Source organism: Rutidosis leptorrhynchoides, chromosome 8, assembly GCF_046630445.1.
Source record: "Rutidosis leptorrhynchoides isolate AG116_Rl617_1_P2 chromosome 8, CSIRO_AGI_Rlap_v1, whole genome shotgun sequence".
Lineage (NCBI taxonomy): Eukaryota > Viridiplantae > Streptophyta > Magnoliopsida > Asterales > Asteraceae > Rutidosis > Rutidosis leptorrhynchoides.
The window spans coordinates 181,812,777-181,956,955 of NC_092340.1; positions in this window are offsets into that span (position 1 = coordinate 181,812,777).

Here is a 144,179-nt window from a genome sequence, read left to right on the forward strand (position 1 = left end):
TGTAGACACCCGCTGCTTTAGAGATGTCACCGCATGAATGTTTATCTTGCATTCATAAACATTATTACTTTTGAAACTATGATTTGTAACGACCTAAGGGTCACGCACTATTATCTTTGCTTCTATTCATAGAAGCATACTTTTGATGTAAAACATTCGACGTTAGTTATGACGTCACCTTTTACCATGAATGCAAACTTGCTTTGAAAACACATATAGTGTTTGACCTTGTAATGATCCTGTTGTTGATGATTCGTACACGATGGTTTTATACGGGGCATCACATTTGGTATCAGAGCATTGGTTGTAGGGAATTAGGTTGCATTAGTGAGTCTGGACCGACCCGAGTAGGATTCACTAATAGGACTAATCTACAACTTGCTAGTTTACTTGTTTCCGCTGAACTTACTGCATGCCGCTGCTTACTTTTACTACTATATGACGTATGCTACTACATGATTTCACTACTGCATGATATTATTTGCTTTCGATTGCATGCTATTTCGGTACGATTTGTTATTATTGCCATGCTACTTACTGTTACACATGATCTAGACTGTCGTAGTTATATGGCCTAATACGTGCTTGCTTTATGACTTACTGACATGAAAAATTTATTTTTCCTTGTTCAGATGTCGGATATTCCACCTGCTATCATTTTGGGCAGCGATTCAGACACTTCAGCCACTTCACCTGCCACTGTTGCAGATCCCCCGATCCCGTCGGCGACACACTCTAGTGACCTAGGCGCTTCATCCTCCGGAGCTAGTAGTCATGCGCCTGCCCCAGTGGGTATTGCAGACGGAGCCGAGGACGTACCGGAGATTCCAGCTCCACTTGCCCCGGTACCTCAGGAGCTACATCACCATCCCGGTGGTGTTGTGATTCCCGCGGAATTTGGGGAAGGTCCATTCCGTAATCAGTATCGTCATTGGTGCCGACGCGCTCCTGATAGACGTCTCGTGCCGATCGGACCCGCCCGATACCGACAGATGATGGACGCCCGAGGAGAGCCAGTACAGCCACCCGTGCAGCCACCTCCACATGATTCAGATGACCCATCATCCGACGACTCATCCACCGACGACTCTAGTGACGAAGACTCCGACGAGGAGGACCCTGATGATGCACCTGTACAGCCACCCTCCACCCCGCCGAAGAAGCGGTACCGTTTCGATGGTACCGTCATTCCAGGAATTAATGAAGGTCGAGCATTCACTGACGCATATGGTCGGCGTCGTAGGGTTACAGCCCGTAAGCGGCTTGTGCCGTATCCTGCTAATCCCTTCATCCGTAAGCCTTACCGCTTCGCAGCCTCTACATCTGGAGCCGGACCGTCTGCACCACCAGCTCTACCAGCACCACCCGTACCAACTGCACCGCCTGCCCCACCATCCCCCTCTGTCGAGGAACTGATGAGGGAGGTGGAGATCCTCTGTGCTCGGGTAACTGAGCTCGAGGACCAGATGTCCCACGTATTGGACATCCTACACCCACCTTCACCGTAGGGCTTTTGTAGTAGATTCCGTTATGTAATCTAGTTGTAGTTTTATGTATTACTTATGTATTGTACGAACCTATGCTGATGTATGCAACTTATTATTATTAATGAATGGAACTTTGCGTTATTTAATTCTTGTACGATGTTCTATTTATGTTACTGTATGATGATTCTGTGGTATTTGTATCTGGATTGCATTACTTAATAAACATGTGATGTGTTGATTCCATGTTGGCTACCATATACTGTATTATTACTATTTGAATACTGGATTTTAACTTGAGTCAAAATTTTTATTTAGAACACCATGGCCAACGGACGATCAACACCTACCGCAGCCCAAATCGAGGAGATGATCAATGAGCGAGTCACCACAGCTTTAGCAGAAAGGAACCTCCAAGCTCCACCGCCACCGGCACCGGTTATCCAGCCCATTCATAATGGGTGCACGTACAAAGAGTTCCAAAGCTGCAAACCCCACAACTTCAGTGGAACAGAGGGGCCGGTTGGTCTCACTAGATGGTTCGAGAAATTAGAATCTGTGTTTCGAGTTAGGAACTACTCAGAAGCGAATAAAACCAAGTTTGCTTCATGTACGCTGTCTGACGGCGCACTAACGTGGTGGAACACATTGGCTCAAGCAAAAGGTATTGATGAGGCATTTGCTACCCCATGGGAGGAATTCAAAGGGGCCCTGATTGAGGAATATTGCCCTATGACCGAGATCCAGAAGATGGAAATTGATTTTATGCAGTTGAAGGTTGTGGGAAACGACCTCGATGGTTACAATCGTAGGTATTTGGAACTAGCCCTAATGTGTCCTACCATGGTCATCCCGGAATTCAAGCATATGGAGAGATACTTGTGGGGACTTCCTAAGTCCATTAAGGAAAATGTCACCTCGTCTAAGCCACCCAATGTCCCGGAAGCAATGCGCATGACGCATACTTTAATGAATCAAATTATCATCGATGAACCGGAGAAGGCTAAGTCTGAAGCGGGTAGTAGTGAGAAGCGCAAATGGGATAACAACAAGGGAAGGACCTATAATCAAAACCCGGCGAAACGACATGAGGGTTTCAGAGGAAACAACAACGGTGGAAACCCCAATTCGAACACCAACTCAAACCCCAACTATAAGGGTACCCTACCACAATGCAAGAGGTGCTACAAGCACCATACCGGGTATTATAACGTGGTTTGTGAAAAGTGCCAATGAACTGGACATATCGGTAAGGACTGCAAGGTTACCACCCTGAATGGGAAGCCGAACACCAATGGACCGAAAAAGTGCTACGAATGCGGACAAACGGGCCATTTCAGAAATACGTGTCCCAATAAAAGAAAGGACGGCGGACCACCGCGTGGTAGAGCTTTCAACGTTAATGCAAGGGATGCACGTGAGAACCCCTACTTGGTGACAGGTATATTTACTATCAACAATCTATTAGCTTCTGTCCTATTTGATACTGGTTCCGATAGAAGTTATGTATGTAAACAATTTTGCGATAAGATTAATTGGTCGTTAGTCCCTTTAAAAGAGAGTATGCTTGTCGAGGTAACTAATGGAAAACTTGAGAAAGTTGACCAAATTAGCCGAGGAGCTATTATCAACATAGCTGGTGTGGATTTCGAGATTGACTTGATACCCATTAAGTTGGGAAGCATTGATGTTATTGTCGGTATGGACTGGTTGACCAAGATAAGGGCCGATATTATCTGCGGAGATAAAGCTCTTCGTATAACACAAGGAGATGGTGAGCCACTGATCATTTACGGAGAGAGATGTACCTCGAAGCTGAACCTCATTAGTTGCGTGAAAGCGCAGAAGATCATGAAGAAGGGACGTCTTGCTGTTTTAGTGTGACAACCCGGAAATTTTCGACCAAATTTAAACTTAATCTTTATATGATTTCGACACGATAAGCAAAGTTTGTAATGTTGAGTCTCGAAAATTTTGGAACTATGTTCATACATTCAATTACCCTTTTGACTATGCTCTACGATTCACGAACGAATATATAAATGGATATAAATGTATATATGTATATATATATATTATAACTTGAAAACGTTAACAAAGTATTAAATGTATAATATTTTATATTAAACGTATTTGTCTCAATATATGCTTAATATATTCATCTACGGAATTAGAAGATAATACCAACGATTGGATTAGTAGATATTTCAACAATTATAAATCCCGTAAATATTGTGATAAGTCTTTGTTGAGAGGTTCACATTGATTTAAGAAATCATTCCTTTTTAACTGTATTTGATATTTAAATAACTTGCAACGTGTATAGAAAAAGTATTTATATATATTGTATATATATAGTAAGGTTCGAAATTATTTTTGTAAACAATAGTAACACCCATTTATTATTGCGTTTGATAAATAAATATTATATACAAATTTATATTTTTCTAAACGAAAATATATATTTTACAATGTGATAATGCATAGAATTGAATTAGATATAAAACGTTTCGATATTATTAAATATATTTTAATAAACAACGAGGAGTTGATTTATAGAAGCAAATGACCAAATTACTAAAATGTATAAGTTATACTTTGAGTAATATAGTTTATTGATAATTTAAGATTATATTTTGAAAAAGGTACGAATCACGAAACGTAAAGTACAAGTTTTCTAAGCATACGAAAATGCATTCGAGAAACCGAAAATGAGACATTAGTCGAGCGTAAACGTACGAGTCATCGGACCAAAAATTAAAAGTCAACTATGCATGTGAATATAATATAATATATAATTAATTAATATAAATTATATATATATATATTATAAAAATATGTCGACAAACAAAACAACAAAAAAATTGTGAGCTGGATTTTGGGGTCATGCGATCGCATGAGAAATAGGCATAAAACCCATGCGATCGCATGGGCATCAGATTCCAAAAATTTACCTATAAAAGGTCAGTTTCTACTCGAGTTCTTTTACACAATTTCATATCTCTCTGCTCTATATACATATATATTAAAATTATTATTATTATTATTATTATTATTATTATTATTATTATTATTATTATTATTATTATTATTATTATTATTATAATAATTATTAAGATTAATATTATTATTAATCTTATAGTTAGGAGTATTATTATTAGTATTATTATACATAAAATACTACGACGAGGTCATGAGCATGTCACTTTCAAACATGTTTTCAAACGGGTTTAAGCTAAGGAAACTATGGGTTATAGCTATGGAGATTATGAGTAATGTTCATGGGTATTATTCGCAAGTCTAACCTAGTGTTTATCATCTCCGTTGCGTCTACGTACTTTCCTGCAATATTGAAACACAATATTGATACGTGAGCATTCATATCTTATCTTATATATTAATAGTGTATACATGTCTAGTGCTCGAGTATATATGTTTGTGCATGCTAGTATGCTAAATTTCGTCGTTAAACAATTTATGATGAATCACGAATTAAATACATATATTACTAATAAAAGGTATGTGATATGCATGTTTTTGGAAAGCTGGCGAAAAATCAATAACTTTTCTTTTAGATATCGTATGATTTCGATGAACGAATTAAAAGATATGATCAACTGAATTATGATTAACGTTAATTGAAATTGCTTTTGAATCTGCAATTAATATTTAAACAACTTGTTTATAAGATTGATAAATTGAATTTTTAAATATTACCAGCGGAGTAAATGAATTCTTATATAAGGCACGTCTCGTTTTGTTGAAAAATTGTCAAAATTGATTGTTTTATCATATTTTAAAGCCTTATAAAAACTATAGTTTAATTTTACAAAAATTAGGAAACTATGTGAAATGTTAAAATGTTTCGATTGCCATGATCATTCAACTATTGTATTGAGTCAGATTGACTTTTTGAAATGACTTTTGATAACTTTTGTATGTCGATCTCGAGCATTAGGATTGTGATACACTATGACCTGACCTAGCTTGATAGACAATTATTGACCAACATATGTTCTCTAAGTTGAGATCTATGGTTATTTGGTATTCCGAGTTTCGGTCGCATTTCGGAGAATGACCTTATGTGCTGCTAAGGTGAGTTTCATTTGCTCCCTTTTTAATTGCTTTTGCAATATATATTTTTGGGCTGAGAATACATGCACTTTATTTTAAACGCAATGGATACAATGTAAAGACCCGTCCTAATCCATCCGGACGAAGTCCATCTCGATTATAAACGATTCACAACAGTTGATTACATCGCGAGGTACTTGACCTCTATATGATACATTTACAAACATTGCATTCGTTTTTGAAAAGACAATCTTTCATTACATCGAAAGTTGACGGCATGCATACCATTTCATAATATATCTAACTATAATTGACTTAATAATAATCTTGATGAACTCAACGACTCGAATGCTACGTCTTTTGAAATATGTCATGAATGACTCCAAGTAATGTCTCTAATATGAGCTAATGCACAGCGGAAGATTTCTTTCATACCTGAGAATAAACATGCTTTAAAGTGTCAACCAAAAGGTTGGTGAGTTCATTAGTTTAACATAAATAATCATTTCATAATTTTAATAGACCACAAGATTTCATATTTCCATTTCTCGTAAACATACGTCCCATGCATAGAGACAAAAATATCATTCATATGGATTGAACACCTGGTAACCGACATTCACAATATGCATATAAGAATATCCCCATCATTCCGGGATCCTCCTTCGGACATGATATAAATTTCGAAGTACTAAAGCATCCGGTACTTTGGATGGGGCTTGTTGGGCCCGATAGATCTATCTTTAGAGTTCACGTCAATTAGGGTGTCTGTTCCCTAATTCTTAGATTACCAGACTAATTAGGGTGATATTCGATTTGATAATCCAACCATAGAATGTAGTTTCGATCACTTGTGTCTATTTCGTAAAGCATTTATAAAAGCAGCGCATGTATTCTCAGTCCCAAAAAAATATATATTGCAAAAATATTTAAAAAGGGAATAATGAAACTCACGCATATAAATATTGTAAAATAGTTAATAAAGCATTTGCATGTATTCTCAGCCCCAAAAATGTAAGGAGTAAAAAGGGCAAATGAAACTCACCTAATGTATTTTGTAGTAAAAATACATATGACTATATTGAACAATGCAGGGTTGGCCTCGGATTCACGAACCTATATCATTTATATATATATATATATATATATATATATATATATATATATATATATATATATATATATATATATATATATATATATATATATATATATATATATATTAACACATATAATGGTAATCGAACAATTTATGTATTATAAGTGTATTAGTTGTTACTTTAATTATGTTTTTCATTAATAACCTAATTAGTTACATTTATTAATATTTATTGTAAAAAGTATTAATATAGTTACATTATATGTAGTAAATATGTTTTTATATAACTAATAGTTATTCGATAAAATAATATTGATAATAGTAGATAAAAGGTGTTTCATTCTATAATAATAATAATAATAATAATAATAATAATAATAATAATAATAATAATAATAATAATAAATAATAATAATAATAATAATAATAATAATAATAATAATAATAATAATAATAATAATAATAATAATAATAATAATAATAATAGTTATGATAATAATAGTGATAAAAATGATACTTTTAATAATAATAATAGTGATAATATCTAATTTGGATCATGACATAATTATAGTTTTACTCATTTTCATATTTGTATTCATAATTTATATGTATATATAATAATTATAATCCTTACAATAACTCTTATCATAATACTAACAATAATAATACTTATAACACCAATAATAACACAATTAATAATAATCTTAATAATAACAATAATAAAATTAATAGGAATAATAATAATAACAATAAACAATAATAAAAAATTAATAATGAGAATTATACCCTCCTAAACGTCATCGATCAATAATCGTCATTCATCATCACTATCGTCCATGATCATCATGATCTTCATTATCGTCATCATCATACTCAAATCATAATCATAAAATAAAAAAAATTAATAAAAGTTATGATAAAATGAAAATAATAATCATAATCATAATAACAATAATGATAAAAGGTATACCATTATCATTATCATTTCCATGTTCTATTATCATTATTAACACATACACCACGGCATCATCATCATCATCATGTCTCGGCATCATCATCTTGCACGTCATAGTAACATCATCATCATCCTTATCGTTTTCTATATTCCGATTCCTCATCATCTTTAATCAACATCGTGACTCATCACGGAGACCATCATCATTAAACCCGTCATTTTCCTAAACCTATCTCTTCATCATAATCATCACCTAATCACCATTGAATCAACTCTCGGCTCAATCGTAAACACAGAAACGTATACCATGGCCCGATAAACAAAAAAAAGGAACATGGTCTAACAGTTAAATCAAACATTGCCCAACCCAAAAAGAATCCCTCGGCCCAGCAGTAACGTCCATTAAACAGAATCAAACGGCCCATGCTGCAACCAAAAATCCAAAAACATAAATAAATTAAATCGCTCGGTGTAGGGAAGGTGGGGTTCGGTTAATATAGTAAATGGAAAGTGGAACGTCCTTATTTGCTCCTTTTGTTGGCCACCATGTGCTATAAAGTACCGAAAGTATATATATAAACTCCAAGTTATTAAAGTGTCGGCCACAAAAAAAAAGGATAAAAGGTTTCTTTGCAGCAGATTAGTATGAATCAGGTGGTGAGGCTGCATGAGGCTTGTCGACATCAAAAAGTAGGTAGGGTCTTCTAATTACATCGTGTAATATTATATGCTCTTATTCCTTTGTAATTGTCGGCCACAACCAAAAGAATTTATATGATGTAGGTGGTGGCTTGGATTTAATCGATCAAATACAGGAACTGCAGCAGTAGCAAGGACAACAACGAACAAGAAGGTTATGGGTTTTGGTGTTTGTAGTCGAGTAAGAAGCAAGAAACTAAAAGGGTTTTTGGTTTAGTGATCGAAAGATGGAAACAGAAATCGAAAAGATTATAGCAACAAAGATGATGATGGTGATTATGGGTGATGTGATGCGAGGTGTATATAAAATAGTTATTAATTTTAGCATAAAATACTATTAAATACGATACAATTTTACACAAGATATTTATTTATTTATAGAATGGATATACTTAAACCTTGCTACAACACTTATAGGCAGTGTACCTAATCGTACAGTAGTGTAGTTTTTAGTAAGTCCGGTTCGTTCCACAGGGAAATCTTTAAACAAAGCTCAACGCTATATTAGTTTACTTTTATAAAAATACAAATATATATATATATATATGTAATATTATTATTATAAAGGGGGGTTTTTACCGTTTAATGACCGGTTTGTCGATTTTAAGACTTTAGTCGCAGTTAAAACCTAATGTAAAATATAAAATAAATACAAGACTTAAATTAAAGCGTAAAGTAAATAACGATAATGAAATTGCGAATAATAAAAATGCGATAAAATAAAATTGCGATAATTAAAAAGTACGATAATTAAAAGTGCGATTAAATAACAATAAATAAAAGTGCGATAATTAGAAGTGCAATTAAATATAAAATAAAGGAAATTAAATATGAAATAAAAGAATTATGCTTATTTAAACTTCCGTAATCATGATGTTTGACGTGTTGATTTTAGTTTTATGCCCATGGGTTAATTGTCCTTTGTCATGGATTATTTAATATGTCCGTCTGGTTTTTGTCCATAACAGTCCATCAGTCATAAATATAAAGTGCGAGTGTCCTCATCAAATTATTCTTATACCCGAAGTTAAATATTCCAACTAATTGGGGATTCGAATTGTAACAAGGTTTTAATACTTTGTTTAATGAATACACCAGGTTATCGACTGCGTGTAAACCAAGGTTTTACTACTTTGTTAACAATTACACCAATTACCCTTGAATGTAATTTCACCCCTGTTTTAATTATTCTAGTGGCTATTAATCCATTCCCGTGTCCGGTTAAATGAACGATTATTCGTACATATAAATAACCCGCCCATCGTGTCCGATCGAGTGTATATGGTAATTTATAGGGACGCCCAATTGTAAATCTTTATATCAACATTAAGAAACTTTCATTTAGTTAAACAAATATAAAGCCCATTAATAGCCCATAGTCTAATTTCCACAAGTGTCGTTCTTTTGTCCAAACCCCAATTATGGTACAAAGCCCAATTACCCAATTTTAGTAATTAGCCCAACATCATGATTACTTCGTTTTAAATAAGCATAATAATAACTTAGCTACGAGACATTAATATAAAAAGGTTGAACATAACTTACAATGATTAAAAATAGCGTAGCGTTACACGGACAGAATTTCGACTTACACCCTTACAACATTCGCTAACATACCCTTATTATTAGAATTATAATTAAAATTAAAATTAAAATATAAATTATATATATATATATATCGTATAGATAGAGAAGAGAGAAAATAGAATATGAAATTTTGATCAGAATTCGGTTTGCTTTATAGCCAGAGTTGAAATTTGGGGCTCCGCGACTCGCGGCAAAATCCCCTTCAAACTCCGCGAGTCGCGGAGGTTAATTTTACAGCTCAGTCCTTGGAGTTTTCTCTGCCGACGGTTTTTAATATATATATATAATATATATATAATTAATATAATTAATTATATATTATATTATATTTATATACATAGTTAACTTGTAATTTTTAGTCCGTTGCGTCGAGCGTTAAGAGTTGACTCTGGTCCCGGTTCCGGATTTTCGAACGTCCTTGCGTACAATTTAATATCTTGTACTTTGCGTTTTGAATCTTGTACTCTTGTGATTTCGAGACGTTTCTTATCAATAATTGGAACCTTTTTGATTGTCTTTTGTACTTTTGAGCTTTTTGGTCGTTTGCGTCTTCAATTCGTCGAATCTGTCTTTTGTCTTCACCTTTTATTATACAAACGAATATCACTTGTAAATAGAACAATTGCAACTAAAAGCTTGTCTTTCTTGAGGAATAATGCTATGAAATATATGTTCGTTCTTAGCATTATCAAATATTCCCACACTTGAGCGTTGCTTGTCCTCAAGCAATATCGTCTTGAAATACTAGAATCACTTCTTTATTCTTCACACTTTGTACATCAGTGATTTCTATACGGCGGTATAAACAATGGTAGTAACGATATGGTTTACAGTCCCACATGACTATAAAAATTTAGATCCATTAAGGAAATTGGATCTTTATGAAAACATTTGATCTTTTGAAAATTAAATCTAGTTTTTACCCTAGATAAGTTTTCCGGAATAACCCTTTACCGGTGTTTGCAAAATATTTTTGTGGGTTTGGTGGGTTTTAGATTTGAAAATTTTAGCTCAAAACTTGCTGTTTTGTGTCACCCACTTGCTAACCTTGTATTTGGAAAGCAACACGTCCAGTTTACTTGTTCCGTATATTACCTTTCGGCAAACTACCGTCCGGTTGTAAAGGAAAGCGTTGAACAAGCAACTGTTAAGGCAATGTCCCGTGACATGCTTTTGATTATGGTCTATAACGTGTCGGACGCAATTACTATCCTTGGTAGGAGCAATAGTAAAGCTCACTCTTATAATTTTTCGGTATGGCACAAGGTCCTGTCTTTGACCACTATGCAACCACCGTTCTTACGGTTGACACCCGATTTAGTTCAGGTGACCTAATGAATTCCAGGTGAATTCCTAGGATTTTACGTTCAATGGTAATGAACGCATTGAAAATAGGGTTTTCAGAAAACAAATCGGTTTGTAATTTTTGATCAAAATATTTTCTCGTTTAAGCACGAGTTTAGATATCATCGAATTCCATGAGTTTGTAATTCTCAATCTTTAAGGTCAATCTCTAGGATTGAGTAATATCAGTCTTAAAAGCTGATTTTTAATCTTTAAGGAGATTATCCTTTCTGGGGATCTGATTCATTAGTCTTATCCAGCTAATTTGCATGGTGCCCCCCCATTGTACGAGATAAATCCTTCTCATGGTTAGGATAAATCTGACCACATGGCGACCCTGTTTAATGCTGAGGTCCGTGGATTTCCTGCTGATTTTTGTGATGACTTTTCTAGATTTTTCGTCAACCTACAGCTGGTCTGGACGACAACTTCATGACCTAAATCAAGAAGCGCGTGTCTTTTTCGGAAGACTTTACTTCCTTTTAATGATGGAATTGATTCATCGTGTAGATCCATCTCTTCTTTTCTTTCATCGGGTAAAACAGTTTAGTTTAGTCCAAAGCAAAAGTATTTTCAGTTATTTGTTACAGATATATGTGACATATGTTTAAAATAACTTGGTAAATTTTCCCACACTTGGCTTTTATTTTCCGTTTTATCGTCCTCTATTCCATTTTAAATGAATTTTAACATTTTAGTTTGTTTCTCAATTTATGTCATTTCCGAGGTAACAATAATTTCGGTGTTAAAACCTAGTTTTATCGTTCATAAATATGTATAAACATGATTTTGAATTCATTTAATTGAAAATTTTGAAAATTTTTTACTAGAATTGGGTAGTCAGTATATAAGACTAGGGCTGTTCTTTATTATCAGAGAGCACTAGATTCTAATACAACTACTGCTTTACTAGTATTTTTAATGGTAACCAAGTGTTTAATATAAAAATTTTAAAATCCAAAAGAATTTAACCCCTTCCCACACTTAAGATCTTGCAATGCCCTCATTTGCAAGAAATCAGTAACAATTTAAATTATTGAGGGTGATTTGTGTGAAAATGATTAAATTTTTACCAAAGTTTCCAAATATATTGGCGTTTGTTTGCTGAATGATAAATGGTGCACATCATTTGTTCATTCCGTCTTGTTGTTATTTCACATATATTTTGCATCTTGTCGTCAAAATTAGTTGCTTTTGCTGAACTTAATGCCAGTCTTTGAAAATGCGTTGTTTTACCCTGTTGTGTACATAAGATAAACTGCAAACATATATACATATTTTTGAAGTTTGGTATATTACCCCACATTCAAAAATTATTAAAGTTTAAGAATAAAAGTTAAATAATTATAAAAATGATTACAATATTAACAAAAATATTAAATGTATCAATAATTACAAATTACAAAATAATAAAAAAATAATAAGTAAACTAAGGATGATATTGGTACCAATAGGGGTTCCAGGCATAACCATAAGTGCTATAGAATGCTTCGGCAGGGTCATACGTAGGATATGGTGGCTGCATCTCTATAGACCAAGGAGGGAAGACGGGTTTCGGTGTAGGAATATAGTTTCTACTTATATGTTGGCAATGAGCTATGATCTGGTTCTGATGAACTTGCCAATCTTCAAATGCTCTCTGTCTAGCATTTTCGTATTCCTGAGAAGCTATAAACCTATGCATTTCTTGCATCTCATTCCCCCCTCCTACATTACCTTGTTGCTGGTTTCTCTCCACCTGTGGATGTCTACCATGGTATCGTACTGCGGCGTTATTTCGCCTCTTCAAAACTTTCGCACCATGGTATACATTTAAACCTATAGTATCGCGGGGTTCCGGCTCTTCTAGTAATAATCCCCCCCGACTTATATCCACACCGAGATATTCACCAATCAAAGTAATAAAAATACCACCTCCTATTATGCTATGTGGACGCATCCCCCGAACCATAGCTGATAAATAATAACCCACACAATATGGTATACTTACAGCGCTCTGTGGGTCTCGAATACACATATGGTAAAACAAATCTTGTTCATTTACCTTTTCTTTGTTCTTACCCCTTTGTGTAATCGAATTAGCTAAAAACCTATGTATCACTCTTAATTCGGCTCTATCTATATCCAAATAAGAGTAATTTCCCCCTTTGAAACGGTGATGGCTTGTCATTTGACTCCACACACCGTGTGTATCAAAATTTTCATCTATCTTTCTACCGTTTAGTATCAATCCTCTACAATCGGCAGACGCTAACTCCTCAGGCGTATATATATGTAAAGCCTGAGCCATGTCCAGTAAAGACATGTGGCGCATCGAACCGCCTAACAAAAATCTAATAAAAGAACGATCGGTTAAACTAGCTACCCGATCATTCAACTCTATACTACATAACAATTCTTCACACCATACTTTATATACAGGTCTACGTATGGTGAATAAACATATCCAGTCATTAAAAGAAGAATTACCATACCTCTGTACAAGTAATTCCCTAATTGGCCCGGCCAATTCTACAGCTTCTAAGGGTCCCCATTCTATGACCCTCGGTACCTCAACAACCTTGGAATGAAGAGTATGCAAATCCCGTTGATATTTTGGATAATCTATCCAAAGTCTGTCAAATCTCAGGTTCGGGTGCAACTCTTCCAAATGCACATCGGAAAAGGTCATGACTGGATGAGGTACATCCTGCTTGTAGTAGTTATCCACCTCCTGTTGTTCCAAATTCTCAGCAGGAGCATTGCGGGCTTGGGATGAAGATTCACCCCTTTCATTCTGCAAAACACATCAAACACAATTTTTGTGCATCCAAATATGCATTAGTGTCAGCAAAATCATCAATCAAAATAATTACAATGACATTATCAATTTATATCAAACTTAAGCTTATTTTCACATTTTTATCAAATCTACACTTTTTCAAATAAGCATATACGAAAATTTTCGCCAAGTTCATAAGCATTCAACTCAAATAACATGTCAAAATAATCATTAATAACAATCAAACAAGTCTCAAATGGCATTATCTTTCAAAAATCAAGTTCATGAATTTTAGACTTGAAAAAGTCCACTTTAATTCTCAAAATCATGTTTAGGCTCAAAGTTTGGATCATTTAACTACCTAGACATGTTACACTACTCAATTTAGCAACAATTCATGACAAAAATCGGCCATAACCTGTTTATATCAAAAAGCCCCAAATTTGCTCAAGAACACAAACCCTAGATTACTCAAAATTTGAAGTTTAAGGCTTCTAATCATGTTAAACAGCATCAATCTAGGTTATACAAGCATAATACATAAACAATTTAAGCTTAATTACACTAAAAAGCATCAAAATCAAATTGGGGAAAAAAATAGCTCAAGAACACCAAATTTCGAATTAAATGGTGTTTAGGTGTAGAAATTTACCGTTTTTCTTGAGTAATTCTTAGATAGCATCCTTCTCAACATGATTTTAGCAAAAGATTTGGTGATTAACGGTTAAAAATTGGGATTTTTGGGGTTTTTTCTCGGGTTTTTTCGCTGTGAAATTCGCAGTGTTTTTGTGTGGGGGAGTGAACTGATCGTGCAGTTCTTTATATTTTTTTTTCTGATTTTCGGTCCCTCCGCGAGTCGCGGAGGTTTTGCACTTCAAACTCCGCGAGTCGCGGAGTTTGTTTTTTTTTTTTTTTTTTTTTTTTTTTTTTATAATCATTAACTTATTAAAACAATTAAGTAATTAATTTTAAAATTTTATTTCCCTTGTTATTTAGGACGAGGTCGTTTCGGATCGATGTCCTAGTCCGTCCCTCGACAAAATTTTAAAATTTGTCTTTTTGTAGCGATTGTTTTAAAAGCTAAGATTTTTGGGTTTTTTAATGTTTTTGGCATACTTTAAATCAATAAGATTAAAAATAATGATAATAAAAGTTCTCGTCCCTCCCTCAGGTAAAGCAATTTCGGTTCAAAGACCTAGTCTTCAACTTACGACGAATTTTAAAAATCATATTCTTAACTTAATGGGATAAAGTAAATTTTTGTTTTTAAATTCACACAACTTAAATATTAAATTCAAAATTAATATTAAAAAATCACACCAAACTTAAAATTTAAAATGCATAAAATTAAAATTTTATATTTTAGAAATTAAAAATTCACACCAAACTTAATTTAAAAATTTATAAATTCATATTAAACTTATATTAATTTTTCAAATATTTACAATTTTAAATATATTGTTTTTACAAAGTTTACAATATTAATTAAATATTAATTTTTAAAAACATGGTAAAAATAAATTTAAAAATCTTTTTGTCTTTTTATCCCACTTTAATCAATCAAATATTATCAAAAATATGCGCCCCTCTTTTCGGTAAAGTAATTTCGGTTCCAAGACCTAATTTAACTCATGACGAATTTTTGAAATATTTTGGGTTGATTGATTAAAGATATTTATACCTTAAAAATAAACGTTAAATTTCGCAGTGATGTAATAAATTTTTGAATGATATCAATAATTTCGGTCGCCAAACCTAATTTTATTTAATACCAATTTAATACTTTTTAGCGAACAAATTAGCGTTTATTATCAAAAGGTTAAAAATAAAAATAAAAATAAAAAACTGTACAGACATACCTGTGAAATAGATTTCTTAGTTATATGATCTATTCCATTCATAAGATAGTCGGTTTAATTGGTTTTCCATGGCTACATAGGCGTAACCTCGAGCATTCAGTGTCTTTTCTTCTAAACATATGAACGGTCCGTCTCTGCATAAAGTAACAAATTCGGTATTTGAATAGGTTTGATTATTTGAACATTTACCTCCATGTGACCATTTTCCGCATTTGTGACATCGTTCTAAGTGTCGTGCTCTTCTTTTCGCTGCGGATTTTGATTTTCCTTTACCAAATTGTAACTTATTATCTTCGCATCTGGATTCTTTTCTAACTCCGTCCATTCTTTCTCTGATTACTGATACTAATTCACTCGGTAGTATGTCATTATTACGTTTAGTGATCAAAGCGTGTAGCATTAGACCATGGTTTAGTTCACAGGCAGTCTTCATTTCGTAAAAACCTAAAAAAAATAAAAATTCAGAATGGGGGGAGAAGACTAGTTCTTTAGGGTCTGCTAGGGAAAGACCATACGTGTTCCATTTTCGAGAACTACACGAAAACAGACAATCTAACTCTAACAGAAATACATATTATCCTTTAAAGACTTGATTCTCCCCACACTTAGTTAGCTGTGGTGTCGAAATTGTGATTAACTTCGTTGTCGACTTCCATCGGACCATGTATGTAATGTTTAACTCTGTGACCATTAACTTTAAATTCAATCCCATTTGAATTTATCAATTCTATCGTTCCGTATGGGAAAACTCTTTTGATTATGAATGGTCCAGACCATCTTGATTTCAATTTTCCAGGAAATAGCTTGAATCGTGAATTGAAAAGAAGAACTCTGTCTCCTTCTTTAAATTCCTTTGAACTTCTGATTCTTTTATCATGCCATTTCTTCGTTCTTTCTTTATAGATTAACGAATTTTCGTATGCTTCATGTCTTAATTCTTCTAATTCGTTTAGTTGACTTAATCGTAGACGTCCGGCTTCATGTAAATCAAGATTACATGTCTTCAAAGCCCAAAATGCTTTGTGTTCAATTTCTACTGGAAGATGACATGCTTTTCCATAAACAAGTCTAAAAGGTGTGGTTCCAATTGGAGTTTTGTAGGCTGTTCTAAAAGCCCAGAGTGCATCCTCCAATTTAATGGACCATTCCTTCGGATTTGATCCTACGGTTTTTTCTAGAATACGTTTTAAAGCTCGGTTGGTATTTTCAATTTGTCCACTTGTTTGTGGATGATATGCGGTGGAGATTTTATGAGTTACTCCATATCTTTTAAGAACTTTCTCAAGTTGATTATTACAGAAATGAGTACCCCGATCACTTATTAAAGCTTTCGGTGTTCCAAACCTTGCAAAAAGACGTTTTAAAAAGTTGACTACAACTCGTGCATCGTTAGTTGGGAGAGCTTGTGCTTCCGCCCATTTAGATACATAATCAATGGCTACGAGTATATATAGATTATTATGAGATTTTGGAAATGGACCCATAAAGTCAATACCCCAAATGTCAAATACTTCACATACTTGGATGACATTTTGTGGCATTTCATCACGTTGACTTATTTTTCCGGCCCTTTGACATGCATCACAGGATTTGCAAAGAAGGTGTGCGTCTTTGTAAATTGTAGGCCAATAGAATCCAGCTTCATAAACTTTTCTTGCTGTTAGTTGAGGCCCATAATGCCCTCCTGTTGGTCCTGTGTGACAATGGTTTAAAATTTTACTAGCTTCATCTCCAAATACACATCGGCGTATTATTCCATCGGGACAACTTTTAAACAGATGTGGATCTTCCCAGAAATAGTGTTTTATATCACTGAAGAATTTCTTTCGTCTTTGGTACGATAATCCTTTTTCAAGGAATCCACAAACTAAGTAGTTTGCATAGTCTGCAAACCATGGGATTTCTTTATAATCTATCTTCAATAGATATTCATCAGGAAAGTTGTCTTGTATGGCCGATTCATTTAGAACTTCTAATTCGGGATTTTCAAGACGAGAAAGATGATCAGCGGCGAGATTTTCTGCTCCTCTTTTATCTCGGATTTCAATATCAAACTCTTGTAAGAGTAAGATCCAACGGATTAATCTTGGTTTAGCATCTTGTTTTGAAAATAGGTATCTAAGAGCAGAATGGTCGGTATAGACCACCGTTTTTGCTAGAACGAGATATGATCGAAATTTGTCAAAAGCAAAGACAATAGCAAGGAGTTCTTTTTCAGTAGTTGTATAGTTCGTTTGTGCTCCTTGTAATGTCTTACTAGCATAATATATAGGTTGAAATCGTTTTTCAATCCTTTGTCCTAAAACGGCTCCCATTGCAAAATCACTTGCATCGCACATTAGTTCAAATGGTAGATTCCAATTTGGTGTTATCATGATCGGTGCATTAGTGAGTTTCTCTTTAAGAATATTAAAAGAATTGATACACTCATCTGAAAAGATGAATGGCGCATCCTTTTCTAGGAGTTTATTCATAGGAGTGGCAATTTTAGAAAAATCTTTTATGAAACGTCGGTAAAAACCGGCATGCCCTAGAAAACTCCTAACTCCTCTAACATTGGTGGGATGTGGAAGTTTAGCAATTACATCTACTTTAGCTCTATCCACTTCAATTCCTTCTTTTGAAATTTTATGTCCAAGAACGATGCCTTCTTTAACCATGAAATGGCATTTCTCCCAATTAAGTACTAGATTTGATTTTTCGCATCTAATTAGCATTCGTTCCAGATTAACTAGACATGATTTAAATGTATCACCGAAGACTGAAAAGTCATCCATGAATACTTCCATGCATTCTTCTATCATGTCATGAAAAATCGCCATCATACACCTTTGAAAGGTTGCAGGGGCGTTGCAAAGTCCAAATGGCATTCTTTTGTAAGCAAAAGTACCATAAGGGCACGTGAATGTGGTTTTCTCTTGATCTTCGGGTGCTATTGGAATTTGAAAATATCCGGAAAATCCATCTAGAAAACAATAGTAACTATTTCCGGCTAATCTTTCCAACATTTGATCTATGAAAGGTAAGGGAAAGTGATCTTTTCTGGTGGCGTCATTTAATTTTCTATAATCAATACATACACGCCATCCTGTTACAGTCCTAGTAGGAATAAGCTCATTTTTCTCATTTGTAATGACAGTCATGCCACCCTTCTTAGGTACGCATTGAACTGGGCTTACCCATGGACTATCAGAGATTGGATATATCAAACCTGCATCTAGCAGTTTAATAATCTCTTTCTTAACTACATCTTGCATATTAGGATTTAGTCTTCGTTGGCGTTGCACATACGTTTTATGACCTTCTTCCATAAGGATTTTATGTGTGCAATACGAAGGACTTATTCCTTTAATATCATGAATCTTCCATGCAATGGCTGGTTTATGAGCTTTCAACACAGAAATGAGTTGTGATTTCTCATTTTCAGTAAGAGAAGACGATATTATTACATGTAATTCAGATTCACCATGTAAATAAGCGTATTCCAAATGGTTTGGAAGTGGCTTTAACTCTAATTTTGGAGGTTCTTCTATCGATGATTTATATCGATATCTGTCTTCTTCTTTTAGCATTTGAATTTCTTCTGTTGTTGGTTCATATCCATTAGCTATAAGTGTAGCTAACATTTCAGCTTCATCAATTGGTTCATTACCTTCTCCTAAAGAACATTCTCCTGTTCCTTGTAATTCTGGAAATTCTTCTAATAATTCTGCATGTGCATCTATAGTTTGAATATAATAACATGTATCATCTGCAGATTGTGGTTGTTGCATTGCTCTATCAACTGAAAAGGTAACACTCTCATCCTCTATACTTAGGGTCAGTTTCTTACCGAATACGTCTATCATTGCTTTAGCCGTATTTAAGAATGGTCTTCCTAATATGAGAGGAACTTGAGAATCTTCTTCCATGTCCAAAACAACAAAATCTACTGGAAATACTAAAGTACCAACTTTAACTAGCATGTTCTCCATTATCCCTCTAGGATATTTTATTGATCTATCGGCTAGTTGTATGCTTATTCTGGTTGGTTTCAATTCTCCAAGGTCTAGTTTAGTGTATAGTGAATACGGCATTAGATTTATACTAGCACCTAAGTCTGCCAATGCTTCTATTGAACTAAGACTACCCAGAAAACATGGAATTGTGAAACTTCCTGGATCAGATAATTTTTCTGGTATCTTATTCAACAGCACTGCTGAACAATTAGCATTCATAGTAACAGCCGAGAGTTCTTCCATTTTCTTTCTATTTGAGATTAGATCTTTCAAGAATTTAGCATATCTTGGCATTCCTGAAATCACATCAATGAAAGGAAGATTTACATTTATCTGTTTAAACATATCCAAGAATTTGGATTGCTAGGCTTCAAGTTTTTCTTTCTTCATTTTACTCGGGTAAGGAAGTGGTGGTTGGTATGGTTTAACATAAGGTTTATCCTTAACTGTGTTATTTTCATTAATCTTTTCAACTACCTGTTCTTTTTCCTTATCTTGATCAGGTTGTGGTTCTTGTGGAGTAGGAATAGTTTCATCAGAAGTTACAGGTATTTCAGGTGGTTTAAGTGTTGTACCACTTCTTGTGGTAATAGCTTTAGCTGTTTCATTTCGTGATTTAGCATTTGTATCACTAGGTAGACTTCCCGGTTTTCTTTCACCTATTAACCTTGCTAGGTTACTTACTTCTTGTTCCAGATTTTGAATAGAAGCTTGTTGATTTCTAAATGCTTGAGCATTTTGTTCATTGGTTTGTTTCTGAGATGTGAAAAACTGCGTTTGAGTTTCAACTAGCTTCGTCATCATATCTTCTAAATTCGGTTTTTTATCATCGGTTTATTGTGGTGGTTTGTTTTGAAAATTTGGTCTTTGCTGATTATAAGTATTATTGGATACTTGTTGATTGCTAGGACCTTGTTGGTTGTTGTATGGAATATTTCGGTTATAATTCTGGTTTTGATTGTAAATCGGTCTTGGCGGTTGATAATTATTCTGATAATTATTTCCAGGCCTTTGGTTTATGTATGAAATATTCTCTCTTTGTTCCATTGTTAATTCAATACTGAGACAATCTTTTGTCAAATGTGGTCCTCCACACTGCTCACAACTAATTCGTATTGAGTGAATATCCTTAGTCATCTTTTCCATTCGTCTCTCCACAGCATCTATCTTTGCGGAAATGGAATCTAAGTCATGGCTAGAATCGGCTCTAGCTGCTTTAGATGATCTAATGATATCTTTTTCTTGGTGCCACTCATGTGAGTGGGAAGCAGTGTTATCAATAATTTTGTAAGCATCAGTTTCGGTTTTCTTCATAATAGAACCACCAGCTGCTATATCTATATCTTTCCTTGTAGTGATGTCGCATCCTTGGTAGAATATTTGTACTATTTGACAGGTGTCTAAACCATGTTGCGGACATCCTCTTAACAACTTTCCATATCTTGTCCACGCCTCATATAGAGTTTCATTTGGCTTTTGTGTGAACGTAACAATTTCTGCTTGAAGTCTTACGGCTTTAGATGCAGGAAAGAATTGTTTAAGAAATTTGTCAATTAAAACATCCCATGTATCGATCGCCCCTTCAGGTAACGATTCCAACCAATCTTTGGCTTCTCCCTTTAAAGTCCAGGGAAATAACATGAGATATATCTGTTCATCCTCCACTTCTCGGATTTTAAATAGTGTGCAGATCCTATTAAAGGTACGTAGATGTTCATTTGGATCTTCCTTCGGCGCACCACTAAATTGGCATTGATTAGTCACCATGTGTAGAATTTGTCCTTTGATTTCATAATCTGGCGCATTAATGTCTGGATGAGTTATTGCGTGACCTTGGCCAGTGCGTTTAGCTCTCATTCGGTCTTCCATACTTAAAGGTTCCAGATTCTCCATAATTGAATTTGTTGAATCGGTATCACTAGATGATTCTGATTTAATGGTTCGTTCCTCAACAATCTCTGTTTGAATAATTGGTGGTTCCGGAGGAAAGTTTAGTGGTTCAGGATCTACGAACCGTTCCTGAATATTCTCCGGATTCTCAATTGTGAGGTTGGGTTCAAAAAATGGATTATCGGAAATTTGAACTGAAGTACTTGGTTGACTGGATGACGATTCTAAAGAAAAATCAACGGCGGTTATATTTGTTAAACGATGTCTTGATCGAGTTACAGGTGGTGAACGTACAAAAGGTGATGAACGTCTTGCTCGGTGCATTCAATGAATATCCTATTAGTTTTTAAAAAAGGAAAGAAAAATTATAATAAGTTATCCAATCAATAGACTTTTCTGATTTTGCCCACGTTTCGAATAGCCAAAAGATGCAGCAGAGGGGCAGGATTCGTTTGGTCTCAATATAATTGAGGACTGTTTGGCTCCAATAACCCGGTCCACGTACAAATCCAACTATTACTACGAACCAGAAAATTTTGATGTCTATTAATTTAACCACTTAAAATAAATTTTCGTAATTTTAAGAAATTTAGGTAAGAAGTAGAAAAAATTCTAAGTCCTAAAACTAGAATAGCGAGAAATAAGAAAGAAAAAGAGTTCGTCGCAAAAGGTAGAAAAGGAAAAAAAAAATGGTTAAAAAATAAAAGGTGACGGAAAAAAAATAAAAGAAACTTATAAAAACTTAAAAATACTTGACTAACCTAACCTTATTACTACAACTAACTTAAAATTATAATCGTAAATTGAAATTACTAATTGGAATGATAATTGGTACATAGTAAAAGGTCTAAAAATATTAAAGCTTACAAGGAAAAACTAAATCCCAAATGGAAATAACTTAAAAAGAAACTAAAACTTAAAAAGGCGTCGCAAAATTCTAAAGTACCTAAATCTTAGTCTAAAGAAAAAGCACTTAAGGAATTCTACGGCAAAGCCTAAAAATCTAGGAGTAAAAATGACTATAGCAAAAACTAAGTTTAAAATTAAATATGAGCTAAAAAATACAAATATTACGCTACAACGATTAAAAAGGGACAAAATATAAAAATATACAAAAAGTTGTAAAAAGTACAATTTTTATAAAAATATTATTTTTATATTATTTTTTTTTATAAAACTACTAATTTTACAATTTAATAAAACTAATTAATACTAAATACATAAATTAAATAAAAAGTAAAAGTAAAAATAAAACTAATAATAATAATAATAATTATTATTAGGTTTAAATAATAATAATAATTAATTAAAACCCGTAATTAATGCAGGTTTAGGGCTTCCTGTCGCCTGTCAGATACCCTCCGCGAGTTGCGGTGATTAATGAAGAAAACCCCGCGAGTCGCGGGGTTCAGAATTTCAGCTGACAGGTTTTATCTTCAACGCGTTTTTCTTTATTTATTTATTTATTTTATTTTCTGTTTTTAATTTTTATATAAATAAAAGATATTAAAATTAAACTTATATTTTTATAAACTAAAATAAAAATAAAGAAACTTATAAAACTTAAATTTTTAACAAAATCTTAAAAATACATATATTTTTGTTTTTCTTTTTATATTTTTCAAATATTTAAAACGTATTTTTATAAAAACGAATTTTAATAAAAGTAAACAAAAAAAAATCTTTTTTTTTTTTATATTAGCGTTGCGCTTCCGGCTTTTAAGATGATTCCCCGGCAGCGGCGCCAAAAATACTTGATGTGATGCGAGGTGTATATAAAATAGTTATTAATTTTAGCAGGAAATACTATTAAATACGATACAATTTTACACAAGATATTTATTTATTTATAGAATGGATATACTTAAACCTTGCTACAACACTTATAGGCAGTGTACCTAATCGTACAGTAGTGTAGTTTTTAGTAAGTCCGGTTCGTTCCACAGGGAAATCTTTAAACAAAGCTCAACGCTATATTAGTTTACTTTTATAAAAATACAAATATATATATATGTAATATTATTATTATAAAGGGGGGTTTTTACCGTTTAATGACCGGTTTGTCGATTTTAAGACTTTAGTCGCAGTTAAAACCTAATGTAAAATATAAAATAAATACAAGACTTAAATTAAAGCGTAAAGTAAATAACGATAATGAAATTGCGAATAATAAAAATGCGATAAAATAAAATTGCGATAATTAAAAAGTACGATAATTAAAAGTGCGATTAAATAACAATAAATAAAAGTGCGATAATTAGAAGTGCAATTAAATATAAAATAAAGGAAATTAAATATGAAATAAAAGAATTATGCTTATTTAAACTTCCGTAATCATGATGTTTGACGTGTTGATTTTAGTTTTATGCCCATGGGTTAATTGTCCTTTGTCATGGATTATTTAATATGTCCGTCTGGTTTTTGTCCATAACAGTCCATCAGTCATAAATATAAAGTGCGAGTGTCCTCATCAAATTATTCTTATACCCGAAGTTAAATATTCCAACTAATTGGGGATTCGAATTGTAACAAGGTTTTAATACTTTGTTTAATGAATACACCAGGTTATCGACTGCGTGTAAACCAAGGTTTTACTACTTTGTTAACAATTACACCAATTACCCTTGAATGTAATTTCACCCCTGTTTTAATTATTCTAGTGGCTATTAATCCATTCCCGTGTCCGGTTAAATGAACGATTATTCGTACATATAAATAACCCGCCCATCGTGTCCGATCGAGTGTATATGGTAATTTATAGGGACGCCCAATTGTAAATCTTTATATCAACATTAAGAAACTTTCATTTAGTTAAACAAATATAAAGCCCATTAATAGCCCATAGTCTAATTTCCACAAGTGTCGTTCTTTTGTCCAAACCCCAATTATGGTACAAAGCCCAATTACCCAATTTTAGTAATTAGCCCAACATCATGATTACTTCGTTTTAAATAAGCATAATAATAACTTAGCTACGAGACATTAATATAAAAAGGTTGAACATAACTTACAATGATTAAAAATAGCGTAGCGTTACACGGACAGAATTTCGACTTACACCCTTACAACATTCGCTAACATACCCTTATTATTAGAATTATAATTAAAATTAAAATTAAAATATAAATTATATATATATATATATATCGTATAGATAGAGAAGAGAGAAAATAGAATATGAAATTTTGATCAGAATTCGGTTTGCTTTATAGCCAGAGTTGAAATTTGGGGCTCCGCGACTCGCGGCAAAATCCCCTTCAAACTCCGCGAGTCGCGGAGGTTAATTTTACAGCTCAGTCCTTGGAGTTTTCTCTGCCGACGGTTTTTAATATATATATATAATATATATATAATTAATATAATTAATTATATATTATATTATATTTATATACATAGTTAACTTGTAATTTTTAGTCCTTTGCGTCGAGCGTTAAGAGTTGACTCTGGTCCCGGTTCCGGATTTTCGAACGTCCTCGCGTACAATTTAATATCTTGTACTTTGCGTTTTGAACCTTGTACTCTTGTGATTTCGAGACGTTTCTTATCAATAATTGGAACCTTTTTGATTGTCTTTTGTACTTTTGAGCTTTTTGGTCGTTTGCGTCTTCAATTCGTCGAATCTGTCTTTTGTCTTCACCTTTTATTATACAAACGAATATCACTTGTAAATAGAACAATTGCAACTAAAAGCTTGTCTTTCTTGAGGAATAATGCTATGAAATATATGTTCGTTTTTAGCATTATCAATGGGTATTGATTGTCTGGGTCGGTTTGTGCACGAAGAAGAACAACAACAAAAAAGATATATAGAGTTCACGATGGAGATTAGGAGAAAGAAAGAGAGAAGAAAAAAAAAATTAATGATTCTGTATATTTCGCTGGTTTGCATTTAGATAGTGTTATATAAAGTTAACAGATAAGATTGCAGTTAGATTAATTCAATTAACGTTTGTATCCTAGCTTGATTTACTCGACATATAAATATTATGTCAGAGCTTATATAAATAAAAAAATATACTTGACTATAACAGAATTTGTTGGGTTCTAATGATAGGATTCCTAATTGGTACAGTTTAATTGGCATAAAGCAATTCACGTACAGATTGAAAACGATGGAATATGGAATACGTTCTTATTTATAAATATATATGTATAATACAGTATCTATAAATATATGTATAATATAGTATCTATATACGTACAGATTAATATATGTATATTATATATACTGTATTTATCTATTTGATTATATATTTGTAAATATATATATATATATATATATATATATATATATATATATATATATATATATTGAATATTTGATATTTATAAATTTTACAAATGTTTCAATATAATAGTTATTAATAGAGATCTTTTATTTATACATAAATATATCTATAGATTTGTAATAGTATTATATAACTATTTATATATCTTCATTTTAATAGTCACTTATTTATTTATTTTTTTGTATATATTTGTAATTCTAATTGATTAAAGTATACATTATTAATTCAAAATATTAAGTATAAGTTTATATTTATATTTATATATATACATATATATAATTATTTGTTCGTGAAACATCGGGAGTAGTCAAAGGTCAAATGAATATATGAAACAGTTCAAACTTTTTGAGACTTAATATTATAGACTTTGCTTATCGTATCGAAATTATATAAAGATTAAGTTTAAATTTAGTCGGAAATTCCCGGGTCATCACAGTACCTACCCGTTAAAGAAATTTCGTCCCGAAATTTGAGTGAGGTCGTCATGGCTAACAGTAAAAATGTTTTCATGACGAATATGAGTTAATAAATTGAGTTTTATCATCATTGAGTAATATGGATAAAATAATTCGATTATTCGAAGAGTATGAATGAAACTATCACCAAAGAGTGAAATAGAAAATAAAGATTCATCTTAACTCTTGACAGAGTCAGGTTTGAATTTAGAAAATAATGTGCATCTTAGCTTTTGACGTTGTCTTGATTGAATTCCGGAATTCAAGGGATTTAAAGAAAATCTTCGAAATCTAAAATATTTGATTCTTCGGCGAGTAAGGAAATTAAGATCTCTATAATTAAATACGGTGATCTGCCTCGATTACTCTGTCTGATATTTCCATTATAAATTAAGCTCTTCCGTTCCATTATTCTCACCATTCCCATACTCTCTTCCTTAGTTCATACATCCAAAAGATTATGGAAATGCTTAATCCAGTTCTAATCCTTGTCCTTATCCTTACTATCGTAGCAATCATTCTCCTTTTCCAACTTCCACCCGAGGAATCTGCTTACTTCTACTTTGCTCTTGGGGTTATAGTGCTTTTAATTCTCCCGTGTCTTTATGTTACGATAAACATTGATATACACGGTTTGTAATTTATGCGTTGTTATCGGGCTTTATATCTCTCCTTATATTTCAATATCCCCCTTTCTGTTTCCTATAATCATTGTCATCCTACAGTTAATACTTCCTCCTATTTGCTGCAATTTATATTCCAATTTCTATTTCAGAGCTTTGTCCCTTCGTTTCTTCTTCTGGCGATTTGGCATCTCTTGTAATGGTCCAGAATTCGCAGATATAAGTTTCAGAATGAACATTATTAATGTTCTAAATAAGAAGGAACGTAATAGCACAATTTGATTTGTTAAATTACTAGATTCACTGAGAATAAAACTATCAAGAATATACTTTCTTGATATGTTCATAAGTTAAGCTGAATGACAGAGTTATGTAACATGGCACATGATGACGTTATGATCTGTGAATCATCATGTCCCTTTAGAAACTCAGCATGACTTACTATAATATAATCACGTTGATCAAGTGTCATTATATTATACTAACTCATGCTTCAGTCCCCAACATTACTTCAATAACATTCATATTTTAAGCTCGAAAGTTTACAGAATATAGAAACTAACAGTTTCTATATGATGTAACACTTATAGCACGAAGAGATGAATGATTTCAGATAAGAATAGTTATGAAAATATCTTCAGAATATGGAGGATATTTGTAATGAAATATACTATAATATCTTTGAATATCTAAGATCAGAGGATGATGATAACTATTATCCGCAAGGGTTTAGAGTAAGGAGCAGGATATTTGCTAAAGATTTCAGCAGGCATTGAATCATTTGGATTCTTTGAAGTCAAACTTATTCTTAGTGATTTGTCTACGGCTTTCTTCATAGTTTCGCATAATCTGCTTTTCGGTACTAAATTTTCTCTTGAATGTTTCCAATACAATGATACATAGGAAGCACGAAGAGGTATATAATTTCGGACTAGAATATTTTTGAAAATATCCTCAGAAATATCGAGGATATTGATGATGATATTTTGGAATTTCTAAGTTCGATGGTTGATGGAGAAAGATTTTTCGCAAGATTTTAACATGACTTCGGAGCAAGATAATCTCTAAAGATTTCATCAGATTCAGAATTACCTGGATTCTTTGAATATAGGGTTTGGTCCTTGTATTTGTCCTTGGTCCCCTTCGTGGTTAGCTCAATCCGTTTTCCAGTTCCAACTTTTCTGAGCTTTTCCAACATACTATTCTTTATCATCAAATTTCCGATGATTAAGGTCGTTTACGGTTGTCTATGGTTTCTGCTGCTTCATTCAACTTTTTCAACATTCCTAGTATTGATTTGTGACTGAGTGATTTTCGGAATTTCAGAATGAGAGATCATAATTCTAAGAGATAAATGTCATACATATAACTGTTGATGTAGATCTGATATGAGTTTTCAAAGTACTGATTGCTGGTTCCCGGTAATTGGTATGGCAGTTCTCGTTACAAAATACGGATGAGTATATGATAGGGTTTCAATGAATAAATAAAATGATTTGTCAGAGAGATTTAAGCCAAGAAGCAACGAGGTTGCTGGTACGTCTACTGATAATATGGTGGAATATAAAAGAATTCTCCGGTATAAAAAGGGTAATCGTATATATATCAAGATTATAGTAAGGCTGCTTCGAATGAAAAGTCGAAGTTGACTTGCTGGAGCTGTGACAAAATAGGCTACTTTGAAAAGGGATCACAAAATTATTTTTGCTAATAAATGCCAAAGGATCTAACGCGGCTACGTGTTAAACTTTTACTCAGTTGCCGAGAGTTTCTCAGGTGCATATCTATATGCATAAATCTTTCCTTCCGTAGATAAAGTTCGGTTAATTCATCCTATCGATTGAGGTGTTTTCAAGAATCATGAAAGGTTTGAATGCAGATTGTAATCGTCAAGATACAAATGGGGTTTAAGATGAAATCAAGTGGCAAACTTGAAGAATTGTTTGGTTTCATATATTATTATCAATATTTTAATTCATTTTAATTGTCCAATGTTATTAGTCCACAGTCGATAGTCCACAGTTGGCAGTCCAATAATTCATATATAGTTTAATATATAATATTCGAATTAATTAATACGTATCGTGACCCGTATTCATCTCAGACTCGATCACAACTCAAAGTATATATATTATTGTAGAATCAAACTCAACCCTGTATAGCTAACTCCCGCATCACTGCATATAGAGTGTCTATGGTTATTCCAGATAATATATATATATATATATATGCGTCGATATGATATGTCAAAACCTTGTATATGTGTCCCCATATTTAAAGTGCGTAACATAAATACAAAAATTAAATGACGATAAATAAAATTGCGAGAATTTAAAATTTGCGATAATTAAATTGCGATAAATAAATGTAATACGGAATTAACAGTTAGCTGGGAACAGTTAGCTAGGATTTTGTTAGCGTGAATTCTTAACAAGATTCCTCATAATTAATTTGTCTGTTTCTAACAAATTTTATTTTGTCAAATGTTTTCTTCATTATGCCACTTGTTGGATTCTGATAGGTCAAAATCCGAGTATGAAATTGAATGAAAATGGTTATTCTACGGTGAACGGATACGTATATATGTAGATGTAAGTATGATAGTAAATGACTGTTGAATCAGATTCGAAGAACGTACAATGTAACTTATTAATGTGAAATTTAAATATTCCTCGGGTATTACCTACCCGTTAAAATATTTTCACCATTATTAGTTTGTACAAAAGAATTTTAATTACAATCTTTATGAAAATATACTTACATATATATTTTCTTCAGATGTAATCATGAATTTAATGAGTTAATATGATATTAAACTCATTTGCTTTTCGGTTGAAACTAGAATAAATAATCTCTAAAACTTTAGAGATTACGTATTCGCCATGTCGAACGAAGATAAATGAGGTAGAACGATACGTAGAACGAAGATCATACTCAAAGTACAGATGATGATATTGAAGCATAGATTGTTGATGGTACTGGTGCTGTTATTGATTGTACTGTTGGTGCCGGTGATATTGCTGAAGCTGGTACATTTTGCACCATATTTTTCAAGGCTACAACCCGGGTGTGAAGCTCGTTGACTTCTTATATTACTCCAGGATGATTTTTGGTTGAAATGAGTGGATGAATAGGGTTTTGAATTTGAGATAGTATATAATCATGGCGAGATATTCGGGAAATGTTGGTGAAAATGGTGTTTCTAATAGGTTCGCTAGTAAGTGCTTCAGGTTCTTTGCCAAGAGGGCAATGTGGTGGATGGCAGGGATCGTCTTCTTCTCATCTCCATTGATTAAGTCGACTACGAACTCATCAGATGAATTGGGGATGGCTGATTGATTGATTCATTCTGGTGACGCTGCTTCGAAGCTAGAGTGAACATCCATATCGGAATAGCTATCGGAATCAGAGGGACTCGAACTGGTTGAAGAATTCATCTCGTACGAGCAGATGAAGGATTTTCGATAAGAAATAGGTTATAGGATGTCGATTAGTATCCTGCAATACATAATTTACATATGCATATATAATACTAAAATCCCATAAGTTACGGAGTAATCTACAGAAAATGTCAGGCAAAGTTTACAATAACAGATACGCTAAGATATGAATTAGTAGATGTGCTAAGATATGAATTTTGTCTATACACTAATCTTGCAATCAATGCAATAAGATGTGTCTAGACTAAGGATGATAAGCAAGTGATTCTCTAAGAATGATAAGCAGGTAATTTTCGACACGAAATGATAAGCAAAACTTTTGACATGCAGACACGGTCGAAGTCCAGACTCACTAATGCATCCTAACGACTATCAGTTAGACACACAAATGCAAGACCCGGTTCGCTAAGACCACCGCTCTGATACCAACTGTAAAGACCCATGCTAATCCATCCGGACGAAGTCCATCTCGATTATAAACGATTCACAACAGTTGATTACATCGCGAGGTACTTGACCTCTATATGATACATTTACAAACATTGCATTCGTTTTTGAAAAGACAATCTTTCATTACATCGAAAGTTGACGGCATGCATACCATTTCATAATACATCTAACTATAATTGACTTAATAATAATCTTGATGAACTCAACGACTCGAATGCTACGTCTTTTGAAATATGTCATGAATGACTCCAAGTAATGTCTCTAATATGAGCTAATGCACAGCGGAAGATTTCTTTCATACCTGAGAATAAACATGCTTTAAAGTGTCAACCAAAAGGTTGGTGAGTTCATTAGTTTAACATAAATAATCATTTCATAATTTTAATAGACCACAAGATTTCATATTTCCATTTCTCGTAAACATACGTCCCATGCATAGAGACAAAAATATCATTCATATGGATTGAACACCTAGTAACCGACATTCACAATATGCATATAAGAATATCCCCAACATTCCGGGATCCTCCTTCGGACATGATATAAATTTCGAAGTACTAAAGCATTCCGTACTTTGGATGGGGCTTGTTGGGCCTGATAGATCTATCTTTAGAGTTCGCGTCAATTAGGGTGTCTGTTCCCTAATTCTTAGATTACCAGACTAATTAGGGTGATATTCGATTTGATAATCCAACCATAGAATGTAGTTTCGATCACTTGTGTCTATTTCGTAAAGCATTTATAAAAGCAGCGCATGTATTCTCAGTCCCAAAAAAATATATATTGCAAAAAAATTTAAAAAGGGAATAATGAAACTCACGCATATAAATATTGTAAAACAGTTAATAAAGCATTTGCATGTATTCTCAGCCCCAAAAATGTAAGGAGTAAAAAGGGCAAATGAAACTCACCTAATGTATTTTGTAGTAAAAATACATATGACTATATTGAACAATGCAGGGTTGGCCTCGGATTCACGAACCTATATCATTATATATATATATATATATATATATATATATATATATATATATATATATATATATATATATATATATATATATATATATATATTAACACATATAATGGTAATCGAACAATTTATGTATTATAAGTGTATTAGTTGTTAGTTTAATTATGTTTTTCATTAATAACCTAATTAGTTACATTTATTAATATTTATTGTAAAAAGTATTAATATAGTTACATTATATGTAGTAAATATGTTTTTATATAACTAATAGTTATTTGATAAAATAATATTGATAATAGTAGATAAAAGGTGTTTCATTCTATAATAATAATAATAATAATAATAATAATAATAATAATAATAATAATAATAATAATAATAATAATAATAATAAATAATAATAATAATAATAATAATAATAATAATAATAATAATAATAATAATAATAATAATAATAATAATAATAGTTATGATAATAATAGTGATAAAAATGATACTTTTAATAATAATAATAGTGATAATATCTAATTTGGATCATGACATAATTATAGTTTTACTCATTTTCATATTTGTATTCATAATTTATATGTATATATAATTATAATCCTTACAATAACTCTTATCATAATACTAACAATAATAATACTAAATAATAATACTTATAACACCAATAATAACACAATTAATAATAATCTTAATAATAACAATAATAAAATTAATAGGAATAATAATAATAACAATAAACAATAATAAAAAATTAATAATGAGAATTATACCCTCCTAAACGTCATCGATCAATAATCGTCATTCATCATCACTATCGTCCATGATCATCATGATCTTCATTATTGTCATCATCATACTCAAATCATAATCATAAAATAAAAAAAATTAATAAAAGTTATGATAAAATAAAAATAATAATCATAATCATAATAACAATAATGATAAAAGGTATACCATTATCATTATCATTTCCATGTTCTATTATCATTATTAACTCATACACCACGGCATCATCATCATCATGTCTCGGCATCATCATCTTGCACATCATAGTAACATCATCATCATCCTTATCGTTTTCTATATTCCGATTCCTCATCATCTTTAATCAACATCGTGACTCATCACGGAGACCATCATCATTAAACCCGTCATTTTCCTAAACCTATCTCTTCATCATAATCATCATCTAATCACCATTGAATCAACTCTCGGCTCAATCATAAACACATAAACGTATACCATGGCCCGATAAACAAAAAAAAAGGAACATGGTCCAGCAGTTAAATCAAACATTACCCAACCCAAAAAGAATCCCTCGGCCCAGCAGTAACGTCCATTAAACAGAATCAAACGGCCCATGCTGCAACCGAAAATCCAAAAACATAAATAAATTAAATCGCTCGGTATAGGGAAGGTGGGGTTCGGTTAATATAGTAAATGGAAAGTGGAACGTCCTTATTTGCTCCTTTTGTTGGCCACCATGTGCTATAAAGTACCGAAAGTATATATATAAACTCCAAGTTATTAAAGTGTCGGCCACAAAAAAAAAATAATAAGGATAAAAGGTTTCTTTGCAGCGGATTAGTATGAATCGGGTGGTGAGGCTGCATGATGCTTGTCAACGTCAAAAAGTAGGTAGGGTCTTCTAATTACATCGTGTAATATTATATGCTCTTATTCCTTTGCAATTGTCGGCCACAACCAAAAGAATTTATATGATGTAGGTGGTGGCTTGGATTTAATCGATCAAATACAGGAACTGCAGCAGTAGCAAGGACAACAACGAACAAGAAGGTTATGGGTTTTGGTGTTTGTAGTCGAGTAAGAAGCAAGAAACTAAAAGGGTTTTTGGTTTAGTGATCGAAAGATGGAAACAGAAATCGAAAAGATTATAGCAACAAAGATGATGATGGTGATTATGGATATTGATTGTCTGGGTCGGTTTGTGCACGAAGAAGAACAACAACAAAAAAAATATATAGAGTTCACGATGGAGATTAGGAGAAAGAAAGAGAGAAGAAAAAAAAATATTAATGATTCTGTATATTTCGCTGGTTTGCATTTGGATAGTGTTATATAAAGTTAACAGATAGGATTGTAGTTAGATTAATTCAATTAACGTTTGTATCCTAGCTTGATTTACTCGACATATAAATATTCTGTCAGAGCTTATATAAATAAAAAAATATACTTGACTATAACAGAATTTGTTGGGTTCTAATGATAGGATTCCTAATTGGTACAGTTTAATTGACATAAAGCAATTCACGTACAGATTGAAAACGATGGAATATGGAATACGTTCTTATTTATAAATATATATGTATAATACAGTATCTATAAATATATGTATAATATAGTATCTATATACGTACAGATTAATATATGTATATTATATATACTGTATTTATCTATTTGATTATATATTTTTAAATATATATATATATATATATATATATATATATATATATATATATATATATATATATATATATATATATATTGAATATTTGATATTTATAAATTTTACAAATGTTTCAATATAATAGTTATTAATAGAGATCTTTTATTTATACATAAATATATCTATAGATTTGTAATAGTATTATATATCTATTTATATATCTTCATTTTAATAGTCACTTATTTATTTATTTGTTTGTATATATTTGTAATTCTAATTGATTAAAGTATACATTATTAATTCAAAATATTATGTATAAGTTTATATTTATATTTATATATATACATATAAATAATTATTTGTTCGTGAAACATCGGGAGTAGTCAAAGATCAAATGAATATATGAAACAGTTCAAACTTTTTGAGACTTAATATTATAGACTTTGCTTATCGTATCGAAATCATATAAAGATTAAGTTTAAATTTAGTCGGAAATTCCCGGGTCATCACATACAAGTACATACTTAATTCTACACTGAGTTTGAACCGAAAATCCCTTAGCTTTGGTAACTAGTAACTGCCAGTACATAGGATATGAATTGGTGGGCGCGAATAATAGTATATGGATCCATAGGGATTGACATCCCCGTCCGAGCTAGAGCGCTAGCCTTTTAACAGACATATGTTATTTGAGTTTATGACACGTTGGTTTGCGTGTATTAAAACAAATAGGGTAATTATCATTATAACGTTAAAGTTTAGTTACCAGGGTGCTCTGTTACGTAGAATCTTTTGATAAACGTTTCTGGATGAAACAACTGAAATCTTGTGATCCACCTTTATATACAGATTATGCGCAACAATAAACTATGAACTCACCAACCTTTGTGTTGACACTTTTAAGCATGTTTATTCTCAGGTTCCCTAGAAGTCTTCTGCTATTTACTTATATGTTAGACAAGCTATGTGCATGGAGTCTTACATGACATATTTTTCAAGGAAACGTTGCATTCACCAAATCATCATCATGTATCTTATTTTGACTGCATTGTCAACGGAAGTACTATTGTAAACTATTATATTACGGTGATTGTCTATATGTAGAAATCATCAGATGTCGAAAACCTTTGATTTAAATATTTTTTTATGGTGTGCCTTGTCAAAAGAATGCAATATTTACAAAACGTATCATATAGAGGTCAAATACCTCTGAAACATCCCAACCCGTATTTCATACGATAATTTTTTTTTTTGTAAAGATACACATTTACGCGCCATTAAAATATGTAAACCAATCCACAAGTTCCATTTAAACGTTCAACAATTTAAATGTTTACAAAAGGCACGAAGGCCATTAATTAAGTTCAATACAAGTTTGACCCACTACAACGATAGTTTATAATCCAAACGACCCTTTGAGCATGGTTTGGGACTAAACTACCCAAAACGTTAAGCCAACTTTCAAACTTCAATAAAACATCATCAAAGGCCACCTAGTGCCCGGTAACCCCTTTGCCCTTATCCGCACCTGCAACTAAAAAGATAAACAACGAGAGGGGTAAGCTAATGCTTAGTGAATGCAATAATTATACATGTTCATATATAACCTACTTACTTGCAATCACTTACACAATACCGCATACAAGCTAGCTATTTGACAAACATGCAAACATCATGCATAAACTACAATCCACAATCCACAATCCACAAGGAGCTAGCAACCGACAATAGCATATAGTTCATACTTTAATATGCTAATTACACAATCACACAACCATGGTTAACCAATAGCAAAAAGGAATGGTACTCAAAATTCCCATCGGTGTTCATAACAACCGTTAGTGCACAACACATATATCACCAACCCTTGGACAACACATATCTGTTCATAAGATCATTAGTGTACAACACATATAACACCAACTTGGACAACACATATCCATTTAATAAACCGTTAGCGTACAACACATATATCGCTAATTTAGACAACACATATCCGTTCATAATTCGTTAGTGTACAACACATATATCGCTAACTAGGTCAACACATATCCTTACGTACAAATAAGCACATCATATACGTACAAGTATACTTATTCCACTCACCTTGTCACAAGGATGGTGATTTAGCACTTCCGAGCTTCAATGCAATGTACCTAAATCATTAAGTGCACATTCAATTTCACAACTAGTGGGACTAACCACAATACTCCCACTTGAGCATTTAATGACCCAATTTGCATTAAATGACTCAACTACTCACAACCGCCCATAAATAGCCAAGACTCGACTTTAATCACTAAGACTAGTGAATTAAAGTCTATTAACTTCAATTAACACAAAACTTAGGGTAATCCATACCCATTTCATCTAATTAGGTCAACTAGTATATTTTGACCCATTTTATATTACTTAGACTCACAATCAAGTCAAACTTACCCATTTACACTTCTTTCATAAATCTTAAAGTGCATTAGTGACTAACAACACCAATTGACACTTACAACCTCGAATCACAAGGCCAAAACCCTAAATAGTGGCTATTAGGGTTTCCTTACAACAACATAACCCAAACTCACCCATTTTACCCTCAAATGGGTCATACAAATCTCTAGTAACCCGAACCCTAGCCATTAACCAATTAAAACTTAAAACATAAAGTTAGAACTTACCAAGACTATCTTCTTGTAGCTAGTAACAAGGAGAACAACTTGAAATCTCGCTCCTAGGTTTGATTCACAAATCTCCAACTCCAAATCTCAAGATTAAACTAAGTGGGTTTTGTGTTTTGGGAGAGAAATTGGAAAGAAAATAGAAAAGGAAATGAAATAAATGAACTAGTGGTGGAGGTTTAATGCTCCCATCAGATCCACATGTTAAATTACCAATTTGCCCCTTAAATTTATTTAATTTGAGCTAAAATCGGAGTCAGAACTGCAGAGGTGCCGCGGCGCGGCCCATTTGTCGTGGCGCGACCTAACGAAGGAAAAATGACCCCTTTTAACTTGACTTCTGATCTGGAATTGCTTTATATGCCGCGGCGCGGACCCAATTGTCACGGCGCGGCCTAAGGCTGTAACTGGACAGTTCGACCGATTTAAATTTGATTTGTACATTCCAAACCCGTTTCCTATATTCACCTAGCCTTCAACAATAGTCTCACAAGACTTAACGCTAACCAAACCCATGATTAAACTTATACATGCACACATTATCAAGTATACATATATGTATATATATGTATGTATATATATATATATATATATATATACGCATATATTCATACATTTGTGCATAAGCTAACGAGTTATAAACGTACAAATGATTAAGTGAGCACCTTTCGATACGTACGGGAAAACGGGATGTTACAACTCTCCCCCACTTGAATCGGAGCGCGTCCTCGCGATCCAAGCCGCATGCCAAGAAGGAAGATAAACCAGCACAAACTCTTCGGACTCCCAAGTAAACTCGGAACCCTTACTACGACGCCATTGAACTTTAAAAGTCCTAACCTCTTTATGTCTCAACCTTTTGACTCTCTCATCAAGTATGGCAATCGGTTCCTCAATATACTCTAACCTATTATTTAGCTCAATCTCGTCTAATGGCACCCAAGATGAATCATCCGCAAGACACTTACGGAGATGGGAAACATGAAATGTATTATGGATCCCCGCAAGCTCTTCGGGTAATTCCAAACGATACGCGACTTCACCAACACGAGCTAAAACCTTAAATGGTACAATAAACCGAGGAGCTAACTTTCCTCGTTTCCGGAATCGAATAATACCTTTCCATGGCGAAACCTTAAGCATCACCATGTCACCTTCTTGAAATTCGATCGTTCGTCAATGCTTGTCGGCATACGACTTTTGTCTATCTTGAGCCTTTTTCAAATGCTCTCGAATCACATCAATCTTGCTATTCGTCTCTAAAACCAAATCGGTACTCCCGATTTCCTTTTGTCCCACTTCACCCCAACAAATCGGGGTTCGACACCTACGCCCATAAAGCATCTCATAAAGTGGCATCCCAACACTAGTATGATAACTATTATTGTACGAGAATTCCACCAAAGGCAAATGCTCGTCCCAACTACCACCAAAATCGATAATACATGCTCGTAACATATCCTCCAAAGTTTGATTCGTACGTTCGGTTTGACCGTCCGTTTGAGGATGATACGCCGTGCTCAACTTCAATTGCGTATCTATATCTTCATGAAACTTTTCCCAAAACCGAGATGTAAAACGAGTATCTCGATCCGAAATAATAGATATAGGAACACCGTGTCGAGAGATGACTTCCTTGATAAATAACTTAGCCAAGGTCTCCGACGATATCGCTTCCTTAATGGGAAGAAACAAAGCACTCTTCGTCAGTCGATCAACTATAACCCAAATCGAATCAAACTGGGTTCACGCCGTTTTAGGTAACTTTGTGATGAAGTCCATGGTAATGTGCTCCCATTTCCATTTTGGGATTTCTAACGGTTGTAACTTACCATACGGCTTTTGGTGCTCGGCTTTAACTTGTAAACACGTGACGCATTGCTCAACATACTTCACAACATCACGTTTCATGCCCGGCCACCAATAATCTTTCTTTAAATCAAGATACATTTTCATTGCGCCCGGATGAATGGAATACTTTGACTTATGTGCTTCATCAAGTAGCACTTGTCGGTTACCACCCATCTTAGGTACCCACACTCTTCCATGAAACGACAACAAACCACGCGAGCCCATAGTAATGAACTCCGATTGTCCCACAATTCGCTCCGCATGCTTGTTGTGAACGTAAGCCTCTATTTGAATCACGCCGAGTTTTTCAAGAAAATCGTTAGTAATAATCATACGTAACAATCCCAATCGTAATGCCGGATGATGACTCTTTCGACTTAACGCATCCGCGACCACATTCGCCTTGCCCGGATGATAAAGTATCTCACAATCATAGTCTTTTACCACATCCATCCACCTAAGTTGACGATAATTCAAATCTCGTTGATTAAAGAGATGTTTCAAACTCTTATGATCCGAATAAATCGTACACTTGACACCATACAAGTAATGGCTCCAAATTTTCAATGCATGAACCATCGCAGCCAATTCAAGATCGTGAGTCGGGTATCTCTTTTCGTGTTCCTTTAATTTTCGAGAGGCGTAAGCGATGACTTTACCTCTTTGCATCAAAACACACCCGAGCCCATTTAAAGAAGCATCACAATAGACCGTCATGTCTTCTACCCCTTCAGGAAACACTAACACCGGAGCTTGACACAATTTCTCTTTTAACAATTGAAAAGAAATTTCTTGCTCATTCTCCCAAACAAACCTCGCGTTCTTCCTCGTCAATTTCGTCAACGAAGAAGCGATTTTAGAAAAGTCTTGGATAAACCGACGATAATAACCGGCCAATCCGAGAAAACTTCGGATTTCCGTAGGCGTACTCGGTTGTCTCCAACTCTTCACCGTCTCTATCTTCCCCGGATCTACTTGAATACCGTCTTTGTTCACAATGTGGCCAAGGAATTGAACCTCCCTTAGCCAAAATTCACATTTGGAGAACTTAGCATACAACTTCTCCTTTCGTAATGTCTTCAATACCTCACGCAATTGACATTCATGTTCGTTCATACTTTTCGAGTAGACTAGTATGTCGTCAATGAACACAATCACTGACTTGTCCAACATAGGTTGGCACACTCGGTTCATAAGATCCATGAATGCCATCGGTGCATTCGTAAGACCAAAAGGCATAACAACAAACTCGAAATGCCCATAACGCGTTCGAAAAGCCATTTTCTCAATATCTTCCTCACGGACCCGCATTTGGTGATAGCCGGACCGTAGGTCGATCTTAGAGAAATACGTTGCACCTTGGAGTTGGTCAAACAAATCATCGATCCTAGATAATGGATAGCGATTCTTGATCGTCACTTTGTTCAACTCCCGATAATCGATGCACATCCGCATACTTCCATCTTTCTTTTTCACAAACAAGACCGGAGCACCCCATGGCGAGGAACTCGATCGAATGAAACCCTTTTCAAGCAACTCTTGGGTTTAATTTAACAACTCTTGCATTTACATCGGTGCTAAATGATAAGGAGTTTTAGCAATGGGGGTAGCCCCCGGAACCAACTCAACGCGAAATTCTACTTGTCTTTCCGTCGGAACACCCGGTAACTCGTCCGAAAAAACGTCTTCGAATTCACTAACTACCGGAATTTCACGAATGGGTGGTGGCTCATCACGAGTATCCACAACATGGGAAAGATAAGCCATGCCACCACTAACAAGAAAACGACGTGCCCGTGCAAAAGAACATATCGGCACAAGTCTTCTTCGTTTATCGCCGTGAATAATTAACTCTCCCCCACTTGGGGCCTTTACACGAATAAATTTTTCGTGACATGCAATATCAGCTCTATTATGATCAAGCCAATCCATACCCACAACGATATCAAAATCGCCCAAAGTCATAGGAATGAGATCAATTTTAAAGTTTTTGGCACCAAACACAACATCACAATTTTTACATACGTCAACCACTAGCACCGTCTTGCCGTCCGCTATTTCGACTTCTACCGAACGAATTAACTTAGCTAATAGCTTATTAAGTTTAGGTACAAATCAAGGTGACACAAAAGACAAATTTGCACCACTATCAAATAGAATTCTTGCCGGATTAGAGTTAACCATGAAAGTACCTGAGACAACTTCGTTCGATTGTTTGGCTTCATCATTGGTCATCAAATAATTTTGACCCCTAGCCGTATCTGCCGCCTTTTCTAACCACTTAACATTATCATTACACAACTCAGGACACTCGGACCTCTTGTGCCCTTCTTTACCACAATTGAAACAAGTAAATTTGGGTGTGGAAGGTGAGTTGGGGCAATCATGAGAGATGTGACCTTTTTGCCCACAAGTATAGCAAGTGGGTACATGACCACTGGAGCCACCTTTTTCACACTGTTAACACTTTCGGAGCCCTTCTTGTTCTTTTTGTTGGAAAAGCTCGATTGACTCGAATTCTCGAACTTCCTCTTTCCAAAAGTAAAACTACTCTTTCTCAACACAAGCGCTTCAAAACCCTTCGCCATATTGAACAATTCATCAAAGCTCTTCACTACGTTCACACTAATTTTCTCTTGATAATTATCATTCAAGATCCTATAAAAATCTTCCTTCAACATCTTATCGTTCCCGACATACTCCGGGCAAAATTGGGTCTTGGACAAAAACACGGATTTGAGAGTGTTCAAATCCATCGGCCCTTGCCTCAAGGAACGTAACTCGTCCTTAAGCCTAGTTAGATCGGCCGAAGTTCGGTACTCATCGAAAAACTCTACCTTGAATTCATCCCAAGTAAAATCCATGCATTGTTCTTCACCATAAACTTGGATTTTCGCATCCCACCATAGCTTGGCGTCACCCCTTAACATGCTACAACCATACCTTGTCTTCTTATCAAGAGGACATTCACAAATACGGAAAGCCCCCTCCATATCGGAGATCCATCGGGCACTCTTGAGAGGGTCTCGTTCACCTTCAAAGGTGGGAGGTTGAGAATCCGTAAAATTCTTATAAAAGAAGTCCCGTCTCCCCACATTATCCTCTTGATGAACGGTCTTCACTTGCTCCTTGACTACATTGACTAATTGCTCGTCAATCGTATCTAGAAACATTTTCTTAACATCCTCGAGGAACTCCGCCTTTTGACATTTAAAGATGGCCTCAACTTTGGCCGTGAACTCAACGTCCTCACTCGTACCCCCATTTTCGGTGTCGTGTCCGTTTCTCATCTTCATTTTATAAAACGGAAAAGATTAAACAACGAACGAAACAAAAGGACATAACACGTATGCATATACGTATACCCCACACTACTCCATCTTACTCAACAATCATCGTACATTACTTGTTTGACACGATTTGCACCCGTAACAATGGTAGCTAATCATTGTTACGCGAACACGTCGCATTAACTTGCTAGTACAACGTCCGTCTTGCTTGATGATTGCTTAACACAACACAAAACAATTAGCACCAGGTTAGTTCACATAAACCAAAGCACTAACAATTCCCGATTAGACCCAAAGTCCTACAAGTCCCGCATAAAGCGCTCACACAATAAAGTCCAAGTCTAGGAACCTATCTCAAGTCGCCTAAATCCCTTAGACCATGCTCTGATACCACTTGAAACATCCCAACCCGTATTTCATACGATAAATTTTTTTTTTTGTAAAGATTTACGCGCCAATAAAATATGTAAACCAATCCACAAGTTCCATTTAAACGTTCAACAATTTAAATGTTTACAAAAGGTACGAAGGCCATTAATTAAGTTCAATACAAGTTTGACCCACTACAACGATAGTTTATAATCCAAACGACCCTTTGAGCATGGTTTGGGACTAAACTACCCAAAACGTTAAGCCAACTTTCAAACTTCAATAAAACATCAACAAAGGCCACCTAGTGCCCGATAACCCCTTTGCCCTTATCCGCACCTGCAACTAAAAAGATAAACAACGAGAGGGGTAAGCTAATACTTAGTGAATGCAATAATTATACATGTTCATATATAACCTACTTACTTGCAATCACTTACACAATACCGCATACAAGCTAGCTATTCGACAAACATGCAAACATCATGCATAAACTACAATCCACAATCCACAAGGAGCTAGCAACCGACAATAGCATATAGTTCATACTTTAATATGCTAATTACACAATCACACAACCTTGGTTAACCAATAGCAAAAAGGAATGGTACTCAAAATTCCCATCGGTGTTCATAACAACCGTTAGTGCACAACACATATATCACCAACCCTTGGACAACACATATCCATTCATAAGATCATTAGTGTACAACACATATAACACCAACTTGGACAACACATATCCATTTAATAAACTGTTATAGTACAACACATATATCGCTAATTTAGACAACACATATCCGTTCATAATTCGTTAGTGTACAACACATATATCGCTAACTAGGACAACACATATCCTTACGTACAAATAAGCACATCATATACGTACAAGTATACTTATTCCACTCACCTTGTCACAAGGATGGTGATTTAGCACTTCCGAGCTTCAATGCAATGTACCTAAATCCTTAAGTGCACATTCAATTTCACAACTAGTGGGACTAACCACAATACTCCCACTTGAGCATTTAATGACCCAATTTGCATTAAATGACTCAACTACTCACAACCACCCATAAATGGCCAAGACTCGACTTTAATCACTAAGACTAGTGAATTAAAGTCTATTAACTTCAATTAACACAAAACTTAGGGTAATCCATACCCATTTCATCTAATTAGGTCAACTAATACATTTTGACCCATTTTATATTACTTAGACTCACAATCAAGTCAAACTTACCCATTTACACTTCTTTCATAAATCTTAAAGTGCATTAGTGACTAACAACACCAATTGACACTTACAACCTCGAATCACAAGGCCAAAACCCTAAATAGTGGCTATTAGGGTTTCCTTACAACAACATAATCCAAACTCACCCATTTTACCCTCAAATGGGTCATACAAATCTCTAGTAACCCAAACCATAGCCATTAACCAATTAAAACTTAAAACATAAAGTTAGAACTTACCAAGACTATCTTCTTGTAGCTAGTAACAAGGAGAACAACTTTAAATCTCGCTCCTGTTTGGTTCACAAATCTCCAACTCCAAATCTCAAGATTAAACTAAGTGGGTTTTGTGTTTTGGGAGAGAAATTGGAAAGAAAATAGAAAAGAAAATGAAATAAATGAACTAGTGGTGGAGGTTTAATGCTCCCATCAGATCCACATGTTAAATTACCAATTTGCCCCTTAAATTTATTTAATTTGAGCTAAAATCGGAGTCAGGACTGCAGAGGTGCCGCGGCAACGAAGGAAAAATGACCCCTTTTAACTTGACTTCTGATCTGGAATTGCTTTATATGCCACGGCGTGGACCCAATTGTCGCGGCGCGGCCTAAGCCTGTAACTGGACAGTTCGACCGATTTAAACAATTTTCGATTTTATTTGATTTGTACATTCCAAACCCGTTTCCTATATTCACCTAGCCTTCAACAATAGTCTCACAAGACTTAACGCTAACCAAACCCATGATTAAACTTATACATGCACACATTATCAAGTATACATATATGTGTATATATATATATATATATATATATATATATATATATATATATATATATATCTACGCATATATTCATACATTTGTGCATAAGCTAACGAGTTATAAACGTACAAATGATTAAGTGAGCACCTTTCGATACGTACGGGAAAACGAGATGTTAAACCTCGCAATGAAATCGATGAATGACGTGTTCGTCCATATGGATTTGGAGCGATCGTCACAGTTGGTATCAGAGCGTTGGTCCTAGCGAACCAGGTCTTGCATGAATGTGTCTAACTGATAGATGTTAAGATGCATTAGTAAGTCTGGACTTCGACCGTGTCTGCATGTTAAAAGTTTTGCTTATCATTTCTTGTCGAAAATTACATGCTTATCATTCTTAAGTGTAGACACATTTTCCTGCATTTATTGCATAAATAGTGTATAGAAAAAAATTCATATCTTAGCGTATCTGTTACTGTAAACTTTTCCTGACATCTTCCGAAAATTTCTCCGTGATTTATGGAATTTGGTATTATATATACATATGTAAATTATGTATTGAAGAATACCAAACTAAATTCTATAATCTAATTCATATCAAAAATCATCTCCCTAATTATACAAAATGGATCCCGTATCTAGTTCAAATTCCTTAAACTCTGACAGCTATTCCGATATGGATATTCACCTGAATTCTGAAGACAGTGTAACCGGAATGGATCAACCAATCAGCCATCACCTATTCTAGATGAATTGGGGATGGGTTCGTAGCCTACTTAATCATTGGAGACAAGAAGAAGGTGATCCCTTCCATCCACCACATTCCCCTCTTGGCGAAGAACCTGAAGCACTTACCGGCGAACCTGTTCGTAATACCATTTTCTATCTCATTTCCAGAGTATCTCGTCACGATAATATACTATCTCAAATTCTGAATCTTATTCATCCGCTCGTCTGAACCAACAATTAACCCGGTGTAATAGAAGAAGTCAACGAGCTTCGCGCTCGGGTAGTGGCTTTGGAGAATATGGTGCAAAGGTTACAAGCACCAGCAGCATCACCGGCATCAACAGTACCACCGACATCAACACCAACAGTATCATTACCACCACCAATAACAACATCCGCATCTCACACCTCAACATCATAATCTGTACCTCAAACATCAACGTCATACGCACCATAGATACCGAGGAATACCAACAACAACAAACGATGAAGTATTGATTCATAACTTCATCGAAGAAATATTCTGCAGAGAATATGTAGTTTCTAAAAGTTTTAGAGATTATATATTCTAGTCCTAGTCGAAAACTAGATGAGATTAATATTATGTTAACTCATTAAATCCATGATTACACCTAAAGAAAATATATATGTAGGTATATTTTCATAAAGATTGTAATTAAGAAAATTCTTTTGTACAAACTGTTAATGGTGAGAATATTTTAACGGGTAGGTAATACCCAATAGATATATAAATTCATAATTAATATGTTACATTCTCCGATTCTGATTCCACAAATAATCAACTATACTCACTACTTTCATAACAATATATATATTCTTTTATAAAAATCAAAACAACCATCCTTATCCAAATTTGATTACATATTTTGATTTTGACAAACCAAAATCCAAGTCAATATTTAACAAAAGACATCATTCTTAGATTCCTACATCTTTCGAAGCTATACTTTGACTTCAATACTGTGCTAGAACATCATTTCCATTCATAGAACCCAGAAAAGTATTTGTATCATTCAAAATCCTAGAGCATCATATGAATATTAACGATTACAATCTATGTTCAAATCCCTCAAGACACTTCAAATAATGAACAATCGAGATGATGATCGAACCATATGTTAACCGCAGTCTTGTACCTGAAAAACCCTCGAAACCAAAGTCATAGTTTAACACGTATCCGTGTCATACCCTTTGGCATTTATTAGCTAAAATAACTTTTCAATCCCTTTTCAAAATAGACAGTTTTGTCACAGCTCCAGCAAGTCAGCTTCGATTCTTCAGTCGAAACAGCCTTATTATAACCTTGATATATACGTTGCCTCTTTCGCCATAGTTACTGGGGAACCGTTTATGTTCCACCACATTAGCAATAAACTTACCAACAACTTCATTGATCTTTGACTTTTCGAAAAATCATTATATTTATTGAAACCCCATCATTTACTCATCTGCATCTTGTAACAAGAATTGTCTTGCCAATTACTGGGAATCAGCAATCCATATTTTGAAATCTCGCAACATGTATATACCAACAGTTATATGTGTATATATAACATCTATCTCCTATACTTACGTACTATGAATGTGAAGTTTCTGAAAAACACCCTAAACTGCGAACTAATTCTCGAAATTTCGAAAGATGCTGATGAAGCAGCAAAAACTGTAAACGACCTTAACAGTAAAAAGTTTGATGATAAAGAATAGTGTGTTGGCAAAGCTCAGAAAAAGAGAAGGTTTGAAACTGGAAAACGAATTGAGCAAAGTATGAAGGAGGCTGTCTTCAAAGAATCCAAATGATTCAGTGTCTGCTGAAATCCTTAGCAAATACCTTGTTCCTTACTCTAAAACCCTTGCAGATAATATTCTTCATCATCCTCTGATCTTAAATGTTCTAAGATATCATCATATCTTTCATTATAAATATATTCGATGTTTCTGAAGATATCTTCACAACTATTGTTATCCGAAATTATTTACTTCTTCGCGCTATCTGTGTAAAATCATAAAAGAAACTATTTTACTTTCTAAATTCTGAAACCTTCGAGTTTAAAATATGAATGTGTTTGAAGTAGTGTTGGGAACTGAAACATGAGTTAGTATAATATAATGACACTTGATCAACGTGATTATATTACAGTAACTCATGCCGAGTTTCTAAATGGGACATGATGATTCACAGACCATACCGTCATCATGTGCCATGTTACACGACTCTGGTATTCTATTTAACCTCTAAGAATATCAAGAAAATATTTTCTTGATGATTCGGTCTTTTCCGAATATGCTGGTAATTTGACAAATCAAAATCGTACCATTACAATTTCCTTCTTAGAACATTAACTATGTTCATTTCAAAATCCATATATATGAATTCTGGACCATTATTCACTTGACTTGAAGTTAGGAAGAGGAGACAAAAGTATGGAACTCTTGGATATAAAAGAAAGTATAAAGCTCGACAACAACACATAAATTACAAACCGTGCATATCAATACGTATTGCCACGTAAAGGCATGGGAGAATTAAAATTACTATAACCCCAAGGTAATAATAAAAATAAATAAAATCCTCCGGTGGTAGATGAAAGAGACGAATGACAGATATGAAAGTTAGGAGTATATCAAGGATCAGAACTGGATGTAGCATATTGACGAATGATTCAAAGTATGAATTAAAGGAGAAAGAATAGAGGGTGCGAGTTGTGAAAATAAGAAAACGAAGAGAATGGATTTATACTGACATATCCGACAGAGCAATCAAAACAGGTTATCGCATTTAATCAAAGAAGATCCTAATTTCCTTAATTATCGAAGAATCAAATCTTATTACGAAAATTTTCTCTAAATCCCTTGAAATTCGGAAATCAATCCTATCTACATCAAAAGATATGACGAATCTACATTTATTCATTTCACTCTTTTGTGATAGCTTCACTCGTACTCTTCACAAAATCGAATTGTTTGTCTATATTATTCGCTTATGATAAAACTCTAATTTTCAGCTCGTATGCGTCATGAAAACATATTTATTGTCAGCCATGACCATCCCAATCAAATTTCGGGAAGAAATTTCTTTAACGGGTAGGTACTGTGACAACCCAGAAATTTTCGACCAAATTTAAACTTATTCTTTATATGATTCCGACACGATAAGCAAAGTTTGTAATGTTGAGTCTCGAAAATTTTGGAACTATGTTCATACATTCAATTACCCTTTTGACTATGCTCGGCGATTCACGAACGAATATATAAATGGATATGAATGTATATATATATATATATATTATAACTTAAAAACGTTAACAAAGTATTAAATGTATAATATTTTATATTAAACGTATTTGTCTCAATATATGCTTAATATATTCATCTACGGAATTAGAAGATAATACCAACGATTGAATTAGTAGATATTTCAACAATTATAAATCCCGTAAATATTGTGATAAGTCTTTGTTGAGAGGTTCACCTTGATTTAAGAATTCTTTCCTTTTTAACTGTATTTGATATATAAATAACTTGCAACGTGTATAGAAAAAGTATTTATATATATTGTATATATATATTAAGGTTTGAAATTATTTTTGTAAACAATAGTAACACCCATTTATTGTTCCGTTTGATAAATAAATATTATATACAAATTTATATTTTTCAAAACGAAAATATATATTTTACAATGTGATAATGCATAGAATTGAATTAGATATAAAATGTTTCGATATTATTAAATATATTTTAATAAACAACGAGGAGTTGATTTATAGAAGCAAATGACCAAATTGCTAAAATGTATAAGTTATACTTTGAGTCATATAGTTTATTGATAATTTAAGATTATATTTTGAAAAAGGTACGAATCACGAAACGTAAAGTACAAGTTTTCTAAGCATACGAAAATGCATTCGAGAAACCGGAACTGAGACATTAGTCGAGCGTAAACGTACAAGTCATCGGACCAAAAATTAAAAGTCAACTATGCATGTGAATATAATATAATATATAATTAATTAATATAAATTATATATATATGATAAAAATATGTCGACAAACAAAACAACAAAAAAATTGTGAGCTGGATTTTGGGGTCATGCGATCGCATGAGAAATAGGCATAAAATCCATGCGATCGCATGGGCATCAGATTCCAAAAATTTACCTATAAAAGGTCAGTTTCTGCTCGAGTTCTTTTACACAATTTCATATCTCTCTGCTCTATATACATATATATTAAAATTATTATTATTATTATTATTATTATTATTATTATTATTATTATTATTATTATTATTATTATTATTATTATTATTATTATTATTATTATTATTATTATTATTATTATTATAATAATTAAGATTAATATTATTATTAATCTTATAGTTAGGAGTATTATTATTAGTATTATTATACATAAAATACTACGACGAGGTCATGAGCATGTCACTTTCAAAACAAGTTTTCAAACGGGTTTAAGCTAAGGAAACTATGGGTTATAGCTATGGAGATTATGAGTAATGTTCATGGGTATTATTCGCAAGTTTAACCTAGTGTTTATCATCTCCGTTGCGTCTACATACTTTCCTGCAATATTGAATCACAATATTGATACGTGAGCATTCATATCTTATCTTATATATTAATAGTGTATACATGTCTAGTGCTCGAGTATATATGTTTATGCATGCTAGTATGCTAAATTTTGTCGTTAAACAATTTATGATGAATCACGAATTAAATACATATATTACTAATAAAAGGTATATGATATGCATGTTTTTGGAAAGCTGGCAAAAAATCAATAACTTTTCTTTTAGATATCGTATGATTTCGATGAACGAATTAAAAGATATGATCAACTGAATTATGATTAACGTTAATTGAAACTGCTTTTGAATCTGCAATTAATATCTAAACAACTTGTTTATAAGATTGATAAATTGAATTATTAAATATTACCAGCGGAGTAAATGAATTCTTATATAAGGCACGTCTCGTTTTGTTGAACAATTGTCAAAATTGATTGTTTTATCATATTTTAAAGCCTTATAAAAACTATAGTTTAATTTTACAAAAATTAGGAAACTATGTGAAATGTTAAAATGTTTCGATTGCCATGATCATTCAACTATTGTATTGAGTCAGATTGACTTTTTGAAATGACTTTTGATAACTTTTGTATGTCGATCTCGAGCATTAGGATTGTGATACACTATGACCTGACCTAGCTTGATAGATAATTATTGACCAACATATGTTCTCTAGGTTGAGATCTACGGTTATTTGGTATTCCGAGTTTCGGTCCCATTTCGGTGAATGACCTTATGTGCTGCTAAGGTGAGTTTCATTTGCTCCCTTTTTAATTGCTTTTGCAATATATATTTTTGGGCTGAGAATACATGCACTTTATTTTAAACGTAATGGATACAAGTACATACTTAATTCTACACTGAGTTTGAATCGAAAATCCCTTAGCTTTGGTAACTAGTAACTGCCAGTACATAGGATATGAACTGGTGGGCGCGAATAATAGTATATGGATCCATAGGGCTTGACATCCTCGTTCGAGCTAGAGCGCTAGCCTTTTAACGGACGTATGTTATTTGAGTTTATGACACGTTGGTTTGCGTGTATTAAAACGAATAGAGTAATTATCATTATAACGTTAAAGTTTAGTTACCAGGGTGCTCTGTTACGTAGAATCTTTTGATAAACGTTTCTGGATGAAACAACTGAAATCTTGTGATCCACCTTTATATACAGATTATGCGCCACAATAAACTATGAACTCACCAACCTTTGTGTTGACACTTTTAAGCATGTTTATTCTCAGGTTCCCTAGAAGTCTTCCGCTGTTTGCTTATATGTTAGACAAGCTATGTGCATGGAGTCTTACATGACATATTTTTCAAGGAAACGTTGCATTCACCAAATCATCATCATGTATCTTATTTTGACTGCATTATCAATGGAAGTACTATTGTAAACTATTATATAACGGTGATTGTCTATATGTAGAAATCATCAGATGTCGAAAACCTTTGATTTAAATATTCATTTATGGTGTGCCTTTTCAAAAGAATGCAATATTTACAAAACGTATCATATAGAGGTCAAATACCTCGCAATGAAATCGATGAATGACGTGTTCATCCATATGGATTTGGAGCGATCGTCACATTTAGCACATGTGAAAACCTTAGAAACCGAGGTAAAGAGTGTGAACGACGTACGTATTGTGAACGAGTTTTCTGATGTCTTTCCCGAAGAGTTGCCTGGATTACCGCCACCGAGAGCAGTAGAGTTTCAAATTGATTTAGTGCCAGGAGCTGCACCTATAGCTCGCACACCTTACCGACTCGCACCTTCCGAGATGCAAGAGTTACAAAGCTAATTACAAGAACTACTTGACCGTGGATTTATCCAACCAAGTTTCTCGCCTTGGGGTGCACCTGTGTTGTTTGTGAAGAAGAAGGATGGATCCTTCCGCATATATATATATATATATATATATATATATATATATATATATATATATATATATATATATATATATATATATATATATATATATATATATATATATATATATATATCGTGTATTGACTACCGTGAACTCAACAAATTGACGATCAAGAATCGGTATCCTCTTCCCCGTATTGACGATCTTTTTGATCAACTACAAGGATCGAGCGTTTACTCTAAGATCGATTTACGATCCGGTTATCACCAGTTGAGGTTGAAAGAAAGTGATGTGATGAAGACTGCATTCAGAACTCGTTATGGTCATTATGAGTTTCTCGTGATGCCATTCGGTTTAACCAATGCACCTGCCGTGTTCATGGATCTCATGAATCGTGTCTGCAAGCCATACCTGGATAAGTTCGTTATCGTTTTCATAGATGATATCCTCATCTACTCCAAGAGCGAAGAAGAGCATGAACAACACCTTCGTCTAGTGCTTGAACTCTTGAGATAGGAACAACTTTACGCCAAATTTTCCAAGTGTGAATTTTGGTTGAAGGAAGTCCAATTTCTGGGTCATTTTGTGAGCGACCAGGGTATCAAAGTTGATCCCGCCAAGATTGAAGCTATCAGCAAGTAGGAGACCCCCACTACTCCAAATCACATCCGCCAATTTCTAGGTCTCGCCGGTTACTACCGAAGGTTTATTGAAGGTTTCTCTCTGATTGCGCGTCCTTTGACAGCGCTGACCCACAAAGGGAAGAAGTTCATTCGGGAACCCGCACACGAATCAGCATTTCAAACCTTGAAGAAGAAGTTGACCACCGCACCTATCTTATCTCTTCCTGAAGGCAGTGACGATTTTGTCGTTTATTGCGATGCTTTGAAAAGCGGTTTTGGTTGTGTACTGATGCAAAGATCAAAGGTTATTGCCTATGCTTCTCGTCAACTGAAGATTCACGAGCAGAACTACACTACTCAGGATCTCGAACTTGGAGCCGTTGTCTTTGCGCTCAAATTGTGGAGACACTATTTGTATGAAACGAAAAGTACTATCTTCACCGACCACAAGAGTCTCCAGCACATATTCGATCAGAAATAACTGAACATAAGACAGCGTCGATGGATCGAGATGTTGAAAGACTACGATTGTGAACTCCGTTATCACCCTGGCAAGGCCAATGTTATAGCTGACGCTTTAAGCCGAAAGGAGAGGACGGCACCTCTTCGTGTTAGGGCTCTGAACATCACCATCCATTCGAATCTCAACATCCAGATCCGAGCAGCCCAAGATGAGGCTCTCAAGGAGGAGAATATATCTCATGAACATTTGAACATACTTGTCTCTCGATTTGAGGTAAGGGAGACTGGACTTCGATGTTATGCTGGAAGAATTTGGGTACCTTGTTATGGAGATCTACGAAACCTCATATTAGATGAAGCCCACAAGTCGAGATATTCGATACACCCCGGAGCGGGTAAAATGTACCATGACCTTAAGGAACAGTATTGGTGGCCGAATCTTAAGAAGGACGTTGCAACTTATGTTGGTAAGTGTTTGACTTGTTCGAAAGTTAAGGCCGAACATCAGAGGCCCTCTGGATTGCTTCAACAATCGAAAATCCCACAATGGAAGTGGGAAAGGATAACAATGGATTTTATCACCAAGCTACCAAAGACGGTGGGCAGATACGATACCATCTGGGTTATCGTTGACCGTCTTACCAAATCTGCACACTTCTTAGCCATGAAGGAGATGGATACGATGGAGAGACTTGCTCGACTATACATCAAAGAGGTTGTATCTCGTCATGGTGTACCTTTATCGATCATCTCAGATCACGATCCCCATTTTGCTTCTAGATTTTGGCGTTCTTTACAAGAAGCCATGGGAACCCGTCTCGACATGAGTACTGCTTATCACCCACAGAACGACAGGCAAAGTGAACGAACGATTCAGACCTTGGAATACATGTTGCGTGCATGTGTCATTGATTTCAGAAAGGCCTGGGAAAGGCATTTGCCACTCGCCAAATTTTCTTGCAACAACAGTTATCACTCGAGTATTAATGCCGCACCTTTTGAAGCGTTGTATGACCGCAAGTGCCGATCTCCTATTTGTTGGGCCGAAGTAGGCGAAAAGCAAATCACCGGACCCGAGGTAGTCCATGAAACAACGGAGAAGATTGCTCAAATTCAAGCGAGACTTAAGACGGCCCGTGATCGTCAAAAGAGTTATGCTGACCGTAAACGTAAAGACTTTGAATTCAACGTGGGCGACCGTGTAATGTTGAAGGTTGCACCTTGGAAAGGTGTGATTCGTTTTGGAAAGCATGGAAAGTTAAACCCGCGATACATTGGTCCTTTTAAAATCTTGGAACGTGTTGGACCCGTTCCTTACCGTTTGGATCTTCCAACACAATTGAGCTCAGTTCATCCTACCTTCCACGTGTCAAATTTGAAGAAGTGTCTTGCTGCACCCGAACTCATCATATCATTAGAAGAACTTACAATTAATGACAAACTCCACTTTGTGGAAGAACCTGTTAAAATTATGGACCGTGAGGTCAAAACTTTGAAATGCAACAAGATTTCGATCGTCCGAGTACGATGGAAAACGAAACGAGGACCTGAGTTTACCTGGGAGTGATAGGATCAAATGATGCAGAAGTATCCTCACCTTTTCCCAACTCCTCCACCTACCTCAGCTTAAAATTTCGGGACGAAATTTTCTTTAACAGGTGGGTAATGTAACGACCCTGGTTTTTCCAATGTTTAATTAATAATAATTATTATTAATACTTGTGATTAAATGAATGTATTGTTATACATTTACTTGTTACCATGATTGACTTTTAATTGCCCGACACGTCTTTGTGACACACGAACATTTCACGAATAATATTTTCAGATATTATTTACATTCATGATTGATTTTTATTAATCATTTTTAATTAACTAAGGTTATTAGTTAATTACTTGGGCTTTGTTGGATTAAATTGTTAACTACTTGAACTTGGCCTTTTATTAATGTTAATAGACTTAAGAGCCCACCCTACTCATCTTAATGGACTTATTAGCCCATCACTCATGTAAGTATTACTTTAGAACTAAACTAGTTTGATTAATACTTATGGAATCTAGTTACAACACCATTACACCTAGTTCTCATGCAAGCTAACCTTATACCCATCTTTTTGAACCAATTCATGCATGAAACTAGTGGACTTTTTCCTTCCCCTTTCCCTTCCCAAAACCGTCGGCCTCCAAGGAGTATTAGGGAGTTTTTTTTTCAATTTCCTTATTACTTCATTCACTTGTACTCTTTCATTTTACACACACACAAATTACTTGCAATTTCTCTCAACTTTTCTCTCATCTTTCTCTCCATTCTTGTAAGTAACAAGCTTACTTTTTATCTCCTCTTTCCCTTGATAAAACCGTAGCCTAACAACACATCATCATCATCCTTTTACTTGCTTCATGTTGTTGTTTAATTACTTGAACTTTGTTGTAGTTGTTTACATACATGTTGTTAAGAACCAAACTCTCTAGTTTGTTCTTCATTCTATCTTGTTATTACAAGAACATACAAGAGCCTAAACTTTCTAGTTTATGTTCTACATCTAATGTTTTGAAAGATTGAAGGTTCATGTGTTGTAAAAGTCACACATGAATCCATGTTTGTAAACTTAAAGTTTACTTTCTTAAAAATCAAGATGTTGACTTGAATCTTTAAAGTATGAACAACCATGAACTAGTTACTTGTTTATTTAGTTTATTACTTCATTTCCTTGCACTTTAATTTCGTGATTCATGTTGTTGTTGGTCAAGTGTTACTAGTTAACTTTGATCTCATTTTTCTTGAACTAAAGTTAACTTATAAGTTCAAGAACATGGAAGTTTAACTTTCTAGTTACAACTTCAAATACTTATGAAAGATCTAACCTTCTATAGCTTATGGTCTACTTATTTTGTCATAAACAAAAGCTTGTAAGCTTACATACACTTTGCAAGATGAAAATCTAAGTTTTATAGCTTATGGTTTCATTAAAGTAAAGATTCAAGTGTTATTACTTAGGATTTAACTTAATAACTTTAGATCTAGACTTTTGGGTCTTGGATCTTCAAGATCAAACTAAGAACTATGTTCTACAACTTAAGATCTTGATTAGTTAGTTTACTTTCAAGTTTGTAGCTTAATATTACTTTTAGAGTTCATGTATGTGTCGGATCTAAGATCTTGATGTAACTTTGGTTCATCAAACTACTTGCAACACCTAATTGAGTTGTGCTAATTATCTTAGACTTACACTTACGTTATGATGGTCAAAACTTGGTAAAGATGATGTAAACACGTCAACGAGTTGTACACTTGAAGCTATATGCATCAAGGATGAGAACCGTGATGAACGTCAAGCACCAAGAACCCACCGGAACCTACTGTTTACTGTTTTCTGGAACTGATCATAATACCTGGGCTACTGTAAAGTTGATTTTCAGTTAGCTCTGTTCGAGTAGATAATTTTTCGTTTAAGACTCGTCTTAATCCGAGTTACGGTTTAGGATCTATGGCCCTCCGAACGTCACTATGTCCTTTTAACGTTGTGCTAAAAATTCTGACCTACTCGTACTTAAACCGTCGCCACGGTCAAACGAAGACGAGTTTGGTTCTGGAATTTTTAGAGCAACTAAAGGACTTATATACAGAGCCATGGCCACTGGTCTCACCTTATTTCAGTAGGTATAGAGGCCGTGGTGACTGATCGAAGTCAGTCTTTGTTTTAAACTCTTTTCATGAACGAAACTTACTTTACACCTTTTTGTTTAATGATGATTGATGATGACCCTTAAGACCTAATTTACATACATTTAAACCTATTGAGACGATTTACTGACTTAGTAATATTTGACTTAGGTTGAGGACTTTCCGGACCTACATACTTGCTTACTTTCCGACTCGACTTTACTACTACTTTACCACTGTGAGTTATAGTATCCCTTTTTACTTTAACTATTTTGGAAACTGAGAATACATGCGCATTTTACGTTTTACATACTAGGCACGAGTACTTAAACTTTATATATGTGTGGGTTATACAACGGCATAAACATTCCCTTTAGCTCGGTAACGTTTAGTCATTTGTTTTTGAACCGGTGAACGCGAATCTTAGATATGGATCCATAGGGTTTGACATCCCCACTCGGGCTAGTAGCGCTAGCATTTAACTGGTGTTTAATACTTCGTATACATACGCACTCGCCAAGTGTACTTTCAGGGGGTTATAAACGTTAAGTTAGTTACCAAGTGCCCACGGTTAAACATATACTTTATCATACCGTTTTGAAACGCTCTTTGTAGCACTGAAATCTCGTGGCCTACCTTACATTACTGTTATACGTAAACTATAGCTCACCAACCTTTGTGTTGACGTTTTTAAGCATGTTTTTCTCAGGTGCTTAAGGTTAGCCGCTTCCGCTGTTGTACTAGTCTTGCTGTAGACACCCGCTGCTTTAGAGATGTCACCGCATGAACGTTTATCTTGCATTCATAAACATTATTACTTTTGAAACTATGATTTGTAACGACCTAAGAGTCACGCACTATTATCTTTGCTTCTATTCATAGAAGCATACTTTTGATGTAAAACATTCGACGTTAGTTATGACGTCACCTTTTACCATGAATGCAAACTTGCTTTGAAAACACATATAGTGTTTGACCTTGTAATGATCCTGTTATTGATGATTCGTACACGATAGTTTTGTACGGGGCATCACAACAACAGTGACATACTTCCTCCTTAAAACTGACTGTCACATAAGCGCTCAACAGTACTTTTTTCAGAGTTAACCCAGGACTTAAAATTATCAACAATGACATATTTCTTGAAGTAAATTAGAACTCACTAAATTAATTAAATATTGTGCGGTACAAATATTAAAAACAAGTATACAAATTAATGCCTGACTCCTTGCTGCCATCTCAGATGGGCGGAGGGGTGGGATCCACCGTGAGGGCTCTTAGTTTATGTTTCAACACAACAACAATCATTTCATTTCTAGTACATATGGGAACTTTTAATCAAGATGAAAACTTACTGATTCATGAATATAACAAACGGGGTTGTATTAGTGTTTAGTTTAGTTACGAATAAAAAAAAGTTTGCTCAAGTGTGCTAGTTATGTGAGGACAAAATTGTCATTTTACATCCAGCAGGAGTGCAGGTTAGACTCTTTTTAACGCAGCGCCATAGCATCGATTTCATCACCATCACGCCATGGTGGCGCCGTAACGCGGCGTGATGGAGCTCAATTTTCTCCGGCGCGTTGGCCGCATCACCTGGCGTGAGGCTTGCTGCAAGCTTTGTGATTGGCTCTCCAAAATATATCCGTTGCATATATCTGATTTTTTTAGTTCATATTTTGATTTCACTTTGTTTCTTGATTTTGATTTTGGTAAAGTTTGCAAGATGAAGAAGATGAAGTAATAATTCCAGATTTATCACGATGATGAACATGATAGACTATATAAAATACAACAATTTACATTTTTAGTCCTCACAATTTATAAAACTTTACAAAATAATTAAATTATTATATATTGTATGTATTTCTTCGTATTATATACTGTATATATTAAATAATTTTGGTAAGTGTTTTTTTTTAATTTAAATTATTATATATGTATTATTTTTTTAAAAAAAATGAAGCAAGTAAAAAAAAAAATTCATACAAAAATGAAAAAGAAAATAAAAGTGTGGAACCAATTTAATTCATCACACACCCATCACGCCTACCATTACAAACTCCATCACCCCATCACATTTACTACCTCAGCACTATACCCCACAAAAACCTCCGTCGCCCCCATCAAGCCCGGCACCATTAAAAAGAGTCTTAACAGCGTAAGTATGACTTCAAGTCAAAGTCAACTAAAAGTCAAACAAATACTCTGTCTCGTAAAAAACTCTCAAACAACATAATTTACTTGTGATTCATCTCCTTCATCCTATTTTAATTTTTCTAAAACAAAAAATCATCCATTCTAAAAGTAAATTCACCGAAACATATATACATTCAAGATCTAATTCATCCATTCTAAACCAAATGATTATAATACATAACCAAATTCACGACAACATATTTATTTTATTCAGTTTTGAAAAGAAAGAACAAAAAAAGAAAAAAAAAAAAACATAAACTTGAATTGAAATGGTTTAGATATGAACGATTATACCCAGATTCTCAAACTGGAAATCAAAAGAGTTGATGACGGAGGTAATAGTTCCGGCAGTGGAGTCGGAGTTGCTGCCGGAAATTAGATTAAGAATGAATATGGAGCCGGATATGGTGGACGGTGGTGGTTCGTGACCCAGATATGGTGGATGGTGGCTGCAGGATTTGCGAAGACATTCGGTACCAGCATCACCGTTACCCTGATTCAAATTTTTTTTTTTTAGGTTGAAGCTACATTTTTGTGGGTTGCGAAAACACGGTGGTGATGATGGCGGCGGAATGGTGATGGCTGCGAAGACAAAAAGATAAATGGATCATGATTAATGGTGGTGATTGTTGAGATACAATTTGTTGGGTTTATAGCCTGTTAAAGATGAATATACGGAACTCCATTAAGAAATAGATGGTGGCTTTTTGCAAGTTAAATAATGATTTAGAAGACAAAATTACCAAAACCAAATGAAGTTGTCATTTGATTTAGATTTTAGATAAGTTTTTTATTTAGTTTAGGGTTAATAAATTTTGTAGGAAAAGATATGGAAATGAAAATGAAGAGAGGAAAGAGATGGAAAATGACTATTTTACCTTGGCTCATGCCAAAATTTGATATACAAATTTGACGGACCTGTCGGATTTGAACTTTCCGTGCAAAACATGCATACTTATGGACTATTCAGGTGAAAAATCAAGTTTGAACTATCCATAATTTTTTTTTTTAGCAAACCACAAGAATTATCCCTGTAATTTTGTCTATGATATGTTAACCAAAGATAGCATTTCAATTTCAATACTATCAATTTGACCAATACTAAAAACACCAGATCTATTATATTAAACTACCAACCTGGCTCGTTCATAATTCCATCACTAGACATATCACTTAATTCATCAAAAGGTTTTTACATGATAACATCAAACAATGAGTAGATTCCAAACGAAAAAAGATAAGAACCAAACCAATCTGGAATTGAATAAAATATGCATTTCTATTTACACAAAAATCCACAACACTAAACCCCAAAACCTGTTATAATGTCCATATAACTCAACTTCCAATAGCCAATTCTGCCTTTCTAATTGTTCCATTTAAGAAGATGATCACATAACTGAATGCTTACTTTTTAGTCTTTTTTTATCACAACACTATTTGAGCATCGCCTCAATTTAAGGTGGACGTTTGCTTTGAAATGATTATCGTTACAGATATAACAGTGCATGTATAGAGGGAATCACTATAAATTTCTATACATATCACTTTTAGACATACTCAAAGAGACAAAGACTATCCATACTCTTGAGCTAAACACATCCCAACAAACCAACGCTATCAACCCGATTAATTCAAATCAGAAATCCCCTACAGCTAAAGGATCCTTACTTTTATTAGCAAGTAAACTAATCATCTCAACATAAAACAGCTCAACTAGAGTAAGAAGTGGGTAAAACCATGAACCTTAGCATTTTAAATTATAAGGAGGTGTGGAAAACAACAAAGGAACTAGTTATGTAGGGCTTTTAACCACAAATATACTAGCATCACTTTAGCACCACACGCAACCAAACTGAAAACATGTTATTCGAGGCTAATTGGTTTACATAATCATGGAAAAGCTTTCAACCATCTTCATACAACATTTATTGGTCAATCATAAGGATGCTAAGTATTAAAATTCGTGAACAAAACTGAAAGCGTAATACATGCTTATGCAAATAAGAACCTACTATCAGAAGAAAGCACTCTCAGCTAACTTCTCCTAGACCAGCTAACATTAATCTTTTTTTTTTTTTTTTTTTTTTTTTTTTTTCCCACAATGCATTCACTTATTTGCATTCAACAATCACATTAGCAAATAAAACTTTTAAATATATAACATAAAACTGTAAAATATAACAAAATAAACCTCAATATCCAACAACAAGTACTCGTGCAGTACCGAAAGCGATCCAATTAATAACTTCAGATAGATAAATCACACTTACTCCTTGTTATGACAATTTGCCTGACGCACCCACCCAGCGGAAGCGAGGATATAATTTGTTTGAGACAAACTTGCGAGAATAATAGAAAGCAAATAAAGTAACTGATAACATGACGATTTAACGTGGTTCGGCAAACCCTGCCTACGTCCACCCCAAGAGTCTCCTTTATTCTTATAATATAAAAGAACCCAGTACAAGAAAAATACACTATGAGTTAAACCCAAACCCAAGCCCCCTAGATTTTAGTATAAAATCTAAGTTTCCCGTACATTCTTTTACACTCCTTACAAGAATAAAACTCTCAACCTCACAAAGAAAGGTTTCCGTTGATGTTACTGATCAACTCCCTATCTACTTTGTGATATCCTCACAAATAAACACACTATGTTGATAAACCCTATCAACTATGTTTTTCTCTCATTTGTGATAATTGATCATCTCTTTCTGGATCACTTGATCCTTTCTTGGATGCATTTCACCTTATGCAAGAGTACATATTTATACTTGAAAATATATGCGTACATGCTACACCAACTTGACATGTGAAAACCTTTTAGCCTACCTTGTAGCTTTGACTTTGAAATCTCCATGTGCATATACAATAATCACTTTTCTTCTTCAAAAGTAGACTACCAACTATTACCAAATAGTTAAACATATGCATTCCATGCAAATAGTATTCAACATAAATGATTGTCAATAATTTTGGACTACCGTCCAACAATCTCCACCTTGACAAACATTTATCTTCTTCGTCTCCGAAAATACTAACACCAAGTATTTTCACCATTGGCCTCCTTATTCTCGCTGCACACACACCTTGAATCACCTCGGTCCTGAACCCCGATTCAAATAAAACAGCCAATAATCATGTGCAACTAACCCTGTCAACTTACCTAGTTGACACCGGAGAGGAGCCTCGAATCACCTCTTCTACCATAGTAGGATTTTCCTTCTCACCATCGTCTACCTTGGTCAAACATGTCCCAACATGTTCCCGACCTGTTTCCCGCGTGCACGCTTTCAAAAAAAAAAAAAAAAAAAAAACCTTCGAGACACGAGTACATTTTGTACTCGCCACCAGACGATATATACCCTCATACTTCTCTCCCTTCAGGACCTTCACGCAACGTGTGATTTTCATAACTCCACCCACGGCCTAAAATCCGTATCCTTGAGAATCCAACACGCATAAGGAAATTAGATTCTTGCACATCATTGGTGTGTATGCTACACCACCATGAGCGTAAGCAGCTCCGTGAAATAATTTTATTTTCACCATGCAAATACCCTCAACATCACATGTTGATCCATCACCTAAAGTCAGCACCCTGCTTTCTTTAACATTAGCTTATCAAAATAAGCTTCCTTAGAACACACGTGCATCGTACAACCATAATCTAAAATCCATTTATCTTGAGCAGAAGTAGAACTTTTGGAGATTGTGAGAATATCTCCTACCGGTACATTAACTGCTACCGCAGTCGATGAACCCCCAGATTTACCTTCACCATTCCTTCAGAGTGGACAATACTTTATGTAGTGACCTCACTCATGACATTTGTTGAGATGACCCGTCCTAATCCATAAGGACGAATACATTACATTTGGTTACATCGCGAGGTACTTGACCTCTATATGATACATTTTACAAACATTGCATTCGTTTTTGAAAAGACAATCTTTCATTACATCGAAAGTTGACGACATGTATACCATTTCGTAATATATCCAACTAAAATTGACTTAATAATAACCTTGATGAATTCAACGACTCGAATGCAACGTCTTTTGAAATATGTCATGAATGACTCCAAGTAATATCTCTAATATGAACAAATGCACAGCGGAAGATTTCTTTCATACCTGAGAATAAACATGCTTTCAAGTGTCAACCAAAAGGTTGGTGAGTTCATTAGTTTATCATAATTATTCATTTTCATCATTTTAATAGACCACAAGATTTCATATATTGACACGCGTAACTCGCGAATTAAAATTCATTCATATGGATTGAACACCTGGTAACCGACCTTAACAGGATGCATATAGAATATCCCCTCATTCCGGGACTCACATCGGACATGATAAATCGAAGTACTAAAGCAGTTCAAATTCTATGACTGGGGCATGTTAGTGCCCATAGATCTATCTTTAGGATTCGCGTCAATTAGTGGCAATTATAATAAACATTAATTCTTATGCTACCAAGCTAAAAAGGGGCATATTCGGTTTGATAATCCAACCATACAATGTAGTTTCGATCACTTGTGTCTATTTCGTAAAGCATTTATAAAAGCAGCGCATGTATTCTCAGTCCCAAAAATATATATTGCAAAAGCATTTAAAAAGGGAGCAAATGAAACTCACTATACTGTATTTCGTAGTAAAAATACATATGACGGCATTGACAATGCAGGGTTGGCCTCGGATTCACGAACCTATATCAGTTTTATATATATTAAAACACATAATAGTAGTCAAACAAATTTATATATTATTATTAATTCTTAGTTTAGTAAATTATATGTTTTATTAATAACTTAATTAACTATTTTTATTCTATATACTTTGGATACATAATTGTGAAGACCCGTCCTAATCCATCCGAACGAAGTCCATATCGATTATAAACGATTCACAACAGTTGATTACATCGCGAGGTACTTGACCTCTATATGATACATTTTTCAAACATTGCATTCGTTTTTTTAAAAGACAATCTTTCATTACATCAGAGTTGACGGCAGGCATACCATTTCATAATATATCTAACTATAATTGACTTAATAATAATCTTGATGAACGCGACGACTCGAATGCAACGTCTTTTGAAATATGTCATGAATGACTTCAAGTAATAACTCTAAGATGAGCAAATGCACGGCGGAAGATTTCTTTCGTACCTGAGAATAAACATGCTTTAAAGTGTTAACCAAAAGGTTGATGAGTTCATTAGTTTAACATAAATAATCGTTTCATAATTTTAATAGACCACAAGATTTCATATTTCCATTTCTCATAAACATACGTCCCATGCATAGAGACAAAAATCATTCATATGGATTGAACACCTGGTAACCGACATTCACAATATACATATAAGAATATCCCCATCATTCTGGGATCCTCCTTCGGACATGATATAAATTTCGAAGTACTAAAGCATCCGGTACTTTGGATGGGGCTTGTTGGGCCCGATAGATCTATCTTTAGGATTCGCGTCAATTAGGGTGTCTGTTCCCTAATTCTTAGATTACCAGACTAAAAAAGGGGCATATTCGGTTTAATAATCCAGTCATAGAATGTAGTTTTGATCACTTGTGTCTATTTCGTAAAGCATTTATAAAAGCAGCGCATGTATTCTCAGTTCCAAAAATATATATTGCAAAAGTATTTAAAAAGGGAGCAAATGAAACTCACCTAATGTATTTTGTAGTAAAAATACATATGACGATATTTAACAACTGATCAATGCAGGGTTGGCCTCGGATTCACTAGCCTATATCATTTGTATATTTATTAATACACATATTTGTAATCGAATAAGTTTATATATTATTATTAGTGATGTACCTGTTATATTTAATAATTTGTAAGTTTTATTAATTAATTATATATTTTCATTATATATATATATATGTATAATTATTAATATAGTTAAGTTATGTAATTTAAATATAATTTTATATCTATACTCTTTATTTTAATACATATTATCTTAACAACATCATTTAAAAAATTTTATTTTCATAAATAATATTAGCTTAATAATAATGATGGAGATAATACTTGATAATAATAATAATAATAGTTCTAATGATAACAAAATAATAATTTTTGTAAAAAAATAAAAATAAAATAATAATGATAATAGTTTTTAATAATAACAGTGCTATTAATGAAAGTCATACTAATACTAAATATGATAATATCAATAATATTTTGTTGATAATAATAATAATAATAATAATAATAATAATAATAATAATAATAATAATAATAATAATAATAATAATAATAATACAAATAATTATGAAATGATACTTATGATAATATTAATAATTAATAATAATACTTATAATAAAGTTTCAAAAGTGTGTGATACCTACATATATAATCCATGAACTTGAATAAATTTCATACTTACTCTTAATATTATCTATTGTCAATACCATACATATCGTTCTCATATTCCTAATCTCATCAAAATTCCTAATATTAAAATTACTAACCTTTATATACATATTCACAATAGTAATAGTAATAACAATAACAATTACAATTACAATAACAATAACAATAACAATAACAATAACAATAACAATAACAATAACAATAGCAATAATAATAATAATAATAATAATAATAATAATAATAATAATAATAATAATAATAATAATAATAATAATAATAATAATAATAATAATAATAATAATAAAACTTTTTGGTGTTAAAAACTACCTCTTAATGCTTAAAAAGAAACAACTTGTCAGAGTTGGGACTCGAACCCGCGACCACTCGAACAACACCAACACCCATAAACCATTCGACTGCCTTTGCTTTTTCTGTTTTAATACCCAAAGTAATTTTAATAAACCGATACAAACTGTTTCTCTTTTCTCCTCTTCTTCTTCATCGAACAAGTCTACCAAAGATCAATCCTATCCCATAGTAAGTTTCCTAATTTAGTCTTTGGAATTAATATTCAACCTAAAACATATACTAGTGATCTTTTGTTTTAAAAAAAAAATAATAAAATAAAAAGAAGCTAAGCTTCTGTGTTCGTCGAACAAAAAAAAAATTGATTTTTGGTTTCGATTGCATTATAGTTAGAGTGTATAACACGAAATACTTTCTAAATCACCTCTATAATCATTCTGGGTACCCAATTTATCTTAAAACATCGAAATCACTTCGAATTTTCCAATAAATAGAATGTTTGACTTTTAGATTTTTGAACATTGACTCAGAAATTCTTGATCGATAACAAAAATTGGAATGTGAAATTTCACAGATAGTTTTAGTTGATGATTCCTAACACAATTGCATAATTAGATTTTTGTATTTGATTCGAAAATGGGTTATGGTTTAAAATGGTTCCCGAAGAAGAAAAGAAAAAAAAAATTAAAGCTGTGGTTCTTCCTTTTGATTTCAAGAACGTTGCAGCTATAAGATATACTAGTAATTGATTTATACTACAACAATAATTAAGTAAAATTTGTTTTGTATGCAAGTTGGAGGTGACATAAGTTCACAGAGCAACAGAAAGTAAGAAGAAAGAAACAAAAAAAAAATTTATTAAAAAAAAACTGATTCAGATGGATAATTTCATATGCGAATTTATATCTGTATATATATATATATATATATATATATATATATATATATATATATATATATATCTTTAATTATAACCGTATCTTTCAGCACTTATATATCTGTATTTATTTATATAAATCCATACTATCTATATGTATTTGTATTTATATCATAATTAATCTTAATACAATAATAATAATACATTTATTATTATAATTAATACTAGCAAAAAATTTATACTTATATATAGTAAATGATCATAATGATAATTAAAATTATAGTTTTAATTATTCTTATAATAATATTTATATTTATAGATTATAATTAAATTTTTTTTTTTTTAGTAATGTTAATTATAATTTTTAATACAATGATAATTTTAGTAATCAAGTTAATAAGAATACCTTTAATAGTCCTACAATAATTAAATTCATAGTTTTTCTAATAACAAAGATACTAATAATGATAGCAATAATGTTAATATTAACATTTATCTTTGATCCGAATGTAAGTAACAATAATATTAATAACACTAGTATTTATTTTAATATTGAAAGTAATAATAACATTGTTATAATAACTATATTTATATTTATAATAAAATCTTATATTTTAATATTATATATTATTGTTTTGGTAATACATCTATATACATTACATGATAAATTATCGTAAGTATTAAGTTTTATATATATTAACATATATTAAAATATATTAAAATATACATATAATGATAATTATATATAGAATTCATATATTTTTCTATATAGGTTCATTTTTAATTATAACCTGATTATTTATATCTTATTTTACCTATTAAATTTTAAATGTTTAAATTATATTTTATTATTTTATAATTATTATATATATACTTACCTTTATATATATATATACAAACATATATTCATATCCAATTATATAATGGTTCGTCAATCGTCGAAATAGTCGAAGGGTAAATGAATCCATGTGAACAGTTCAAAAAGATTTTGAGACTCAATTTAACAGACTTTTCTTATCGTGTCAAAATCATAATAAGATTAAGTTTAAATTTGGTCGGAAATTCCCGGGTCATCACAGTACCTACCCGTTAAAGAAATTTCGTCCCGAAATTTGAGTGAGGTCGTCATGGTTAACAATAAGAATGTTTTCGTGACGAATATGAGTTGATAAATAGAGTTTTATCATTATTGAGTAATATAGATAAAATGATATGATTATGTAAAGCGTACGAGTGAAGCTGTTACAAAGATTGAGATAGAGCTTTAACTTTTTAACGTAGTCACGGTGGATTTCCGAAATTCCAGGGATTTAAAGAAAATCTTCGAAATCTAAAAGATCTGATTCTTCGTTGAATAAGGTAATTAAGATCTTTTAAATTAAATGTGGATATCTGCCTCGATTGTTATATCGGATAATCTTATTATAAATTTACCTCTACCGTCCCATTATTTTCACCACTTCTATATTTTCTTTCCTTGATTTACATTTCCAAGGATTATGAAAATGCTTAATCCAGTTCTAATCATTGTTCTTATTCTGACTATCGCAACATTCATTCTCCTCTTCCAACTACCACGGGAGGAATCCGTGTTCTTCTACTTCGCTCTTGGGGTTATAGTGTTTTTAATTATCCCATGTCTTTATGTTGCGATAAACATTGATATACACGGTTTGTAATTTATGGGTTGTTATCGGGCTTTATATTTTCCCTTATATTTCAAAGCTCTATGCTTTTGTTTTCTCTTCCCGACTTCAAGTCAAGCGAATAATAGTCCAGAATTTGTAGATATAGAGTTTCGAATGATTATAAGGTTCTAAACAGGAAGGAACGTGATAGCACGGTTTGATTTGTCAAATTACCAGAATCACTGAGAATAGAACTATCAAGAATATATTTTCTTGATATGTTCGGAGGTGAAGTAGAATGAACGAGTCGTGTAACATGGCACATGATGACGTCATGATCTGTGAATCATCACGTTCCATTAGAACTCAGCATGACTTACTATAATATAATCACGTTGATTAAGTGTCATTATATTATACTAACTCATGCATCAGTTCCCAACACTACTTCAAAAACATTCATATTTTAAGCTCGAAAGTTTACAGAATATAGAAACTAACAGTTTCTATATGATGTAATACTGATAGCACGAAGAGATTAATGATTTCAGATAAGAATAGTTATAAAAATATCTTCAAAAATATGGAGGATATTTATAATGAAAGATACGATAATATCTCGGAATATCTAAGATCGGAGGATGATAGAAACTATTGTCTTCAAGTGTTTAGAGTAAGGAGCAAGATATTCATTAAAGACTTTAGCAGACATTGAATCATTTAGATTCTTTGAAGTCAAACTTATTCTTTGTGATTTGTCCACGGCTTTCTTCATAGTTTCGCATAATCTGCTTTTAGGTACGAAATTTTCTATTGAATGTTTCCAATATAATAATACACAGGAAGCACGAAGAGGTATATAATTTCTGACGAGAATATTTATGAAAATATCCTCAGAAATATCAAAGATATTGATGATGATATTTTGGAATTTCTAAGTTCGATGGTTGATGAGGAAGATTTTCCGCAAGATTTTAACATGAGTACGGAGCAAGATATTCGTTGAAGGTTTCATCGGATCCAGAATTACCTGGATTCTTTGAATTTATGGTATGGTCTTTATATTTGTCCTTGGTCTCCTTCGTGGTTAGCTCAATCCGTTTTCTAGTTCCAACTTTTCTAAGCTTTTCCAACATACTATTTTTTTATCATCAAACTTTCGATGATTAAGGTCGTTTACGGTTGTCTATAGTTTCTGCTACTTCATTCAGCTTTTTCAACATTCAGAGTATTGATTTGTGACTGAGTGCTTTTCAGAATTTCAGAATGAGAGATCATAATTCTAAGAGATAAATGTCATACATATAACTGTTGATGTAGATATGCTGTGAGTTTTCAAAGTACTGATTGCTGATTCCTGGTAATTGTTATGGCAGTTCTCATTACAAGATGCGGATGAGTGCATGACAAGACTTCAATAGATAAATATAGTGATTTGTCGGAGGGATTTAAACTGAGGAGCGACAAGGTTGCTGGTACATTTGCTGGTAATATGGTGGAATATAAAAGATTTCTCCAGTATCAAAAGGGTAATCGTATATATCAGGATTATAGTAAGAATACTTCGAATGAAAAGTCGAAGTTGACTTGCTGGAGCTGTGACAAAATTGGCTACCTTGAAAAGGGATCGCAAAGTTATTTTTGCTAATAAATGCCAAAGGATCTGACGCAGCTACGTGTTAAACTTTTACTCAGTTGCCGAGAGTTTCTCAGGTGCATAACTATATGCATAAATCTTTCCTTCCGTAGATGAAGTGTGGTTGATTCATCCTATAGATTGAGGTGTTTTCAAGAATCATGAAAGGTTTGAACGCAGATTATAATCGTCAAGATACAAATGAGGTTTAAGATGAAATCAAGTGGCAAACTTGAAGAAATGTTTAGTTTCATATGTTATAATCAATATTTTAATTCATTTTAATTGTCCAATGTTTTTAGTCAACAGTCGATAGTCCACAGTTGACAGTCCAATAATTCATATATAGTTTAATATATAATATTCGAATTAATTAATACGTATCGTGACCCGTATTCGTCTCAGACTCGATCACAACTCAAACTATATATTTATTGTAGAATCAACCTCAACCCTGTATAGCTAACTCCCGCATTACTGCATATAGAGTGTCTATGGTTATTCCAAATAATATATATAGATGGGTCGATATGATATGTTAAAACCTTGTATACGTGTCCCGATATTTAAAGTGCGTAAAATAAATACAGAAATTAAATGACAATAAATAAAATTGCGAGAATGTAAATTGCGAGAATGTAAATTGCGATAAATAAAATGTAACCAGTTAGCTAGGAACAGCTAGCTAGGAACAGTTAGCGTGGATTCTTAACAAAATTATTTTCATAGTTAAATTGTTTGTTTCTAACAAATTTTATTTTTCCAATGTTTTCTTCATTATGCTACTTGTTGGATTCTGATAGGTCAAAATCCAAATATGAAATTGAATGAAAATGGTTATTCTGCGATGAACGGATACATGTATCTGTGATTGTAAGTAGGATAGTAAATGAATGTTGAATCAGATTCGAAGAATGTACAATGTAACTTATTAGTGTGAAATCTAAATATTCCTCGGGTATTACCTACCCGTTAAAATATTTTCACCATTAACAGTTTGTACAAAAGAATTTTTAATTACAATCTTTATGAAAACATATATATATATATATATATTTTCTTCAGATGTAATCATGGATTTAATGAGTTAACTTAATATTAAACTCATTTAGTTTTCGGTTGGAACTAGAATAAATAATCTCTAAAACTTTAGAGATTACATATTTGCCATGTCGAACGAAGATAAATGAGGTAAAACGATACGTAGAACGAAGATCATACTCAAAATACAGATGATGATATTGAAGCATGGATTGTTGATGGTATTGGTGCTGTTATAGATGGTACTGTTGGTGCCGGTGATGTTGCTGAAGCTGGTACATTTTGCACTATATTCTCCGAATTGATTATTCGAGCGCGAAGTTCATTGACTTATTACTCCAGGATGATTGTCGGTCGGAACGAGCGGATAAATAAGGTTCAGAATTGTGGATAGAATATAATCTTGTCGAGTTACCCTGGAAATGAGACTGAAAATGGTGTCTCGAATAGGTTCGCCGGTAAACGCTTCAGGTTCATTGTCAAGAGGTGAATTCGTTTGGTGGAAGGGATTGCCTTCTGCGCGTTTCCATTGATTAAGTCGACTACGAACCCATCAGATGAATTGGGGATGGATGATTGGTTGATTCATTCTGGTTATACTGCTTTCGGAGTTCGAGTGGAAATTCTTATCGGAATAGCTGTCGGAATAACTATCGTAATAGCTATCGGAATCTGAGGGACTCGAACTGGTTGAGGGATTCATCTTGTACGATCATATGAAGGATTTTCGATAAGAACTAGATTATAGGATGTAGATTAGTACCCTGTAATACATAATTTACATATGCATATATAATACTAAAATCCCATAAGTTACGGAGGAATCTACGGAAGTTGTCAGGCAAAGTCTACAGTAACAGATATGCTAAGATATGAATTAGCAGATACGCTAAGATACGAATTTTGTCTATACACTATTCATACAATCATTGCAGTAAGATGTGTCTAGACTAAGAATGATAAGCAGGTAATTTCCTAAAGATGATAAACAGATGATTCCGACAAAAATGATAAGCACAACTTTTGACATGCAGACACGGTCAAAGTCCAGACTCACTAATGCATCCTAACGACTTATCAGCTAGACACACTAATGCAAGACCTGGTTCGCTAAGACCACCGCTCTGATACCAACTGTGAAAGTTGGGGACAACCACCGTCCCACCCAGTGCCTTCCCAGCTAACCGCCTGGTGACCACTGAGTGTACCTCAGATACTGATTTTAGGGCCTGCCTCTCGGCTATTGCCAACCCTCGTAAGGGATCGCAAGGAGTAAGAGCCAATGCTTCGTCACAGGTAACACTGTGAGAACCTCCTTTACGACTAACCCGCCACACATGGACGGCGTTATAGCAGCTCTGATGCCAACTGTGAAGACCCGTCCTAATCCATCCGAACGAAGTCCATATCGATTATAAATGATTCACAACAGTTGATTACATCGCGAGGTACTTGACCTCTATATGATACATTTTTCAAACATTGCATTCGTTTTTTTAAAAGACAATCTTTCATTACATCAAAGTTGACGGCAGGCATACCATTTCATAATATATCTAACTATAATTGACTTAATAATAATCTTGATGAACGCGACGACTCGAATGCAACGTCTTTTGAAATATGTCATGAATGACTTCAAGTAATAACTCTAAGATGAGCAAATGCACGGCGGAAGATTTCTTTCGTACCTGAGAATAAACATGCTTTAAAGTGTCAACCAAAAGGTTGGTGAGTTCATTAGTTTAACATAAATAATCGTTTCATAATTTTAATAGACCACAAGATTTCAAATTTCCATTTCTCATAAACATACGTCCCATGCATAGAGACAAAAATCATTCATATGGATTGAACACCTGGTAACCGATATTCACAATATACATATAAGAATATCCCCATCATTCTGGGATCCTCCTTCGGACATGATATAAATTTCGAAGTACTAAAGCATCCGGTACTTTGGATGGGGCTTATTGGGCCCGATAGATCTATCTTTAGGATTCGCGTTAACTAGGGTGTCTGTTCCCTAATTCTTAGATTACCAGACTAAAAAAGGGGCATATTCGGTTTAATAATCCAGCCATAGAATGTAGTTTTGATCACTTGTGTCTATTTCGTAAAGCATTTATAAAAGCAGCGCATGTATTCTCAGTCCCAAAAATATATATTGCAAAAGTATTTAAAAAGGGAGCAAATGAAACTCACCTAATGTATTTTGTAGTAAAAATACATATGACGATATTTAACAACTGATCAATGCAGGGTTGGCCTCGGATTCACGAGCCTATATCATTTGTATATTTATTAATACACATATTTGTAATCGAATAAGTTTATAATAATACAAATAATTATGAAATGATACTTATGATAATATTAATAATTAATAATAATACTTATAATAAAGTTTCAAAACTGTGTGATACCTACATATATAATCCATGAACTTGAATAAATTTCATACTTACTCTTAATATTATCTATTGTCAATACCATACATATCGTTCTCATATTCCTAATCTCATCAAAATTTCTAATATTAAAATTACTAACCTTTATATACGTATTCACAATAGTAATAGTAATAACAATAACAATAACAATAACAATAACAATAACAATAACAATAACAATAACAATAACAATAACAATAACAATAACAATAACAATAACAATAACAATAACAATAACAATAACAATAACAATAACAATAACAATAACAATAACAATAACAATAACAATAACAATAACAATAACAATAATAATAATAATAATAATAATAATAATAATAATAATAATAAAACTTTTTGGTGTTAAAAACAACCTCTTAATGCTTAAAAAGAAACAACTTGTCAGAGCCGGGACTCGAACCGCGACCACTCGAACAACACCAACACCCATAAACCATTCGATTGCCTTTGCTTTTTCTGTTTTAATACCCAAAGTAATTTTAATAAACCGATACAAACTGTTTCTCTTTTCTCCTCTTCTTCTTCATCGAACAAGTCTACCAAAGATCAATCCTGTCCCATAGTAAGTTTCCTAATTTAGTCTTTCGAATTAATATTCAACCTAAAACATATACTAGTGATCTTTTGTTTTAAAAAAAAATAATAAAATAAAAAGAAGCTAAGCTTCTGTGTTCGTCGAACAAAAAAAAAATGATTTTTGGTTTCGATTACATTATAGCTAGAGTGTATAACATGAAATAGTTTCTAAATCACCTCTATAATCATTCTGGGTACCCAATTTATCTTAAAACATCGAAATCACTTCGAATTTTCCAATAAATAGAATGTTTGACTTTTAGATTTTTGAACATTGACTCAAAAATTCTCGATCGATAACAAAAATTGGAATGTGAAATTTCACAGATAGTTTTAGTTGATGATTCCTAACACAATTGCATAATTAGATTTTTGTATTTGATTCGAAAATGGGTTATGGTTTAAAATGGTTCCCGAAGAAGAAAAGAAAAAAAAATTAAAGCTGTGGTTCTTCCTTTTGATTTCAAGAACGTTGCAGCTGTAAGATATACTAGTAATTGATTTATACTACAACAATAATTAAGTAAACTTTGTTTTGTATGCAAGTTGGAGGCGACATAAGTTCACAGAGCAACAGAAAGTAAGAAGAAAGAAACAAAAAAAAAATTTATTAAAAAAAAAAAACTTATTCAGATGGATAACTTCATATGCGAATTTATATCTATATATATATATATATATATATATATATATATATATATATATATATATATATATATATATATATATATATCTTTAATTATAACTGTATCTTTCAGCACTTATATATCTGTACTTATTTATATAAATCCATACTATCTATATGTATTTGTATTTATATCATAATTAATCTTAATACAATAATAATAATACATTTATTATTATAATTAATACTAGCAAAAAATTTATACTTATATATAGTAAATGATCATAATGATAATTAAAATTATAGTTTTAATTATTCTTATAATAATATTTATATTTACAGATTATAATTAAATTTTTTTTTTTAGTAATGTTAATTATAATTTTTAATACAATGATAATTTTAGTAATCAAGTTAATAAGAATACCTTTAATAGTCCTACAATAATTAAATTCATAGTTTTTCTAATAACAAAGCTACTAATAATGATAACAATAATGTTAATATTAACATTTATCTTTGATCCGAATGTAAGTAACAATAATATTAATAACACTAGTATTTATTTTAATATTGAAAGTAATAATAACATTGTTATAATAACTATATTTATATTTATAATAAAATCTTATATTTTAATATTACATATTATTGTTTTGGTAATACATCCATATACATTACATGATAAATTATCGTAAGTATTAAGTTATATATATATATTAACATATATTAAAATATACATATAATGATAATTATATATAGAATCCATATATTTTTCTATATAGGTTCATTTTTAATTATAACCTGATTATTTATATCTTATTTTACCTATTAAATTTTAAATGTTTAAATTATATTTTATTATTTTATAATTATTATATATATACTTACCTTTATATATATATATATATATATATATATATATATATATATATATATATATATATATATATATATATATATATATATATATATATATATATATATATATATATATATATATATATATACAAACATATATTCATATCCAATTATATAATGGTTCGTCAATCGTCGGAATAGTCGAAGGGTAAATGAATTCATGTGAACAGTTCAAAAAGATTTCGAGACTCAATTTAACAGACTTTTCTTATCGTGTCGAAATCATAATAAGATTAAGTTTAAATTTGGTCGGAAATTCCCGGGTCATCACAATAATTAGTATATATTATAAGAATATAGTTATGTTATATGTAATTAAATATATTTTCATATAACTAATATTTATTTGCCAAAATACTATTAATAATAATAATGAATAAAAAGTTATATCATTTGTATTAATAATAATAATAATAATAATAATAATAATAATAATAATAATGATAAAATCATGTTCAATGATAATAATAATAATAATGATAAAAATAATAAAAATAGTAATGATAAATAATAATAAAAATAAAATAAAATTTATAATAATAATAATCATTTTAGTAATTTTATCATTATCATTATCACATTTCGATATCATCATCTTATTTCCCCATCATCATCATGATCATCATTTACCATGAACATACCCTCGTCATCATTGTTCATAATAATATTTTAATCACATTCATTATCGTAATAATTAAATCATAACTTCGATTATAACTATAACCGTATCATTATAATCTCTATATTATCTTCCAATTGTCATCATATTATTATCATAAACATTTGATATTTATGCTCATACTATAACCGATAAATTATTATATAATTGAAATTTAAAAGTTATAGTTTTATGTTTGTTACCTTGAAGGAAAAATAAGATCGAATAAGAGTGTGTTTTTCTTCGGCTTACAACAACAGAAAACACGAAAAAGAATAGCAGCCTGATTCATTTAATAGACCAAGCATAGTAACGGCCCAACAACAATTCCCCAAACCCAAATTTACACGAACCCACTTAGCAAATTTTTGACAAGCCCATATATGATAAATTTATAGTTCGTATCATCATTCATTCTATCAACTCGTCACCTTTATCACACCTAACATCTAACGTCATAATCATCATAATGATTATCGCTCCACCGCCATCATAGTACTATTATTATCATAATAATAGTTATATATATATATATATATATATATATATATATATATATATATATATGTATATAAATATATATATATATATATATATATATATATATATATATATATATATATATATATATATATATATATATATATATATATATATATATATATATATATATATATATATATATCCCGTTCTCCTCTCAATATTATGGCCCAAATAAGAAGTCTAATAACACGGCCCTTTTAGTAATCAAATAAGTCCAAGTATTGAATTAAATCTCGGCCCAAAAATTATCATACAGTGGCCTAACAACTTATAAAAAGTCCCGAAATATGATGACATATTTAGTTGATATGGAATGTGGGGTTTGGTCAGAAAAAGAAACATAAAGAAAAGGCAGGTGGAGTAATCTTTATCCTATATATCATTATCATCAAGTAACACGTATAATATTCATCATCAACCTTCACTTTTTATTCTCTCTTCCGTCGAGCAGTAGCAGGTTATTGTTTTGGCTGAATTCCTGAAGAATTTATGTTAACAAACAGTAGCGAAGGGAATTTATGTTTGAACAGGAAAAGTAGTAACAGCAGTTTAACTAGAAAAGAGAAACAATTAGTATCTGTAACTTCAATGGCAGTCGAGCAGTAGAACAGAAAGATGTAGCAGTAGCTTAATTATCTCGATATCATAGTATGGAAATATATACAGCAGCATACATGGTGGCGGTTTAGTTCGAGTAAAATAGAAAATCAAATGGGTTTGATGGTTTTAATGAAGATAGTGAATAAGATGGTGAGTTTTGGAGATGGTAGAGGTGTTGGTTGTTATGGTTCGAAAAAGATGAGTTAGGGTGATTATGGTGGTCAACATGGTGATGGTCGGTTGTTGATCGGGGTTATGGATCTCGTGGTGGTGGTTTGCTACGTGGTGGATGATAGCTCATCGAAGAAGGAAAAGTGATGGTGCTTAGAAGGTGAGGTGGTGAAAGGATGTTGGGTTAGTGGCGGTATGAAGAACCCAAAGTGGGTTTTATGATTGTGTATTTATGTGTTTGTTTTGGTAACCAAAAACGGAAACAAAACAGTTCGGCCAACGGGTCTTAAGGTGACGGTTTTGAAACGGTGGAGGAGGGTTTGCAAGGTGGAGGTTTGTAGGGTGGTGGATGGTGATGAACACGACAGCAAGAAAACATTGCAAGTTTTAACATGGTTTGATGGTGTTGATGTTTGTAGTTGCATCCGGTGATCGAGTACGGGTTATTGATGATGTTGTTAATCGGTGGTTTATGGTGGTTGGGTTGTGTGTGAGTCTCGTTCGAATTACAAACAGGAAACAAATGTAACGACCCTGGTTTTTCCAACGTTTATTTATTAATAATAATTATTATTATTAATACGTGTGATTAAACGAATGTATGTTATTGCATTTACATGTTGCCATGATTGCCCGTACTTGACTTTAATTGCCCGAAACGTCTTTGTGACACACGAAACTTGCACGAATAATATTTTCAATTATTATTTACATTCATGATTAAGTTTTATTAATCATTTTATTTAACTAAGGTTACTAGTTAATTACATGGGCTTTTATTGGACTTATTTCTTAATTAATTGAACTTGGTCTTTGATTAATGTTGTGGACTCTTGAACATGGGTTTATAAGCCCACCCTACCCATTTATATGGATTAACTAGCCCACTTAGACATGTAAGTAGTACTTGTAAGTGTAACTAGTTAGTTAAGTCACCTTGGAATCTAGTTAACATATAATCCCCATGCATGCATCCTCATTATCCAACTTTTAAGCTTTAACACATGAAGAACCATTAAACATTACCCTCCCCTCCTTTTTTTCTGCTAAAGGCCGTAGGCCATATGGCCTTGTGGGAGATTCAAATTTTTTTTTTTACACTACTTGTTCACTAGTATTCACTTGCATTCTTTCATTCCAAAAACACACACAAGACTTGCTTTCCTTTTTCTCTCTTTTTCTCTCTAATCTTGTGAGTAACTTGAAGACTTTTTCTCTTCTTCTTTTCTTTGTAAAACCGAAATCCAACACCCCTTTATCATCATCATTCTTTGTTGTTTGTTGTTACTTGGTTCATGTTGTTGTTTGTTACTTAATTACTAGTTGTTGTTATTGTTCTTTATTGTTTTCAAGAATCAAACTTACTAGTTTGATTCTTCATTTTATCTTAAAATTTCAAGACCACACAAGAACTAAACTTACTAGTTTATGTTCTACATATGTTGTTTTAAAGATTGTAAGTTCATGTTGATAAAAATCATACTTGTGAATCATGTTTGTAAACTTAAAAGTTTACATTATTAAAGATCAAACTTTGGTTTGAATCTTTAAAGTATGAACCACCATGAATTATTTACTTGTTTACTTAGTTTGTTACTTCATATTATGCACTTTAATTTTTTTTTTGTTGATTAATATTGGTCAAATATTACTAGTTAACTTTGATCTCATTAATCTTGAACTAAAGTTAACTTTAAAGTTCAACAACATAGAAGTGTAACTCTTTGGTTATAACTTCATACACTTGTGTTAAATTTAACTTAATAACTTTAGATCTAGACTTTTGGGTCTTGGATCTTCAAGATCAAACTAAGAACTATGTTCTACATCTTAAGATCTTGATTAGTTAATTTACTTTCAAGTTTGTAGTTCAATATTACTTTTAAAGTTCATGTATGTGTTAGATCTAAGACTTTGATGTAACTTTAGTTCATCAAACTTCATACAACTCTTAAGTGAGTTGTGCTACATGTCTTAGACCTACACTTGTGTCATAATAGTCAAAACTTGCTTAATATTACTTTATAGTTCGTGTATGTTACAAGCCTAAGACTTTGATGTAACTTTGGTTCATCAAACTACATACAACTCTTAAGTGAGTTGTGCTTCATGTCTTAGACTTACACAAGAGTTATGATGGTAAAAACTTGGTCAAGATGAGGTAAACACATCAATGAGTTGTACACTTGAAGCTATATGCATCAAGGATGAGAACCATGATGAACATCAAACACCAAGACCACCGTAACCCACTATTTTTCTGTTTTCTGTCTTCTGCCTACTGTTTTCTGGATTCTGTAACAGAACAGTACACCTGGGCTACTGTAACCTTGATTTCAGATAGATCTTTTCGATTAGATAACTTTTCATATAGGACTCGTCTTAATCCGAGTTACGGTTTAGGATTTATGGCCCTCCGATCGTCACTATGTCCTTTTAACGTTGTGCAGAAATTTCTGACCTACTCGCACTTAAACCGTCGCCACGGTTAAACGAAGACGAGTTTACTTCTGTAAATTTTACCACACTTAAAGGACTCATATACGGAGCCATGGCCACTGGTCTCACCTTATTTCAGTAAGGGTAGAGGCTGTGGTGACTGATCAAATCAGCCTTTGTTTTAAACTACTTTCATAAACGAAACTTACTTTACACCTTTTGTTTAATGATGAATGATGATGACCCTTAAGACCTAATTTACATACTTTTAAACCTATTCGGATGATTTACTGACTTAGTACTATTTGACTTAGGTTGAGGACTCGTTGGACCTTTCGGACCTATTACTTGGACACTTTTCCCGACTCGACTTTACCGCTACTTTTTCATTGTGAGTTATAGCATTCCCTTTTTACTTTAACTTATTTTGGGAACTGAGAATACATGCAAATTTTATGTTTTACATACTAGGCACGAGTACTTAAACTTATACATGTGTGGGTTATACAACGGCAGAAACATTCCCTTTAGCTCGGTAACGTTTAGTCATTGGTTTTTGAACCGGTGAACGCGAATCTTAGATATGGATCCATAGGGTTTGACATCCCCACTCGGGCTAGTAGCGCTAGCATTAAATGAGTGTTTAATACTTCGTAAACATACGCACTTGCCAAGTATACTTTCAGGGGGTATAAACGTTAAGTTAGTTACCAAGTGCCCACGGTTAACATATACTTTATCATACTGTTTTGAAACGCTCTTTGTAGCACTGAAATCTCGTGGCCTACCTTACATACTGTTATACTTAAACTATAGCTCACCAAACTTTGTGTTGACATTTTTAAGCATGTTTTTCTCAGGTGCTTAAGGTTATTTGCTTCCGCTGTCGCGCTAGTCTTGCCGTAGACACCCGCTGCTCTAGTGTTATCACCGCATGAACTGTTTATCTTGCATTCAAACTTTAATACTTTTGAACTATGTTTTGTAACGACCTAAGGGTCTCATAAATTTATTCATGCTTGCTATTCGTAGAAGCATACTGTTGGTGTAAAATATTTGATGTCGGTTATGACGTCACCTTTTTATCGTGAATGCAACTTCTTTTATTACAGCATATAGTACTTAACCTTGTAATGATCCTGTTGTTGATGATTCATACATGATGGTTTTGTACGGGGCATCACATTTGGTATCAGAGCATTGGTTGTAGGGAATTAGGTTGCATTAGTGAGTCTAAGACCGACCCGAGTAGGATTCACTAATAGGACTAATCTACAACTTGCTAGTTTACTTGTTTCCGCTGACTTACTACATGCTGCTGCTTACTTTTACTGCTATATGCCGTATGCTATTACATGATTTCACTACTGCATGATATTACTTGCTTTCGATTGCATGCTACTTCTGTACGATTCGTTATTATTGCCATGCTACTTATTGTTATACATGATTTAAACTGTTGGCCTAATACGTGCTTGCTTTATGACTTACTGACATGGAAAAATTTATTTTTCCTTGTTCAGATGTCGGATACTCCACCTGCTATCATTTTGGGCAGTCCAAACTTGACAGCCACCCCACCTGCTGCTATTGCCGATACACCGATCCCGATACGCACCAGTGACCCCGGCGCTTCGTCTTCCGGAGCTAGTAGTAGTGCGCCGGCACCAGTGGCTACTATTGACGGACACGTGGACCCTACGGAGATTCCAGCTCCGTCTGATCCCGGACCCTCGAAGCCACAGCCCCGCATCGGTGGTGTTGTGATTCCCGCGGAGTTCGGGGAAGGGCCATTCCATAACCATATGCGCATGCCGTGCCGACGCGCTCCTAATGGACGTTTAGTGCCGATTCCGCCAGGCATATATAGACAGATGATGGCTGCCCACGGACTGCCAGTTCAGCCACCCGTACAGCCACCACGTGATTCGGATGACTCATCATCCGCCGATTCTTCATCAGATGACTCTTCCTCAGACGACTCCAGTGATGATGAGGACCCTGCTGATGTACCTATTCAGCCACCCTCCACCCCGCTGAAGAAGCGGTATCACTTCGACGGTACCATCATTCTGGGGATGAACGGAGGCCGTGCTTTCATTGACGCATTTGGTCAGCGTCGTAGGGTTACTGCTCGTAAGCGGCTTGTGCCGTACCCTGCCGACCCACAAGTGCGTAAGACACCCCGTTACGTACTGACTATTTCTGGAGCCGGAACTTCTGCATACCGTTTCGTGCGGTCTGCACCACCGGCACCACCGGCACCACCAGCACCACCTGCACCGCCTGCCCCACCATCTCCCTCTAACGAGGAACTGAGGAGGGAGGTGGGAATCCTCCGAGCTCGGGTTACTGAGCTCGAGGAGCAGTTGGCTCAGGTTTTAGACATCCTACACCCACCTTCATTGTAGGACCTTTTGTATTAGATTTCATGATGTAATCTAGTTGTAGTTTCATATTTCACTTATGTATTGTACGAATCTATCATGATGTATGAAACTTATTATTAATGAATGGAAACTTTGTGATGTTAGTTTTTGCACAAGTGTTCTATTTATGTTACTGTATGGTGTTTTGCGGTACTTGTATCAACTTGTGTTACTTAATTAACATGTGTTGTGCTGTTTACATGTTGGTTGTTATATACTATATTATTATATATTGAATGCTGGATTTTGACTTGAGTCAAAATGTTTGTATAGAACACCATGGCTAACGGTCGATCCACACCTACTGCTGCTCAAATTGAAGAGATGATCCAAGAACGTGTAGCCGCAGCCATTGCGGAAATGCAACCCCAAGCTCCACCGCCACCACCACCGGTTGTCCAACCCGTTCGAAATAGGTGTACTTACAAGGAATTCCAGAGCTGTAAACCACATAACTTCAGCGGCACTGAGGGACCGGTTGGTCTCACTAGATGGTTCGAGAAACTTGAATCAGTATTCCGAGTTAGCAACTGTTCGGAGGACAGCAAAACCAAATTTTCTTCTTGCACGCTATCTGACGGCACGCTCACGTGGTGGAACACAATGGCACATGCATAAGGCATTGATGAGGCGTATGCTACGCCATGAGAAGAATTTAAATGTGCCATGAATGAGGAGTATTGTTCGAGAACCGAAATCCAAAAGATGGAAATGGAATTCATGCAGTTAAAGGCTGTTGGGAATGACCTTGATGGTTACAACAGGAGATTTTTGGAACTAGCCCTGATGTGTCTAACAATGGTCACCCCAGAATTCAAGCGAATGGAGAGATACTTCTGGGGACTCCCTAAGAGCATTAAGGGAAACGTCACCTCATCCAAACCACCAAATGTTCCTGAAGCGATGCGCATGGCGCATACTTTAATGAATCAAATAACCATCGATGAACCGGAGAAAACTAAGTCTGAAGCGGGTACTAGCGAGAAGCGCAAATGGGATAACCACAACAACAACAACAACAGGGGAAGAAACTATGAACAGAACCCGGCGAAACGACATGAGGGTTTCAGAGGAAACAACAACGGTGGAAACCCTAACCCCAACAACAACACCAACTCCAACCCAAACTACAAGGGAACCCTACCTCAATGCAAGAGGTGTTACAAATACCACACTGGGTATTGCAATGTTGTCTGCGAGAAGTGCCAACGGTCTGGGCATATCGGAAAAGACTGCAAGGTCACCACTTTGAATGGGAAGTCGAACCCCACAGGGCCAAAGAAGTGTTATGAATGTGGGCATACGGGCCATTTCAGAAATGCGTGTCCAAATAAGCGAAAAGATGGCGGACCACCACGTGCTAGAGCTTTCAATGTTAATGCAAGGGACGCATGCGAAAACCCCGACTTGGTGACAGGTATATTCAAAATCAACAATCTTTTAGCTTCTGTCTTGTTTGATACTGGTGCGGATAGAAGTTATGTATGTAGACATTTTTGCGATAAGATTAATTGGTCATTAGTCCCGTTAAAAGAGAGTATGCTTGTCGAGGTCGCCAATGGAAAACTTGAAAAAGTTGACCATATTAGTCGAGGAGCTATTATCAACATAGCTGGTGCAGATTTCGAAATTGATTTGATACCTATCAAACTGGGAAGTTTTGACGTGATCGTTGGTATGGATTGGTTGAGCAAGATAATGGCCGATATTATCTGTGGAGATAAAGCTCTTCGTATACCACAAGGAGATGGCGAGCCACTGGTTATCTATGGAGAGAGATGTACCTCGAAGTTGAACCTCATTAGTTGTGTGAAAGTGCAAAAGATTATGAAGAAGGGACGTTTTGCTGTCCTAGCACATGTGAAAGCGGTAGAAACTGAGGTGAAGAGCGTGAAAGACGTTCGAATTGTGAACAAATTTTCCGATGTTTTCCCAGAGGAATTGCCTGGATTGCCGTCGCAGAGAGCAGTAGAGTTTCAGATTGATTTAGTGCCAGGAGCTGCACCTGTAGCTCGCGCACCTTATAGACTCGCACCTTCCGAGATGCAAGAATTACAGAGTCAACTACAAGAACTGTTAGATCGAGGATTTATCCAACCAAGTTTCTCGCCTTGGGGCGCACCTGTTCTGTTTGTGAAGAAGAAGGATGGATCCTTCCGTATGTGTATCGACTACCGTGAACTCAACAAATTGACAATCAAGAATCGGTATCCTCTTCCCAGAATTGACGGTCTTTTTGATCAACTACAAGGATCGAACGTTTACTCAAAGATCGATGTACGATCCGGTTATCACCAGTTGAGGGTGAAGGAAAGTGACGTGATGAAAACTGCATTTAGAACTCGTTATGGTCATTATGAGTTTCTCGTGATGCCATTCGGTTTGACAAATGCACCTGCCGTGTTCATGGACCTCATGAATCGTGTCTGCAAGCCGTACTTGGATAAGTTTGTTATCGTCTTCATAGATGACATCCTCATCTACTCTAAGGGTGAAGAAGAGCATGAGCAACACCTCCGACTAGTACTTGAACTCTTGAGACAAGAGCAACTTTACGCCAAATTCTCTAAGTGTGAATTTTAGTTGAAAGAAGTCCAGTTTCTGGGTTATGTTGTGAGCGACCAGGGTATCAAAGTTGATCCCGCCAAGATTGAAGCTATTAGCAAATGGGAGACCCCCACTACTTCGACTCACATTCGCCAATTCCTAGGTCTCGCCGGTTACTACAGAAGGTTTATTGAAGGTTTTTCGTTGATTGCGCATCCTTTAACCGCGCTGACTCACAAGGGCAAAAAGTTCATTTGGGAACCCGCACACGAATCAGCATTCCAAACTTTGAAGAAGAAGTTTACCACCGAACCTATCCTATCACTTCCTGAGGGCAGTGACGACTTTGTTGCTCATTGCGATACGTCGAAAAGTGGTTTTGGTTGTGTACTGATGCAACGCTCAAAGGTTATCGCTTATGCCTCCCGACAATTGAAGATTCACGAACGGAATTACACTACTCATGATCTTGAACTTGGAGCCGTTGTCTTTGTGCTCAAATTGTGGAGACATTATTTGTATGGAACTAAGAGCACTATTTTCACCGACCACAAAAGCCTCCAACACATCTTCGATCAGAAGCAACTGAATATGAGACAGCGTCGATGGATCGAGAAGCTCAACGACTACGATTGTGAACTTCGTTATCATCCTGGCAAGGCCAATTTTGTAGCTGACGCTTTGAGTCGAAAGGAGAGGACGACACCTCTTCGTGTTAGGGCTCTGAATATCACCATCCATTCGAACCTCAACAGCCAGATCAGAGTAGCCCAACATGAGGCTCTCAAGGAGGAGAACATATCCCACAAACATTTGAACATACTTGTCTCTCGATTCGAGGTTAGGGAGTCTGGACTTCGATGTTATGCCGGAAGAATTTGGGTCCCTCTTTATGGAGATCTACGGAACCTTATACTTGATGTCATAACCCAACCTTAACCATAAGGACGAATACAATAACATATGATTTCATCGCGAGGTATTGACCTCTATATGCGACATTTTTCAAAAACTGCATTCGTTTTTACAATACAAACCATAGCTTTTATTACAAATACAAGGTTTAAACAACTTAATAATGATTATCGTTTAGCGATAATCTTAGACTTACAAACTTTACATGTGATAATAACAATACGACCTCCAACATATTTTACATTACAAATCCTCCGATATGCAGTTTTATTTTTGACACAAATATGCATACTCAAGATCTTGCTTAAATTCAACATGTTGCAGCGGAAGCTTTTAGTTATTACCTGAGAATAAACATGCTTAAAACATCAACATAAAGTTGGTGAGATATAGGTTTAAAGCAGGCAGCGTTATGAATATAGACCACAAGATTTCATATATAAACGTTTTAATAAAAATATTCTAAGTTGTTGAGCACTTGATAACCATACTTAACATTTAATCAACGTCGCATATTCCCTTTATTATGAAATCTTACTACACCGTACCAAGTGTAGTCATCGAAACGAAGTACTGTGCAATCGTTGAATACTGGTCGTCCAGTCCGGTTGGGCTTGTCAGGCCCGATAGATCTATCAACAGGATTCGCGTTTACAATACCTCATGTAAATAGTAGTTACCAAGTTACAGGGAAGTATGCTAGTGGTACAACTCAACGTAGAATATATATTTTTAATCACTTGTGTCCATAACGTAAATCATAAAATGCATGTATTCTCATCCCGAAATATTTAGAGTTTAAAAGTGGGACTATATACTCACTTTTGTCTTGAAGGTATTTAACTCGACTTGGTCTCCGATAGATATCACGAACCTAACCATATATATAATATATCAACATATTTTCTTTTCAAGTAATCGTTATATATATATATATATATATATATATATATATATATATATATATATATATATATATATATACTTTTAATACTTTTAATATTTTCTTAGTCCGTAGTTAGCAGTCCGATGTTAGTGGTCCACAATTAGTTGCTTAAATAAAATAAATAAAGACCCCATCGTATTCGTGTTGATCAGAATTAATCTTGACCCATGGTACCATGTTATCAAATGACGTGTTGCGTACATAAAGTACTGTGTTGTCAAATGACGTGTTGCGTACAATCATGAGGTCTTATGATTAATCTTCTCGTGTTGTTTACGGGTGGTCCTGAAATATATAAAATAAAATCATAAGTAAATATATATTAAATATTATGTTAATTAGCCAAGATATGATTAATCCGATTTTGTCATAATATGATATATTACAGGTCTTGAAGTGTTATTAAAAATCAAATTAGAAGGATCTATTTAGTTTGCGAACAAGTTTGAAATCACTCAAACTATGTTCTTGTTGTTAAAATTTTATAACACAAAATAAGATAGCTATATAAATATGAATCGAATAAGGTTATGAATAAGGTTACTACCTCAAGTTACTTGGACAAAGCTACTGGAAAAGGTAAGAAAAATCTTGGAATCAAAAGAGTGGTGGAGTGGGATTGAAAGATTGGAAGTAATCTCCTTGAAATCGGATGACTATATTGATACGTTCTTGAGTAGGTAAATGAAGAGAGATTAGGGAGTGAATTAACTTGAAAGAAAATTGGAAATGAAATTGTATGTGTGTGTGTGCAAAATAGCATGATTATGGGTTGGATATATAGGAGATTTAGTTTGTTTTCTTGCACAAAAGTCACACATGAGGTTAAATGGCTGGTTCCCACATGTCTAGTGGCTGATCATTGAAGTTTAATGTTGGTATATACCAATAGTAAATACGTATAGAAGCTGGGTATGATACGGTTACATATACCCTAGATATACTTGTAGAAATTTTGAGGAATCGGAACGAGAATTCAAATATGGACGGGTTTATAACTGTAAAAGAGGCTCAAAACTGGGCTTTTATTTTTGGCTCTGCCCCTTGGACCCCGCCAGGGGTTGCCACCCCTTGGACCCCGCTTATCGGGGGCGCTGCCCCCGAACCCCCGTCATAATCAAGATAAGTTCAAACAAGTGTGCACTCCACACTTCCCCAAACTTGTTCGATATTTATCAAGATTATTTTGGTTACAAATTAATCCCATTACACTTAAATCATATTGGTGACATAGATCACCAACACATTATAGATTGTAAGTATATATGTCAAAGAACGTTACATATAGTTATCGTTTTGAAAACTTAAGTTTGTGGTCTCAAAGTATACTTATAACTCATTGTTGTTAGTTCACAATGAAATGTTAAACCATCCTTAAATCATGTTAAATATGTATAGATATGTACATATACATAATCGTATAATTATCGTGTGTTATATAGTTCGTGATATCATCGGTCAAATTGGACTGTCAAACGTTGTGTGAAACTCTTTTCAAAAACATAAGTCTCAACAGTTTGGATTGCTTATCATGTTGGTAAGGTTTATTTTATGTAAATATTAATCTCATAAGTATAAAACGATCGGAAAATCCGGGTCGTTACAGTACCTACCCGTTAAATAAATTTCGTCCCGAAATTTTAAAGTTGTACCTATTTTGCGTTGTCGGGAAACAAATGTGGATACTTTTGTTTTATCTGATCCTCTCATTCCCAAGTAAACTCGGGACCCCTTCGAGCATTCCAACAAACCTTGATGATTGGTATGTTGCTCTGCTTGAGTTGTTTAACTTCACGGTCCATGATTTCGACTGGTTCTTCTATGAATTGTAGTTTCTCGTCGACTTGGATTTCTTTAAGAGGAATGGTGAGATCTTCCTTTGCAAGACATTTCTTGAGGTTTGAGACGTGAAATGAATTATGTACCCCAGCGAGTTGTTGTGGTAACTCGAGTCGATAAGCTACCGGTCCGATGCGTTCGATGATCTTGAACGGGCCTACATACCTTGGGTTCAGTTTACCCCTTTTTCCAAAACGTATTACACCTTTCCAAGGTGACACCTTTAGCATAAACATGTCACCGATCTGAAACTCTAATGGTTTCCTTCGGACATCGGCGTAGCTCTTTTGGTGACTACGGGCTGTTTTCAATCTCTCCTTGATTTGCACTATCTTCTCAGTAGTTTCATGGATGATCTCGGGACCAGTTAATTGTCGATCTCCTACTTCATTCCAACAGATAGGGGATCTACACTTCCTTCCATACAGTGCTTCGAATGGTGCAGCTTTAATGCTCGCATGATAACTATTATTATACGAGAATTCTGCTAATGGTAGATATTTATCCCATCCATTTCCAAAATCGATCACACATGCCCTGAGCATGTCTTCAAGAGTCTGAATTGTTCTTTCACTCTGCCCGTCAGTTTGCGGATGGTATGCGGTGCTCATATCCAAACGGGTTCCCAGGGCCTCCTGTAGTGATTGCCAAAACTTTGATGTAAATCTACTATCACGATCGGATATAATGGAAATAGGTATTCCATGCATTGAAACAATTTCCTTTATGTATAATCGTAATAGTTTCTCCATTCTATCCATTTCCTTTATAGGCAAGAAATGTGCCGATTTGGTGAGACGATCAACTATTACCCAAATGGTGTCATAACCCCAGGCAGTCTTAGGTAACTTTGTGATGAAATCCATGGTAATACCATCCCATTTCCATTCTGGGATTTCTGGTTGTTGAAGTAACCCTGATGGCTTCTGATGTTCTGCTTTGACTTTGGAACAAGTTAAACATTCCCCAACATATGTTACAACATCTGTCTTTAAATTAGGCCACCAATAATGCGTCTTAAGATCTTGATACATCTTTCCAACTCCAGGATGTATCGAGTATCTTGTCTTATGTGCCTCATTCAATATCAACTTCCTTAATCCACCCAACTTCGGTACCCAAATACGGTTTGCAAAATATCGAATTCCGTCTTCCCGCATAACGAGTTTCTTCTCATACTTCTTCATTATTTCATTTCCTATGTTTTCTTTAGTAAGAGCTTCTCGTTGAGCCTCTTTGATTTGTGAGTTGAGATTCATGTGAATTTTTATGTTCATTGCTCGTACTTGAATTGGTTCCCGTTCCTTTCTGCTTAGAGCGTCGGCTACTACATTCGCTTTCCCGGGATGATAGCGAATCTCACAATCATAGTCGTTTATCAGCTCGACCCACCTACGTTGCCTCATGTTCAGCTGTTTCTGATCGAAAATATGTTGAAGGCTTTTATGATCAGTAAACACAGTGCATTTAACTCCATATAAATAGTGTCTCCATATCTTCAATGCAAACACTACTGCCCCCATTTCTAGATCATGCGTCGTATAATTCCGCTCGTGAATCTTCAATTGTCGAGATGCGTATGCAATAAATTTCTTTCGTTGCATAAGGACGCAACCAAAACCTTGTCGCGAAGCGTCACAATATATCTCAAAATCATCGTTCCCTTCAGGTAACGATAAAATAGGTGTCGTGGTCAACTTCTTCTTGAGTAATTGAAATGCACTCTCCTGCTCAACGGTCCATTCGTACTTCTTCCCTTTTTGTGTTAACGCTGTCAATGGTTTAGCTATTCGGGAAAAATCTTGAATAAACCTTCTATAATAACCGGCTAAACCCAAAAATTGGCGTATCTGTGTTGGTGTCTTAGGAGTCTCCCATTTTTCAATGGCCTCAATTTTAGCTGGATCAACCTGAATTCCTTTGCTACTAACAACGTGGCCAAGAAATTGCACTTCTTTCAACCAAAATGCACACTTAGAAAATTTGGCGCATAACTGTTCTTTTCTTAACAATTCTAATACCAACCTTAAATGCTGCTCATGCTCTTGCTCACTCTTGGAATAGATAAGAATATCGTCAATGAAAATGATAACAAACTTATCTAAATACGGACTACAAACTCGATTCATGAGGTCCATGAATACAGCTGGCGCATTAGTCAACCCAAACGGCATGACCAAAAATTCATAATGACCGTAGCGTGTCCAAAAAGCAGTTTTCGGAATATCTTCTTCTTTGACACGTAATTGATGATAGCCCGATCTTAAGTCGATTTTCGAGTACACACATGATCCTTGTAATTGATCAAATAAGTCATCAATTCTCGGTAGTGGATACCGATTCTTGATAGTTAACTTATTTAATTCATGATAATCTATACACATTCGGAAAGATCCATCTTTCTTCTTGACGAATAAAATCGGAGCTCCCCACGGTGAAGTGCTCGGTCGAATGAAACCGCGGTCCAGTAATTCTTGTAACTGGCTTTGTAACTCTTTCATCTCAGATGGTGCAAGTCTATATGGAGCATGAGCCACTGGTGTAGCTCCTGGTACTAGATCTATTTGAAATTCTACAGATCTAAATGGAGGTAATCCCGGCAACTCTTCCGGAAATACTTCAGGAAAATCTCTTGCCACAGGCACGTTGTTGATGCTCTTTACTTTTTCCTTCGTTTCGACTTTATTAACATGTGCTAGGATAGCATAGCACCCTTTCTTCAAGCACTTTTGAGCTTTCAAACAACTAATGAGTTTTAGCTTTGAGTTACCCTTCTCTCCATAAATCATTAATGGCGTTCTATCCTTACGAGGAATGCGAATTGCCTTCTTGGCGCACACAACTTCAGCTCCTATTTTGGACATCCAGTCCATGCCGACTATTACATCAAAACTTCCTAATTCTACGGGTATCAAATCAATCTTAAATGTTTCTCCGGCTAAATTTATTTTACAATCACGGCAAATTTTATCGGCTTTAATTAGTTTACCATTAGCTAACTCAATCATGTACTTAGCATCTAGAGGTAATGATGAACAATTCAATTTAGCGTGAAAGTCTCTACACACGTAACTTCTATCGGCACCAGTATCAAATATAATAGATGCGGATAAGTTATTAATGGTAAACGTACCCGTAACAAGCTCCGGGTCTTCATACGCCTCCCTAGCATTAATAACAAATGCTCTTCCACGTGCAGATCCGTTATTCTTCTCTGGATTTGGGCACTGACTCTTATAATGACCCTGTTTCCCACACCCATAACAAGTAACAGTGGCCAAGGCAGTTCTATTTGCATTGGTGGCAGGAGTCTTGGTACCGTTTGTATTTGTAGCGGGAACCCTACAATCTTCAGCAAGATGACCTTTTCGATTACAATTGTTGCACACCACATTACAATAACCAGAGTGATGTTTGTGGCATCTGTTACATAAAGGATTTCGTCCCTTGTAACCTGAGTTCGAACCGCTACCCGCACCTTGCGTGGTTTCTTGTTTCTTGTTGGATTGTTGATGATTACCTTCCCACTTTCTTTTGTTTCCTGATGTCTTGACATCGGTGTTCTTATCCAGAATAATCTGGTCCATCAACTCGTTCGCCATGGTGATAGCTTCATGAATAGTCTTGGGTTTGGATGCTGTAACATTTGCCTTGACCTTTTTAGGCAAACCGTCTTTGTACAGTTCAATCTTTCGTTCTTCGGTTGGTACCAATTCGGTACATAGCAAAGCTAATTCCATGAATCGCTGATTGTAGGTGGTGAGTTCAGTACCAACAGCTTTCAGGCTTCGTAATTCAGCTTCCAACTTCCTAACCTCGTTCCTTGGACAATATTCGTTGATTAGCATTGTTTTGAATTCTTCCCAAGGAGTATCATAAGCTACATCTCCTCCTACGGCCTTCACATAGTTTTTCCATCACGTGAGTGCACTATCTTGTAGGGTACATGATGCATACTTGGTCATGTCCTTCTCAATACAACCACTGATTTTAAACACAGACTCAATCTTTTCGATCCACCGGGTTAAACCAACCGGTCCTTCTGTTCCACTGAATGATGAGGGCTTGCAACCTTGAAAAGTTTTGTAAGTGCACCCCACACGAGGATTTGGGTTAACTGTAGCACCTCTTGCAGCCTCGACCCATAACATTCTGTCGTTCACTCGCTGATTAATGAGTTCCTGGATTTCTTGTTCCGTCATTCGGTTCAATCGCGCCATAATCTTCAACAAGAATGAAAAAAAATAATTATTCACATGGAATATTATAGATGTAGTATGTATTTACAGTACATCGTAGCTTATTAATAATATGAACCAGTTATTATTATAAAAGCCTTTTCTTCTTATTAGCGTTTTATAATTATATCTAGGGTAGTACCTACCCGTTAAAGTTCATACTTAATAGCTTAGTACGAAAATCAATTACTACCACCCAAATAATACTTAACCATGGAAAATTATTGCATTTCACACTTCACTATTTTACATATTCTTATCTTACATCAAACATTAAGCAAACCACACTAGTAATATTATACAAAACATTATATGATCCCATGGTTTAAAACAACAGCGCATCATTTAACCCAAAGCGTTTGTGTTCAAAGAAATCGCTTAAAGGTTATCCTGGTTGTCTCCCTGCGTTTTGGCTGAGGAACCGAAGAACTGGATGTCGGGATAGAACTAATAGGAATAGCGGGAATAGGTGTGGAAGTATCTGGTGGAGTTGGTGCCACAACATCCTCTCTAGACTCGGGATTTAGATTTTCCATTTCAGTAGCCTTTCGTTTCTTTCCTCGTTCGAACTTGTCTTTCGTAATTTCCTGTATTTCTTCCTCCTCAGGATCACTTTCCGGTTCCTCTTCAATTGATTCATCCGGAACTTGTGAGTCTTCCCCAAAGGTATCGTTTTCATCATCAGATAGATTAATGACTGGAACACCATCTGAAGAGTCTGGTTCGGAGTCGCTGAATGTGATAATAAGTTCTAAGCCAGACATCTATCACATAACAACTAGCACGTTAATACCACATAATATTTACATATTAATTTTTAACCAACAAGGATAAGCAATAGTTTTCGAAATCAAACACGGTCAAAGTCCAGACTCACTAATGCATCCTAACAAACTCGATAAGACACACTAATGCAAATTCTCTGGTTCTCTAAGACCAACGCTCTGATACCACATGTCATAACCCGACCTTAACCATAAAGACGAATACAATAACATATGATTTCATCGCGAGGTATTGACCTCTATATGCGACATTTTTCAAAAACTGCATTCGTTTTTACAATACAAACCATAGCTTTTATTACAAATACAAGGTTTAAACAACTTAATAATGATTATCGTTTAGCGATAATCTTAGACTTACAAACTTTACATGTGATAATAACAATACGACCTCCAACATATTTTACATTACAAATCCTCCGATATGCAGTTTTATTTTTGACACAAATATGCATACTCAAGATCTTGCTTAAATTCAACATGTTGCAGCGGAAGCTTTTAGTTATCACCTGAGAATAAACATGCTTAAAACGTCAACATAAAGTTGGTGAGATATAGGTTTAAAGCCGGCAGCGTTATGAATATAGACCATAAGATTTCATATATAAACGTTTTAATAAAAATATTCTAAGTTGTTGAGCACTTGATAACCATACTTAACATTTAATCAACGTCGCATATTCCCTTTATTATGAAATCTTACTACACCGTACCAAGTGTAGTCACCGAAACGAAGTACTGTGCAACCGTTGAATACTGGTCGTCCAGTCCGGTTGGGGTTGTCAGGCCCGATAGATCTATCAACAGGATTCGCGTTTACAATACCTCATGTAAATAGTAGTTACCAAGTTACAGGGAAGTATGCCAGTGGTACAACTCAACGTAGAATATATATTTTTAATCACTTGTGTCCATAACGTAAATCATAAAATGCATGTATTCTAATCCCGAAATATTTAGAGTTTAAAAGTGGGACTATATACTCACTTTTGTCTTGAAGGTATTTAACTCGACTTGGTCTCCGATAGATATCACGAACCTAACCATATATATAATATATCAACATATTTTCTTTTCAAGTAATCGTTACATATATATATATATATATATATATATATATATATATATATATATATATATATATATATATATATATATATATATATATATATATATATATATATATATATATATATATATATATATATATATACTTTTAATACTTTTAATATTTTCTTAGTCCGTAGTTAGCAGTCCGATGTTAGTGGTCCACAATTAGTTGCTTAAATAAAATAAATAAAGACCCCATCGTATTCTTGTTGATCAGAATTAATCTTGACCCATGGTACCATGTTGTCAAATGACGTGTTGCGTACATAAAGTACCGTGTTGTCAAATGACGTGTTGCGTACAATAATGAGGTCTTATGATTAATCTTCTCGTGTTGTTTACGGGTGGTCCTGAAATATATAAAATAAAATCATAAGTAAATATATATTAAATATTATGTTAATTAGCCAAGATATGATTAATCCGATTTTGTCATAATATGATATATTACAGGTCTTGAAGTGTTATTAAAAATCAAATTAGAAGGATCTATTTAGTTTGCGAACAAGTTTGAAATCACTCAAACTATGTTCTTGTTGTTAAAATTTTATAACACAAAATAAGATAGCTATATAAATATGAATCGAATAAGGTTATGAATAAGGTTACTACCTCAAGTTACTTGGACAAAGCTACTGGAAAAGGTAAGAAAAATCTTGGAATCAAAAGAGTGGTGGAGTGGGATTGAAAGATTGGAAGTAATCTCCTTGAAATCGGATGACTATATTGATACGTTCTTGAGTAGGTAAATGAAGAGAGATTAGGGAGTGAATTAACTTGAAAGAAAATTGGAAATGAAATTGTATGTGTGTGTGTGCAAAATAGCATGATTATGGGTTGGATATATAGGAGATTTAGTTTGTTTTCTTGCACAAAAGTCACACATGAGGTTAAATGGCTGGTTCCCACATGTAACATCATGTCTAGTGGCTGATCATTGAAGTTTATTATTGGTATATACCAATAGTAAATACGTATAGAAGCTGGGTATGATACGGTTACATATACCCTAGATATACTTGTAGAAATTTTGAGGAATCTGAACGAGAATTCAAATATGGACGGGTTTATAACTGTAAAAGAGGCTCAAAACTGGGCTTTTATTTTTGGTTCTGCCCCTTGGACCCCGCCAGGGGTTGCCACCCCTTGGACCCCGCTTATCGGGGGCGCTGCCCCCGAACCCCCTTCATAATCAAGATAAGTTCAAACAAGTGTGCACTCCACACTTCCCCAAACTTGTTCGATATTTATCAAGATTATTTTGGTTACAAATTAATCCCATTACACTTAAATCATATTGGTGACATAGATCACCAACACATTATAGATTGTAAGTATATATGTCAAAGAACGTTACATATAGTTATCGTTTTGAAAACTTAAGTTTGTGGTCTCAAAGTATACTTATAACTCATTGTTGTTAGTTCACAATGAAATGTTAAACCATCCTTAAATCATGTTAAATATGTATAGATATGTACATATACATAATCGTATAATTATCGTGTGTTATATAGTTCGTGATATCATCGGTCAAATTGGACGGTCAAACGTTGTGTGAAACTCTTTTCAAAAACATAAGTCTCAACAGTTTGGATTGCTTATCATGTTGGTAAGGTTTATTTTATGTAAATATTAATCTCATAAGTATAAAACGATCGGAAAATCTGGGTCGTTACACTTGATGAAGCACACAAATCGAGATATTCGATTCACCCCGGTGTGGGCAAAATGTACCACGACCTTAAAGAACAGTATTGGTGGCCGAATCTTAAGAAGGACGTTGCAACTTATGTTGGTAAGTGTTTGACTTGCTCGAAGGTTAAAGCCGAGCATCAGAGACCTTCTGGTTTACTTTAACAACCAGAAATCCCACAATGGAAGTGGGAACGGATAACAATGGATTTCATCACCAAGCTACCAAAGACGGTGGGCGGATACGATACTATTTGGGTTATTGTTGACCGCCTTACCAAATTTGCACACTTTCTAGCGATGAAGGAAACAGATACAATGGAAAGACTTGCTCAACTATACATCAAGGAGGTTGTATCTCTTCATGGTGTACCTTTATCGATCATCTCAGATCGCGATCCCTGTTTTGCTTCTAGATTTTAGCGTTCTTTACAAGAAGCCATGGGAACCCGTCTCGACATGAGTACTGCTTATCATCCACAGACCGACGGGCAAAGTGAACGAACGATTCAGACATTGGAAGACATGTTGCGTGCATGTGTCATTGATTTTGGAAAGGCTTGGGAAAGACATTTGCCACTCGCCAAATTCTCGTACAACAACAGTTATCACTCAAGCATTAATGCTGCACCTTTTGAAGCATTGTATGGCCGTAAGTGCCGATCTCCTATTTGTTGGGCCGAAGTAGGCGAAAAGCAAATCACCGGACCCGAGGTAGTCCATGAAACAACGGAGAAGATTGCTCAGATACAAGCTAGACTTAAGACTGCCCACGATCGTCAGAGTTATGATGATCTTAAACGTAAAGACTTTGAATTCAACGTGGGCGACCGTGTAATGTTAAAGGTTGCACCTTGAAAAGGTGTGATCCATTTTGGAAAACGTGGAAAGTTGAACCCACGATACATTGGTCCTTTTGAAATCTTGGAACGTGTGGGACCCGTTGCTTACTGTTTGGATCTACCAGCATAATTGAGCTCAGTTCATCCTACCTTCCACGTGTCAAACTTGAAGAAGTGTCTTGCGGCACCGGAACTTATCATACCACTGGAAGAACTTACAATTGACGACAAACTCCACTTCGTGGAAGAGCCTGTTGAGATTATAGACCGTGAGGTCAAGACTTTGAAACGCAACAAGATTCCGATCGTCCGAGTACGATGGAATGCCAAACGAGGACCTGAGTTTACTTGGGAGCGAGAGGATCAAATGATGCAGAAGTATCCTCACCTTTTCCCAACTCCTCCATCTACCTCAGCTTAAAATTTCGGGACGAAATTTTCTTTAACGGGTGGGTAATGTAACGACCCTGGTTTTTCCAACGTTTATTTATTAATAATTATTATTATTATTAATACGTGTGATTAAACGAATGTATGTTATTGCATTTACATGTTGCCATGATTGCCCGTACTTGACTTTAATTGCCCGAAACATCTTTGTGACACACGAAACTTGCACGAATAATATTTTCAAGTATTATTTACATTCATGATTAAGTTTTATTAATCATTTTATTTAACTAAGGTTACTAGTTAATTACATGGGCTTTTATTGGACTTATTTGTTAATTAATTGAACTTGGGCTTTGATTAATGTTGTGGACTCTTGAACATGGGCTTATAAGCCCACCCTACCCATTTATATGGATTAACTAGCCCACTTAGACATGTAAGTAGTACTTGTAAGTGTAACTAGTTAGTTAAGTCACCTTGGAATCTAGTTAACATATAAGAACCATTATCCCCATGCATGCATCCTCATTATCCAACTTTTAAGCTTTAAGACATGAAGAACCATTAAACATTACCCTCCCCCCTTTTTTTCTGCTGAAGGCCGTAGGCCATATGGCCTTGTGGGAGATTCAAATTTTTTTTACACTACTTGTTCACTAGTATTCACTTGCATTCTTTCATTCCAAAAACACACACAAGACTTGCTTTCTTTTTTCTCTCTTTTTCTCTCTAATCTTGTGAGTAACTTGAAGACTTTTTCTCTTCTTCTTTTCTTTGTAAAGCCGAAATCCAACACCCCTTTATCATCATCATTCTTTGTTGTTTGTTATTACTTGGTTCATGTTGTTGTTTGTTACTTAATTACTAGTTGTTGTTATTGTTCTTTATTGTTTTCAAGAATCAAACTTACTAGTTTGATTTTTCATTTTATCTTAAAATTTCAAGAACACACAAGAACTAAACTTACTAGTTTATGTTCTACATATGTTGTTTTAAAGATTGTAAGTTCATGGTGATAAAAATCATACTTGTGAATCATGTTTGTAAACTTAAAAGTTTACATTCTTAAAGATCAAACTTTGGTTTGAATCTTTAAAGTATGAACCACCATGAATTATTAACTTGTTTACTTAGTTTATTACTTCATATTATGCACTTTAATTTTTTTTTGTTGATTAATATTGGTCAAATGTTACTAGTTAACTTTGATCTCATTAATCTTGAACTAAAGTTAACTTTAAAGTTCAACAACATAGAAGTGTAACTCTTTGGTTATAACTTCATACACTTGTGTTAGATTTAACTTAATAACTTTAGATCTAGACTTTTGGGTCTTGGATCTTCAAGATCAAACTAAGAACTATGTTCTACATCTTAAGATCTTGATTAGTTAATTTACTTTCAAGTTTGTAGTTCAATATTACTTTTAAAGTTCATGTATGTGTTAGATCTAAGACTTTGATGTAACTTTAGTTCATCAAACTTCATACAACTCTTAAGTGAGTTGTGCTACATGTCTTAGACCTAAACTTGTGTCATAATAGTCAAAACTTGCTTAATATTACTTTATAGTTCATGTATGTGACAAGCCTAAGACTTTGATGTAACTTTTGGTTCATCAAACTACATACAACTCTTAAGTGAGTTGTGCTTCATGTCTTAGACTTACACAAGAGTTATGATGGTCAAAACTTGGTCAAGATGAGGTAAACACATCAATGAGTTGTACATTTGAAGCTATATGCATCAAGGATGAGAACCATGATGAACATCAAACACCAAGACCACCGGAACCCACTATTTTTCTGGTTTCTGTCTTCTGCCTACTGTTTTCTGTATTCTGTAACAGACTAGTACACCTGGGCTACTGTAACCTTGATTTCAGATAGATCTTTTTGATTAGATAACTTTTCATATAGGACTCGTCTTAATCCGAGTTACGGTTTAGGATTTATGGCCCTCCGATCGTCACTATGTCCTTTTAACGTTGTGCAGAAATTTCTGACCTACTCGAACTTAAACCATTGCTACGGTTAAACGAAGACAAGTTTGCTTCTGTAAATTTTACCACACTTAAAGGACTCATATACGGAGCCATGTCCACTGGTCTTACCTTATTTCAGTAAGGGTAGAGGCTGTGGTGACTGATCAAAGTCAGCCTTTGTTTTAAACTACTTTCATAAACGAAACTTACTTTACACCTTTTGTTTAATGATGAATGATGATGACCCTTAAGACCTAATTTACATACTTTTAAACCTATTCGGACGATTTACTGACTTAGTACTATTTGACTTAGGTTGAGGACTCGTTGGACCTTTCGGAACGATTACTTGCACACTTTTCCCGACTCGACTTTACCTCTACTTTATCATTGTGAGTTATAGCATTCCCTTTTTACTTTAACTTATTTTGGGAACTGAGAATACATGTGAATTTTATGTTTTACATACTAGGCACGAGTACTTAAACTTATATATCTGTGGGTTATACAACGGCAGAAACATTCCCTTTAGCTCGGTAACGTTTGGTCATTGGTTTTTGAACCGGTGAATGCGAATCTTAGATATGGATCCACAGGGTTTGACATCCCCACTCGGGCTAGTAGCGCTAGCATTTAACGAGTGTTTAATACTTCGCAAACATACGCACTTATCAAGTGTACTTTCAGGGGGTATAAACGTTAAGTTAGTTACCAAGTGCCCACGGTTAACATATACTGTATCATACTGTTTTGAAACGCTCTTTGTAGTACTGAAATCTCGTGGCCTACCTTACATACTGTTATACTTAAACTATAGCTCACCAACCTTTGTGTTGACATTTTTAAGCGTGTTTTTCTCAGGAGCTTAAGGTTATTTGCTTTCGCTGTCGTGCTAGTCTTGCCGTAGACACCCGCTGCTCTAGTGTTATCACCGCATGAACTGTTTATCTTGCATTCAAACTTTAATACTTTTGAACTATGTTTTGTAATGAGCTAAGGGTCTCATACATTTATTCATGCTTGCTATTCGTAGAAGTATACTGTTGGTGTAAAACATTTGATGTCGGTTATGACGTCACCTTTTTATCGTGAATGCAACTTCTTTTATTACAGCATATAGTACTTAACCTTGTAATGATCCTGTGGTTGATGATTCGTACACGATGGTTTTGTACGGGGTATCACAATAAAAATCGATAGCATACAGGTGATGGTGTTCTTGAGTAGTAATAGTTCTGGGTTTGTTATAGTTTGAAGGCGATGAATTATTTGATGAGGGTGATTGAGAATAAATCACTAAAAGTGATTGATTATGTACGTATGTATGTGTTCCTATATATGCATATGTAAAGTGAAGAAATTCTACTAGCAAACAAGTGGCTCTAGTGGGTGACAGAAAGTTAAAATAATATATAATAAGTGAAATGTGTAAAATATATTAGCAGCCCTCTAATTTGTTTATTTATACCGACAGTTCATGGAGTGTTATATCGTAGTCTGTTGTTAAATCAGTGACGGATAAAAGTGTTCAGAAAAATCCCAAAATTTTAAATTAAATAGTTTTATTTATTTTGGTCATTATGGTATAAAATTCAATCATTAATTTATTAAATAAAAAATTCATCAATTGTCCCTCTCAATTCTGGGTAAAATATAAAAAGTGTTAAAATTTAATAACTAGATCCTAAATACATTTTTAGTAAGCCTAGAATTTGTAGAACTTATTTTTGAATCACCGTTTATTTTAAATTCATATAAGTTCGAATTTAACTTGCTTAATATCGATCGAATGACCATAGAGTGTTACTTTCGTTTACTAAATAGATTCGAAATCACAAAATATATTTTTAATATACTTTATTTATATATATAGATTTATTTTATTAATAACATCATATATTATTTTATTTACATAATTAATTAACTCATATACTATTTTAAATTATATTTCCAGTTATTATATATATATATATATATATATATATACACACACACATATCTATTTACAAATAGTTGTTCGTGAATTGACTGGAATGGTCGAAGGTCGAATGATTATATGAAACAGTTCAAAACTTTTGAGACTCAACATTACAGAGTTTGCTTATCGTGTAGGAAATATATAAAGATTAGGTTTAAATTTGGTCGAAAATTTTTGGGTCGTCACAGTACCTACCCGTTAAAGAAATTCCGTCCTAAAATTTGATTGGGATGGTCATGGCTGACAATAAGTATGCTTTCATGACGCATACGAGCTAGAAATTAGAGTTTTATCATCATTGAGTAATATTGATAAAATAATTCATTTATGTGAAGAGTACGAGTGAAGCTATCACAAAATAGTGTAATAAAGAAATAGCCGCTCGTCTTAACTTTTGACGTAGTCATGTTTGAATTCCAGAATTCCAGGGATTTAAAGAAAATCTTTGAAATCTATATAAGATTTAATTATTCGGTAATTAAGGAAATTAGGATCCTCTTTGGTTAAATGTGATAACCTGTCTTGATTGCCCTGTCGGATATTTCACTATAAATTCACCCCCTTCGTTTCCTTTATATTTTGGAGTTCCATCCCTTTGTTTTCCTCTTCCCGACTTTAAGTCAAGCGAATAATGGTCCAGAATTCGTATGTATGAAGTTTCGAATGAACATGACTAATGTTAGAGAGAAATTGTAATAGTACGATCTTGATTGGTTAAGTTACCAGATTTAAAAAAAAAATAAAAAAAAAATAGAATTTATCAAGAAATTATGTTCTTGATATGTTTATATAAAGAGTAGTGTAACATGGCACATGATGACGTCATGATCTGTGAATCATCACGTTCCATTTAGAAACTCAGCATGAATTACTGTAATATAATTACGTTGATCAAGTGTCATTATATTATACTAACTCATGCTTGAGTTCCCAACACTACTTCAAAAACATTCATATTTTAAATTCGACGGTTTACAGAATATAGAAACTAAAACAGTTTTCTTTTATGATATAACATAGATAGCGCAGAGAGATAATTAATATCGGGCGAGAATATTTATGAAGATATCTTCAGAAATATTGAGGATATTTATAATGAAAGATACGATAATATCTTATAATTCTACAATTAAAATGTGATGAAGAAATTCATTCACAATGATTTAGAACAATTATAGAACAAGCATTCGCTAAAGATTTCATCAGAAACAGAATCATCTGTATTCTTCATGTACAATTTTTAGTCCTTGTGATTTGTTCAGAGTCACCTTCATGGTTTGCTCAATTCGTTTTTCAGTATCAAAATTTTTAAGCTTTTTCAGTATGTCTCTCTTTATTATCAAACTTTTGACTGTTTAAACAGTCTTCAGTTTTCACTGCTTCATCAGCTTCTTCAGAACTCGGATATCTGATTCGTAAGCTAGAGTGCTTTTCAGGAATTCAGAATCGAAATTCGTAAATTCAGGAGATGGAAGTTATATATATATATATATATATATATATATATATATATATATATATATATATATATATATATATATATATATATATATATATAATTGTTATCGTAGAATCGCTGAGAAATTCGAAGATGATGATTGATGCATCCCGGTGTTTGGTATGGTAATTATCGTTACAAGATGTCGATGAGTTCATGATAAGACTTCAATAGATAAATATAGTGATATGTCGGAGAGATTTAAGCCAAGGAGCTACGAGGTTGCTGGTACGTCTGCTGGTAATATGGTGGAATATAAAAGGTTCTCCGTTAACAATAAAAGAGCACGCATATATATTATGATAAGGTTGTTTCGAATGAAAGTCGAAGTTGACTTGTTGAAGCTGTGACAAAATTGGCTATTTTGAAAAGGGATTGAAAAGTTATTTTCGGTAATAACAACGCCAAAGGAGTCAGCACAGATACGTGTCAAACGTTTACTCAGGTTCCGAGAGTTTTTCAGGTGCATAACTATATGCATAAATCTTTCCTTCCGTAGATGAGATGCAGTTGGTTCATTCTCTCGATTGAGGTGTTTTCAAGAATTATGAAAGGTTTGAACGCAGATTGTAATTGTCAAGATACAAATAAGGTTTAAGATGAAATCAATTGGCAAACTTGAAGAAATGTTTAGTTTCATATGTTATAATCAATATTTTAATTCATTTTAATTGTCCAATATTAGTAGTCCACAGCTAGTAGTCCACAGTTAGTAATTCAACAATTCATATATAGTTTAATATATAATATTTGAATTAATAAATACGTATTCGTGACCCATTGTATACATGTCTCAGACTCGATCACAACTCAAAGTATATATATTATTGTAGAATCAACCTCAACCCTGTATAGCTAACTCAAGCATTACTGCATATAGAGTGTCTATGGTTTGAAATGTCCCGTTCTTATTGATTAAAAACGTTCCATATTAATTGATTTCGTTGCGAGGTTTTGACCTCTATATGAGACGTTTTTCAAAGACTGCATTCATTTTAAAACAAACCATAACCTTTATTTCATCAATAAAGGTTTAAAAAGCATTACGTAGATTATCAAATAATGATAATCTAAAATATCCTGTTTACACACGACCATTACATAATGGTTTACAATACAAATATGTTACAACAAAATAAGTTTCTTGAATGCAGTTTTTACACAATATCATACAAGCATGGACTCCAATTCTCGTCCTTATTTAAGTATGCGACAGCGGAAGCTCTTAATAATCACCTGAGAATAAACATGCTTAAAACGTCAACAAAAATGTTGGTGAGTTATAGGTTAACCTATATATATCAAATCATAATAATAGACCACAAGATTTCATATTTCAATACACATCCCATACATAGAGATAAAAATCATTCATATGGTGAACACCTGGTAACCGACAATGACAAGATGCATATATAAGAATATCCCCATCATTCCGGGACACCCTTCGGATATGATATAAATTTCGAAGTACTAAAGCATCTGGTACTTTGGATGGGGTTTGTTAGGCCCAATAGATCTATCTTTAGGATTCGCGTCAATTAGGGTGTCTGTTCCCTAATTCTTAGATTACCAGACTTAATAAAAAAGGGCATATTCGATTTCGATAATTCAACCATAGAATGTAGTTTCACGTACTTGTGTCTATTTTGTAAATCATTTATAAAACCTGCATGTATTCTCATCCCAAAAATATTAGATTTTAAAAGTGGGACTATAACTCACTTTCACAGATTTTTACTTCGTCGGGAAGTAAGACTTGGCCACTGGTTGATTCACGAACCTATAACAATATATACATATATATCAAAGTATGTTCAAAATATATTTACAACACTTTTAATATATTTTGATGTTTTAAGTTTATTAAGTCAGCTGTCCTCGTTAGTAACCTACAACTAGTTGTCCACAGTTAGATGTACAGAAATAAATCGATAAATATTATCTTGAATCAATCCACGACCCAGTGTATACGTATCTAAGTATTGATCACAACTCAAACTATATATATTTTGGAATCAACCTCAACCCTGTATAGCTAACTCCAACATTCACATATAGAGTGTCTATGGTTGTTCCGAAATATATATAGATGTGTCGACATGTGTCATAACCCGTCCTTAACCATAAGAACGTGTTAGATAACGTATGATTTCATTGCGAGGTATTGACCTCTATATGCGACATTTTTAAAAGAGAAACTGCATATATTATACATTACAAACCATAACCATTATTTTTGTTACAAGCTTTAGACAATAAAAAGATGATTATCGTTTAGCGATAATCTTCGACTTACAAACTTTACATATAATGATAACAACACGATTTCGAGCATATTTTACAACACAAATCCTTGGGTATGCAGTTTTATTTTTGACACAAATATGCGTACGCAAGATCCTGCTCAAATTCAACATAATGCAGCGGAAGCTTTAGTAATCACCTGAGAATAGACATGTTTTAAAAGGTCAACATAAAGTTGGTGAGATATAGGTTTAATGCCGGCAGCAATATATATATATAGACCACAAGATTTCGTATATAAACAGTTTAATAAAAATATTCTAAGTGGTTGAGCACTTGGTAACCATACTTAACCATATTCTAAGTGGTTTGACCGTCATCAGTATTTATGTCAAATAACGTTACGTATGGTTATTGTTTTGAAAACTTAAGTTAGTAGTTTCAAAATATACTTATGACTTTTTGTTATTAATACAAAATGAGATATTAAAACATTCTTAGGTCATGTTAAATATGTATATATACATATATATACACAAACGTATAATTATCATTTATTGTATAGTTCGTGATATCATCGGTCAAACTAGACGGTCAAACGTTGTGTAAAACTCTTTTCAAAAACATAAATCTTAACAATTTGGATTGCTTATCATGTTAGTAAGGTTTAATTTATGTAAATATTAATCTTATAAGTATAGAACGATCGAAAAAGTGCGGGTCGTTACATTACCTCCCCGTTAAATAAATTTCGTCCCGAAATTTTAAAATTGTACCTATTTTGCGTCATCGAGAAACAAGTGTGGATACTTTTGTTTCATCTGATCCTCCCGTTCCCACGTAAACTCGGGACCTCTTCGAGCATTCCAACGAACCTTAACGATCGGTATGTTGCTCTGCTTGAGCTGTTTAACTTCACGGTCCATGATTTCGATTGGTTCTTCGACGAATTGTAGTTTCTCGTCGACATGGATTTCTTCAAGAGGAATGGTGAGGTCTTCCTTTGCAAGACACTTCTTAAGGTTCGAGAAGTGAAAGGTATTATGTACTCCGGCGAGTTGTTGCGGTAACTCGAGTCGATAAGCTACCGGTCCAATGCGTTCGATGATCTTGAACGGGCCTACATACCTTGGGTTTAGTTTACCCCTTTTTCCAAAACGTATTACACCTTTCCAAGGTGACACCTTTAGCATAACCATGTCACCGATCTGAAACTCTAATGGTTTCCTTCGAACATCGGCGTAGCTCTTTTGGCGACTACGGGCTGTTTTCAATCTCTCCTTGATTTGTACTATCTTCTCAGTCATTTCGTGTATGATCTCGGGACCAGTTAATTGTCGATCTCCTACTTCATTCCAACAAATAGGAGATCTACACTTCCTTCCGTACAATGCTTCGAATGGCGCAGCTTTAATGCTCGCATGATAACTATTATTATACGAGAATTCTGCTAATGGTAGATATTTATCCCATCCGTTTCCAAAATCGATCACACATGCCCTGAGCATGTCTTCAAGAGTCTGAATCGTTCTTTCACTCTGCCCGTCGGTTTGCGGATGATACGCGGTACTCATATCCAAACGAGTTCCTAGGGCCTCCTGTAGTGATTGCCAGAACTTTGATGTAAATCTACTATCACGATCGGATATAATGGAAATAGGTATTCCATGCCTTGAAACAACTTCCTTTATATACAATCGTAATAGTTTCTCCATTCTATCCGTTTCCTTTATAGGCAAGAAATGTGCAGACTTGGTGAGACGATCAACAATCACCCAAATGGTGTCGTATCCCCAGGCAGTCTTTGGTAACTTCGTGATGAAATCCATGGTAATACCATCCCATTTCCATTCTGGAATTTCTGGTTGTTGAAGTAACCCTGACGGCTTCTGGTGTTCTGCTTTGACCTTGGAACAAGTTAAACACTCCCCAACATATGTTGCTACGTCTGTCTTTAAATTAGGCCACCAATAACGTGTCTTAAGATCTTGATACATCTTTCCAACTCCAGGATGTATCGAGTATCTTGTCTTATGTGCCTCATTTAATATCAACTTCCTTAATCCACCCAACTTCGGTACCCAAATACGATTTGCAAAATATCGAATTCCGTCTTCCCGTATAACGAGTTGCTTCTCATACTTCTTCATTATTTCATTTCTTATGTTTTCTTTATTGAGTGCTTCTTGTTGAACCTCTTTGATTTGTGAGTTGAGATTCATGCTAATTTTTATGTTCATTGCTCGAACTCGGATTGGTTCTCGTTCCTTTCTGCTTAGAGCATCGGCCACTACGTTCGCTTTCCCGGGATGATAGCGAATTTCACAATCATAGTCGTTTATTAACTCGACCCACCTACGTTGCCTCATGTTCAATTGTTTCTGATCAAAAATATGTTGAAGGCTTTTATGATCAGTAAACACAGTGAATTTAACCCCATACAAGTAGTGTCTCCACATCTTCAATGCAAACACAACTGCTCCCAATTCTAGATCATGCGTCGTATAATTCCGCTCGTGAATCTTCAATTGTCGGGATGCGTATGCAATAACTCTCTTCTGTTGCATAAGAACGCAACCAAAACCTTGTCGTGAAGCATCACAATATATTTCAAAATCATCGTTCCCTTCTGGTAACGATAAAATAGGCGCCGTAGTTAACTCCTTCTTTAGTATTTGAAATGCGTTCTCCTGCTCAGAGGTCCATTCATATTTCTTCCCTTTTTGCGTTAACGCTGTCAACGGCTTAGCTATTCGGGAAAAATCTTGAATAAACCTTCTATAATAACCGGCTAAACCCAAAAATTGGCGTATCTGCATTGGTGTCTTAGGAGTCTCTCATTTTTCAATGGCTTCAATTTTTGCTGGATCAACCTGAATTCCTTTGCTACTAACAACGTGGCCAAGAAATTGCACTTCTTTCAACCAGAAAGCACATTTAGAAAATTTAGCATATAGCTGTTCTTTTCTTAACAACTCTAATATCAACCTTAAATGCTCTTCATGCTCTTGCTCACTCTTGGAATAGATAAGAATATCATCAATGAAAACGATAACAAACTTATCTAAATACGGACTACAAACTCGATTCATGAGGTCCATGAATACAGCTGGCGCATTCGTCAATCCAAACGGCATAACCAAAAATTCGTAATGACCATAACGTGTTCGAAAAGCAGTTTTTGGTATATCTTCTTCTTTGACACGTAATTGATGATAGCCCGATCTTAGGTCAATTTTCGAGTACACACATGATCCTTGGAGTTGATCAAATAAGTCGTCAATTCTCGGTAGTGGATACCGATTCTTGATAGTTAACTTATTTAATTCACGATAATCTATACACATCCTAAAAGATCCATCTTTCTTTTTAACAAATAGAATCGGAGCTCCCCACGGTGAAGTACTTGGTCGTATGAATCCATGATCCAGTAATTCTTTTAACTGACTCTGAAGTTCTCTTAACTCGGACGGTGCAAGTCTATATGGAGCACGGGCAACCGGTGCAGCTCCTGGTACAAGATCTATTTGAAATTCTACAGATCTAAATGGAGGTAATCCCGGCAACTCTTCCGGAAATACTTCAGGAAAATCTCTTGCCACAGGCACGTCATTGATGCACTTCTCTTTTTCTTTCTTTTCGACTTTATTAACATGTGCTAAGATAGCATAGCACCCTTTCTTCAAGCACTTTTGAGCTTTCAAATAACTAATGAGTTTTAGCTTTGAGTTACCCTTCTCTCCATAAATCATTACTGGCGTTTTATCCTTACGAGGAATGCGAATTGCCTTCTTGGTGCACACAACTTCAGCTCCTATTTTGGACATCCAGTCCATGCCGACTATTACATCAAAACTTCCTAATTCTACGGGTATCAAGTCAATTTTAAACGTTTCTCCGGCTAAATTTATTTTACAATCACGGCAAATTTTATCGGCTTTAATTAGTTTACCATTAGCTAACTCAATCATGTACTTAGCATCGAGAGGTAATGATGAACAATTCAATTTAGCGTGAAAGTCTCTACACACGTAACTTCTATCAGCACCAGTATCAAATATAATAGATGCGGATAAGTTATTAATGGTAAACGTACCCGTAACAAGCTCCGGGTCTTCACATGCCTCTCTAGCATTAATAACAAATGCTCTCCCACGTGCAGGTCCGATATTCTTCTCTGGATTCGGGCACTGGCTCTTATAGTGACCTTGTTTTCCACACCCAAAACAAGTAATGGTAGCCAAAGCAGTTCTATTTGCATTGGTGGCAAGAGTCTTGGTACCATTTGTATTTGTAACGAGAGCCCTACAATCTTCAGCAAGATGACCCTGTCGATTACATTTGTTGCATACCACACTACAGTAACCAAAGTGATGTTTGTGACATCGGTTGCATAAAGGACTTTGTCCTTTGTAACCAAAACCTGAACCACTACCCGCACCTTTCGGGGTTTCTTGTTTCTTAAAAGTTTGTTGTTGATTACCTCGATCATAGCTTCCATTCCACTTTCTCTTGTTACCTGATACCTTCACATCAGTATTGAATGCTTTCTTATCCAAAATGACCTGATCCATTAGCTCGTTTGCCATGGTTATAGCTTCATGAATTGTCTTAGGTTTCGATGCTGTAACATTTGCCTTGACCTTTTTGGGCAAACCATCTTTGTACATTTCAATCTTCCGTTCTTCGGTTGGAACCAATTCAGGACATAGCAAAACTAATTCCATGAATCGCTGATTGTAGTTGGTGATTTCAGTACCAATAACCTTCAGACTTCGTAACTCATCTTCCAACTTCCTAACCTCGTTCCTTGGACAATATTCATTGATTAACATTGTTTTGAATTCTTCCCACGGAGTATCATAAGCTACATCTCCTCCTACAGCCTTCACATAATTTTTCCACCACGTGAGTGCACTATCTTGTAAAGTGCACGATGCGTATTTGGTCATGTCCTTTTCAACACAACCACTGATTTTAAACACAGTCTCCATTTTTTCTATCCACCGGGTTAAACCGATTGGTCCTTCTGTTCCACTGAATGATGAGGGCTTGCAAGCTTGAAAAGTTTTGTAAGTGCACCCCACACGAGGATTTGGGTTAACTGCAGCACCTCTTGCAGCCTCGACCCATAACATTCTGTCGTTCACTCGCTGATTGATGAGTTCCTGGATTTCTTGTTCTGTCATTCGATTCAATCGCGCCATTTCCTAATGAAAGAAAATAATTATTCACATGGATAATTATAGATGTAGTGTGTATTTATAGTACATTATAGCTTGTTAATAATATGAACCAGGTATTATTATAAAAGCCTTTTCTTCTTATTAGCGTTTTATAATTATATCTAGGGTAGTACCTACCCGTTAATGTCCATACTTAATAGCTTAGTACAGAATCAATTACTACCATCTAAATAATACTTAACCATGGAAAATTATTGCATTTCACACTTCACTATTTTACATATGCTTATCTTACATCGAACATTAAGCAAACCACACTAATAATATTATACAAAACATTATATGATCCCATGGTTTAATACGGCAGCGCATCGTTTGGTCTATTTTCTAGGACGTTTAGGTTCAAAGAATCGCTTAACGCTTATCCTGGCTGTCTGCCTATATTTTAGCGGTGGGGCTGAAGAACTAGATGCCGGGACAGCACGAATAGGAATAGCGGGAATAGGGGTGGTAGTGTCTAGTGGAGTTGGTGCCACATCATCCTTACTAAACTCGGGATTTGAATTTTCTAATTCAATAGCCTTTCGTTTCTTTCCTAGTTCGAACTCGTCTTTTGTAATTTCCTGTATTTCTTCCTCGGGTTCACTTTCCTCCTCGGGTTCACTTTCCTCCTCGGGTTCACTTTCCTCCTCGGGTTCACTTTCCTCCTCGGGTTCACTTTCCGGGTTCTCTATAGTCGGTTCATCCGGAATTTGTGAGTCTTCCCCAAAGATATTATTTTCGTCATCGGATAGGTTAATGACTGGAACACCATCTGAAGATTCTGGTTCGGAGTCGCTGAATGTGATAACAAGTTTTGAGCCCGACATCTATCACACAACAACTAACCCATTAGTACTACATAATATTTACATATAAATTTTAACCAACAATGATAAGCAATGGTTTTTAAATCAGACCCGGTCAAAGTCCAGACTTACTAATGTATCCTAACGACTTATCAGTTAGACACACTAATGCAAACCTGGTTCGCTAAGACCACCGCTCTGATACCACATGTCATAACCCGTCCTTAACCATAAGAACGTGTTAGATAACGTATGATTTCATTGCGAGGTATTGACCTCTATATGCGACATTTTTAAAAGAGAAACTGCATATATTATACATTACAAACCATAACCATTATTTTTGTTACAAGCTTTAGACAATAAAAAGATGATTATCGTTTAGCGATAATCTTCGACTTACAAACTTTACATATAATGATAACAACACAATTTCGAGCATATTTTACAACACAAATCCTTGGGTATGCAGTTTTATTTTTGACACAAATATGCGTACGCAAGATCCTGCTCAAATTCAACATAATGCAGCGGAAGCTTTAGTAATCACCTGAGAATAGACATGTTTTAAAAGGTCAACATAAAGTTGGTGAGATATAGGTTTAATGCCGGCAGCAATATATATATATAGACCACAAGATTTCGTATATAAACAGTTTAATAAAAATATTCTAAGTGGTTGAGCACTTGGTAACCATACTTAACATTTAATCACGTCGCATATTCCCTTTATTATGAAATCTTACTACACCGTACCAAGTGTAGTCACGAAACGAAGTACTGTGCAACCGTTGAATACTGGTCGTCCAGTCCGGTTGGGGTTGTCAGGCCCGATAGATCTATCAACAGGATTCGCGTTTACAATACCGCTATAAATAACAGTTACCAAGCTACAGGGAAGTATGCCAGTGGTACAACTCAACGTAGAATATATTTTTCAGTTACTTGTGTCCATAACGTAAAACATAAAATACATGTATTCTCATCCCGAAATATTTAGAGTTTAAAAGTGGGACTATATACTCACTGTTGTCTTGAAGATATATATAATTTGACTTGGTCTCCGGTTGATATCACGAACCTATCCATATATAGTTTATCAATATATTTCTATTTTAAACAATCGTCACATATATATACTTTTTATACTTTTAATAGTTTTAATAATTTCTTAGTCCGTAGTTAGCAGTCCGATGTTAGTAATTCAATTTTAATGGTTCATTTTTAGGTGTTTAATAAACCCCCAATGAAATAAATAAAAACCCCCATCGTATATGTATTGGTCGAGATTAATCTTGACCCATGGTACCGGTGTTGTCAAATGACGTGTTGCGTACATAAAGTACCGGTGTTGTCAAATGACGTGTTGCGTACATCATGGGATCTTATGATTAATCTTCTCGTGTTGTTTACGGGTGATCCTGAACCATATAAAATTAAATTATGAGTACATATATATAAAATATCATGTTATTTTAAAAAGATGTGGTTTATTTAATTTTCTCCAATTATTTTCGTAGCCAAACTAGTCTTAGATATCCGATCTCGTTTTGGTCATAGTTTCTTCGTTACAACTCCGTTTTCGTTGATTCAACTTGCCACTTCCTTGGATCGAGTCCCTCTTTAAGACTATGAACTGTAAATACCTTAGTTTGTATTCGAAATCACAGGTCATAGGTCAAACTTTAGTGAAACTTATGAAGTTAATCATTTTCCATCATGTAAACAACCTTAAATGATTATTTTTCTAAAAATACTTATACTTTGAGTTAAATCATGAAATTTTTATGTATTATCATATTCATAGTAAAAATCATTTTTCCAGAAAATAAACCTCCAATTCAAAGTTTAAGATGGTTTTTAATTATCCAACCCAAAACAGCCCCCGGTGGCACTCCGACGTCGTAAAAACAGTTTTTAAGATAATCTTTGAAAAACCAAGTTATACCTTGTTAAATTAGCATATTTTTAAGTTATATTACAGGTCTTGGAGTATTTTAAAAGTTAAGTTAGAAGGATCTATTTAGTTTGCGAACAAGTTTGAAATCATTCAAACTATGTTCTAGTTTATAAACTCTTATATATATAGCTATAAATATATGAATTGAAAAAGAGTTGAAGTAGAGTTTTTACCTCAAGTTTAAAATGTAAAGTTGCTGGAAAGAAGTAGTAAAATAAAAGTTGAGAGAGTTCTTGCAAGTGTGTGTGAAAATTGGAAGTAAAATTTGGAAAATGAATGTGTAAAAATGAGTTAGAAATGGTGCTTATTTATAGGCTTGAAAATTTGGTTTTTAGTGAAAATATCTAAGATAAGTTAAAATTTATTATGTCATGAATGACATATTATTCCAATAATTGAAGATTTCTATTGGTATATACCAATAGTAAATACTTCTAGAAGCTGTGTATAGTACCCTAGATATACGTATAGGATTATTGAGGAAACGGAACGAGAATTCAAATATAACTATCTTTTGTAAATATACTTATATTGTTTTATGTATAAAAGCCCTTTAAAAATGATTAAATACATTACTTATACGATATATGTATAAACATTATAAATCATCAGTATTTATGTCAAATAACGTTACGTATGGTTATTGTTTTGAAAACTTAAGTTAGTAGTTTCAAAATATACTTATGACTTTTTGTTATTAATACAAAATGAGATATTAAAACATTCTTAGGTCATGTTAAATATGTATATATACATATATATACACAAACGTATAATTATCATTTATTGTATAGTTCGTGATATCATCGGTCAAACTAGACGGTCAAACGTTGTGTAAAACTCTTTTCAAAAACATAAATCTTAACAATTTGGATTGCTTATCATGTTGGTAAGGTTTAATTTATGTAAATATTAATCTTATAAGTATAGAACGATCGAAAAAGTGCGGGTCGTTACAACATGATAGGTTGAAACATTGTATACGTGTCTATGGTATCTCAAGATTACATAATATATAATACAAGTTGATTAAGTTATGGTTGGAATAGATTTGTTACCAATTTTCACGTAGCTAAAATGAGAAAAATTATCCAATCTTGTTTTACCCATAACTTCTTCATTTTAAATCCGTTTTGAGTGAATCAAATTGCTATGGTTTCATATTGAACTCTATTTTATGAATCTAAACAAAAAACTATAGGTTTCTAGTCGGAAAAATAAGTTACAAGTCGTTTTTGTAAAGGTAGTAATTTCAGTCGAAAGAACGACGTCTAGATGACCATTTTAGAAAACATACTTCCACTTTGAGTTTAACCATAATTTTTGGATATAGTTTCATGTTCATAATAAAAATCATTTTCTCAGAATAACAACTTTTAAATCAAAGTTTATCATAGTTTTTAATTAACTAACCCAAAACAGCCCGCAGTGTTACTACGACGGCGTAAATCCGGTTTTACGGTGTTTTTCGTGTTTCCAGGTTTTAAATTATTAAGTTAGCATATCATATAGATATAGAACATGTGTTTAGTTGATTTTAAAAGTCAAGTTAGAAGGATTAACTTTTGTTTGCGAACAAGTTTAGAATTAACTAAACTATGTTCTAGTGATTACAAGTTTAAACCTTCGAATAAGATAGCTTTATATGTATGAATCGAATGATGTTATGAACATCATTACTACCTTAAGTTCCTTGGATAAACCTACTGGAAAAGAGAAAAATGGATCTAGCTTCAATGGATCCTTGGATGGCTCGAAGTTCTTGAAGCAGAATCATGACACGAAAACAAGTTCAAGTAAGATCATCACTTGAAATAAGATTGTTATAGTTATAGAAATTGAACCAAAGTTTGAATATGATTATTACCTTGTATTAGAATGATAACCTACTGTAAGAAACAAAGATTTCTTGAGGTTGGATGATCACCTTACAAGATTGGAAGTGAGCTAGGAAACTTGAAAGTATTCTTGATTTTATGAAACTAGAACTTTTGGAATTTATGAAGAACACTTAGAACTTGAAGATAGAACTTGAGAGAGATCAATTAGATGAAGAAAATTGAAGAATGAAAGTGTTATTAGGTGTTTTTGGTCGTTGGTGTATGGATTAGATATAAAGGATATGTTATTTTGTTTTCATGTAAATAAGTCATGAATGATTACTCATATTTTTGTAATTTTATGAGATATTTCATGCTAGTTGCCAAATGATGGTTCCCACATGTGTTAGGTGACTCACATGGGCTGCTAAGAGCTGATCATTGGAGTGTATATACCAATAGTACATACATCTAAAAGCTGTGTATTGTACGAGTACGAATACGGGTGCATACGAGTAGAATTGTTGATGAAACTGAACGAGGATGTAATTGTAAGCATTTTTGTTAAGTAGAAGTATTTTGATAAGTGTCTTGAAGTCTTTCAAAAGTGTATGAATACATATTAAAACACTACATGTATATACATTTTAACTGAGTCGTTAAGTCATCGTTAGTCGTTACATGTAAATGTTGTTTTGAAACCTTTAGGTTAACGATCTTGTTAAATGTTGTTAACCCAATGTTTATAATATCAAAAGAGATTTTAAATTATTATATTATCATGATATTATGATGTACGAATATCTCTTAATATGATATATATACATTAAATGTCGTTACAACGATAAACGTTACATATATGTCTCGTTTCAAAATCATTAAGTTAGTAGTCTTGTTTTTACATATGTAGTTCATTGTTAATATAATTAATGATATGTTTACTTATCATAATATCATGTTAACTATATATATAACCATATATATGTCATCATATAGTTTTTTACAAGTTTTAACGTTCGTGAATCACCGGTCAACTTGGGTGGTCAATTGTCTATATGAAACCTATTTCAATTAATCAAGTCTTAACAAGTTTGATTGCTTAACATGTTGGAAACATTTAATCATGTAAATATCAATCTCAATTAATATATATAAACATGGAAAAGTTCGGGTCACTACAGTACCTACCCGTTAAATAAATTTCGTCCCGAAATTTTAAGCTGTTGAAGGTGTTGACGAATCTTCTGGAAATAGATGCGGGTATTTCTTCTTCATCTGATCTTCCCGCTCCCAGGTGAACTCGAGTCCTCTACGAGCATTCCATCGAACCTTAACAATTGGTATCTTGTTTTGCTTAAGTCTTTTAACCTCACGATCCATTATTTCGACGGGTTCTTCGATGAATTGAAGTTTTTTGTTGATTTGGATTTCATCTAACGGAATAGTGAGATCTTCTTTAGCAAAACATTTCTTCAAATTCGAGACGTGGAAAGTGTTATGTACAGCTGCGAGTTGTTGAGGTAACTCAAGTCGGTAAGCTACTGGTCCGACACGATCAATAATCTTGAATGGTCCAATATACCTTGGATTTAATTTCCCTCATTTACCAAATCGAACAACGCCTTTCCAAGGTGCAACTTTAAGCATGACCATCTCTCCAATTTCAAATTCTATATCTTTTCTTTTAATGTCAGCGTAGCTCTTTTGTCGACTTTGGGCGGTTTTCAACCGTTGTTGAATTTGGATGATCTTCTCGGTAGTTTCTTGTATAATCTCTGGACCCGTAATCTGTCTATCCCCCACTTCACTCCAACAAATCGGAGACCTACACTTTCTACCATAAAGTGCTTCAAACGGCGCCATCTCAATGCTTGAATGGTAGCTGTTGTTGTAGGAAAATTCTGCTAACGGTAGATGTCGATCCCAACTGTTTCCGAAATCAATAACACATGCTCGTAGCATGTCTTCAAGCGTTTGTATCGTCCTTTCGCTCTGCCCATCAGTTTGTGGATGATAGGCAGTACTCATGTCTAGACGAGTTCCTAATGCTTGCTGTAATGTCTGCCAGAATCTTGAAATAAATCTGCCATCCCTATCAGAGATAATAGAGATTGGTATTCCATGTCTGGAGACGACTTCCTTCAAATACAGTTGTGCTAACTTCTCCATCTTGTCATCTTCTCTTATTGGTAGAAAATGTGCTGATTTGGTGAGACGATCAACTATTACCCAAATAGTATCAAAACCACTTGCAGTCCTTGGCAATTTAGTGATGAAATCCATGGTAATGTTTTCCCATTTCCATTCCGGGATTTCGGGTTGTTGAAGTAGACCTGATGGTTTCTGATGCTCAGCTTTGACCTTAGAACACGTCAAACATTCTCCTACATATTTAGCAACATCGGCTTTCATACCCGGCCACCAAAAATGTTTCTTGAGATCCTTGTACATCTTCCCCGTTCCAGGATGTATTGAGTATCTGGTTTTATGAGCTTCTCTAAGTACCATTTCTCTCATATCTCCAAATTTTGGTACCCAAATCCTTTCAGCCCTATACCGGGTTCCGTCTTCCCGAATATTAAGATGTTTCTCCGATCCTTTGGGTATTTCATCCTTTAAATTTCCCTCTTTTAAAACTCCTTGTTGCGCCTCCTTTATTTGAGTAGTAAGGTTATTATGAATCATTATATTCATAGATTTTACTCGAATGGGTTCTCTGTCCTTCCTGCTCAAGGCGTCGGCTACCACATTTGCCTTCCCCGGGTGGTAACGAATCTCAAAGTCGTAATCATTCAACAATTCAATCCACCTACGCTGCCTCATATTCAGTTGTTTCTGATTAAATATGTGTTGAAGACTTTTGTGGTCGGTATATATAATACTTTTGACCCCATATAAGTAGTGCCTCCAAGTCTTTAATGCAAAAACAACCGCGCCTAATTCCAAATCATGCGTCGTATAATTTTGTTCGTGAATCTTCAATTGTCTAGACGCATAAGCAATCACCTTCGTTCGTTGCATTAATACACAACCGAGACCTTGCTTTGATGCGTCACAATAAATCACAAAATCATCATTCCCTTCAGGCAATGACAATATAGGTGCCGTAGTTAGCTTTTTCTTCAATAACTGAAACGCTTTCTCTTGTTCATCATTCCATTCAAATTTCTTCCCTTTATGCGTTAATGCAGTCAAGGGTTTTGCTATTCTGGAAAAGTCTTGGATGAACCTTCTGTAGTAACCAGCTAGTCCTAAAAACTGGCGTATGTGTTTCGGAGTTTTCGGGGTTTCCCACTTTTCAACAGTTTCTATCTTTGCCGGATCCACCTTAATACCTTCTATGTGACAGAGGAATTGAACTTCTTCCAACTAAAATGCACACTTTGAAAACTTAGCGTACAATTCTTCCTTCCTCAATACTTCTAACACCTTTCTCAAATGTTCACCGTGTTCTTGGTCATTCTTTGAGTAAATAAGTATGTCATCAATGAAAACAATGACAAACTTGTCAAGGTATGGTCCACACACTCGGTTCATAAGGTCCATGAACACAGCTGGTGCATTAGTTAAACCAAACGGCATGACCATAAACTCGTAATGACCGTAACGTGTTCTGAAAGCAGTCTTTGGAATATCATCTTCTTTCACCCGCATTTGATGATACCCGGAACGTAAGTCAATCTTTGAATAAACAGACGAGCCTTGTAGTTGATCAAATAAGTCGTCGATTCTCGGTAGTGGGTAGCGGTTCTTGATGGTAAGTTTGTTCAACTCTCGGTAGTCGATACACAACCTGAATGTACCATCTTTCTTCTTGACAAACAAAACAGGAGCTCCCCACGGTGATGTGCTTGGTCGAATGAAACCACGCTCTAAAAGTTCTTGTAATTGGCTTTGCAGTTCTTTCATCTCGCTGGGTGCGAGTCTGTAAGGAGCACGAGCTATTGGTGCAGCTCCTGGTACAAGATCTATTTGAAATTCAACGGATCGATGTGGGGGTAATCCCGGTAATTCTTTCGAAAATACATCGGGAAATTCTTTTGCAATGGGAACATCATTGATGCTCTTTTCTTCAGTTTGTACTTTCTCGACGTGTGCTAGAACAGCATAGCAACCTTTTCTTATTAGTTTTTGTGCCTTCAAATTACTAATAAGATGTAGCTTCGTGTTGCCCTTTTCTCCGTACACCATTAAGGGTTTTCCTTTTTCTCGTATAATGCGAATTGCATTTTTGTAACAAACGATCTCTGCTTTCACTTCTTTCAACCAGTCCATACCGATTATCACATCAAAACTCCCTAACTCTACTGGTATCAAATCAATCTTAAATGTTTCACTAACCAGTTTAATTTCTCGATTCCGACATATATTATCTGCTGAAATTAATTTACCATTTGCTAATTCGAGTAAAAATTTACTATCCAAAGGCGTCAATGGACAACTTAATTTAGCACAAAACCCCTACTCATATAGCTTCTATCCGCACCCGAATCAAATAAAACGTAAGCAGATTTATTGTCAATAAGAAACGTACCCGTAACAAGCTCCGGGTCTTCCTGTGCCTCTGCCGCATTAATATTGAAAACTCTTCCGCGGCCTTGTCCATTCGTGTTCTCCTGGTTCGGGCAATTTCTAATAATGTGGCCCGGTTTTCCACATTTATAACAAACTACATTGGCATAACTTGCTCCGACACTACTTGCTCCGCCATTACTCGTTCCGACACCATTTGTTCCTTTCGTTCTATTAACCCCTGGTCCGTAGACCTCACACTTTGCCGCGCTATGACCATTTCTTTTACACTTGTTGCAAAATTTGGTGCAGAACCCCGAGTGATACTTTTCACACCTTTGGCATAGCTGCTTCTGATTGTTGTTGTTGTTGCGGTTATTATTGTTGTTGGGATGATTGTTGTAGTTGCTGTTGCTATTGTTGTTGTTGTTGTTGTTGGGCCGTTTGTTGTAGTTGCGATTGATGTTGCGATTGTTGGGATAATTGTTGCGATTATTGTTGTAATTGCTGTTGTTGTTGTATTGGTGATTCTTATCACCGTTTTCCTCCCACTTTCTTTTGACTTGCTTCACATTGGTCTCTTCAGCAGTCTGTTCTTTAATTCTTTCTTCAATCTGGTTCACTAGTTTGTGAGCCATTCTACATGCCTGTTGTATGGAGGCGGGCTCGTGTGAACTTATATCTTCTTGGATTCTTTCCGGTAATCCTTTCACAAACGCGTCGATCTTCTCTTCCTCATCTTCGAATGCTCCCGGACACAATAGGCACAATTCTGTGAATCGTCTTTCATACGTGGTAATATCAAATCCTTGGGTTCGTAACCCTCTAAGTTCTGTCTTGAGCTTATTGACCTCGGTTCTGGGACGGTACTTCTCGTTCATCAAGTGCTTGAATGCTGACCACGGTAGTGCGTACGCATCGTCTTGTCCCACTTGCTCTAGATAGGTATTCCACCATGTTAACGCAGAACCTGTGAAGGTATGCGTAGCGTACTTCACTTTGTCCTCTTCAGTACACTTACTTATGGCAAACACCGATTCGACCTTCTCGGTCCACCGTTTCAATCCGATCGGTCCTTCGGTTCCATCAAATTCCAAAGGTTTGCAGGCAGTGAATTCTTTGTAGGTGCATCCTACACGATTTCCTGTACTGCTAGATCCAAGGTTATTGTTGGTATGTAGCGCAGCCTGTACTGCTGCTATGTTTGAAGCTAGAAAAGTACGGAATTCCTCTTCATTCATATTCACGGTGTGTCGAGTAGTCGGTGCCATTTCCTTCAAAATAGTTAAATGGAACAAGTTAATCATACAGAATATTAAGAGTAGTTAATAGTATTTCGTAGCATAATATGAACTCATTTATAAAAGCTTTTTCTTCATATTAGCGTTTTATAAGTTTAAATTCGGGTAGTACCTACCCGTTAAGTTCATACTTAGTAGCTAATATACAATTCAACTACTACAATTCTATATGAAAAACTGATTATAATAATATTTCGCGTTCAAACTTTTACACAATATTTTACAAACTTACAATACCGCTTATTTTACATCAAGCATGAAATATAGCACACAATAACTTTGATACAAGATAGTTGTGAAGATTTTTTTCTAGCTAGTACACAAGTCGTTCAGCAAAGGCAATAAAGACACGTAATTCATACGTCCAGAAACAAGTCATGCATTCTGGTTTTACTAGGACTACTTCCCATCCTTGGTCTTGTGGAACATAACCGTTATGGCCGTTGATAAGACAGCGTGTTGTAACGTCATCAAAGGGACGAGGGTTACGTAATGACCAACAGTCTCGTAATAACATAAAAACCTCATTTCTTACCTCAATTACCGACTCCGTCACTTGTGGGAACGTTTTGTTTAATAGTTGTAGCCCGATGTTCTTGTTCTCACTTTGGTGAGAAGCGAACATTACTAACCCGTAAGCATAACATGCTTCTTTATGTTGCATGTTAGCCACTTTTTCTAAATCACGAAGTCCTATATTCGGATATACTGAGTCAAAATAATTTCTTAACCCGTTGCGTAAAATAGCATTTGGGTTCCCCGCAATATATGCGTCAAAGTAAACACATCGTAACTTATGGATTTCCCAATGTGATATTCCCCATCTTCCGAACGAAAGCCTTTTATAAACCAAGGCATTCTTGGAACGTTCTTCGAATGTCTTACAAACTGATCTTGCCTTAAATAGTTGTGCCGAGGAATTCTGACCGACTCTAGACAAGATTTCATCAATCATGTCTCCGGGTAGGTCTCTTAAAATATTGGGTTGTCTATCCATTTTGTGTTTTTATACTGTAAAATAGACAAGAGTTAGATTCATAAAAAAAATACTTATTAATACAAGCAATTTTTACATATATCATAAAGCATAAGCATACTATATTACATATATTACACCACACGAATATAACTATCTTATTCCGACTCGCTCGTTTCTTCTTGTTCGGTTTTGGTTCGTTTTGCCAAGTTTCTAGGGATATATGATGTTCCCCTAATACGAGCCGTCGTTATCCACATTGGTTTAGAAAAACCTGGTGGTTTAGAGGTTCCCGGGTCATTGTTACAACTTAAGGACTTCGGGGGTTGACGATACATATAAAGTTCATCGGGGTTGGAATTAGATTTCTCTATTTTTATGTCCTTTCCCTTATTATTTTCTTTTGCCTTTTTAAATTTAGTTGGGGTAATTTCTATAACATAATCGGAATTCTCGTCGGAATCCGATTCATCGGAGAATTGGTAATCCTCCCAATATTTTGCTTCCTTGGCGGAAACACCATTGACCATGATTAACCTTGGTCGGTTGTTTGAGGATTCTCTTTTACTTAACCATTTTATTATTTCCCCCACCGATTCTATTTCTTCTTCCGGTTCTGATTCTTCTTCCGGTTCCGATTCTTCTTCCGGTTCCGACTCTTCTTCCGGTTCCTCTTCGGGAACTTGTGAATCAGTCCACGAATCATTCCAATTTACATTTGACTCTTCATTATTATTAGGTGAGTCAATGGGACTTGTTCTAGAGGTAGACATCTATCACATAATATCAAACACGATAAGAGATTAATATATCACATAATATTCATATGTTAAAAATATATAGTTTCCAACAAAAATGTTAAGCAATCATTTTTAAAGAAAACACGGTCGAAGTCCAGACTCACTAATGCATCCTAACAAACTCGATAAGACACACTAATGCAAATTTTCTGGTTCTCTAAGACCAACGCTCTGATACCAACTGAAATGTCCCGTTCTTATTGATTAAAAACGTTCCATATTAATTGATTTCGTTGCGAGGTTTTGACCTCTATATGAGACGTTTTTCAAAGACTGCATTCATTTTAAAACAAACCATAACCTTTATTTCATCAATAAAGGTTTAAAAAGCTTTACGTAGATTATCAAATAATGATAATCTAAAATATCCTGTTTACACACGACCATTACATAATGGTTTACAATACAAATATGTTACAACAAAATAAGTTTCTTGAATGCAGTTTTTACACAATATCATACAAGCCTGGACTCCAATTCTCGTCCTTATTTAAGTATGCGACAGCGGAAGCTCTTAATAATCACCTAAGAATAAACATGCTTAAAACGTCAACAAAAATGTTGGTGAGTTATAGGTTTAACCTATATATATATCAAATCATAATAATAGACCACAAGATTTCATATTTCAATACACATCCCATACATAGAGATAAAAATCATTCATATGGTGAACACCTGGTAACCGACAATGACAAGATGCATATATAAGAATATCCCCATCATTCCGGGACACCCTTCGGATATGATATAAATTTCGAAGTACTAAAGCATCCGGTACTTTGGATGGGGTTTGTTAGGCCCAATAGATCTATCTTTAGGATTCGCGTCAATTAGGGTGTCTGTTCCCTAATTCTTAGATTACCAGACTTAATAAAAAAGGGCATATTCGATTTCGATAATTCAACCATAGAATGTAGTTTCACGTACTTGTGTCTTTTTTGTAAATCATTTATAAAACCTGCATGTATTCTCATCCCAAAAATATTAGATTTTAAAAGTGGGACTATAACTCACTTTCACAGATTTTTACTTCGTCGGGAAGTAAGACTTGGCCACTGGTTGATTCACGAACCTATAACAATATATACATATATATCAAAGTATGTTCAAAATATATTTACAACACTTTTAATATATTTTGATGTTTTAAGTTTATTAAGTCAGCTGTCCTCGTTAGTAACCTACAACTAGTTGTCCACAGTTAGATGTACAGAAATAAATCGATAAATATTATCTTGAATCAATCCACGACCCAGTGTATACGTATCTAAGTATTGATCACAACTCAAACTATATATATTTTGGAATCAACCTCAACCCTGTATAGCTAACTCCAACATTCACATATAGAGTGTCTATGGTTGTTCCGAAATATATATAGATGTGTCGACATGATAGGTCGAAACATTGTATACGTGTCTATGGTATCTCAAGATTACATAATATATAATACAAGTTGATTAAGTTATGGTTGGAATAGATTTGTTACCAATTTTCACGTAGCTAAAATGAGAAAAATTATCCAATCTTGTTTTACCCATAACTTCTTCATTTTAAATCCGTTTTGAGTGAATCAAATTGCTATGGTTTCATATTGAACTCTATTTTATGAATCTAAACAAAAAACTATAGGTTTCTAGTCGGAAAAATAAGTTACAAGTCGTTTTTGTAAAGGTAGTCATTTCAGTCGAAAGAACGACGTCTAGATGACCATTTTAGAAAACATACTTCCACTTTGAGTTTAACCATAATTTTTGGATATAGTTTCATGTTCATAATAAAAATCATTTTCTCAGAATAACAACTTTTAAATCAAAGTTTATCATAGTTTTTAATTAACTAACCCAAAACAGCCCGCGGTGTTACTACGACGGCGTAAATCCGGTTTTACGGTGTTTTTCGTGTTTCCAGGTTTTAAATCATTAAGTTAGCATATCATATAGATATAGAACATGTGTTTAGTTGATTTTAAAAGTCAAGTTAGAAGGATTAACTTTTGTTTGCGAACAAGTTTAGAATTAACTAAACTATGTTCTAGTGATTACAAGTTTAAACCTTCGAATAAGATAGCTTTATATGTATGAATTGAATGATGTTATGAACATCATTACTACCTTAAGTTCCTTGGATAAACCTACTGGAAAAGAGAAAAATGGATCTAGCTTCAATGGATCCTTGGATGGCTCGAAGTTCTTGAAGCAGAATCATGACACGAAAACAAGTTCAAGTAAGATCATCACTTGAAATAAGATTGTTATAGTTATAGAAATTGAACCAAAGTTTGAATATGATTATTACCTTGTATTAGAATGATAACCTACTGTAAGAAACAAAGATTTCTTGAGGTTGGATGATCACCTTACAAGATTGGAAGTGAGCTAGGAAACTTGAAAGTATTCTTGATTTTATGAAACTAGAACTTTTGGAATTTATGAAGAACACTTAGAACTTGAAGATAGAACTTGAGAGAGATCAATTAGATGAAGAAAATTGAAGAATGAAAGTGTTTGTAGGTGTTTTTGGTCGTTGGTGTATGGATTAGATATAAAGGATATGTTATTTTGTTTTCATGTAAATAAGTCATGAATGATTACTCATATTTTTGTAATTTTATGAGATATTTCATGCTAGTTGCCAAATGATGGTTCCCACATGTGTTAGGTGACCCACATGGGCTGCTAAGAGCTGATCATTGGAGTGTATATACCAATAGTACATACATCTAAAAGCTGTGTATTGTACGAGTACGAATACGGGTGCATACGAGTAGAATTGTTGATGAAACTGAACGAGGATGTAATTGTAAGCATTTTTGTTAAGTAGAAGTATTTTGATAAGTGTCTTGAAGTCTTTCAAAAGTGTATGAATACATATTAAAACACTACATGTATATACATTTTAACTGAGTCGTTAAGTCATCGTTAGTCGTTACATGTAAATGTTGTTTTGAAACCTTTAGGTTAACGATCTTGTTAAATGTTGTTAACCCAATGTTTATAATATCAAAAGAGATTTTAAATTATTATATTATCATGATATTATGATGTACGAATATCTCTTAATATGATATATATACATTAAATGTCGTTACAACGATAAACGTTACATATATGTCTCGTTTCAAAATCATTAAGTTAGTAGTCTTGTTTTTACATATGTAGTTCATTGTTAATATAATTAATGATATGTTTACTTATCATAATATCATGTTAACTATATATATAACCATATATATGTCATCATATAGTTTTTTACAAGTTTTAACGTTCGTGAATCACCGGTCAACTTGGGTGGTCAATTGTCTATATGAAACCTATTTCAATTAATCAAGTCTTAACAAGTTTGATTGCTTAACATGTTGAAAACATTTAATCATGTAAATATCAATCTCAATTAATATATATAAACATGGAAAAGTTCGGGTCACTACATGGTTATTCCAAATAATATATATAGATGCGTCGATATGATATGTCAAAACCTTGTATACGTGTCCCGATATTTAAAGTGCGTAAAATAAATAACAAAAATTAAATGACAATAAATAAAATTGTGAGAATTAAAATTTGCGATAAATAAATTGTGATAAATAAAATGTAATACGGAATTAACAGTTAGCTAGGAACAGTTAGCTAGGATTTTGTTAGCGTGGTTTCTTAACAAAATTTCTCATAGTTAATTTGTTTGTTTCTAACAAATTTTATTTTGTCAAATGTTTTCTTCATTATGTCACTTGTTAGATTCTGATAGATCAAAATCCAAATATGAAATTGAATGGAAATAGTTATTCTGTGGTGAACGGATGCGTATATCTGTGGATGTAAGTAGGATAGTAAATGACCGTTGAATCAGATTCGAAGAATGTACAGTGCAACTTATTAATGTGAAATCTTAAATATTCCTCGAGTATTATCTACCCGTTAAAATATTTTCATCATTAAAAGTTTGTACGAAAGAATTTTTAATTACAATCTTTTTGAAAAAATATATACATATATATTTTCTTCAGATATAATCATGGATTTAATGAGTTAATATGATATTAATCTCATTTGCTTTTCGGTTTGAGCTAGAATAAGTAATCTCTAAAACTTTTAGAAACCACATGTTCTTCACAGAATATTTCTTCAATGAAGTTATGGATCAATACTTCATCGTTCATTGTTGTTGGTACTCTTTGGTATCTGTGGTGCGTATGATGTTGATGTTCGTGGAACAGATTGTGAAATTGAGGCTTGGGATGCAGATGTTGAAACTTGGGTTGTTGGTGGTACTGGTGTTGATGTTGGTGGTACAGTTGTTGCCGGTGATGCTGCTGGTGCTTGTAACCTTTGCACCATATTTTCCAAAGCCACTACCCGAGCGCAAAGTTCGTTAACTTCTTCTATTACACCGGGGTGATTGTCGGTTCGGACGAGCGGATGAATAAGATCTAAAATTCGAGATAGTAAATAATTATGACGAGATACTCTGGAAATGAGAGAGAAAATGGTGTCTCGAACAGGTTCGCCGGTAAGTGCTTCAGGTTCATCGCCCAGAGGTGAATTCAGTTGGTGGAAGGGATCACCTTCTTCGCATCTTCATTGATTAAGTAGGCTACGAACCCATCCCTAATTCATCCAGAACTGATGATGGCTAATTGGTTGATTCATTCCGGTTACACTGTCTTCGGTGCTCGAGTCGAAATCCATAACGGAATAGCTGTCGGAATTTAAGGAATTTAAACTAGTTGCGAGTTCCGACTTGTACGGTTAGATAAAGTGGTTTCGATTTGAAACTAGTTGCTTATGATTTTTGGATGTCGTACATAGAATACTTATATACAGTACAGAAGATCCCGTAGATTACGGAGGAAATTAAGGTAATGTGTCAGACAAGCTTTAATGTGGTGGGATATGAATTTGTCTATACACCATCTATGCAATAATTGCAATAAGACGCGTCGAGACTGAAAATGATAGGTAGATATTTTTCGACAAAGAACGGTAAGCAAAACTTTTGACATGCAGCTAAGGTCGAAGTCTAGACTCACTAATGCATCCTAACGACTATCAGTTAGACACACTAATGCAGACCTGGTTCACTAAGACCACCACTCTGATACCACATGAAGCATGTGGGGATGCATCCCACTCAGTACCTTCCCAGCTAACCGCCTGGTGACCACTGAGCATACCTCAGACACTGATTTTCCAACCCTGCCACTCGGCAAAGCCAACCATATTCGGACCACGAGGAGTAAGAGCCAATGCTTCATCACAGGTAACACTGTGAGAACTCCCTCTATGATTAAGCCGACGACACAGCTTAAACCAGCTCTGATACAACATGAGATGACCTGTCCTAATCCATAAGGATGAATACATTACATTTGGTTACATCGAGAGGTACTTGACCTCTATATGATACATTTTACAAACATTATATTCGTTTTTGAAAAGACAATCTTTCATTACATCAAAAGTTGACGGCATGCATACCATTTCGTAATATATCCAACTATAATTGACTTAATAATAATCTTGATGAACTCAACGACTCGAATGCAATGTCTTGTGAAATATGTCATGAATGACTCCAAGTAATATCTCTAATATGAGCAAATGCACAGCGAAAGATTTCTTTCATACCTGAGAATAAACATGCTTTCAAGTGTTAACCAAAAGGTTGGTGAGTTCATTAGTTTATCATAATCATTCATTTTCATCATTTTAATAGACCACAAGATTTCATATATTGACACGCATAACTCGCGAATTAAAATTCATTCATATGGATTGAACACCTGGTAACCGACCTTAACAGGATGCATATAGAATATCCCCATCATTCCGGGACTCACATCGGACATGATAAATCGAAGTACTAAAGCAGTTCAAATTCTATGACTGGGGCTTGTTAGTGCCCATAGATCTATCTTTAGGATTCGCGTCAATTAGTGGCAATTATAATAAACACTAATTCTTAGGCTACCAAGCTAAAAAGGGGCATATTTGGTTTGATAATCCAACCATAGAATGTAGTTTCGAGCACTTGTGACTATTTCATAAAGCATTTATAAAAGCAGCGCATGTATTCTCAGTCCCAAAAATATATATTGAAAAAGCATTTAAAAAGGGAGCAAATGAAACTCACTATACTGTATTTCGTAGTAAAAATACATATGACGGCATTGACAATGCAGGGTTGGCCTCGGATTCACGAACCTATATCAGTTTTATATATATTAAAACACATAATAGTAGTCAAACAAATTTATATATTATTATTAATTCTTATTTTAGTAAATTATATGTTTTATTAATAACTTAATTAACTATTTTTATTGTATATACTTTGGATACATAATTAGTATATATTATAAGAATATAGTTATGTTATATGTAATTAAATATATTTTCATATAACTAATATTTATTAGCCAAAATACTATTAATAATAATAATGAATAAAAAGTTATATCATTTGTATTAATAATAATAATAATAATAATAATAATAATAATAATAATAATAATAATAATAATAATAATAATAATAATAATTATTAATAGTAATAATAATTATAATGATAAAATCATGTTCAATGATAATAATAATAATAATGATAAAAATAATAATAATAGTAATGATAAATAATAATAATAATAAAATAAAATTTATAATAATAATAATCATTTTAATAATTTTATCAATATCATTATCACATTTCGATATCATCATCTTATTTCCCCATCATCATCATGATCATCATTTACCATGAACATACCCTCGTCATCATTGTTATTAATAATATTTTAATCACATTCATTATCGTAATAATTAAATCATAACTTCGATTATAATTATGACCGTATCATTATAATCTCTATATTATCTTCCTATTGTCATCATATTATTATCATAAACATTTGATATTTATGCTCATACTATAACTGATAAATTATTATATAATTGAAATTTAAAAGTTAAAGTTTTATGTTTGTTACCTTGAATGAAAAATTAGATCGAATAAGAGTGTGTTTTTCTTTGGCTTACAGCAACAGAAAACACGAAAAAGAGTAGCAGCCTGATTCGTTTAATAGACCAAGCATAGTAACGGCCCAACAACAATTCCCCAAACCCAAATTTACACGAACCCACTTAGCAAATTTTTGACAAGCCCATATATGATAAATTTATGGTTCGTATCATCATTCATTCTATCAACTCGTCACCTTTATCACACCTAACATCTAACGTCATAATCATCATAATGATTATCACTCCACCGCCATCATAGTACTATTATTATCATAATAATAGTTACATATATATATATATATATATATATATATATATATATCCCGTTCTCCTCTCAATATATATATATATATATATATATATATATATATATATATATATATATATATATATATATATATATATATATATATTGAGAGGAGAACGGGATATATATATATATATATATATATATATATATATATATATATATATATATATATATATATATATATATATATATATATATATATATATCCCGTTCTCCTCTCAATATTATGGCCCAAATAAGAAGTCTAATAACACGGCCTTTTAGCAATCAAATAAACCCAAGTATTGAATTAAATCTCGGCCCAAAAATTATCATACGGTGGCCTGACAACTTATAAAAAGTCCCGAAATATGATGACATATTTATTTGATATGGAATGTGGGGTTTGGTCAGAAAAAGAAACATAAAGAAAAGGCAAGTGGAGTAATCTTTATCCTATATATCATTATCATCAAGTAACACATATAATATTCATCATCAACCTTCACTTTTTATTCTCTCTTCCGTCAAGCAGTAGCAGGTTATTATTTTGGCTGAATTCCCGAAGAAGACAAGAAGGAATGGTAACAAACAGTAGCGAAGGGAATTTATGTTTGAACAGGAAAAGTAGTAACAACAGTAGCGAAGGGAATTTATGTTTGAACAGGAAAAGTAGTAACAACAGTTTAAGTAGAAAACAGAAACAATTAGTAGCTGTAACTTCAATGGCAGTCGGGCAGTAGAACAGAAAGACGTAGCCGTAGCTTAATTATCTCGATATCATAGTATGGAAATATATATAGCAGCATATATGGTGGCAATTTAGTTCGAGTAAAATAGAAAATCAAATGGGTTTGATGGTTTTAATGAAGATAGTGAATAAGATGGTGAGTTTTGGAGATGGTGGAGGTGTTGGTTGTTATGGTTCGAAAAAGATGAGTTAGGGTGATTATGGTGGTTAACATGGTGATGGTCGGTTGTTGATCGGGGTTATGGATCTCGTGGTGGTGGTTTGCTACGTGGTGGATGATAGCTCATCGGAGAAGGAAAAGTGATGGTGGTTAGAAGGTGAGGTGGTGAAAGGATGTTGGGTTGGTGGCGGTATGAAGAACCCAAATTGGGTTTTATGATTGTGTATTTGTGTGTTTGTTTTGGTAACCAAAAACGGAAGCAAAATAGTTCAGCCAACGGGTCTTAAGGTGACGGTTTTGAAACGGTGGAGGAGGGTTTGCAAGGTGGAGGTTTGTAGGGTGGTGGATGGTGATGAAAACGAAAACAAGAAAACATTGCAAGTTTTAACATGGTTTGATGGTGTTGATGTTTGTAGTTGCATCTGGTGATCGAGTACGGGTTATTGATGATGTTATTGGTGTTATGCGAGGTGTACACGAAATAGTTATTATTTTTACTACGAAATACTATTAAAAACGATACAATTTTACACAAGTTATTTATTTATTTATAGAGTGGATATACCTAAACCTTGCTACAACACTATAGGCAGTGTACCTAATCGTTGAGTAGTGTAGTTTTTAGTAAGTCCGGTTCGTTCCACAGGGAGCTAGCTGAGTTTAACGCTATATTTTTAACAACTATATTTATATAATATATATATATATATATATATATATATATATATATATATATATATATATATATATATATATATATATATATATATATATATATATATATATATATATATATATATATATATAAGTAGTAATAATATTATATAAAGGGGGGTTTTACCGTTTAATGACCGGTTTGTCGATTTTATATTTTAAGCGTAAAGATAAATGACGATAATTAAAATGCGTAAAATAAATAACAATATTTAAAATGACAATAAATAAATGACAGTAAATAAAAGTACGATGAGATATAAAATAAAACAATTATTCTTATTTAAACTTCCATAATCGTGATGTTTGACGTTTTGATTTTAATTTATTACTCTTATGTTAATTGTCCTTTGTCTTAGTTTTTTTGATACCTATCTAGTTTTTGTCCATAATAGTCCATCGGTCATAATTATAAAATGCTAGTCAAATTAACCTTATTTTCGAAGTCAAATATTCCAACTAATTAGGGACTTGAACTGTAACAAGGTCTTAATACTTTGTTAATAATTACACCAGGTTATCGACTGCGTGTAATTCAAGGTTTTAATACTTTGTTAACAATTAAACCAATTACCCTTGTATGTAATCCACCCCTGTTTTAATTAGTCCATAATACATTAATTTATTCACTTGGCCATAATGAATAATAAATTACCCAATCCAATTGATTAAACTAAATGATTGTAACAGATGCCGTATAAACGTCACTAAATAGAACATTCATAATCATTTAATAATTATTAGATTAACTAATTTGAAGATAGGTTCGACAGATTCCAGCGAGTTGTCATTCGTTATTAGACAATACCCCCTATCTATTAATAGTCCATAGTCCAATGTTCACAAGTGTCGGTCTTTTGTCAAAACCCAAATTATGGTACAAAATCTAATAACCCTGTCTTAATATTTAGTCTAACATCACGATTACTTTGGCTCAAATAAGCATAATAATAACTTAGTTACGAGACATTAAATTAAAAAGGAAGAACAAAGTTTACAGTGGTGATTAATCGCGTAGCGTTGCACGGACAGAATTTCGACTTAAAACCCGTTAAACATTCTTACAATAACCTTATTATTATTAACTTAAATTAAAATTAAAATTAAAATTAAAATTATAAATATATATATTACATGTAAAGAGAAAGAAAGAAGAAAAGGTGTTTCAAACTCGCAGAAAACTGGCGAATTTATAGGACCTGGCCACCTTTTCCCTGCCATGCGATCGCATGGGATTAAGGCAGCCATGCCATGCGATCGTATGGCCAGCTGTATCAGGCCACCTACTTTTATTTTCTTCTTGCCGACGTTTTATATATATATATATATATATATATATATATATATATATATATATATATATATATATATATATGTTATATTATATTCTTGTTATATGTTATATTATATTCTTGTAATATAACATATATATGTTATATATATATAATATAACATATATATATATATTATATATATATGTTATATATATATATATATATATATATATATATATATATATATATATATATATATATATATGTTATATATATATATATATATATATATATATATATGTTATATATATATATATATATATATATGTTATATTATATATATATGTTATATATATATATATGTTATATTATATTCTTGTGCATAGTTGACTTGTAATTTTAGCTCTGTTGCGTTGCGCGTTGATAGTTGGCTCAGGTCCCGGTTCCGGATTTTCGAACGTCCTTTCGTACGCGGAGATATCTTGTACTTTGCATTCCGCGACTTGTACTCTTGTCATTTTAGACGTTTCTTATTAATAAATGGAACCACTTAAATTATATCTTGTTCATTTGAGCTTTTTTGGTCATTTGCGTCTTCAAATCGTCGTTTTCTTCTTTTGTCTTCGCACTTATTTATTTAAACGAATATTACATAAAGATAGAACAATTGCAACTAAAAGCTTTACATATTGGAAGGATATTGTGCCTAAATATATGTTCATTTGGAGCACTATCAAATATTCCCACACTTGAGCGTTGCTTGTCCTCAAGCAATACAGAACTTGAAATTAAATCACACTTCACTCGAATCACCTTTTTTTATTCTCACACTTTATACATCAGTAATTTTGATACGGCGGTATAAACAATGACAGTAACGATGTGGTTTACAGTCCCACATGACTATGAAAATTTAGATCCTTAAGGAAATTGGATCTTTATGAAAACATTTGATCTTTTGAAAATTTCAAGCTAGATTTTATCCTAGACTAGTTTTCCAGAATAACCCTTCACCGGTGTTTGCAAAATGTTTTTGTGGGTTTTGTGGGTTTCAGATTTGAAAAGTTTAGCTCAAAACTTGTGGTTTTGTGTCACCCACTTGCTAACCTTGTATTAGGAAAGCACACATCCAGTTTACTTGGAACCATATATTACCTTTCAGTAAACGACCGTCTAGTTGTAAAGGAAAGCGATGAACAAGCAACTGTTAAGGCGATGTCTAATGACATGCAGATGTTCATGGTCTACAACGTGTCGGATGTAACTACTATCCTTTGTAGGAGAAATAGTAAAGATCACCCTATAATTTTTCGGTCTGGCACAAGGTCCTGTCTCCGACCATGCTATGCAACCACCGTTCTTACGGTTGACACCCGATTTGGTTCAGGTAACCTAAAGAATTCCAGGTGAATTCTTAAGATTTTACGTTCAATGGTAATGAACGCATTGGAAATGGGTTTTCAGAAAACAAATTGGTTTTAATTTGATCAAAATATTTTCTCGTTCAAGCTCGAGTTTAGATATCATTGAATGTGACGACCCGAAAATTTCTGACCAAATTTAAACTTAGTCTTTATATGTTTCGGATACGATAAGCAAAGTCTGTAATGTTGAGTCTCAAAAATTTGAACTGTTTTCATACAATCAAATTAACTTCGACCATTTTCGATGATTCACGAACTATTACATATAAATAATTAAATACATATATATTTAAATATATATAATATATATATATAATACTTTGAAATATAGTTGATTTAATATATGATTTAAATTATAAAATAATATAAGAGATAATAAAATTTATTATATAAAATAAATCTATATATATATATATATATATGTATATATATATACATACATAAAAATTATATTAAATATATTTTGTGATTTCGAAGTTATTTAGTAAACACTGGTAACGCTCAATTGTAATTCGATTAATAGTAAACGAGTTAAAAAGGAACTTATGTGATTAAAATAAACGATGATACGAAAATGAGTTATATAAGTTATAGGCTTATTAAAAGTATATTTAGGACCTAATTATTTAATTTTAACATTTTTTATATTTTACCCATAAATGAGAGGGACAGTTGATGTATTTTTTTATTTATTAAATTAATGACTGAATTTTATAACATAATGACCAAAATAAATAAAGACATCTAATTTAAAAAAATATGAGATTTTTCCAAAGACTTTTATCTGCCACTGATTAACAATGAAGTACGAAATCCAGTCCGTAAGAAGAATAGTAAACTAATAAATCAAGGCTACTAACTATTTTATTTTTTTCTTTTTACACGTGGATGTTTAAATTTTATATTCTAAAGTATTATTAAAATAGATTATGTATATAGATAATATATTTACACATGGAGATAAGATGGATAACAGCTAAACCTACTTGCTTTCTTTTGTCATTTAAGTTGGCACCTTGTCACCAAACATTATTCTCTACTTACTATTTTATACAGATTAATGGCACTAAGTTATATTATTATCACATTAGATTTTGATAATTGTGAGTGGACATGACGCATACAACTAGACAATATATCACGGATCTCTTAATTTCTTGTTTCCATGTTAACAAAATTTTTTTTTACTAATTCTTTTCTTTTCACTTTTTGCATGTGGGATGTTTATATGTATATTTAGTGCATAATTGATTGGAGTATAAAAATCTATATCTTTCTGTCAAGTTAAAAACAAAAAAAAGCACATCATTATATTTTCTTTCTATTCGATGGACCCTGGTTTGGTCTTTTCTATTTAACCAACAAAATGAATCATCGTCATTTACTAGCTTAAATATCATATAACCCATTTCTCCCTATATATATATATATATATATATATATCTCTCTCTCTCTCTCTCTCTCTCTCTCTCTCCGAGAACCACCCTTGTGCAATCCCCATAAAACCATCTCCATCACCTTTCACCGGATACCACCACACCACCCTAACCTCCACCATGGAACACCTCCAACAACACCCGACGGAACTACTACACAATCACTTCGATTAAAATCCGAACATAAACATGATCATAAAACAACCCACCACACTTATCATCGTTATTTCTTTTCTTACTGAACGAGAACCCTCACCATGTGGACCACTATTTGCAGCTGAAAACCACTAACCTGCTATGTTTCACTGCCGCATTTTTTTTGTTGTTACTGCACTAGACCCAAACCAACCCAAATGAAACCCACTTGTTATCTATTTCAATAGAACCCCAACATCTCTATATTTTTGTTTTAGCTTCGGATTAACGACCAAGACACCATCCAACCTCACCTTCAAGATCATCATAACTACCACCCCACCATCTAAACCGCCACCCCAGAGACTGTTGTTACAGTAATTTATTCACGGTTATGCGAAGGAAAATCCACCATTTTTAAAACATCTTTCTTCTACCTCCTGCTGCTACGTTAACTTCTGTTATGAGCAACGAAACCAACAAAAATAACCACAACTATAATATAAAACGGGTATTAAAGGTGTACGTAAAATTTGTATCAAATATGGTAAGATGATCTTTATAATTTATGTGATAACCAAGGGGACAAGGTGACACTAAAAAGGATGCTGATGTCCTACTTTTCTTTTGGTTTGAAAAATAAAAAGGCTGTAACACTATGATAGGATATGGGTATCCAAGAAAAACATATCCAATGCAATATATATTTATAAAACTGTCCCACTATAACCAACAAAACCGCACCCTTTCAAGTGACTAAGGGTACTCTATTCAAATTTTTTTTACACCAACACTCCATGTTTGTATTTGGACTTCAAAGTATCCGAACCTATCCTTAAAATGGGTTAAAGATTGTTGGGCCAAAAGGCTTCAATTAAAGCCTAGTTCCAGCGTGGTATTGGGTCGATGTGGTGAAGAAGGAAATGGAATCCGATAAAATACCGGTTATACCAATAAAATGTGTAACTAAAACAGAAAGATACATGGTAAACGAATGGTTGGGGTTATGTTGGATTAACCTAGAGTTCGCGGGTTCGAGTCCGGGCGGTGACATTATATTTTTGAGCCTATTTCTTTGAGGTAGTCATTTGTTTATTTTTATTAGTATTATTATTATTATTATTATTATTATTATTATTATTATTATTATTATTATTATTAATATCATTATTATTATTATTACAACTATATTATTATTAAAAGCATCATTTTAGTAAAATTATTTTTTTATTAAAGTTATTATCTTTATTAAAATTATCATTTTTAAAAATTAACATTTTTATTATTACTATTACTATTATTATTATTATTATTATTATTATTATTATTATTATTATTATTATTATTATTATTATTATTATTATTATTATTATTATTATTATTATTATTATTATTATTATTATTATTATTATTATCCTTAATCTAGTATTATTACAATTATTAATTTATTAAATAAATGATCTTTATATAAATATATTTAACTATATTAATATATCTAACACATATAACCTAACTCTATTTTTATATTTTTTAAAAAGTAAGATATATAAAATGGATATATACTTAAGTTACTAAGGAACACATAGATCATAAATAACATATATATCACTAATAATAATATATAAGTTTGTTCAATTTCCATTATATGTGTTAATATATATATAAATGATATAGGTTCGTGAATCCGAATCCAACCCTATACTTGTTCAATGTAGTCATATGTATTTTTACTACAAAATACATTAGGTGAGTTTCATTTGCTCCCTTTTTAATTGCTTTTGCAATATATATTTTTGGGCTGAGAATACATGCGCTGCTTTTATAAATGTTTACGAGATAGACACAAGTACTTAAAATATATTCTACGTTGAGTTGTACCACCCTGCATATCTTCCCTAATAGCTTGGTAACTACTATTTACATGTGGTATTGTAAACGCGAATCCTGTTGATAGATCTATCGGGTCTGACAACCCCAACCGGACTGGACGACCAGTATTCAACGGTTGCACAGTAATTCGTTTCGGTGACTACTCTTGGTACAGTGTAGTGAGATTTCATAATAAAGGGAATATGCGACGTTGATTAAATGTTAAGTATGGTTACCAAGTGCTCAACCACTTAGAATATTTTTATTAAAACGTTTATATATGAAATCTTGTGGTCTATATTTATAACGCTGCCGGCATTAAACCTATATCTCACCAACTTTATGTTGATGTTTTAAGCATGTTTATTCTTAGGTGATAACTAAAAGCTTCCGCTGCAACATGTTGAATTTAAGCAAGATCTTGAGTATGCATATTTGTGTCAAAAATAAAACTGCATATCGGAGGATTTGTAATGTAAAATATGTTGGAGGTCGTATTGTTATTATCACATGTAATGTTTGTAAGTCTAAGATTATCGCTAAACGATATTCATTATTAAGTTGTTTAAACCTTGTATTTGTAATAAAAGCTATGGTTTATATTGTAAAAACGAATGCAGTTTTTGAAAAATGTCGCATATAGAGGTCAATACCTCGCGATGAAATCATATGTTATTGTATTCGTCCTTATGGTTAAGGTAGGGTTATGACATGTGGTATCAGAGCGTTGGTCTTAGAGAACCAGAGAATTCGCATTAGTGTGTCTTATCGAGTTTGTTAGGATGCATTAGTGAGTCTGGACTTTGACCGTGTTTGATTTCGAAAACTATTGCTTATCCTTGTTGGTTAAAAATTAATATGTAAATATTATGTGGTATTAACGTGCTAGTTGTTATGTGATAGATGTCTGGCTTAGAACTTATTATCACATTCAGCGACTCCGAACCAGACTCTTCAGATGGTGTTCCAGTCATTAATCTATCCGATGATGAAAACGACACCTTTGGGGAAGACTCACAAGTTCCGGATGAATCAATTGAAGAGGAACCGGAAAGTGATCCTGAGGAGGAAGTGATAATGCTAAAAACGAACATATATTTCATAGCATTATTCCTCAAGAAAGACAAGCTTTTAGTTGCAATTGTTCTATTTACAAGTGATATTCGTTTAAATAATAAAAGGTGAAGACAAAAGACAGATTCGACGAATTGAAGACGCAAACGACCAAAAAGCTCAAAAGTACAAAAGACAATCAAAAAGGTTCCAATTATTGATAAGAAACGTCTCGAAATTACAAGAGTACAAGATTCAAAACGCAAAGTACAAAATATAAAATTGTACGCAAGGACGTTCGAAAATCCGGAACCGGGACCAGAGTCAACTCTTAACGCTCGACGCAACGGACTAAAAATTACAAGTTAACTATGTATATAAATATAATATAATATATAATTAATTATATTAATTATATATATATTATATTTATATATATAAAACCGTCGGCAGAGAAACTCCAAGGGTGTGAGCTGTAAATACATCCTCCGCGACTCGCGGAGTTTGAAGGGGTTTTTGCCGCGAGTCGCGGAGCCCCAAATTTCAACTCTGGCTATAAAGCCAACCGAATTCTGATCAAAATTAATCATCTTTTTCTTCTCTTATCATACGTAAAACTTATATATATATATAATTTATATTTTAATTTTAATTTTAATTATAATAATAAGGGTATGTTAGCGAATGTTGTAAGGGTGTAAGTCGAAATTCTGTCCGTGTAACGCTACGCTATTTTTAATCATTGTAAGTTATGTTCAACCTTTTTACATTAATGTCTCGTAGCTAAGTTATTATTATGCTTATTTAAAACGAAGTAATCATGATGTTGGGCTAATTACTAAAATTGGGTAATTGGGCTTTGTACCATAATTGGGGTTTGGATAAAAGAACGACACTTGTGGAAATTAGACTATGGGCTATTAATGGGCTTTATATTTGTTTAACTAAATGAAAGTTTGTTAATGTTAATATAAAGATTTACAATTGGGCGTCCCTATAAATTACCATATACACTCGATCGGACACGATGGGCGGGGTATTTATATGTACGAATAATCGTTCATTTAACCGGACACGGGAATGGATTAATAGCCACTAGAATAATTAAAACAGGGGTGAAATTACATTCAAGGGTAATTGGTGTAATTGTTAATAAAGTAGTAAAACCTTGGTTTACACGCAGTTGATAACCTGGTGTATTCATTAAACAAAGTATTAAAACCTTGTTACAATTCGAATCCCCAATTAGTTGGAATATTTAACTTCGAGTATAAGAATAATTTGATGAGGACACTCGCAATTTATATTTATGACTGATGGACTGTTATGGACAAAAACCAGACGGACATATTAAATAATCCAGGACAAAGGACAATTAACCCATGGGCATAAAAATCAACACGTCAAACATCATGATTACGGAAGTTTAAATAAGCATAATTCTTTTATTTCATATTTAATTTCCTTTATTTTATATTTAATTGCACTTCTAATTTTCGCACTTTTATTTACTATTATTTAATCGCACTTTTAAATATCGCACTGTTAAACCATACCAACCACCACTTCCTTACCCGAGTAAAATGAAGAAAGAAAAACTTGAAGCCGAGCAATCCAAATTTTTGGATATGTTTAAACAGATAAATGTAAATCTTCCTTTCATTGATGTGATTTCAGGAATGCCTAGATATGCTAAATTCTTGAAAGATCTAATCTCAAATAGAAAGAAAATGGAAGAACTCTCGGCTGTTACTATGAATGCTAATTGTTCAGCAGTGCTGTTGAATAAGATACCAGAAAAACTATCTGATCCAGGAAGTTTCACAATTCCATGTTTTCTGGGTAGTCTTAGTTCAATAGAAGCATTGGCAGACTTAGGTGCTAGTATAAATCTAATGCCGTATTCACTATACGCTAAACTAGACCTTGGAGAATTGAAACCAACCAGAATAAGCATACAACTAGCCGATAGATCAATAAAATATCCTAGAGGGATAATGGAGAACATGCTAGTTAAAGTTGGTACTTTAGTATTTCCAGTAGATTTTGTTGTTTTGGACATGGAAGAAGATTCTCAAGTTCCTCTCATATTAGGAAGACCATTCTTAAACACGGCTAAAGCAATGATAGACATGTTCGGTAAGAAACTGACCCTAAGTATAGAGGATGAGAGTGTTACCTTTTCAGTTGATAGAGCAATGCAACAACCACAATCTGCAGATGATACATGTTATTATATTCAAACTATAGATGCACATGCAGAATTATTAGAAGAATTTCCAGAATTACAAGGAACAGGAGAATGTTCTTTAGGAGAAGGTAATGAACCAATTGATGAAGCTGAAATGTTAGCTACACTAATAGCTAATGGATATGAACCAACAACAGAAGAAATTCAAATGCTAAAAGAAGAAGACAGATATCGATATAAATCATCGATAGAAGAACCTCCGAAATTAGAGTTAAAGCCACTTCCAAACCATTTGGAATACGCTTATTTACATGGTGAATCTGAATTACCTGTAATAATATCGTCTTCTCTTACTGAAAATGAGAAATCACAACTCATTTCTGTGTGGAAAGCTCATAAACCAGCCATTGCATGGAAGATTCATGATATTAAAGGAATAAGTCCTTCGTATTGCACACATAAAATCCTTATGGAAGAAGGTCATAAAACGTATGTGCAACGCCAACGAAGACTAAATCCTAATATGCAAGATGTAGTTAAGAAAGAGATTATTAAACTGCTAGATACAGGTTTAATTTATCCAATCTCTGATAGTCCATGGGTAAGCCCAGTTTAATGCGTGCCTAAGAAGGGTGGCATGACTGTCATTACAAATGAGAAAAATGAGCTTATTCCTACTAGGACTGTAACAGGATGACGTGTATGTATTGATTATAGAAAATTAAATGACGCCACTAGAAAAGATCACTTTCCCTTACCTTTCATAGATCAAATGTTGGAAAGATTAGCCGGAAATAGTTACTATTGTTTTCTAGATGGATTTTCCGGATATTTTCAAATTCCAATAGCACCCGAAGATCAAGAGAAAACCACATTCACGTGCCCTTATGGTACTTTTGCTTACAAACGCATGCCATTTGGACTTTGTAACGCCCCTGCAACCTTTCAAAGGTGCATGATGGCGATTTTTCACGACATGATAGAAGAATGCATGGAAGTATTCATGGATGACTTTTCAGTTTTCGGTGATACATTTAAATCATGTCTAGTTAATCTAGAACGAATGCTAATTAGATGCGAAAAATCAAATCTAGTACTTAATTGGGAGAAATGCCATTTCATGGTTAAAGAAGGCATCGTTCTTGGACATAAAATTTCAAAAGAAGGAATTGAAGTGGATAGAGCTAAAGTAGATGTAATTGCTAAACTTCCACATCCCACCAATGTTAGAGGAGTTAGGAGTTTTCTAGGGCATGCCGGTTTTTACCGACGTTTCATAAAAGATTTTTCTAAAATTGCCACTCCTATGAATAAACTCCTAGAAAAGGATGCGCCATTCATCTTTTCAGATGAGTGTATCAAATCTTTTAATATTCTTAAAGAAAAACTCACTAATGCACCGATCATGATAACACCAAATTGGAATCTACCATTTGAACTAATGTGCGATGCAAGTGATTTTGCAATGGGAGCCGTTTTAGGACAAAGGATTGAAAAATGATTTCAACCTATATATTATGCTAGTAAGACATTACAAGGAGCACGAATGAACTATACAACTACTGAAAAAGAACTCCTTGCTATTGTCTTTGCTTTTGACAAATTTCGATCATATCTCGTTCTAGCAAAAACGGTGGTCTATACCGACCATTCTGCTCTTAGATACCTATTTTCAAAACAAGATGCTAAACCAAGATTAATCCGTTGGATCTTACTCTTACAAGAGTTTGATATTGAAATCCGAGATAAAAGAGGAGCAGAAAATCTCGCCGCTGATCATCTTTCTCGTCTTGAAAATCCCGAATTAGAAGTTCTAAATGAATCGGCCATACAAGACAACTTTCCTGATGAATATCTATTGAAGATAGATTATAAAGAAATTCCATGGTTTGCAGACTATGCAAACTACTTAGTTTGTGGATTCCTTGAAAAAGGATTATCGTACCAAAGACGAAAGAAATTCTTCAGTGATATAAAACACTATTTCTGGGAAGATCCACATCTGTTTAAAAGTTGTCCCGATGGAATAATACGCCGATGTGTATTTGGAGATGAAGCTAGTAAAATTTTAAACCATTGTCACACAGGACCAACAGGAGGGCATTATGGGCCTCAACTAACAGCAAGAAAAGTTTATGATGCTGGATTCTATTGGCCAACAATTTACAAAGACGCACGCCTTCTTTGCAAATCCTGTGATGCATGTCAAAGGGCCGGAAAAATAAGTCAACGTGATGAAATGCCACAAAATGTCATCCAAGTATGTGAAGTATTTGACATTTGGGGTATTGACTTTATGGGTCCATTTCCAAAATCTCATAATAATTTATATATACTCGTAGCCATTGATTATGTATCTAAATGGGCGGAAGCACAAGCTCTCCCAACTAACGATGCACGAGTTGTAGTCAACTTTTTAAAACGTCTTTTTGCAAGGTTTGGAACACCGAAAGCTTTAATAAGTGATCGGGGTACTCATTTCTGTAATAATCAACTTGATAAAGTTCTTAAAAGATATGGAGTAACTCATAAAATCTCCACCGCATATCATCCACAAACAAGTGGACAAGTTGAAAATACCAACCGAGCTTTAAAACGTATTCTAGAGAAAACCGTAGGATCAAATCCGAAGGAATGGTCCATTAAATTGGAGGATGCACTCTGGGCTTTTAGAACAGCCTACAAAACTCCAATTGGAACCACACCTTTTAGACTTATTTATGGAAAAGCATGTCATCTTCCAGTAGAAATTGAACACAAAGCATTTTGGGCTTTGAAGACATGTAATCTTGATTTACATGAAGCCGGACGTCTACGATTAAGTCAACTAAACGAATTAGAAGAATTAAGACATGAAGCATACGAAAATTCGTTAATCTATAAAGAAAGAACGAAGAAATGGCATGATAAAAGAATCAGAAGTTCAAAAGAATTTAAAGAAGGAGACAGAGTTCTTCTTTTCAATTCACGATTCAAGCTATTTCCTGGAAAATTGAAATCAAGATGGTCTGGACCATTCATAGTCAAAAGAGTTTTCCCATACGGAACGATAGAATTGATAAATTCAAATGGGATTGAATTTAACGTTAATGGTCACAGAGTTAAACATTACATACATGGTCCGATGGAAGTCGACAACGAAGTTAATCACAATTTCGACACCACAGCTAACTAAGTGTGGGGAGAATCAAGTCTTTAAAGGATAATATGTATTTCTGTTAGAGTTAGATTGTCTGTTTTCGTGTAGTTCTCGAAAATGGAACACGTATGGTCTTTCCCTAGCAGACCCTAAAGAACTAGTCTTTTCCCCCCATTCTGAATTTTTATTTTTTTTAGGTTTTTACGAAATGAAGACTGCCTGTGAACTAAACCATG